The sequence below is a fragment of the Hypomesus nipponensis genome, chromosome 2, assembly GCF_054491055.1.
Source record: "Hypomesus nipponensis isolate SF chromosome 2, ASM5449105v1, whole genome shotgun sequence".
In the NCBI taxonomy this organism is placed as follows: Eukaryota; Metazoa; Chordata; class Actinopteri; order Osmeriformes; family Osmeridae; genus Hypomesus; species Hypomesus nipponensis.
This window is the reverse complement of record NC_140362.1, coordinates 6,045,906-6,164,329: the sequence shown is the minus strand read 5'-3', so window position 1 is coordinate 6,164,329 and position 118,424 is coordinate 6,045,906. Positions and strand designations below refer to the sequence as shown.

The window sequence follows — 118,424 nt, the reverse complement described above, 5'->3', positions numbered from 1 at the left end:
AGGAAGGAGACAGTGCTGAGGACCTGGTGCTAGGGAGACGGGAAGCTGAGGAGCCACGTCGTTCCGGACTGTCGGCTGGTCTACAGCCGTCACCCGCACCCTCTCGCCATGGTCAGTACGTCATCCAAGAACCAAGGCTTCAGAAGCAGTCAATATTGAACATTTCTTGACTACATTTGAGAGGTTGGCTCTAGCATGCCAGTGGCCACAACCGGACTGGGCCGTTAGGTTTGTCAGATAGTTGACAGATAAAGCTAGAGACGCCTTTGTGCTTATGGACATCACAGACTCAGTATTCACAGTATGAATAAGTTATAGAGGCTGTCTTAAACAAATGCAGTATAAATCCTGAGACCTACCACCAGAGGTTTAGATTACTGAACATTGAAGCAGATGAGACTCCTAAAGAAATCTATGTCTGTCTCAAGCACCTGTACGGTAAGTGGATTCAACCCCAACAAAATACATAAAGGGAAGTGGCGGAGGTGATTATTTTAGAACAATACCTCCGCATGCTGTCCCCTGACCTGCAGGTCTTGTGTTAAGGAACATGACCCACGTTCGGCAGCTCTGGCGGCAGCTCTGGCAGCAGCTCTGGCAGCAGCGTTTGTGGCGGCAAGGCGAAGAGCCCAGCCCTGGGGCTTTGCGAAATGGAAAGCAATGAAAGAGCCCCGGAGACCTAATCTTCCAGTGATGAATCCAGCCTCCTCTACAGGAGTGAGTAGAAATGTCAGTGCTAGGGATATCCAGGGTAGTCAAGTCAGTACTGAATGAGAGACTCTAATTCACAGACAACCCGCAGGTACCTTTCCATGCAACATTTTAAGTTTACTGTTTGCCATGTCCCCGGTAAGGACAATGTTACAGCTGACTTCCTTTCCCGCTGTCCCTGCTGGAAACCGGAGGAGGGGGAATGTGTGATGGACACCTAACAGCGGCCCACACAGGGACTTAAACATCCTTATTTTCTTTATGTACATCTTAACATTCAGCAACACCATACAACTGTCTTCACATAAATAACACACGTCACATAGCTTTTGTTCCTTAGTTCTCATATCAACTTTATTGCCTTTGGTTTACCATATCTTTGTTAGTTTAGTTTCAGCCTTTTTGTTACCTCTTTGTTTGATCATCATGAGGGCAGCATGGCTGCCGTGTCCCAGTAAAGGGTGTCAGATTGGAAACAGGATTCTTAAATGGAGTTCCAGAGTGGATGGTAAGCTCCCATCCCTGTCTGGGCTGTAGGGGTGTTTGCTCAAATTTTGCTCCTATTATCAAGTGGGAGGATGTATGGTGTCCCCTAATGAAGAAAGTGTTTTGTCCGTCTCTTCATGAACGGAGTGACTAAGTTCAGTTGAGTTCTGGATTTAAATAGGGATTTGTCAATCTGCAGATTGGGAGAGAAAACCAGACCTCTGACAATAAAATGACAACACAACACTGAAACTAGTGGTAGAAGTCACAGAACTATCCATATTCTTTAAACAGATTTATCAACACCTGTTTTATCTGTTAATACCCCACAGAAACTGGCCCTTCTAAATGTTAGATCACTAAATAACAAAACATTTCTAGTTAATGATCTGATCCAAGAAAACAACTTAGACTGCATCTGTCTAACAGAAACCTGGCTAAACAATGACACAGCAATAGCAACTCTGATAGAAGCGTGTCCACCCGATTACAGCTTTCACCAAGTTTCTAGGAAAACAAAAAAAGGTGGAGGAGTCGCAGCTATTTTCTCCTCTAAACTATTGTTCAAAATCACTGAGCTAGGTGAATTCACATCATATGAATATCTTGCTATAGAGCTCAAAACCAAATCAATACTTTTTGTTATTATATATCGGCCACCCAAGCACTCGCCAATATTCATACAAGAATTCTCTGAACTATTATCACTATGTGTCACTAGATATGACAAAGTAGTTTTAAACGGAGACTTAAATATCCAAGTAAATAAAAAAGCAGACCCAAGAACTATTGAGCTCTTAAATTTCCTTGACAGTTTCAATCTATTTCAACACATAACAGACCCAACACAACGGCACGGAAACACACTAGATCTAGTGATATCAACTGGACTAAATATCAATAATATTTCAATAACTGATCTACCCCTCTCAGGCCACCATTATATACATTTTAATGTGGAAATTATCCTAGCAAAAAACACAAAACAATTCTTAGTCCAAAGAAGAAATTTAGACGATACAGCTATAATGAAATTTTCGGAACAATTTGCTCTATATGAGCCAACTAGTCATGATTGCTGTCTGAATGAAATGGTAGAGAACCTCAATGATGCACTACTATCTGTGTTAGACTCTGTTGCACCACTGAAAACCAAAAAGAAGTGCACAAGCAGAACCTCCCCATGGCTGAGAAATAAAATTTTCAGTGAAACGAAAAGAAAATGCCGTGCAGCAGAGAGAAAATGAAGGAAAACAAAGATCACTATCCACTACAATATCTACAAAGATACACTAACCAACTATAACAAAACCATCCATCTAGCAAGGAGAGAATATTTCTCCAACATTATTCCAGAAAAAGCCAGAAATTCCAGAGTTCTTTTCTCCACCATTGACGAGCTGCTAAACACTGTCCCTGTCCCCCCCCATCCTCAGCAGTTAAATGTGAAGAGCTTGCTTTGTTCTTCAAGAACAAAATAACTTTGATCAGAGATAGTATTATTAAAAGTGGGGTCGAAACTGACATCAGTAGATTCTCCAACATAACCATGAGCACATTTACCTGTATCACACTTAATGAACTTTCCAAAATTGTCAGCGAATCTAACTCCACAACCTCAGATGTTGATCCTATACCCACAACATTCTTTAAGCGAGTGTTTGATAGTGTCTCAGGTCAGGTGCTAGAGATTATAAACACATCCCTTAGAACTGGCGTCTTCCCAGATGCCTTCAAAACAGATGTTGTAAAGCCCCTATTAAAGAAACCCAAATTGGATAACAGTCTACTTGCAAATTACAGACCAATATCAAACCTTCCATTTATTAGTAAAGTACTGGAAAAGATAGTTTTAGTCCAATTTAATTATTTACTTGAAGAAAATAACATCCTGGAAGTCTCGCAGTCAGGTTTCAGGAAATATCACAGTACTGAAACTGCTCTCACCAAAATATTAGCGACCTCAGACTAAACTCTATTGCAAATAAAGTCTCTATCCTTATCCTGCTAGATCTCAGTGCAGCATTTGATACCATTGATCACAACATCCTAATCAATAGACTGGAAAAGCTTATTGGGTTCACGGATAGTGTATTGAACTGGATAAAATCATATATCACAGGAAGGAAGTTTTACGTTAGTTTAGGAGACCATAGGTCCAAGAAACATGAAAACTGCTATGGGGTTGTTCAAGGCAGCTGCTTGGGTCCATTACTTTTTTCTCTTTATAGGTTACCACTCCGCGACATATCACGTTGTGATCATTTGCCATCCTGTTGTGTTGCATTGCGTGTTGAGTAATTGCGGTAAGTAGGCAACCCCATGCCCTTCATTCAAACACAAAAGTGGCTGCAGGAAGCGGCACAAACGCAGAGAGCAGGATGAAAGGGTGGCAAAGCTGGCAAAATTATCTTCATTTGGATTTGTGGCGAGGTGTTCAAGAGGACGCTACGTCTGACCCGCAGCCCAACAGCAATGAGTGAAACTCAGCCACCAGGGTAGTCTAACATTTACTGTCTGGTATAGCCTATTGAATGCATTTAGACATGGCTATTAAACGTCATTAAATGCACATATAGGCATAAGGCAGCAGCCAGGTTAGATATTGAAAACAATGTGCAGGATGTTGTTGGAAAATAGCTAAAGCTACATAGGCTGAACGTTGAGCTAGCATATCTAGCTAATAAGAATAAAATTGTGTCTCACACAGGGTGTGGGAAACAGGCTGTATTTTGTGTTGTTATCTCTCCATTTCAGAAGCAACCTTGAAACCGGGCCGAGACAGCACCCGACCAGGTGGGACGAGTAGGCAAGAACAACTCCCTACTGCACAGGAGAATAAGCTCAACCCTCTTCTTGTGTTTTTTGTTTTACTGCACTGTATAATACATGCTGGGGCAGGGTCAGATAGGCAGTTGAACCAGCCCAAACTCTGTTGCGGGTAGAGAAACGTAGACAGCCCCAGAGCTCTGTACTTGTTGATTTCCAACTGCTGCATTAAAGCTGATATTAAAGGACCTCTGCGACTCCACACCACTCTTTCTAAAACACAGACTTGTGTCATTGAATACCATCATTACATATTGGATTAGACACAACAATTTAAGTAGTTCAATACATTTACATGTATTCATTTAGCAGACGCTTTTATCCAAAGCAACTTCCAAGAGAGAGCTTTACAAAGTGCATAGGTCACTGATAATAACAACAAGATAGCCCCATAGCATTGCGGGTAGCCAAAAACAAGAAGTACATATTGTGAACAACCAAAAAATAAGTGCTAAAGGGAAGAAACCATAAGAGCATGTAGTTAAGCAAGTTACAATTAAACAACATGAATCTCTAAGTGCAAGTGTACCTGTAGGGAAGCAATAAAAATAGGATTAACTAAAATAGAATACAACAGTTTAAATCAGCTACTAGGGCTGCTCGATTATGGCAAAAATAATAACCACGATTATTTTGATTGATATTGTAATCACGGTTATTAAAGACGATTATTCATTGATTTGAGAACAAGCATTTATTGAACTTTTAACACTGGTATTTCTTTTAACACGATAAGTTTGAACTGAAAAACAAGAAAAATGCAAATAAATAAGAGAAATATATTAATAAAATGAATTAAATAATATGCAAAAATACAAAATAAACACTCTCCCAGACTTAACAGAACACTGAAACAGTATTACTTCTCTTTACCATAAAACAAACCCAACTCAAACTATGGTGTAATCACCTCCTTACCTAGTCCTGCAAAAAACACAGTTGTAATCATCAGTATATCAATGACATAACAGTTAACATGTTGAGGTAGAGGCACACCCTTTTGGGCAAAATTAGAATGAACAAGAATAAACTGACTGACACACTGACAAGAACAATCAGCTGCCAAGACTTCTTTTTAAATCTTAGAAAAAAAAAGTAGTTGCCACCCAGTCCCATACTCACTCATCCAGGCTCCCTGCAATCTGCCACCTAACCCTCTTAAAGGTTTTTAGCCAAGAACACCAGTCTGTTCACTTGGTCTGGTTTCAGGGATGAGCGCAGGCAGGTGACAACATTACCGCCTGTACTGAAAACCCTCTCTGACGAGGAGCTTGTGGCCGGGATACAAAGATATCTCCTTGCCAGGTTTGAGAGCCGTGGGTAAAACTGCTGTGATACCTTCCACCACTCCAGTGGGTCCGCCTCAGTGTCCAGTGTCCCTGCCTGGAGGTAGGACTGTAGCTCCAAAGCTATGGCTTTGTCCTGGTCCGGTTGCAGAGCAGTGGATGTTGAAGCTGTGCCTTCAGTGACCGGCTTGAAGAAGCTGCCCAGGGCTTTCTTCTTCTTTGGTGCAGTAGCAGCAGCGGCATCAGTGTCATCAGCAGGCGTCACTGCTCTCTCAGAGGCCTTCTCCTGGGAATAGGAGAGGGAAAATATTGTGAAGAGAAATGATTGACTTGTTTAAGCTGACTAAATGGTTATTGGTATTCAACTAGAAATAATAAAATATAACTTATACAACTTTTGTTTACATTTAATTACAGTGTATTACTGTTATTATTAGTACAATAGTATTGTTATTAATATTATCATTATTATAATTACCATGACAGTCTTCATCTCAGATGAAAGTCTTTTTTCAATTGACCCGCGCATGTCTTCGCTCACATATGTAAGCTTGAACCTTGGGTCCAGGGCTGAGGCCATGTCCAGCAGCTCTTGTGTTGGTGCATCATTGTATTTCTCATTGAGATAGCCCACTATCTTCTGCTTGATGGACTTTGCAAGGTCTGTGTCGTCCTCCTGCACGGCCAATATGGATGTGTTGAACAGGTGGAGAGTTGGTTTGACAAAAGACACACTCACATATTGCTCCCCAGAAAGTGCATCGGTGAATTCAACGAGAGGGCTTAGTGATTTGTTGATGGCCTCAAGTACATCGATGTCCTGCCATGAGGGGGTGAGGTGTCTGTTTTTGGTATCATTGTAGAGGACATCTGCAATGGCCTTCTGCTGCTCTAGGACCCTGCTAATCATAGCCTGCCGAGACCCCCACCTGGTTGGACACTCTGTCTTAAGAGAATGCTCAGGCAGATTCATCCTCTTCTGAACATCTTTCAGCTCCCTCTTTTTTTTCCAACTGTAGGAGAAGGCACTGACCACTTTCTTGCAGACCCCCATCGCACGGCCAATCCTTTGGTCCTTCATTGCATTCTCTAAAATTACAATAAATATAAACATTTATCATAATTATAATCTTCATCAGTGTATTAATGGAAATAGGAATTATTATTATTAGGAATTAAATACATTGCTCACATGATATATTCTACATTATTTGTTATTAATAAATTGCATTACACAATCAGGAGAAGGAAACCTACTACTCACCTATGGCCAAGTGGAGTCTGTGCCCAAAGCACTGCAGCCTCATCCAGCCATTGAGTTCAGCTGCCAGCTTCATGTTTGATGCATTGTCTGTGGTGATACAGACGAGGTTCTCTTCTTTTAAGTCCCAAGCAGCCATCGCTTGCCTAAGGCCCTCGGCTATATTGAGCCCCGTGTGGTCTTCGGGGAAAAAAGCCGTTTGGAGACAATTCGTCTTTATGGAGAAATCTGCGTCGATGTAATGAAGCGTGAGGCTTATATACGGCTCCATGGTGCGGCTTGACCATAGGTCCGTTGTGGTGGCAAAATATAATGCTGTTGACACTTCTCTTGCAACTTTTCCGCGACATTCTTCATACAGGGCAGGCAGTGCAATCCTGCTAAAATGGTGACGTGATGGTAACACATACCGCTTGTCCAATGTGTGTATTAGTTTATTGAACCCCGGGGCGCTAACGGTGTTTATAGGGCACATGTCTTTCCCAATCATGAATGTGACGGCATCCGTTATTTCTTTATGCCTGCGGGAGCTGGTTGGATATGCGGTGGCATTGTGAAGTGTGTCCTTAATTGAGGACTGTGTGGCGGTGGCAGGAGTCGAGGAGCTTTTCATTTTCGAGTCTTTTTGTTCCTTTAATGCTTGGTCATGTATTACTCTGTGTTTAGATTTTAAATGATTAAATAAATTGGTCGTGTTTCCATACGATGCAGACACGGTCGCGTGACATATCTTGCACAATACTTTTGTTTGTTCCGAGTCAGACTCCTCGAAACCGAAGTGTTTCCACACCACAGAATTAGTTTTACCTTTCCTCCCGACCAAAGGCTGCCTTTCTGCCATCTTCACTCTCCTTCTTCTACACGTTTTTTTTCCAAACACACACAGGCAATACGCACCGGCGTGCCTGAAAGCGAAAGTTTTCAGGCGGGGGCGGGGCGGGGTGGAGAGGAGAGGAGCGGAGTGCACAGGTGGAGATGGAAGGGCTCGCTGCATTTACAACATAAAACACGGCGTGTGGCAGAATAATCGTTTTATTACGGTTATTTTGTTTTTATGACCGTTGGAAGCCAAAATTGTAACCGAAATTGAAATTCAATTAATCGCCCAGCCCTATCAGCTACCACTAACCAACACTACTACCACTGGTAGCCAGTGGAGGGAGATGAGTAACGTGGGAGCGCCTGGGTAGGTTGTAGACCAGGCAGGCCGCCGTGTTCTGAATCCTCTGAAGAGGGCAGGTTGCGCATGCTGGGAGACCGGCGAGCAGCGAGTTGCAGTAGTCCAACTTGGAGAGGACAAGTGCTTGGACAAGCAGCTGGGTGGAGTGCTCAGACAGGTATCTCCTGATCTTCCGGATGTTGTAGAGGGTGAATCTACACGACCGGGAGGCCGCAGCAATGTGGGCCGTGAGGGAGAGCTCGTCATCCATGGTAACTCCCAAGGTTCCTGGCAGAGGATGAGGGGGTCACCGTCGCAGATCCCAGGGTGATTGAGAGGTCGTGGGAGATGGAGGGTTTATCCGGGATAATGAGAAGTTCAGTTTTGGCAAGGTTTAGCTGGAGGTGGTGCTCAGTCATCCAGGCGGAGATGTCTGCGAGGCAGGCCTCAATCCTAGCTGAGATCCCCGGATCGGTCGGGGGGAACGACAGGTACAGCTGCGTGTCGTCAGCGTAGCAGTGGTAGGCCATGGGAGGTGATGATTGGTCCGAGTGAGGTGGTGTACAGAGAGAAGAGGAGGGGTCCAAGGACGGAGCCCTGTGGGACACCCGTGGAGAGCTGGCGAGGGTCTGACAGTTTGCCTCCCCAGGAGACTTGGTAGGATCTTCCCGACAGGTAGGATGAGATCCACTGGAGTGCAGTGCCAGTGATGCCCATCTCAGAAAGTCTGGAGAGCAGGATCTGGTGGTTAACCGTATCAAATGCCGCAGAAAGGTCCAGCAGAATGATGACGGATGACCTCGAAGCCGCTCTGGCAGACTGGAGGGCAGTGGTGAATGAAAGGAGGGCAGTCTCTGTGGAGTGGCTGGTCTTGAAGCCCGATTGGTTGGGGTCAAGCAGGTTGTTCTGAGAAAGAAAGTTAGACAGTTGGTTAGATACAGCACGTTCAATTGTTGTAGAGAAGAAGGGTAACAGTGATACCGGTCTGTAGTTCTGGAGGACGGCAGGGTTAATGGAGGGTTTTTTGAGTAGAGGGGTAACTCTGGCCTGTTTGAAGGCAGAGGGGAAGGTGCCAGAGGTAAGAGAGGAGTTTAGGACATGGAGCAGAAAAGTTATGATAGAGGGGGAGATGGTTTGAAAGAGAGGGGAGGGGACAGGATTAAGGGACAGGAGGTGGGGCGATGAGAGAGAATGAGGTCAGAGAGCTCTGCCTCACACAGGGGAGAGAAAGAGTTTAGACATTTAGTTGGGTCAGTCATGGAGGGTGAAGGGGTAGGAAAGGTGGGTTTAGGGAACCGACTGCTAATGTAAACTTTTTTCTCAAAGAAGGAGGAGAAGTCGTCTGCTGTCAGGGTGGAGGGAGGGGGTGGGGGAGGTGGGTTAAGAAGGGTGGAGAAGGTAGAGACAAGTTTGTGGGGGTTTGAGGCAGAGTTAATTTTGTTAAGAAAGTAGAAGGTTTTAGCACCAGTTATGTGAGAAGAGAAGGATTTAAGGAGGGAGTGATACTTATCAAGGTTCAGACCATCTTTGGACTTGCGCCATCTCCTCTCAGCTGCTCGAAGGGTGGGCCGTTCTACACGAATAACATCCGTAAGCCACGGGCAGGAGGGAGAAGATCGTGCAGGCCTGGTTGACAGTAGTTCATAATTCAAAATTTTGAACTTTGAAATTCAAAGCTCCACATAATGAACTAGGTTAGTTCAGTTCTTTTTTTCAATATGTGGCTGCCGTCTGCAATACCGCTTTCTGCCTCTACGCAATTCCGCGTTCTCACACTTGCCAAGCATAGACAGTAGAAGAAAGCACACGCAGCGATTGACATGTTGGGTAACCCTGGACACAAGACTGTTAACGGTGTGTTTTTAGCCTGGAAGTCTCTAGAAATCTGGCACCTTATTAAACGAAATTAAAAAGAGTGAACGTGCCATTCACAGACACCAGAATGAATGCGTCCACTGCACAGTATCGTTCATCAGGCAGTAATACAGTAGCCTATGTTCAGTTCACGTTCACCAAGATTATGAACGAGTTCATGAACGCGTTCAGACGCAACACTGATAATAAGTACATTTCCATGCGCCTCGCTAAGCTCAACACTCAATAATTTCGCCTGACGATAGGTCGGTTAAGGGGCCCGTTGGTGAGATCTGCACTCGGGCCCGCCAAGTCATTGTTACACCGCTGATCTTAATATATTGGGCTTTATGTCTTATACTATTGTTTAGGGATAACAATAATCAGTCAACAGCTTTGCATCTGGTTTCCAATAATATAGCATGTACTATAAAGGTGATTACAAGTTTCATTGAATCCATAATCCTTACCCATCTTCATAATTAGTATGGTGTTTTTTTCCACAACACTACATGACAACCTACGTTTTAGACAGTAGGCTACATTTAACACCAAATATTTATTGACAACACAAAAAACAGGATTTAAAAACATACAAATACACTGCAGAGTGTGTTGTCCACACGAGTAAGGTGTAAGGAATTCTGTGTTGCATTGGTTTTTAAACAACGGGTTTAGATACGGTCTTCTCCTGGAGATCAGCGTATACCTTCAATCAGTAGGTTTACTACAGCAAATCAAAACGCAAGGGGATGATTCAGCTGGTCAGCTAATTCTGTGCCAGAAAGAAGTTAACAACTTGCGACGACAGACGCCCATCGTGTTAATTGGGTCTTCATTCAACTAGTCAGTGAACACTTTTAAGTGAACACTTGAAGAACAATTGAAGTTTGAAATACTAATAAATTAATTGAAAAAAGTGTGAGGTGAAAATTAGAAAACTAAAGGCCGTGCAACATGTATGCATAGTCCATGAACACTCTGAAATTGATTTTATGATGATGGGTCACATAACCAAAAAGCTATTGAAGTTTCAAACTTTCAGAAATTCACTGAAAATAGTGTGAAGTGAAAATGAAAAAAACTAAAGACTGTGCAACATGTATACATAGTCAATGAACACTCTCAAATGGATTTAAAGATGATAGGCCACATGATCAAAAAGCTATTGAAGTTTGAAATACTAAACAATTCACTGAAAATTGTTTGAGGTGAAAACGAAAAAACTAAAGGGGGTGCAAGATTTATGCATAGTCAGTGAACACTCTGAAACTCATTTTAGGATGATAGGTCACATGACCAAAAAGCTATTGAAGTTTCAAACTTTAAGAAATTCACTGAAAATAGTTTGAAGTTAAAATGACTAAACTAAAAGCTGTGGAACATGAATGCATAGTCCATGAACACTCGGAAATGGATTTGAGGATGATAGTCACATGACCAGAAAGCTATTGAAGTTTGAAATACTAAACAATTCACTGAAAATAGTTTGAGTTGAAGATGAAAAAACTAAAGGCTGTGCAACATGTATGCATAGTCAGTAAACACTATGAAACTAATTTAAGGATGATAAGTCACATTACCAAAAAGCTATTGAAGTTTCAAACTTTCAGAAATTCACTGAAAATTCACTGAAAATTGTTTGAGCTGAAAATGAAAAAACTAAAGACTGTGGAACATGTATGCATAGTCAATGAACACTGACATAGATTTGAGGATGATAGGTTACATGACCAAAAAGCTATTGAAGTTTGAAGATTTAATTTGAATTAAAAAACATTTTGTTACAACCTGATATGAAAATAAACAAAATAAAGGCTGTGCAATGTGTATGCATACATTTTGAGCAGTTAAACATCATTTTTATGTTTTCTGGTTCATGTAGTTGAAAAGCTATTGACTTTTGAAATTTTAAATGTGTAATTTCTTGATGGTCCCTAAACATACGGGCGTCCGAATGTCTGTTGATTATCGAACTTCCAACCAACTTTACCACAGTCATGTCTATCTGGAGCAAAGACAAAGATAAATACTTTAACTGTTAACCACAATTGGAAATAATATATATTTAAATAATATTAGTCTTGCCTTCAGAAGCTTTTGTTAAACACACCCATTATTCTTTTTTTGATTGTGTCATCAAGCCAGACTGCTTTTGTGGGACAATGAAGGTCCTCAGTGACTATGTTTTACCTCCACTTACATCTGATGGAAACGTCTTGTAGCTTTTATGGTTCTGTGAATATGCCCCTTTCAAAGGCAAATGTTCAATAAAGTATATTTTAGACAGAGTTCTCAAGCTTTTATTTATAACATTATTACCAAGTCTTGTTAGATCACGTTATATCCATTAATAAGCATTTGGTTTTGTAGGATGAACATGTAAAACACAGGCCACATTTCTACACTGATGATAAATTGAAGGCAGTGTGAATTTTGTGGCATTTAGTTTGAATATAATGTTGACAGTAAGCTATGGTAAGTCTGCATTATGGAAGATTTTGGTTACCAAAATAACTATTAAGCTTTCTTTGCCTGGCGTGAACAACGACGGAGCTGTTCATGTTAACAGTTTATTCCATCCGATACGATGCGTTGGAAATCATACTCATATCATGAAGAAAAAAAGCAACATATGTGAAGAGTTCCATTTACAATAGCCCTATAATCAGCCCTCTAGCCTATTTCTAAAAAACAAGTGAAAGGAATACTATACAGTGACAGAATACATTTCCGTTAAGTTTGCATCATGTCTCTGATTCTTATCAGACTTGTACCCCATTCTGTCCATAGATTCTGCCACTGCAATGCCTTAGCTCACATGCTTGTAACCATATAAATCTATGCTCGCAACTGGTTGTCGCAAAGTATGACGTGTACAGCTAATTGCAAGCGTGCACGAGGTCTCAGAGCTAGGGAAAAAAAGAGCCACTGTTTAAAGCTAGACCAGTAGTGGAGTTGGAAGTGGAAAGATGGCCGCGTCCAGTCTCGCGCTCTCGCTTGCCTCACTGTGCCACTGAGCACTTTTCATAAAAAAGAATGGGGGGCCATCTTGGAGTACAAAAGTAGCTTACTCTATATTAATTCTATGGTCTGGAGTAGCTTGATTGCGGAAAAATATATACCCAAACAGGAGCTGTTTGGACCAATTAAATTGTCAGGGCGGGCTTTATACGATGATGGACAGATGATCAACAGTAACGTAATCCACCACGTCACCAAAGAGCGCTTGGGTTGAATTTGTATTCAACAAACAACTTATTACGTTGCTCTGATTGGTTGTAGGTCTATCCAATTAAGCGAAGAGGCATTTGTTTTACAAGTTTGGTTGAAACACGCCCCATACTCACAGCCCAGCGGAGAGTTATCAGACCTCATATTCTGACTAGAATTATGAGTATGACAACGTCAGGCAACAACTGACGGATAAATGTCCTGAACTAATGTGCCTAGATGAGAATGTGAACAACTTTCATTCTTCTAACGAATCTGTCTCTCTCTTCACACACACTCTCTCTCACACTCTCTCTCTCACACTGAAGTGGAATAACATCACACTGTTGTCATTATGAAGATGGAGAATAATTGTGGATTATATGATTGAAAATGAACCTCTTAATCACCTTTTATACTTTTATATGTTCTACTACTGAAAACCAGATGCGAAGTTGTTGACTGATTAGTATTGCCACTAATATGTAGAAGATATCAAGCTCAAAGTGCAAATCTGGATAATTAGCGGCTGGGTGCGAGAGAAGGCTGTGTGTATAGGCTTCTTCCATAAGAAAACTACAAGGCCCAGCTATCATGAGGCAAATCTACGGCCCTATGCCAAGGAACCTAGTGCAGCTGGCCTTCAAGGTCGGAGCAGGCCTAAAAAATAGAAGAGTTTTTGTGCATCTGTAACCTGAAGCCCCTAGGGTGAGAGACCAATAGTGGGGGAAATGCATAATGCGTCTGTGACAAACAAAATCATACCAATAGCAAAAGTACAGACATAAGGTTTTGAAATATAAGAGGATTGTCGGGAGAAATATTTTAGTCTGATCCTGGGATCTGCTCAAGTTGGTTGGAATCACTCTGTTGTATTGGATTCTAATAAACACTTTGCATCAAACTCTGCTGAAGTTCCAGTGCTGTCTTTAAATGTTTATATCGGTTGAAACTTAGAATATTATTCTTCGACAACACACACTCTCTCTTCACACACACTCTCTCTCACACACACTGTCTTTACACAAATCCTCTCTCACCTTGTTTCTCTCTCATTGGAACTGAGCACAATCTGAAAGTGCTGGCGACACCCCACTCCGGGTTGAATGGGTGTGCAAACCATCAGCAGCTAGGCTAGCCATTTGTTTGAATCGTTGTGGGGTGGACTGGTATAGGAATGCTGTGACTGGCCCTCCTCGCTGGATGGCTAACCTTAAACCTTATAGAGAGTTGTACGGTAGGACCGGCCACTCTACTTGGGCTGGAGGCGCGACCCAGTCATGGGATGGTCTGTATTTAATGCAGGGCTATGCAGGGCCGTCAGCGGCTAGGTCAACCGTTCGCAGTGGTTGTGTGGCCGGCAGGGAAGGCTGTTACTGGCGCTCCTTGCTGGATGGCTAACCCTGAAAAATCCTCCTGGAGCGTTGAGTCGACTATAGTCCAGGCTCCGCTCAGATAGGGGCATCTGATGGGCCTGGAGGGTAGTGGCTCAACCAGGATGCACTGTTTGGGAGACCTTCAGCGCGTCCGCTCCATGTGCAAACTCCCAGAAGGGCTCTGGTGCCGGAGTCCTTCTGCTGAAGCAGAACGTCTCCTCCCCCCTCTCTCTCTCTTGTTCAAAGTCTTGTCAGAGGGACAGAACAACACAGGGTCAGACTGGGCACTGAAATTCTTAGGACAAGACAACGCAAAGCAACCTGGCATAACATAACATATAAGTACACAGAACATAGATTACATCTATGATAAGCCAAAATATAGTAAACCTCCCAATATACAAATAATATACAATATTCAATACAGTACTAAACCTCGAATACACATAATAAGCTATACTAAGCGTTTAAACCTATACTAACCTAAAACAAGTGAAGTACAATAGTGCAATATTGCTGATAGTGCAACCAGTAACTGAAAGTGACAGTGTGTAAAGTGACTAGTGAGATGTGTATCAGTGTCCATATCAATGTAAATTCAAAAGAAACGGGGAAGAAACCTGGAAAGAAACTATTGTACATGCTCTTCTGGTTCCACCCATTGGCACTTATTTGCTTTTCACAATGTATGCTTCATGTTTTGGCTACCCGCAATGTTTTTGGGGAAATAACTTTTTGTAAAGCTCTCTCTTGTAAGTCGCTGTGGATAAAGTGTCTGCTAAATGACTAAATGTAGGCCTAATGTAAATGTGTTTTTGGGCGACGACGTACTAGTATTTTGTATATAGTATTTTTGAACATACGTTGCTGCGACGTCCCCGCCGGTAGATGTTGTTTACATAAATCAGTGTCGAATCAATTGTAAATGGCAGACCTCAGTGTGATAATACCACTATTCTTGAACGTTATTATCAATAATTTATCTCAGGGCACGGACGACTATACAAGAAGGCGAAAGAAAGTAGCCAATCAACGAGTCGTCCGATGATCATGTGACATACCATGCTTATTACGTTGTTTTTCTGCGACTGTGGTAACAACTCCAACAAGTCCATGTGAATGTCGCCGGTTACATCCCACTATCTCATTTGAAAGGTAAAATCAAAAACAATTGGAGATTATTTGTGGTCGGCATTGTTCACAGGAGTCGAGGCGTTTAATGTTAGTTTTAAGATGAAGCATACCTGTCTAGTACATCTCGTAAATGCAGCGCCTCTCTTTCTTGACAAGGTCAGAGTTGCCTCACGAAAGTAGTCAGAGGCGCCGTTTATCACATTAATATAACATTTGAGTTTGACGAGTCATTGTATGATCATTATAGCTAGTTGTGGAAAAAGACCTACCGTGTTGCTAACGACTTAGCGTACGTGAATGTGGGTTTATGTAAGGTTTCCAGTGTAGATGTTACACAACTAGGGTTACCAACTTTGTCACTACTAAATAGCCTACGCCGAGACAAAAGGTGGCCTGCCGCAACAGTGCAGGTATGTGTGATTATACAGTGTATTGTTTGAAGCCATTTGTCATAATGATAGCTAGATTAATTGGCGCATTTTCTTAACGTATACTATGCGCTTGAGGGGAGGGGCACTGATGACAAGTGTCGGTGATCATTCTCATGTGTCGTGACCAGCACTGATGTTGTTGTATCAGTCAGAGCAGCCGAGCAGCCAATATACGACAAGGGAGGTCACGTTTGGGACAAATCAATTAGGCCTAATATAGGGGACCTCCCGGCTAATATGGGACATTCGGCCACCCTTTACACAATCCTATTCTGCAGGTTTTTAGTTACCTAACTAGTTTTATTTTCATAGTCAATGTTGAATGACCCGAGGATCGATCTACAATTTGCCCACCTGTTTGATCATTAGAGACATGCCATCTTTAGTGTAAATAGTTAGACATATTAGCTACTACTGTATTTTACATATTTGTCCCACGGAATTAATTTGATAAATGAGTGGTCAATGCAGTGAAAAGAAAGATGCATTTTTTCTTTCTGTCTTTCCAGACCAGGGGCCTCATTTATCAAGCGTGCATAGAAATTGTTCTTTCCCGGTCCCATTCAACGTCTATAAAGCCGAACAATGGATTTTGGTGTTTCAAAACCCATTGACATTGTATGACTATGTTTAGCTTGTGTTCTGCTCCTTTCTCTTACCAACCGTCTCTGGAGGAGGGGATCCCTCTCTGAATTGCTCCTAGGAGCAATGCTTCTAGGAGATTTTCCTTGATAAATCTCACCTGCTCTTAGTCTATAAGCTTGTGCACAAACACAAGTATTTGCATACAAAACGCCCAATATTATCTAAATTAGTTGAATCACCACCAATAAAAAGGGAGCTAACAAGTTAAATTAGAAATCATATTAGTGCGTTTGAACAGTTGATAAATGAGGCTCCTGGTTCTCATGTCTGATTCTCTGTTGAACTCTCTGCGTCTCTCCCTCAGGTGAAGGTGATTCTGGCTGCCATATTGTGAACACGTTTCTCTGGTCTGGGTTCTTCAACTGTGCTCCTCCATGACCAGCCGTCTACTTGGCCGATGTGCCCGTCTTCTAGCCAGGGCTTCACCTAATGCTCAGGCCACAACTGCCCGCTTATCTGCCCCTCCAGTTGGGCCTACAGAGCCACTATGGGCCTTTGCCTGGATGGGGCCTTTGGGGAGGCCACTGTGTGAAGGCAGGAGTGTGGCCAAGGATGAGGACTTTCCCACTGTGCCCAAACGCACACACCTGGATGAGCTTCTAGAGAAGGCGGAGTCTCAGCAGGATATCCTGTTAGCTTGGGCTGAGCGAGGAGGAAACGGCAACCAAGCTGCAGTGGCCATGGTCAGATTATCTCAGTGCCAGAAAGGGGGCTCTGAATTAAACCAATCAGAGTTGTTGAAGGATCCCAGGCTGCAGGATATGATGGATACGGTTGCTGGACAGGTAGGCGGAGCTGGTGGTGTGTAAACAGTAACACTGTCAACTGTGGACTCAAGGAGACACAGTCACCTTCAAGTTAATTTATGTAGTTTATGGTATCTGTAGTAGAAAGATAAAGTACATCAGCAATTAGCCTGCACTGTTGAACGGACATGCTGGCAACCAACACTGGTGGGCACAGAGTTGCAGAAAAGTCTCAACTACAGTAGCTACAACTGGCAAGACAAAAACCAAGCCTGACTAAGGAAAGCCTGTCCACTATCTATTAAAGGGGTGATTGACTGGGTTTTTGGGGTATTTCACACTGTTCCTTAAGGTCTCCAAATAGGGTATATAACATTGGTTGGGCTGAAAATGGCCCGGGTGCTGTTCTATGCCCCCTGATGCTTCCTGTGAATTTGTCCTGGGAAAAAAGACTAGGTTTTCTCCTTTTATGGTCCATCCATCCATCATCTGCCACTTCTCCGGGGGTCGGGTCGCGGGGGCAGCAACATAAGCAGGGAGGCCCAGACTTCCCCCCCCCCCGCCACTTCCACCAGCTCTTCCTGGGGGACCCCAAGGCGTTCCCAGGCCAGCCGAGAGACATAGTCCCTCCAGCGTGTCCTCGGTCTTCCCCGGGGCTTCTTACCATTCCACGAATGCACGATCCTTACACGTTGTACCTCGTCGTAAGCAGGCTTTCCAGCGATAAAAAATACAATACCAATTGGTATTATTGAAGGGGAGGAATAATCGACTGAAATTACGTCTCCAAACTTTTTTTGAGGAGTTTACATAAAACATGCTAACACATATAACGCACCTGGATAAGAGCATGTGCTAAATGACTACAAATATCCGATGTCATCACTCAGGTGCACCAATCACTGGAACGAGACCAAAAAAAACTGTCCAACTTCCCCCTAGAGTGCCTTTGGATACACATACAAATAGGGCAAAAAAAAAATCTTTATCTTCAATGCGCCCATATTCACTCGTAAATGTTGGTGTAGGTCAGATAGGAAAAGACTATAGAAGTAATAAACAGTAAAAACAAAAACAATCATTACATCAGTGTTTCATTTTATTTGTAACTAGTTAATCTTCACAAACACTGAAAAGTTGTTTTGCAGTATGTTAAAGATATGCAATTGATCAACTTATAGATGCGTCTTTCTAATTGCCATTAGATAGGAGGGAAGATACATATTGTGTAAGTTTTAACACGTTGCATGTAGCTTGTACCAAAGCCCCTCGATGAAAAAGTTGTTACTATTTATTACTACAGCACAATTTGTAACTCATACATTTGCAGTTTATGGCTAATAGCAGAGCCCTGATGTAAAAACTAGACCCTCAAGTAGATAAACAAGAAGTTAGCTAACGTTCTACTGCTAACAGTGCTAGCTGGTCGGTTTTGCGGGGAAATCTCAAATACATGTACTGACTGTAAACTAAATCACACAACTTAATTCTAGAGGACCTAAGCTTTCAAACTAAGTATAGCAAATGCATTTTCCCCTCTATTTTCCCTGAGTGCAAGAGGTCATGTGATAGGCTTTCTGGCAGCCTCACATAGTTGAAACAGTTGCAAACAAGAAAAAAAGAAGAAATTGGGCAATCTTGTGAAAAAATGGTCCTAACCTATATCATCTTTTCTTTGCAGTGATATTTTTAATTATTATATGGCAACGACGGTACAAGCTTTCTGGCTAATGGGTAGTCATGCCAGCCGCGTATTGCCCTCCTCGCCGGTCAATACGGGTCCGTATTGCCTCTGACGTCAGCTTCAAAATGAGCGATAGCGACGTGTCAGCTGCTGAGTTTTACTATCCAGATAATGCTGAAAAGATTTGTAATCGAAAGTGAGGATGAAGACTAGACTCTTTGAATCACTTGTGTCGTTATTTTGTGTTGAAATTAAAGCCATTTTAGCAGAACCATGTTGTCCGCTTTCTATCAAAAGTAATGAGTTGCTAGGCAACACATGAAACACACCGTGAGAAGACTTGAGAGCTACAAACAGCCTAGAGGTACCATTTATTTTCGTTTGCAAAATGAAAAGAAGCTAAAAATGCCATATAATAAACTACTTACTAACCTCGACCGTTCGGTCATGCCGGAAAATATCAAACCTCGGCTTTGCCACATCGACCTCGCTATTGCTCGGTCGATACGTTCCAGCCTCATTTCCCGGCATGACCTCACTCTTGGTTAGTAAGTAGTTAGTATCAGACCACGGACCCATTAGCCAATCAGAACGCTCGTACTGTCATTGCCATATAATAATCCATATCAGACCGGCAATGAGGTCAATACGCGGTTTATCAACATATCAACGGATTATCCTCGCTATCGCTCGGTCGATACGTTCAAGCCCCAGTTTGATATTTCCCGGCATGACCTCACTTTTGGTTAGTAAGTAGTTATTATCGCATTTCATTAATAAAGAACCCCCTTTGAAACAAGCTGATTCTAACAACGTTGTCACCGTTGCAACTGAGTCTTTGCTGGAATCGCGATTCTAGTGCCACCAACACACTGAAAAATGTGCCCCCAAAAACATATATAGCCTAAGCTTAAATGCATTTCTGGAAAACTGGCTATTATACACACAAGTTTACTGGAAGCGATCATTGTCAGTAACAACAACAGTAAAATGCGACCATTTGGTCAGTCTACAGCCATGCCTGGAGAAGCCAGCTGTGCTCCATTTTGTTCCTAGTTTCAGACTTCACCCTGGGTAAGTTGTACAGCTGAGCTAGCTAACTACTAGACTACCGCTGTGTGCAAATCGCTGGATCTAACCAGTCAAAGGGCGCACAAAAATACAGGGTGTTGATTACATAGCCTGGAAATATGGCGAGCTACATGTCATCACCCTGGCCTTTCAGAATCAGATTTTTTTTATTGCCGTGTAAGTTAACACAAACTGAGGATTTACTGTGGCAGGAAGGTGCATACAATAAATAAATACGGATATTAATAAAAAAAAAAGGGTAAAAGAAGCAGTCTTTTAAAAGACAAGAGCTAAACATTCTAAAGAGCTAAACAATGTAGATATAAAAAAGATATAGACAAATATAAACATGACATGAAATTGGGCAGCATAGTGCCATGATAATTGTGCAAATAGGTGGTGAATTATAAATATAAAGTGCTATATCAGTATGAGTCGTTGGCCTTGTTGAAGAAGCCAGCAGCTGATGGGAAGAAACTGTCCTTATGGCATGAAGTTTTGGTCCTGATGGACCGCAGCCTTCTGCCGGAGGGGAGTAGCTGGAACAGGGTGTCCAGGGTGGAAGGAGTCGGACAGAATCTTCCTCACTCACTTCAGGGTCCTCGAAGTGTGCAGGTCCTTGAGGATAGGCAAATTGCAGCCAATCACCTTCTCAGCAGAGCGGATGATACGCTGCAGCCTGCTCTCGTCCTTGGCAGTGGCCGCAGCGCACCAGATGGTGAAGGAGGAGGTGAGGATGGATTCAATGATGGCTGTGTAGAAGTGCACCATCATTGTCTTTGGCCGGTTGAATTTCTTCAGCTGCCGTAGGAAGTACATCCTCCTACATCCTGTTGTGCTTTCTTGATGAGGGAGCTGATTCTCAGTTCCCACTTGAGGTCCTGGGAGAGGATAGTGCCCTGGAAGTGGAAGGACTTCACAGTGTTGACTGGGGAGTCACACAGGGTGATGGGGGTGAGTGGGACTGTATTCTTCCTGAAGTCTACAACCATCTCCACTGTCTAAAGAGCATTGAGCTCTAAGTTGTTCTGGCTGCCCCAGGTCACCAGGTTGTCAGCTTCCTACCTATAGTCTGACTCATCCCCACTAGAGATAAGCCCAGAGCCCATGAGGGTGGTGTCAGACAGGGTGTGTGGTGGTGCAGCTGTTGGTGTACAGTGAGAAGAGCAGAGGGGAAAGGACGCAGACCTGAGGGGATCTGGTGCTGATAGACCGGGAATCACGTGTGTTCCGAGCTTAGCGCACTGCTTCCTGTCAGACAGGAAGTCTGTGATCCACCTGCAGGTGGAGTTGGGCATGTTCAGCTGGGAGAGCTTGTCCTGAAGCAGAGTGGGGATAATATTGTTGAAGGCAGAGCTGAAGTCCACAAACAGGATCCTGGCATAGGATGCTGGTGTGTCCAGGTGCTGGAGGGTGAAGTGGAGGGCCATGTTAACTGCATTGTCTACAGACCTGTTGGCTCTGTAGGCAAACTGCAGGGGGTCCAGGAGAGGGTCCGTGATGGCTTTGCCAGCACCAGGCGCTCAAAAGACTTCAATACCACAGAGGTCAGGGCGGTAGTCATTAAGTCATTAAGGGGTCTGTAATCAAGTCCTGTTGGCCGTGTATTTTTGGGCACAGGGACGATGGTGGAGGACTTGAAACAGGCTGGCACATGGTATGTCTCCAGGGAGGTGTTAAAGATGTTGGTGAACACCGGAGACAGCTGGACAGCACAGTGCTTGAGGGTGGCAGGAGAGACAGCGTCTGGCCCAGCTGCTTTGTGTGGGTTCTGCCTCTTGTCAACTTCTCTTTCCTGAATGGAGAGAGTTGTCTCTGGAGATGGGGGGAGGGGGGGGGGGCTCTTGGGTGGGAAGGTGTTGTTCAGCACAGTCTTTCAAATCTACAGTAGAACTCGTTCAAGTTGTTGGCCAAGCGAGAGTCGTTCATGGTGTGGGGGGCTCTGGGCTTGTAGTTGGTGATCTGCCTGAGCCCTCTCCAGACAGAAGTAGAGTCATTAGCAGAGAACTGGTGTTTTGGTTTCTCTTAGAACAGTTGTTTGGCCTCTCTCACCGCCATGCTAAACCTGTTCTTTGACTCCTCGTCTCTATCCCCACTCCTACACGCTTCCTCCTTCTCCAACCTCAACCTTCTGAGTTTCACTGTAACCAGGGTTTGTTGTTGTTTTGTTGAAGCTCACTCTGGTGCATGTTGGTATACAGCAATCCTCACAGAATCTGATGTACAACATCACAGGCTCTTTGAGCTCATCCAAACTATTGGTAGACTTTGCCTGTGGCGTTTCCGCAGCTGTCTTGCCATTAGCTAGCCTAGCTATCTCCCAGAAGTTAACAAGCGTCAAACGAATGTTCTACTATAGGTAATTGCGCATGGGTTAGTGACATTAGTGACTGTGACTATGACTAGCTAGTTAGCCATCGTTAGCTTCACTTTTCTCCACAAAAACTTAAATTAAACTTTAACCATGCCATAGAATGTAAAATCCACACCATTATACCACACAACATGCACTCTCAGAGTGCCCAACAAGAATATTTTAACTAACAAACAACAATATTACAAACATCTAAATGAACGCAACAACTGAAATCCCTTGCGTAGCTGTTGTAACCAAACTATTTTCTACAAGTCTTGGCGTTTCTTGACATGCCGCACTGCATGCTGGGTACCCAAGAGCGCTGACGCTGATTATCTAGCTGTGCTCCGACTGCGTGATATGACGAGATGCTAGTGATGCGCTAAGGTCTCGGAGTCTCCTGAAATGGAACGCGTCTTTCTGCCTTGAAGCTGCTTGTGCATCATCATCAAGACCCCATGTCAAGATAACATTCAAGCTAACAATTTCGCCAAATCTGACTGCAGCTTTGAATACCATATGTACTGTGTTGTGGTTGTTTGAGTTAAGCAACTTGCTTAACCCCTTCTGGATCCTGTTAAATGTTCCCAAAAACGCCTAAACAGCATACCCAAAGTAAATTGACTGCTGTTCTTGAACCATTTGGAGTACATGCATGTAAATGCACTCTTTTGAAAGCTGACACTCTGGAGTTATATTTCTTGTTGTCAGGACCCCTGTCAGTCCTACTGGTGTTGACTAATAAAAGCTTGAACACAAGGAAAGTGAAAGTTTCTATTTCCGCCTAGAATTTGTGTTGAAAACAGAGGCCTGAAGAGGCCTAGAAGTGGTAGGTATTAGCTGGAAGACAGCATAGGACCACAGGTGGAAGCCTTACCCAATTCAAATCAAAAGTCAAACATAATACCACAATATATTCAGATTTGACAAAGGTTTTTATACATCCAGGCGTTTTCTTTTGGAGACTCCAGAATGACCCTTGTAACCAAGGTCAAATTCTTAGTACATCGTCGTCATCGTCATCTGCTGCTTGTCCGGGGATCGGGTCGCGGGGGCAACGACCTAAGCAGGGAGGCCCAGGCTTCCCTCTCCCCGGCCACTTCCACCACCTCTTCCTGGGGGACCCTGAGGCGTTCCCAGGCCAGCTGAGTGACATAGTCCCTCCAGCGTGTCCTGGGTCTTCCCCGGGGCCTCTTCCCAGTGGGACGTGCCCGGAACACCTCACCAGGGAGGTGTCCAGGAGGCATCCTAATCAGATGCCCGAGCCACCTCAGCTGGCTCCTCTCGACGCGGAGGAGCAGCGGTTCTACTCTGAGCCTCTCTCGGATGACCGAGCTTCTCACCCTATCTCTAAGGGAGAGCCCGGACACCCTGCGGAGAAAGCTCATTTCGGCCGCTTGAATTCGCGATCTCGTTCTTTCGGTCACTACCCATAGTTCGTGACCATAGGTGAGGGTAGGAACGTAGATCGACTGGTATATAGAGAGCTTCGCCTTTCGACTCAGCTCCTTCTTCACCACGACGGACCGATGCAGAGCCCGCATCACTGCAGACGCCGCACCGATCCGCCTGTCGACCTCGCGCTCCATTCTTCCCTCACTCGTGAACAAGACCCCGAGATACTTGAACTCCTCCACTTGGTTCAGGATCTCCTCCTCGACCCGGAGATGGCACTCCACCCTTTTCCGGTCGATAACCATGGCCTCAGATTTGGAGGTGCTGATTCGCATCCCAGCCGCTTCACATTCGGTTGCGAACCGCTCCAGTGAGAGCTGAAGGTCACGGCCCGATGAAGCCAATTCTTAGTACAAAAAGGTATAATTGTTATCTATAATGAAAGGTGGTACTTAGAACTATCATATATAACACTAATAAACTAATAAATCCCTCATTAGTATTACTGAAACACAAAAACTGAAGCATGAACACATTGGAGTGCTTTATCTGATTCCCAGGATTGGCACTCATAGAACACTGACATATTCAAAACACCTAGCATATGGGGTATCACCATTTTCAGCTAGCTCTAAGCTACAAGGATAGCTAGCTCATTTCATAGCCAGACGAAGCCAGTTAGAAAAATTGTGTAGAGGGGGGGGGGGGGGGGGGGGGCGGGACGCACAGACCTAGTTGGCTTTAGAGCTCTGTCACTGGGGCATGGAAGCTCCTATTGGCTCAAATGAGGTGTCAATCAAAAGCTTAGGGAGTAGAGGCCATTTTAAGATTATCCTCGTCTTTTTTTACTGCTCAGATCTCTTGCTATGAGCGATTGTTTGTGACGCAATTCAAAACCATTTTTTGACGAAGGCAGACTGAAGCAACAAGATCGTGGCTATGTGTGGATATAATTCATTGTATGGACAACTACTCGACATGGTTTGATACTTTGGACCTTTGGGAATGTAAGCAGATGAGGTTTTGATGAGTTGTGTGCATACCTGGAACATTCCGAAGTAATCGTAGGTAAGTCAAACTTTTTTCTCTGGCATTGTTGAAGGGACAGTCACCGGACAAAGACGTTGACAGTACTTGCTGTTGCGAATTGAGCTTGAATTGGTTTATTTCAATGAAAGCACAAGAATCGTAGCTTTCCAACGAGGTATAATATGTTTAGACGTCTAAAAAAATATATTTTTCAAATTGAGTGCGTTCTCACTGAGGGAAGGGGCGCAGCGTTGCTGGCTCGCCGGCGAGCCAAGGAACGGTGAATTCAATGGCTGTTAAATGTCAAATCCAACTAGAAATGTATAAAAGAGAGAGTTCCAATCAAATCAGAATTATTTTTAAACCAAGAGGTTAAAAATACAACCTTTGCCTAAACTGACATGCACCAACTCAGAGAACTGAGTTTCATCATCCATTTACACATTAAGTCTCTATTTTTTACTCTACTCTTAAGGCATAACTATGTTTAACTTAATGTCTGCATCTCTCTGTCTCTGGAGTGGGGGGTGGGGACTTCACAGGGTGTCTACAGGTGTAAACAAGGTAAATTTAAGACTTTTTAAGACCTTTTAATACCACTTCCAATTGAAATCAAAGACTAAATTTACGAGGAAATACAAATCAAAAGTGGAAATATACAGTTATCTTCCCAAACACTGATATCTGTTCAATATAAACAGTATGGTAAAATGACAACAATCGGTTAAGTTTAAGAACATTGACTGCATGTGTGTAATGCGAAAAGATTACACAAAAATGGACTTGCTGTCCTGAATTATTATTTTTACTACACAATGGTGGAGCAGAAACTAGCAATTCCATGAATCCCATGGAAACAAAGGCAAATGTGTGAGATTAACTGATGTGGGGCACAAATCATCCAAGAAGCAGTACTTCTCTTGAGTGTTTTTTATTCAGATGACTAATCATTGGATTCAGGTCAAAAGTCTATAACTTGAACTGGTTTCATTACTTAAGACACTAAAAGTCAGCAGCTTGGCATGCTGTGACATGGAAAGGATTAAACATTTAGACTTTCATCAAAGTAAAAAATGCTGGTTTGTCCTTTTTCATCAATGTCCTCCAAAAAGCAGTCTGCAGAGCTACTGTGTCTGTGGGGTGACTGTCTGAGTATTTAGCTCTAAACTGGTCAATATACACATCTGACGAAAGACCAGCTCAACCTTTGCCTGTAAACAGTGATTCTGACTGTCAGAGACTTTTAAATAGGTTGACCGAGTGAAACTAGCCTAGCTAACGTAGGTCGCATTCTCAGGAAAATGACAAATGAAATAGGCTTGTTTTGAAAGATCCTATATACTGGCTATCTTCAGCAGACTCTTGTCTACAAAATGGTGAACTTATGAACATGACGCGACAAAAACATGGATGCCGCATAAAGCCTATGCGGTATCCCTGGCGCATAGGCTTATTACAAAGACTTTAACGAGCCAAATCAAAATTCTGAGCCGACAGGTCTGTGGGGAATCGCTTGTTCTCCTAGAAGCTGCCCTCCTCTACCTTTTTGATGAATTCGCCGAGATGCTACATGATTCACTAATTACACAGAGGGAAAAAAGCTAGACTAGCTACTTTTCGAGTTCGGTTTTCCGTCACTTCAAACTCCTGATCTATAGGTCTCAAAGTGCTCAAACCTTCACCATAATTCAAGAGTAGTGTACTTTCACGAACCCAATCATTGATTCTAGCTTAAAATCAGTAAAAATAGGACTTAACGAACGTGGCTGCCTCCAAACCGTCTATCAGGCGATTCCAGTTGAAAACAACAATGGCCACCGAAAAATAATTTATATTTGTAACGGCGAGCTGCGATTGGAAGCGCAATGAAACAGGAGCTAAAGACCAAGGGTGGGGGCTTGGTCTGCACACCATTTCCAGAAAGAATGTGTGTGCGTCTCAACAAGCTTGTGCATGTGTCAAATAGGTTGACCACCTGATGCTCGGTATGGCTCCGCACCAGGAAAAGCCGTGTGTTGGTGAACCCCGTCTGTCTCTTATCCATGTTAAAACTGTCCGCCGTGAAATCGTCAGTGCAGAGGTGGCTGTTGGAGTTTATCCAAAGCTTTCCATGAGCGTGGCTCTTCACAAAATCCACCTATTTTTCCTTTCATTATCAATAGGGAACTTCAATGGCGTTGCAGCGCAGCTGGAGTTCTTGCATCCAGGGAAGATACAGTTGCGGGTGGTGGGAGACATCCTGAAGCTAGCTAGCTAGCTGATGTAGGCTACAATAACAGTACAGCAGGAAGAGCCATTCAGTGATCTGACGTAAATGGGGAGGAATGATGTAGATGGGGAGCCTTTTGACTCTGCCCATTAAAACCTGATCTGAAAACAGAAGAGAAACTGTTCTTTGGTCTAACGTTGGTCTAAAACGTTTTAGTGCTTTGCACATGCTTTCAGGAACTAATTTCACACATATAATGTACTTAGAAGCAACACATGGAATTTACTTTACAGGATCTTTAAATTGTCTTGATAATAAAAACAAATATTAAAGGAATCATTGATGCAAACCGATTTTACCCTGTTATAGTTGAATAACGACAGTTTGGTGGGTAAAATGGACATACAGTGAACCTCAAAGTCCATTGACACCTCTTTCCTATCTAAAAATCACAACTTAAAACTGCAGCTGTAAAACGATCGGTTTTGAAAAAGCGGAATTTTTGACGTCACAAATTCCGCATCACCTTTGTCATGCCCCAACATTTACATACAGACCAGCCCTCTGGTGTTTTGGCCAAGGATCTCAGACACTAGTTTAGCTGCGCACTGCGCTGTGTACTTCCACGTGAACAACAAAGGAGAACGTTTTTAAAGTATATTGAAAATTGACCATCGTAAATGCAGTGTTCCAGGCTGTACTGGACAGGCATGGCTGATGTTTTTCTATGAGAAGATCGCTGTGAAGTTCGACACACTACGCTACGGTATAGACAAACATCAGCCATGCCTGTCGAGTCAATGTTAGCTACACTAGCTCATCTGCTTTTTATTAACGCTGATTTGCAAAGAATGCAAGAACAGCTAGATAGCGAAAACACCTAGACTGTAGGCATGTAAACTACTTTAGCTTGCTAACGCAAGAGCATAGGTAGAATGTGTGATGATTTAGCCTACTTTATTGGCAATGGGGCTGACGCGTTATTTCATGTTCCTGACTGTGTTTCATTCAAATTTATAATACGGGTGGTTGAAATCAAGCATTCTGATTCTGATTTGTTGTCTATAACTATTTTGTGCTGAAAGGCAGCTTACTATTTATTTACTATTCATAATTTCGCTGGCAACCGTATTATAAAAGCAATAAGGTACGAGAGGCAGTACTTTATCGCCAATAAAGTACGTGTTCCAGGGTTTGCCGGCCCTCCGCTGCGCGTCGGGCCTAACAACACCCTTGAACACGTACTCTATTGGCGATAAAGTACTGCCTCTCGTACCTTATTGCTTAAAAATAACCTGTGTTGTCATGTAAATCTACAATTCACGATGCTTGTTTGTCCAGATCTTCGTCAGGTTATTGGGGTGTGCTTGCCTTCGGCGAGCACAAACCATTGTTATCTCACATATATATCATTATTTATTATTGTTTATTTTCGCGCCCCTAAGGCTCAGTCAACAACGTCGATGTCAAAAGGTTCGTCTTGGTCGCGATTGCGTTGGTTCTATTGGGATTTATGTTCCGTTGCACAGTTTAGGTTTTAATTAAGTTTTTGTGGCAAAAGTGAAGTTAACGGTGGCTAACTTGCTAGCCACAGTCACTGATGCTAACGTCACAATATATCGCGTGACTACCTCTAGCAGAACATTAGTTTAGCAGCTCGTTTCTGGGAGATAGCTCGGCTAACTGCTTTACTGCAAGGGAGCTGTAGAAACGTCACAAGCAAATAGGCCAGGGTGATAACTATTTACTAATTTTACTTTGTAATAAACACAATTGTGAAGTTTGATGTACAATATAAGGAAGTAGTTACATCTACTTTCGGAAACAGTAGTCTACTATTTCACTGAAGCATTAACATCATGATATTAGCCTCTGTTGCCCGGTCAACACATACTACAGCGGTCTATGATGCATCTGTTTTCAATTGTTAAAATAAACATTCCTCACAATTACATTTTCGTTGTAGGATTTATTATGACATTAGATTACAAGTAAATGATTTGTTGGTGAAATTTTCATTACCTGTGGTATCAAACCAGTGTAGCTCACTGCAACGCTGTAGCTACTGTAGCATAGTCTAGTAGCTAAAAAAAACATCTCCACAGCTGTTTACAGTAGCCTAGGAAGTCAAACGGCGGCACATGTTCGGCACTACCCTTACTTAAATCAAAAGTCTTTCAATAGGTGAAACTATCTGACTAGTGACTACTAACCTGAACTCCATTGCCACAGCCTAAACTTCAATCGGTTCATGAACATAATTACAGCCTACAAGCTTCTCCACACAGCAGGGCTATATCACATTTTGCCTTGTTACTGACAATGATCGCTATGCTTTTAAATCTATGTAATCTTTATAAATAATAAGTAGGCTATGCATTTTTATTTAAAATATACAGATATATCAGTTGTAAAATGTAATGTGCAAGCACACCCTACAATTTCTCCAGAAATTGTACCCTCTTTAGTTTTAAATTGTATTTTTCAGGAAGATGTCTAGTAATCTGAAGCTGAGTTGAATCACAATATATAGTTTGGTTGCTAAACTGTAATGTTACCCACCTAAGACGATCCCGTTTGCTTCAACAACAGAAGTGGAAACAACTAATGTTATAATTTCAAATGATATCTAGTCTAGTCTGTTGAAAATAGTGTTGTGTAGACACAATAGATTTATCTGCACGTTATTTCAAGTCTCCACCTTTGATGTTTCAGTGAGTGCTGTTTGCCGTGTTGCGTTTTTTCTCCGCAGCTTCACTTGTTGCAATCAGCGCGCGGCGCATCTATATTCATGAGCATACCATAAAAGGTGAAAACCTAGCATTTTTTCCTAGGACAATTTCACAGGAAGCACCAGGGGGCATAGAACAGCACCTGGGCCATTTTCAGCCCAACCAATGTTACATACCCTATTTGGAGACTTGAGGAACAGCGTGAAATACCCCCAAAACCCAGTCAATGACCCCTTTAAGCATTTTCTACTCAGAATTGTAGCTTTTTTGAAAATAAAGTTACATAGGCAGTGTAGCGTTTTTTCTTTTCTAGCAACAAAATATCTTATCTAGCAATGAGCGACAAATCTAGCTTTATCTAGATCTACTTTACGTTACTTTGGCATTCTCCATTTTTGTTGTTGAGCAGCAACAAAACAACTAATTGTAGGCTACGTTTGTTGTCATAGCAGGCAATCATGTTAACTCACAGTCAAGGGAAGGTGCGTCATTGAAATCTGTGCCAAACACACTCTTTAACTCTCTTACTCAGTCACAGGCAAGTGAAATCAAACAATGTACTATTCATCGGCTAATTAAAGATAATTTTTAATCGCCTAGCGTTAAATTTGGTCGCATATGCGAGTGATTTACTCGTATTGTAGAGGGTTGCAGACTCAGTGATGAGCTGATGAGTGGGCAGACCCAGCTGAATCTGAGCTTCAGCCAATTCTCTTTTTCTTCCAGCTATTGGAGAAGCTGCTCGCTATTGTCTTACACAGGGAAATAGCCAGAGAGATGCGGTCATCATCCATGCCATGTCCTGTAATAGAAAATGTGGAAATAAATTATATTATATATTATATGGTTTAACATGTACAAATTTGGCTAACAACTTTTTGTAAAAGTGTGTAATAGAATTTTAGGATTTATGTACAATGAATGTGTTTTAAATGTGCTTCATTGATAAGAAACATGCTGGGACAACAACTTATGTTGTCTGCAGGAAGGGAAGATAATTGAGAGCTGAGTTTGTACTAAGTTGGGAGGTTGTAAAGCTTAGGAACCGTTGGGGGATATTTAGTATTTTGCTGCAAGCGGCGAAGCCACTTAAGTGTTTCTACCTTTTCTTATTATTGGGTGTGCTTTGCCTTCGGCAAGGGCACAACCATTGTTATCTCACATATATATTTTTATTATTTTAGTTTCTCTTCACACCCCTAAAACTCAGTCAATATTTCGACTACATAGACAACTTAGGCGTCAAAAGTTTTGTCTTGGTAGCAATTGAGTTGCTTGTTTTGGGATTTACGTTCCGTTGGACACTTTAAGTAGACATTAAGTTTTTGTGGCGAAAAGTGAAGCTTACGGTGGCTAACTTGCTAGCCACAGTCACTGACGCCACTAACGTCACAAAAACTCACGTGACTATCTCTAGCAGAACATTATTTTAGCAGCTCGTTAACTTCTGGGAGATAGCTAGGCTAACTGCTTTACTGCAAGGCAGCTGCAGAAACGCCACAAGCAAAGAGGCCTGGGTGATAACTATTTGCTTATTTTACTTTGTGATATGACACACAATTGTAATGTGTAATGTACAATTTAAGCTAATATTATTAAGGAAGTACATCTACTTTCGGAAACAGTAGTCTACTATTTCACTAAAGCATTAGCATCATAACATTAGCCTCTGTTGCCCGGGCAACACATACTACAGCGGTCTATGATGCATCTCTTTTCAATCGTTAAAATCATCATTCCTTAGAAATAGATTTTCGTTGTAGGATTTATTATAACATTAGATTACAAGTAAAGGATTTGTTGGTGAAATTATAATTACCTGTGGTTTCAAACAAGTGTAGCTCACTGCAATGCTGTAGCCTAGTGTACTGTAGTAGCTAACAAAAACATCTCCACAGCTGTTTACAGTACTAGTAGGAAGTCAAACGGCGGTACATGTTCGGCACTATACCCTTACTTAAATCAAAAGTCTTTCAATAGTTGAAATTATCTGACTTGTGACTACTAACCTGAACTCCATTGCCACAGCCTAAACTTTGTCAATCTGTTCATGAAAATAATTCATTTCAGCCTAGAAGTAACGTTAAATCGAATTCAACCAACACAATCGCTACCAAGACGAACACAGTCTCGTAGTCGTACCGGGGCAGCTTCTCCACACAGGGCTTATCGCATTCTGCCTTGTTACTTACAATGATCGCAACCACTGACATTTTTATGAATGAGGGATTTTCCCCTAAATAAATGTCAAGCTTATTTTCATATTTTCAGTTAGCAGACTATTTGAATCACGATTCCATCTGAGATAGCAACCGCTGGTAACGTCGTTGTTAGAACAAGCTTCAAAGGGAGTTCTTTATTAAGCTTCAAAGGGGGTTCTTTATTAATGAATGAATGCAATATGAGTAGGCTAAATGCCTGAAAATATCACGAGAAAGGAAAAACTTACAATGACGTTTAAGTCATAGAGATTAGGTAAATTTTTACACCGGTCTGCCAAATGTATTCGTTTTGATTTAACTAGAGGTGGCTGATCATGCAGGGGAAATGAGAAGACAACTATTTCATTCTACTCTTCACTCTTAGTATTTTGATTGTAAATGAGCAGAAAAAAAATATGCTTTTAAATGTATGTAATCTTTATAAATAATAAGTAGGCTATGCATTTTTATATAAAATATACTGAAATATCAGTTGTAAAATTTAAATACGGACCCCTGCGTCAAACGCAAGCAAGCACACCCTACAATTTCCCCAGAAATTGTACCCTCTCTAGTTAATCTTTTCTCCCATTTGAGTCTATGGAAGCCCCTAGAACCATCTGGTAAAAAACTGAAATTTGGCACACTCATTAAGCACAGTCCCCTCTTTATATTCACCAAGTTTTATGTCTCTTATTGGAGCACTTTAGCGCTACCAATGGGTCAAAGTTGGAATTGGGTTTACACCCGCAACTTTTGAACCGTATGACCCATTTTCAAAAATGAGGTACCATTGGATTCCCTGGATCAAGACGAGTTCGACACGCCCTATGGGGTAAATTTCCGGTTATACAGATTTTCCGCTATTTCCGGTTTTATTTGAGTGTTATACCACAAAAATAACTTTGAACTCTCAGTACTCTTGAACGCAAACAGATATTTAAACCAAACTTTGTGTGTTGCATGAGTGCAAAAGGTTGTTGTGACTTAATTGTTGCGCAAGTGCTATAGGCCATGTCCTGCTCTGGACTGCTTGGTCCCTCCATTGCTGCTTGCAGCTATGTTTATTATTATTCTTCCGCCATGGGTGTCTATGGCAGCCCCCATAAGCGTTTGGTCTCTCGCTTGCCTCACTGCGCCATTGAGCACTTTTCATAGAAATGAATGGGGACGCCATCTTGAAAGAGCAGCCTTCATGGCAATGAAATATGACTTAAAACAAGTTCGCAAGAAGACAAGAAACTGAGAAAAAAATGGATTGATAAACAGCCATTACTTTTTGAACAGAAAACCTAGTTTAGAAAACCTCCCCACAACATAGTCCAAAGCTCACTGCACCCTTGAAGGTGCAGTGTCCACTTGAACTTGTCCAGTGAATTATGTACAAGTAGTCCGCTACTTGTACATCATATGTGATCAAAATGGTCAACGTTTTGAGAAAAATAAATATCAATAACTACTTTTTTTATTCGTTAAATATATAATAAATAAGAGAAAATATGAAATTGGCCACTCTGTGTGGTTATTTTATATAAAGTATTCATTGAATTTACAGGAAATGTTCCATATTGTGATATGTATTGTTATCAATCTATATCAGGATATGACATTTTGGTCATATTTCACAGCTGGGTCTATTCATCTCTTTTTATCCCCTGTGTTTTTCCACCTAGATTGGTACGGTGTGGAACGGCACCCTTGTTTCAGTCCTGCGTTCTCTGACCGTCCTGAACGTCCCTCCCGGGGCTGCAGTGGTTCGCTCTGTCCAGACAGAACTGCTGTGGCGGATACGCAGACTGGCCTACAAGCAGTTGGCTTACTTGGTGGACTGGGGCACGGGGCGGAAAGGCCAGCCAGAGAAGATAGTTAGCGCGGCGCTGAAACACCTGGAGCTGCGCTGGGCTGAGATCTCCGACCCGAGAACGGTCAGCACTCTGATGGCCAGAGCAGGACATCTGTCCCCTGCTCTTATGGACAGACTGGAGGACAAGGTAACACATGTAAAAAAAAATTGGCAGCCCCGGTAGCGCACCAGATAAGTGCACGTAATAAAATCCTAACCCTAAAACCATGCCTTACCTCACTTGTTAACTCGTGTCAATTATCATGGCTAAAGCAGGACAATCTACCCAAGAAATATTTGGAACTACGATGGCAAAAAAGTTCTAGTGTACGTGTGTTGAGGTTCCGTGTGTTGTTTTACTCTATTGCTGTGAAAGTACCTAGTCAATGAAGTCAATTCAATTCAAGTAAAAGTTCAAGACAAAATCTTAAGCATTTATTACAGATCTATAAGGTGCAGTTGTCTGATATTCTCAACTCTCATCTCAGAAGAGTGGACCATGAATACAGGAATGAAGGGCAGGTAAATAGTAGCCTCGTCCTAACCAGACCCTCGTACATTACATTTGTACAGAGGGTCTGGGATCTCTCCATTGACAAACGTTAACTTCCTAGAAGGCGGGTCCTCTGGGAAGTTTAAAACTATTGGATCCGCCCAGAGCCACTCTGATTTGCCATAACCAATCGCAAGCTTTCGCCTTAGCCAACTCCTTCACCACTACTGTAACGGAGCTAGCTGCCGTAGCTGGAAAATCAAACTTTTCCCGAACCCCGTGGGGAGGAGGGCCACAACATCATGGCCACCAACAAAACTCAGCAAGGAATGTTCTTGCTCTGGCTTTAACCTATGGCTATTCGGCAGCGTTGCTGCCACAACCGCAGAATAGTTTCGCTCGCATCTTTCTCCGCCGCCATTACTGAGCTACTCAAACTAGTGCACGACATTAACGTCATCGTTCTCAGCCACTCCCTCTGTTCGCTGATTGGACCTACAAAAAATGTGTTTCTAGAAACCGACTTCAGAGCCTAGCTCCCAGACCTACTACTGAAGCGAAATCCAAATTGAGCGGAAGTACGTAGGAGGGCAGAGCCAGGCTAGTTAAATAGTATCACAATATGGGACAGGGGCGTAGCCACCGGTAGGCCTAGGTAGGCACAGGCCTACCCAATTTGTTCTAAGGCCTACCCAAAAACGAAAATATCTCCGAAAAATTATGCACCTGGTGCACATCGCAAAGTTAATAAGTAAAAAGATCCCTATCCATATTTTTCTAGGCCTAGCCAAAAATATTTTTCTGGCTACGCCCCTGATATGGGAGGTTTTACTCTCACAAGAAATGTCAGGTGGTGACAGTCAATATAGCCTTTATAAGCACAGATAGAAGACACCGCATTCATGGTACTTGATAGACTAGAATTTTGTTTAGTCTTTAGATAGTTCATAGAAATGGCCTTGATTTTCCTCCTATTTTCCTTGTTAAGTATACACTTTGGTAACATTGTGACCTCTGACTTACACTAGTGTCCCAGACATTTTCTAGTCGCATCTTACAAAGAACTAACTTATGGTTATGCAGGCATAAACAAGCTTTAGAAAACAGCATAAAGACAGTTTATTAATGCTATAAACAACATAATTCATACACAGGTATAATTTCCCTCCTGGAATGACCAAGGGTCATGTTCTCATGAGCTAATATAGCATTGTATAGATCAGGGGTTTTGTGTGGGCCTCCCCTGGGGGGCGCCAAAGAGTTTTAGGGGAGGCGCGCAAAAGTTTCAGGGAAGGCGGCAAATATATATATTTTAATTATTGAAAAAATAAAATTATAAAAATAATTATTTGGTAGATGTATGGAATATACATATTTTAATGTCATTTAATCACTCTCTCAGTCCGGACAGCGTGTGAAGTATATTTGACACGAAACATCTTTAGCTAGCAGTGACAGCACATTTGCCGATAGAAAATATTTGACCAGCAGAAAGCACAGAAAATATGACTAGGTATATATAAAGTTGGGATTTTCTTGGATAGGGCCTATTGGAAAAGCGGGTAAGCCCCACAGCATCGGCGAAATGGGCAGCGCTAGAGAGGGGCTAGAAGGTGCTTCAGCACCCCCAAGAAAGACCAAAGCACCCCGATAGCACCCCCCAAAATATTGCTAGTTTATTAATAGTTTTCAGGCCATCGGGAGAATTCACAGTGGGCCGCTCTGCCCGCTTAAAAAAAATAAAATCGCCTGCTTTTTCTTAGTTTTTTTGCTCTCTTTTCAAACACAAGTGCCTGTAGCCTACCAAGTGTTTGCCATGGAGACAATAAACCATCATTTATTGTTGTGGAGGGAGTTAGCTAGATTAAGCTGATAAGAGAAGAATAAAATAGAAGGGAAAAAGATGCCAGGAGGAACTGAAAAAGCCAGGTAAAAAAAGAAAGATTACACTTTATAAATCTAGGTTCCTGCAAGGGTGGGAATTTTTTTTTCTCAAAAGTCCTGAATCTTTCAGGTAAATATTTGGGCTGTAATTTCCAGAAAAGATAAGAATATGAGTCCAACTTAATGTTCATATTAGGCTAGGCTACATAAAGCTAAAAAAGTCCTATTTTGCACTGAAATGAATGCCCCAAATTTCGCTTGTGCGCCATGCACGCTAGCATTTCACCTCACATCAAAACCATGACTAGGTCTTAGGTTCGGGTGCGCCCTTCTCATCGCCTCTGCTCCTGCACTCTGAAGTCCGCTGGTTGTCCCGGGGCAAGGTCCCCCCCCCGCTTGTGTGACTTGCGTGAGGAAGTCCTCTTGTTTCTCGCCTAAATCAACTCTCCGTTGGTGAAACACATGGAGGACATGCTCAACACTTCTCCGCAGGGAAAGGAGTGCCATGTATTTTTGGTACATGATAAAGTCAAGTGTTTTTTTTTTGGGGGGGGGGGGGGCATGCCTAAAAAGAGCATATTTCTATACTAAAATAATATCAGCATCTTAATTATTATGACTATGATGATTTTTCATTAGGCTATTTTTGGTGCCCCTCAGCACTTGGTGCCCTACGCGCAATGCGCGTGGCGGGAGCGGCGGCTAGGGATGGGCATAATTAATCGACGATCGATTATCGATCATAAAGAATTTCGTCAATGACATTATTTGTTCATCAATAAAACTAATGAGTGTTCCGTTGCGTAGTGTGAGTCTTGAAGGAATGCAATGGATTTTGCTATGTGGCAGGATTGGAACATTTACCCAAAAAAACGCCACAAGCCTACTCAGTTACCGGCGAGTTTCCATGTATTTCAAAAGTAAACATGAAGAAGTCATGGCGAAGTGTAGCGTGAGACCATTTTGACTTAAAGATTACTTTGTTCACTGCCAACACTGCAAAGCTAAGTATAAATACAACTCCTCCACGAATCAAATGATGTACCACTTGAAGAACGTACATTCGACCCTGGTTAGCGGCGGTGCATCCTGCTCTTGGTGTTAGCACAGAGGAGCTGCGATGCACAACGAGCAGAGACAATTACCCAATGGATCTGCAAGTCCATCGAGATGGATATGCTACCCTTAAGTATTATTGAGGGCGAAGGTTTTTATGAAGCTTTGTTAATTAGCCGGAAAAAAACGTGGGTCAGTTGTGTTTGAGCACTGGCTTCTAGCTGTCGGCTCCGCTTCTAGGAGTTACAGAAATAGTTGTTCTCCTGGTAATACAGATCTCAATACGGAAACACGTTGTGTTTTTTCTATTTTCACAGCATTTTGATATAGCCTATAAATAGTGAAGATTAATATAAAAATGTTGATGATTAATCGAAAATTGATCGTTAATTCTCCCGACGATCGATTAAGACAATTTAATTGAATGCCCATCCCTAGCGGCGGCACTGCCTATTTCGATCCTGTTTGCTCGACAACAGAAGTGGAAACAACTAACGTTATCATTTCAAATTATGTCTAGTCAATCTGTTGAAAACAGTGTTGTGCAGACACAATAGATTTATTTGTTTTTATTTCAAGTTGCCACCTTCGATGTTTCTGTGAGTAATGTTGGCCATGTTGCGTTTTGCTCTGCAGCTTCACTCGTAAACCAACCAATCAGCGCACAGCTCATCTATATATTCATGAGCATACCATAGAAAGAAGAAACCCTCTCGTTTGATTCCAGGGCTATTTCACAGGGTGCATTAGGGCGCATAGAACATCACCCGGGACATTTTCAGCCCAACCAATGTTACATACCCTATTCGGAGACCTTAAGGAACAGTGTGAAATACCCCCCAAAAAATCATTCTATGACCCCTTTAAAATGGGGGAGGCCCCGGTGACTTGATGTTCTCTCAAGGGAGGCTCACTGTCTTACACTTTGAAAACCCCTGGTATAGATCAAACATTGTTGTTATATTCAGAACATTATAAAAGTAATGTAGAAATCATTATTTGTGACCTCCACGTGTCAAGAACCATTGTCCCTCTGTACCAATGGTGTGTTTTTGCCTTTCACCTTTCCTCCTCTTGCTCCCCTCATCTTTCCATCTTCTCCCTCCTTCCCATTCAGGCACTGGAGCTGATGGAGGGGTTCAGTGCTGAGGACATCCGCAGGATGTGTTTGGCAATGGCCTCTCAGAGTCGAAGGTCTGTCCCCCTGCTCCGAGCCCTATCTTATCACCTCCTACAGAAACCCTCCCCCGACCTCAACACGCCCCTACTGCTGGACATAGCTTTTGCTTATGGTACACAGACACACACAACTGGACACTCACAATCTGAGGATATCCCTCCTGTCTCTGAAGTCAGAATACATAATACTATATACAGTTTCTCTCTTGGTCCATCAGGGAAGCTTAACTTCAACCACACCCAAGTGTTCCAGCGGATGGCGTCGGAACTGTTACCCAGGGTGCCTGAGCTCAGCTCTGTCGATGTCAGCCGCTGTGCCAAGTCTCTGGCCTTCCTCAAGTGGCTTCATCTGCCTCTGTTTGAGGCCTTCACAGAGGTGAGTCCCAGAGACAAAAGAGTTACAGCTATCCACCTGTGTCCACCAATTCTGGCTAGTTTGACTTTGGCTTTAGGTCAGTGAGCTAATGCATATCAATAAGGGGTTCAGACCCAGATTACATGTAGCATTAATCTTTTTTTCTCTTGCTCCTTTCCCAGCACTACATTGTGAACAATCAGACCTATAACACTTTACAGCTCTGTAATATAATAATGTCATTGGCCAAGCTTGGCTTCCAGCCAAGCAAAGGGGAGTTCTACGACAAGGTAACCATTTTCAGAAGGTGATAATGTTTAACAGTTAACAGTAGCTAGCCCTTTATGTCAACTCTCAACAGTAGTGCACATATTGTGGCCTCTAGATAAGTCTTAATTTTCCTCATTTGCATCATTGTATGTGTGTAGGTCCACTCTGCCCTGGACAGTAGCTTCTCAGGCCTGGAACCCCACCTCCAGACAGATGTGCTGTGGTCTCTCTGTGTTCTGCAGCAGTCCCGACCACAGTACTTCACCAGCTTCACACAGCACCCACACCTGACCAAACTCTCAGGTACACACACACACACACACACACTAGCCCCCTCAGCCCTCTAACATACATCCAGCACATTAATAGATCACTCTTAGATCATACATACACCATGCCACAGTGTTTCCCACATAATTAGATTATATTTGCGGTGGTAGGCAGGGGGGGAGCAAGACATTGTAAACATTAGGGGCTTAGCCCAAACCTAGGTCCTAGCAACGGTCTCATGAGTGAGGTGAGTGTACATACAGACTTGCATAGAAATGCACCCCCTGCTAACTCTGACAAGGAAAGTGCCACATTACATGCGGGTTGCATTGCGTGGCAAGACAAGACAGCCCTGCCATGCAATGCGCCCCCCTGTAATCTTTTGATCTGTATATCCCAGCATCAAATGATTCTTGCTGTATATTAGGGGTGGAACGGTACACTAAAGTTATGGTTCGGTTCATACCGAGGTTCAGACATCATGGTTCGGTACGAGTTCGGTACAACGGAGGGAAAAGCTAAACAAACCAGGTTCCTCTACGAGTGAATATGGGCGCATTTAAGATGACATGTAAATTCCATACATCTTCATCTTCTCATTCGATTGCGTCAGTGATTTTTTTTGGCCCTATTTGTATGTGTATCTAAAGGCTGGTTAAGCACTGTAGGGAGGAGAAGTTGGACAGTTTTTTTTGTCTCGTTCTAGTGATTGGCACACCTGGGTGATTGCGTTGGATATTTTTTGTCATTTAGCACACGCTCCCTATCCAGATGCATTATATGCGTTGTCATGTTAGATGTAAAAAAAAAGTTAGGAAACGTTAGTTCTGTTGATTATTCCTCCCCTTCAATAATACCAATTGGTATTGTATTTTATATTGTTGGAAAGCCTGATTAGTCACCTTTACAACGTACAACCTTATATGCGTTAGCATGTTAGATGTATTTCCACTCACATCCCACAATTGCTGAACAATGCCGACACACAGTGCTTGTCTTATCCTCCACTCTCTCGCTTGTACTACTGTAACTGAATGGGAAACCAAAGTTTTCCTAAACTTGCGATCTTAAAGAGGCCAGTGGGTCTGCTATCTCTCGTGGGTCGCCACCACTCATACTCGTCCTTAGTGCTGCTAGCTATCTCTGACTCATGGCGCCGGCGCCATAGACTTATATATTAATGGACAAAGCTAGATTTTTCTTCCAAGATGGCATCCCCATTAATTTCCATGAAAAGTGCTCAGTGGCGCAGTGAGTCAAGCGAGAGCGCGAAATGGACCACGCCATCTGTCCAGACCGACTCGTCTAGTTTTGCGCAGAAGGTTGTTCCTGGCTTCGAAACTCGTGCATGCTTGCAACTAGCTGTACACGTCATACTTTCACGAGCTTGTAAGCTGGAGCTAAGGCATTGCAGAAAACTGTCAGAATGTGGTACAAGTCCGATCAAGAAGCAGATGCATGTGAAAATCAATACTATTGGTACTGTAGTATTATACGTGCAAGGCCTATACGTTGTTCTTTTTGCTTTGTGTTTTTAGTTTGACTGCTTAAATATTGTGTTGGATTAAAGAAACTGTAAACTTGAATATCTGGCTCCGTCATTGTTCTATTTCGGCAAAGCAAGCTAAATTAAGCCTATAGGCTACCTGTTACTATTATAATCAGTGTTTGGTAACGCGTTACAGTAGTCAGACTACTTTTGTTAGGTAACGAGTAACTTAACGCGTTACTTATTTAATTGAATGAATCCGTTACTAGTTTCTTGTTCAAACAAGTAACGCGTTACTTAATTTAGTCTTTTGGTCGAGAGCACTTAGCATTTAGCTAAAAGTCTAGGAAAGCTGAGGTTACTTTTCGCTAGGTACCTATGAAAACGTCTTAATCTGCGAGACAGGTTGCACTTTTGGTGCGCAGTCTCAAGAGCCCAATTTACCCGGCGTCATGGAGCCGACCAGCTAAATAGTTATTTAAGACTTGCATGTACAGGCCTACTTAATGTCACATTAAATAATGTATTGAACTCAAGTTTCTGTGATGTGTTGCTGAATCTTCAGTGAATTCGGTTTAGGATTATATTACAGTAAGTAAAATATTCTGGTTTAGTACATAAGTGAACACAATTTTGCTACCATATACCTAGTGATAGCTTAGCTTAGTTTTGCTCCTAGATTCAACCTAGCCCTTGTAGAGCTAGCTAACTACTAGACTTCTGCCTGACATTTTACAACATTATTTATTGATTAAAGAGTTTCTTGATTGAAGAACTTCATGTAAATATTGCTTTTCATTATAGTGGAGGATTACCTTGATCTGTCTTGCTGTATAATGAGGATTGATCATGTTATATGCGAGTGACACTGAATATTCAGTACAATATGTGCTATTGCTGAGGTCAACCCATTAAATGTGCCTTCTGGGCATTAGAGTGACCAAGGTGAATTGTTTTAGAAATAAAAGACTTTTGTTAATGTAACGTAAAAGTAACTTAACGCCTTACTCTCTAAAGCAAGTAACTAAGTAACGTAACTAGTTACTTTACAAGGAATGTAACTAGTAACTGTAATTAGTTATTTTAAAAAGTAATGTTACCCAACACAGATTATAATGATGAGTGTTGCTTACTACTACTAGCTTATAGTTAATGCCATATCTGTGGTAACTGACATAAAGTTCTGACAGTATAACGACCATAACAATATTGTAGTTATCAGACATGATTTATTTGTCTTCGTCTTTGCTCCAGAATAACATGTAAACAATCTATAATGATGCCGTAACATGCCACAATATTATAAATAATTATATTAGGCTATAATTATGTTTGTCATGCCATGAGCATAGCGTTCATTACACAATTGTTAAATCTGCTTTAAAATAACGGAAATAAACTCTATAAACAACCGTCATGTATGTGTGCAACCATTTGTAAAACTTGCTACAATAAAGGTAGGCAACTGTAGATTATCAAGTCCTTGCTCTCATTCAGCTCAGATAAATCTACGATTTGCTGATGTTGCCTTTTGTGTTCGTCCCCTTTTTGTATCCGCGACCACGTTTCCAGGCAACTTTTCTTGACGTAAGCAAATAAATGGGGTGCTAGTTTACCCATTTTGGATTGGTTTCAAACATAGCAAAAATCAGGAAAAAAAATTCTCTGAAAAAGCTAGTAGTATGAGCCAGGTTCGAGAATCGAACAAAATTAAACTCCAGTCAACATATCTAAAACTATCTCCCCCAATAATTTTTGTTTGATTCTCGAACCTGGCTCATACTGAAGACGTCCCATTGCTTATTGGGAAGTTTAGTTTTCAAAATATTTAAATGTCCAGCCCCTCAGTATATCTATAACAACTATGGTAGTAATACTTGTGGTAAATGCACCAGAATGCAGGAAATTGCATCTACATCTTAAAAAGAATTCTGGGGAGAAACCCCCAGACCCCCTGGCAAAATGTGTCCCCCCCACTTTCAAAATGCTGCTGACGCCCATGAGTAAGAGTAACCACAGTAAGTTTCATGCATGTGGCACTTTCCTAGTCAACGTTAGCAGGGGGTGCATTGCATGTACATCAAATGGAAAACAAGGCCTGCCATGAAATGCTATCCACCCACATATGTTTCTTCCCTTTTACCCCAGAATTAGGTACATTTTATATGTTTATAAGTTTGGCAGTTCTGAAAACAGAATAGTCCATGGTAGGAAGAGGATAATAATTATTTCATTGATTTCATTGACAGTAAGAGTAATATTTCATATCTTGAAAAAAAAAAAAAAAAATAAATAAAAATGATTTGATGGTGAGAACATTTACTTTGATGTTGGTACATATAGATGTTTTAGTACTTGTATTTTGTAGGCTATAGGCATGTGAACCTTTGGTCCGTTTTCAGGACAGCTGATAGTTTGGATAAGAAGGCAGTGGTTTTCGTAGCCTAGACCTATGCGCAGGCTAACTGCATTAAAAGCACATGCTTTTGAACCTATAAATTGGTAAAAAGAGCCATGTGAAATACTTCCGTAATCATAGCTGGACCATGTCGTGGGGCAAGACTTTTAAGGATTTTTTGTTGAAAAGAACATACTCAAACAATACTCGAAAAGTACCTAAGCACAGAAATATTCACATGCATAAAACCGGTCGTACGCCAGGTCCTGCGCACCTTTCTTTTATAAATCACAATCAACGTGACACTGACCCCGCCTTGCCTCCTCCCTTAAATGAATAAGCAGATGGACTATAAATGCGCTCCTGAGGTAATTTCTTTGTCTAAATTACCGTACTTCTTTGAATAAACGGAGCCCTCGAATAAACGCGGCACCAAAAATGAACGTTATTTAACAAACGCCGCAGTGTTTATTTGTCAAGTGAATTTTTATACATCACACCTCGTGCGTGAAATCCAGCGTACACAAGCTTTTTGTGCGTATGCAACGTTTATACATGAGGCCCCTGGAGCGGGTTGCACCAACAGGATTTAGGACCAGTCTTAAATCACTGTTGTAGTTCGTATAATGTCATGGCAAATGTGCAGACAAAATACAACTTTTACACACATTAAGCAAAAATCTGATACGCATTCTGGATCTGACATGATCTTATCTACAGCACACAATAGGTTATCTTTTTCCACACTTTTTTTAGGCCGAGTGAAAGATTAAATGCCACCCGCACTCTATGTACAGTAACGGGTCTTGTTCCGGCTGGAAAAAAAGATGCATCAGACATTAAACGTTGACATGTGTAACCTTTTATTATATTACTCGAAATCTCTGCAAATCAATTGCTAGATTATGACTTGCCACTACACATAATAGTTTTTTGGTTTTTTTCATTTTCATCTCAAGTTATTACAAATGTATTCTTTATTCAAAATAAACCTTCAAACTTCAATAGCTTTTTGGTCATGTGGCTTATAATCCTCAAATTCACTGTTCACTGACTGCATATATACTGTATATATATATATATATATATATATATATATATATATATATATATATATATATATATATATATATATATATATATATATATATATATATATTTAAAAATATGTATTCCTCGAGGAGCATGCCCCAGACCCCAGAGGGGGTTTGGATCCTTGTCAACTTTTTCATCCCTGATGAGTTTGCACCCCTGCTTCTTCTTAGCAGTGTCTTGGTGGTCCATCTCAAAATAATTACATAATTAAGTAGATATTAGGCCTCAAAGATCAGTATATAGCCAGGTGCATAGAGGCAAGTAGAGGAGAAAGGCCATTAGTGAGGTGGCTTCTCAATCAGACCTGCCCATGGACTCGCCCTTTGCCCCTTCACAACTTCGCCCTCTCATCCAAATATGGTCACTTCTGGTTCCAAAAATCCAAGATGGCAACCAGGAAGTGCGTTTTATTTATTATTTATTTTTAAGTGCAAAGATCGAGGCTTTTACAAACCAATGGGTGATGTCACTATGACTATGTCCATCTTTAATATACAGTCTATGGTTTCACGTCACAACGCTGTGAATTGTAGGCAGTTACCTTAAGTCTGCAAAAATGCAGACTTACGAAAAGGGTACATAAAGGGCTCAAAATGTCTGCAATAGAGCCCTCGTGCACTTGACGATTTGACAGTGGGACAGCCCTAAGCCCTAACAGACTTGGCGAGAACGCACCTCAAAGTCCATGAGTTTGTTAGGGTCGACATTGGGAACGGGTTTGTACACTCCGGATTGATTCTCCTGCCGTCTTCTGTGAGGGGAAAAAGCAGTTCCTCATGCTCTGAATCAATAGCATGTGGAGAGAGAGGGGGCTATTCACAGGCTGGTCCGTTGTCGAGAGATTGGAACGCGGCCAGAAGGAGCTGTGTGTATAAATGCGCTGCACCCAGCTCTCCAATTATAATTTGTTTGCCATGTTAAACAATTAAAAAATTAATTGAACAAAATAACAACTTTTTTATTGTAGCGGGCCGCCACAAATAAATCAATGTATGGGAAACACTGAAAGTCATAACAAATTGGCTAATAAACACAAGTCAAACAACACATGGATGTCCCAGGTAAGCAGCACACCTACCCAGACTTCAGTCTGATTTTAAGTCAATTTTCAGATTGTGGACATAAAGGATCCTACATACTGATCAGTAGAGGGCAGCCTGCCTGAGTTCACTCTGTATTCAGTTTCACTATGACTTTGATGTACTTGGGATTCTTACAGAAATGTGGTGGCCTATGCCACTGTACTTTCCGTTTTTCTTACATGGTCTCTACATGCCTCTTTCTTCTCTCTGTTATCATTTTCTTCTTCATCTTTTACTTTCTTTCACTTTTTCTCTCACACTGAAACACGTCTGCAGAGGGAAGTCCTACCAGGGTAGTGAACTATCGTCTGAAGCTCCTTCACATCGCTGCAACACTTAAGTTAGAGCATCCAGACTCTGCAAAGACTGTTTCCTTACAACCCCCCGGGCCGCCCCCCACCCCAGCGGCCCGCCGCCTCTCCCCTCTCCAGAGTGGGCTGAAGGGGGCACTAGAGGCCCTGGTGGGGGAGAGGCCAGAGGCTTTGCGTACTGGGGTCAGCACTGTGCACGGCTGGACCATAGGTGAGGAGGTCAGGGAGCATATGTTGTCTCACACACCTCGATTAGTTCCAGGCTACGCAATGACAAAAATGTCAGACAGAATCTGTCACTCCAATACTTTTTTATTTTTAATGTCCTTTTATTTGTATTGATGTATGATGTTATTTTAATGGCTGTATTTGTCATGCATCATTCTTCCAAGATGGTGAGATGGTCGTTGACAGTGAGAACAAGCCAGTGGACCTTGTGGGGTTGATTGCTCCTCACCTGCCCGCTGGAGGAGGGAACAAACTGCTACCTGTTGGGGCACGGAGGTGAGTGTGGCTGGGGAGATATCCCTCTTCAGTGTCAGACTTGCTGTTTTTTCTCCTTTGTCTCTCTCTGCTTCTCTCTTGAAATATCTATTTATTTCAACTTTTCTGTCTTTGTATTTCTCTATCAGATTGGCGTTCCTGGCCTGGGAGTTCCCTCATTTTGGCTCCAGAAGTAAAGACCTGCTGGGGCGCTTCACCATGATGAAACGGCATTTGCAGCTGGATGGCTTCATCACTGTGCAGGTGTGGCAGGGAGGGTGTTATATTAGTTAGATTAGTTAGCCTCAAAGCTAATGCTGCCCTATGCAGGTTTGTTAGTCTCAGTGCTAATGCTGTCCTATGCTGACTAATTAGCCCCAATGCTAATACTGCCCAATGCAAAACACAAAGCCTCAATGCGTATGCTGCCCTCTGCAGACTAGTTAGCCTCAATGCTAATGCTGCTCTATGCAAAACACATTGCCTCAATGCCAATGCTGATCTGTACAGGGTTGCCATGTTGGCTCATATAGTGTGACACTGTGTACCAGACCAAGCTGATGCCCCTGGTTATTAATAGGCTTGCCATTCAGACCAAAGTAGGGGGGAAAACAGCAGCAGCTCCAACTCATCTAGGCCAATCCTAGCTCTCAGTCTCATCTAGGCCAATCTCCTTAGCCAATGATGTTACTCCAAGGCCTTGAGTTTGACGGTGTACAGTGATGCACGCTGGGTAAACTAGGCCATTGAATCTACCTGGGACAAATCTTTTCTGGATTTTGTATATCTGGAGGGGCTGAAGGTATTGATGGACGTCAGACAGTCACACCTAGGAATACAGATGCATGGTGATGATGCTTGTGTACTTTTGTTCTTGCCTTTAAACCAGTCCCTTTTGTCCCTCCCCAGGTGCCGTACTATGAGTGGGTGGAGCTAAAGTCTGATAGACAGAAAGTGGCGTACTTGAAAGATAAAATAGGGAAGGCTGTGGCAGAGGACATGGCCAAATGACCTGACCTGACCAATTAACTGCACAATGGACTTAGCTGGAGCCACACCCAACACTGAAGATACACATATGTTGTACACACACACACACAAAATTAAACAGCTAAGTGCTAATAAGTCTGGTCTTGCATCCAAGACTGCATCCGAAGCACTTGTTCTACCTCTGTTCCCTTGGTGATGCATGGGGCTTTCTCTGTTACTATGGAGATGCCACATGAGAGTTCTGAGAAAAAGAGTGAGAGAGTGAAGGAGAGAGAGAGAGAGAGCAACAAAGGAAGAATACAAGAGTTCTTTTCTTAATGAAAAGTCGTCTTTTGTTACTAAAGAGATGTGTCCCCAAGTGACATTCTGGCCTTGGAGCAAAGCGCATGGTGGGTATCATAGAATCAACGCCATGAATGTTGAGCTTTATATGACTTGTGAATTGATTAACTAAATATCACTGACACTTGTGATGTCAGATTAAAAAAACGTTTTTATTTGGAATTTCCTGTAAGACCCCTAATATTGACATGTGAATTCAGGATTATGTGCATGTGCGCCTATTAATGTTCTTGGTGTGTGTCTGATGGTGTCTTGCCAGTTTGGGGTGTGTATTTAAGAATGTGCCGTGCGAGTGAAGTAGCTTGAGGTGTGTCATCTAGACAGTAGTGTGATATTCAGGCAGAGCACGATATTGCATGGCACACCACATGCAAACAACCACTAATGAATAACTAAGGTGGTAGAAGAGGGTGGACTCGCAACCACATATCTGTATTCTATTATGTTGTTGTCCACACACACACATACAGGAAAAGCTTTAAATCTGCCTGTACAGTCTGTGGTCAGTCTTGCCAAGTGCTGTTGCTCACGCCCATGCTAATAAAGATGACAAATTTTGTGGCATCCTGTCTCTATCTGAAAGTGATTTGTTTGTGCTGCGAGTGGGACTTCTGACTCATTTGCTTCCATAACAGAACAACATCTGTCTCCCCTGGTTCACCCGTGTGTTAAGGAGGTGTGTCCACCTGGTCATTACCAAGTACTAAGTCGACGGAGGTCACATACACAAACAGACACACACCCACACCCACTACTTTCCATATCCCAGACCATTACATATTTTTTACCCGGGGACATTAGCATGGCTGATGTGAGAAAGATCGGCGGCTGAGGTGTGTGTGTTGGTGGGTGGGCGAAGAGGGTGGGTGGCTGTGGTGGAGTAAGAGTGGACAGTTGGAGGGTGGCAGAGAACAGATGTTGGAGGTAGAACAGGGAGGGAGGACAGTCAAGTAGGATCTTCTGAGAAAGCAGAATCACACTGAACACATTCAAGCTGTGGGTGAGAATGTGAGAGGGAGAAACAGATGGCATCAAAACATTCATAAACACGAATAGAATCCATGTTTTTGTAAGGTCACAAAATGGTCAGTAACAGTACATCGGCTGTACAAGTCAGCCTACCACAGAACAATTCCGCTGCAGAACGATTCCCGCAAATGCTCTGCTAATGGACTGATTGATTGATATGATTCTCAGTAGCAGATCCCCCCCCCCAAGCCTAGCCAGCTCCCCCCACCAGCCAGGGCCTTAGCCTAATATCTAGTGGAATTATTATTTTCCATCAGTAAAAAAAAAAGGGCATGAGAGAAAAGAAGGTGAGGGGAGACCATTACTCTTGTGTGATGACGATTGGCCGCCATGTCGTTTGAGCTGTCATTTGGGGAGTAGTGAGGCTGTCAGCATCTTCAGCGCTAGACGGAGGTACATTTTCTTTCTGCCGAGCTGGCTCAGGACAGCCTTAATACCCCAGACGCCCCCACCGTGGGAAGCTTGGCATTGCCATGGAAACTATCGGGGATGATCGCATCCCTCGCCCCCTCTCATCTTCTCTCCCCGCCTCCTCGTGACTGAGGCTGAGAACTGAAATAGCAATCTAGGAACAAGGGATGAGACAGAAGAGGAGGTGGAGAGAAGAGGCAGATGCTCTGGGGTGGGGGAGGGGGTCTGGCTAAGTACCTTCTGACCCCCCTGGGGGCAAAGTGGAAAAGGATGTAATGTAGACGGTTTCATCTTCGTCTTCTTTTTGTGTCTTTTCTTTCTTTTCTATTCCACCCTTCCCTTGTTTTCTCCATTTTCTACAGTGCCGTCTCCTGTAGAATTGGGGGCATCACTGGGACAGCAGCAGAAATCTGCTGACATCATTTCTGAGGATAGAGCCAACGTCTGGGAGAAAGGGAAGGGGGAGAACGAGGGAGGGGGTTGGAGGAGGGGGGTGGCAAGAAAGAGGGGACAGGAGCACAGTAATGAGAGTGAATACTGCAGCCCTTTCTCAGATTCTACACACACAAACGCACACACTCAAACATTGCATCGTGAGGCACAAACACCCGCAAAAGCAACAACAGCATCATCACAGCTCTGCTTTACTGCACCACACAGAGAGAGACTGTCTCTCTCTCTTTCTCTCTCTCACTGTCCCTCCCTCCCTCTCTCTCTCTCTCTCACACACACACACATTGACACGTGCTGCAGGGGAAGATCTGAGTGCTGGGTCGCTATGCATTTAGCCCCCTCCTTCTTTCTCTCTCTCTCTCTCTCTCTCTCTCTCTCTCTCTCTCCCTCATTCCCTCTTTCCCTCTCCATGTTCACCTTGGCTGTTCCGGCTGCATGGCTTATTGTTGCGTCAGAGCCAGAGAGAGCCAGAGAGAAGCATGCCAGGGGAGAGTACGTACAGATCTGTCCCCACAGCAAGAGACCCGGAGCGGGGAGCCGAGGAGACAGGGATTCCTGGACCAGGTAGGACCACAGGGAGAGGACAGGAGATGGGGTAAGACAGTGTCAGGAAAACAGGAGGAGAGAGATAAGGACAGAGAGGAAGACAGGATGAGCACGATAGAGCTGTTAGTGACGGAAATAGATCCTTGCTTGAATTACCATGTGCGGAGTAGATAAGGAGGAGAGATAAGATGATCTACATCATGTCTGAATGTCTCTCCTGTCTGCATCTCTGTCTCCCTGTCTATCTGCCTGTCTGCCTTTTTTCCTGTGTACCATGTTTTTTAACTGCACACTTTTCTCAACATTGTCTCAACCCGTCATTTTATATACAAACCACACCCCATCCCTAAATCCAACACCAGCCATCACGCCATCTAACCTATTACATGTCCCCCTCCGTCACCACACACGCACTTTACACGCTTGTGCCTTAGTCCCAGTCCCATCCTATCCCACCCCCTCCTCTTTTCTCTGCCTGCCCAGCGCACATGCTCCTGAGGCAGGGGGAGCGACTCCTCCCTTCCCTTCTTTTCCCTTCCCCAGTCTCATCTGGGCCATGACACAGCAACCACGCCACTCTACAATGCAGGAGCCAGGAGCAGAATCTCTCCCTGCTGGAGAGCAGCATCAGCAGCACTGTACAGAATACAGGGCTACAGCCAGCCAGCTAGCTACAGACCGTTAAATATTTTCTGGAACTGTCAGAACAAATCTGAATGTTTGCATTTTAGAATGAGACTATGGTTTCATCTAATGGTTTCACTGTTATGGACTGCTGTTCAGCCTTGGTTTTGTATGAAACTGATTTTTAACAACTATAGGGAAAGAGGAGCAAAGTAAAGAGAGGGGGAAGGAAAAAGGGATTAAAGTATATGTCTTACAGTTAAAATATTGAGGGACAGAGGGCTGAAAGGGGGATGATGGATGTTCTTATGCCCTGTTGAAAGAGAAAGTAACAGACAGAGGGCCAGAGGAAAGAGGGAGAGGTAGGAGGAGGAGGAGAAGACAGGGTGGGACAAAGGATGAGGGGAGATGGGTGTTTTTCTGTTTAGAACAAGGAATTTTGTGTGTTTCACAGACTGCAGTTTTATATTCAGTCGTTCTGACTCACACACAGTGGGAACTGGAAAGTTACTGTCCAAATTATGTTTATGTATTAAGGAAACCAAGACTGTTACTGTTAAGGTACAATCAAACATAACTTAATAATATACTGTATATTTGCACCTGTATCAGTTAACTTAGTTGCTCTTGTATCAATTATCAAACAGCTTTATTTGTTTAATCCTGACCACCAGTTAGAGTAACGTATTACCCCACTTCTATTTTTAACTATTTTAAATTTCATCCACAAATCACAATTCTCCCAGTGTACAATATTCTAAACAGTGGTATCACCCCACTTCTCCAAGAGCAACTATTTTTCATTTCATCCTCAAATCACAATTCTCCCAATGCACAATATTCTAAACAAAAGTATGATGAAAGAGGGAGAGAAAGGATTTGACCATTTTAATAGACAGACACAAATAAGGCTAAGGATATGAGGCCATTGGTCCCTGGAGCTCCCCTCTGGGCCTGGGACTCTCGTGGAGTGGAGGCTGAAATAGAGGCTCCCTGTGGGGCATGCATGTGTGACACAGCTCCAGTCTTCCGCAGCCTGCTCTTCGATATGCAATTGGCAGGGGGCTCAATGGCACAGCCATTGAGATCCCTTTGCAAGGCCAGAGGCCCAAAGGGGTGTGTGGCTGGTGCTGCTGCTGCTGCTGTTGTTGATGGGATGAACCAGACTTGCTAGTGGATACAGAGGCAGAGAGATGTGAACAGTGGGTTTATGATGCCCCAGAAGGGTTGCTTCTGTGTTTACCATATATGCTTGGGGGGGTGTATTCTAGGTATTAGAATACCTTCTAGATGGCTAAGCGGTTAGGGAATCAGGCTATTATTCAGTAGGTTGCCGGTTCAATTCCCGGAAGCGCAAAAATGAAGCTGTGTCCTTGGGCAAGGCAATTCACCTTACTTGCCTCGGGGTATGTCCCTGTACTTACTGTAACTTACTGTAAGTCACTCTGGATAAGATCGTCTGCTAAATGACTAAATGTAAATATCACCATATGTCTGTACATTGTATGGGCATGTTCTCATATATGTACACATGTATTGTACAGTATATCTTTCCATATATTTTTACATATATTTAGAATATATTGTGATATGTGACACTATATCTTTACATATATTACCCATACATTTTCCCATGTAAAGCAGCATACATTATGGTGGTTATTTATTAATACATAATTGCATATATTTTGGGATATATAACCACATATATTATATATTCATGTTCCATATATTGCAATATATGGAAAACGGCAATCATTGCTGTATTCTGCAATATATTGCAATATATTTATATAATAATATATTAGTAATATATTTATCATCAATATATTAAAATGTATTTCAAATCATATATTGGTAAATATATTTTCTTTCCGTAAGGGTCCCCTCTACTGTGCCTTGCATACCCAAGTTTTAACGTTAGTGATAAACAAATGTGTGTGTGAATATTTGTGTGCAACTACAGAGGGCTTAGCCTCTTAACATGAGTCAGCAATGGCACTACCATGAACAACCCCCAGGCGAGACCGAACACACACATACACACATGTACACACTGTAAAGGGTTGTTATTGGGGCCATGATGGAGATAGTGTGGTGGCTACAACTGCATAGACTACAGAAATAGAGGAAGGAAACAGGGAGTTAAAGAAAGACAAAGGGAAAGATGGCATTGATGGAATTAGAGGACAGAGAGGGTTAAATGGAGGATTGTAAAGATCCAGAAAGAGCAAAATAAGCGGGGAGACAGAGAGAAAAGGATAGATGGATGGGCAAAGAAAGGGAAGGAGTGAGAGAAGAGGTGGGGGTTGTGAAACACAGGGTCCATTAGTAAGTGATATCTGGATTACTGGCAGTGTGTGTGTGTGTGTGTGTGTGTGTGTGTGTGTGTGTGTGTGTGTGTGTGTGTATGTGGCTGGTCTCAGAATACAATAATGGACAATCAGCTTGTGGACTGAAGTCAGTGTGGGATGGTTATGTTCAGCAGATGAATTGAGGCCTGTTCTCAGTGTGTGTCTTCCTGTATCCCAGAGCGTCTGTACAGGCCACTGTACAATCACTGTAGGTGTCACAGAGCTTCACATCTTTCTGGTTCACTTTTGAGGAAAATGCTAACTGTGAGGATATTTTATGAAGTGAAACTGAAGCATTGGAACTTACTCTGATGATGGAAAATCCCCTTGTCGACTCACTCTCCTGACTGATCCGGCCTCTCCTCTCGCTCCTCCCCTTTGCCTCCATTTCAGTCCTCTTTCCTTTCATTTGCTCCCTGTGATCGCTCATTCATTTTGATATGTGGAGTGGATGGTGTGGTAGAGAGAAAGAAAGAGAGAAGTTGGGAGACAGAGATGTGTGTGTACGTGTGTCGGTGTGTGTTTTTGCTTGACTCAGACACAGTAATTCAATAAAAGCATCTGGCTAATCTGAGAGTCTAATCATTAAGTAGACAGACAGATCAGACAGACAGACAGAGTGAGGATGGCCAACAAGGATCCTCTAGATGTATGCTAGGTTCTGGTAGTGGTCTGAACTGTTTGATGCTGTGTGACATTTCAATGGCATTAGAGTGTCAGTGTGTGGGAGGTAGAGTGAGGTTCAAGGAGAGGAATGAAAGGACTGAAGTGAGCCACAGAGACCTATTCTTTTGCTATGGGTTTTCATCTCTTTGATACACATTACGTTTTTGCATTTTATTTATTCAGAAGATGCTTTTATTCAAAGGGATATACAAATAGTGTGTGTAGAAACTACAGATAATCAAGGATCAGAAGTGTTTATACAGACTTTCTTCAGATCTTTCTCTGCTCTTTGTGAATAATCTTTGTCTCTCCCTCTCTCTCTGTTTGTTTTGAACCATCTCTTCTTTTTTTGTACTTTCTTTCAGACATGACTAGGCATCCCTCCACAGACTCCACCCCAAGTGACAGTGGCTCCACCCCTAGCGACAGTGGTTCTAGCCCCTCCCCTAGCACACCTCAAAAACTGCTCCCAACATGCACCTCTCCGTTTGGGCCGCGGCTGGTCCGAGCCATGCCTAGTTCCTCTGCAACCCCACGACCCCAGCCCGAGGGCTCTGACCATCGCCATGGCAACATTCCTAGGCTCTCTGGGAAGTTTGGGGGTCATGGACCCTGCGGGCGCCGTGTACCAGTAAAAATGGAAAGAATCAAGGTGTGTGTTTACTGTATAGGTGTTTATGTGTATTCCAATACATACAGTAACCTTCTATAAGAAAGAACATCACATTTTTCAACGACACAATCACAACTCAACAGTTTTTATATTCCATAGAGGATAGCAGTACCTCATCAAAACTGTTGATTGTTGTGTGACAACAACTAGCCTTTAAAAGTAATATTTAGTAATATTTGCCTCTGTCATAAAACCTTAAAAACTGCTAATGAGCTAGTCACTGCTCCCCTGATGCGTTCTCTTCTTCAGGTTCTTACAGGCTCAGAGGTGGAAAGCGACTATAAGGAGCCAGAAACTATGGACACAAGGGTGGTGATGGGCCAGGAGGCACTACTCAAAACCATGGAGAGCCAGAAAAAGAAGCATGTGGCTGGAAGGAGTAGCCAGGCGAACTCCATGCTTGGAGGCCTGGCTCTGGAGGTCCCCAAGACCTCCTCAGAGTCCCAGCCCAGAGTTACAGGCCCAGAGAAGACTGAACTGGACACTGGGCAGGGTGTCCAGGACCTCACCCCACAGATAGAACAGGAGAAGGAGGAAGACAGAGGGTCTGTACTGCCGTCGGCCCCTCTCTTGTCCCCTCTCCTCACCGCTCTCATCCCTGCACCCCCTCCATCCCCAGAGCCAAGAACAGCAGACTTGATAGACAGCCAGGGGGCGGGTTTGTCTCCCTCCCAGGGTGAAGTGCCTTCCCTGTCCCTTTCTGAGCTGCCCTATCCTGTCGCTCTGTCCTTCTCCGAACCAGACTATCCTGTAGATCCACTAAGAGTGGGCATGCCATCGTCGCTGGACCCTGACCTGTACTACACCGCCCCCTCCACACCCATCAAGATGGCTTCTCGCTCCTCACACCTCAAACACCGCTCCTATCCCGGCTCCCCTGCCTCCCCCCTCTCCCCCACCTCCCCCTCAGACAGTGAGGATTTATGCTCTCCCCTCACCTCTCCCTCTGGATCCTACATCACAGCGGAAGGAGGCAGCTGGACCTCATCCTACACCTCCTCCACCTCTCCCTCCACCTCCCCCAACCTGCTCCTCACTGAAGAGGGGCAGGATGCCCAAGAAGTGCCTGCATGCTTTGTGGGCTCCCTGTCTGAGATAGGAGACGAGGTGGCAGAGGAGAGGGGACGAGGAAGCGTGGGAAAGGAGGAAGAGAGGGGAGGAGATTTCCGTCCATTTCAGTTAGAGAGCTTTGGAATACGATCGCGCTTGGGGGCGACAGAGAATGTGATCCTGGAGGAGGAGGAGGTGCTGAGAGGGGAGGTGATCATGGTGTCTCAAGGCAGCTGCCGACCCCGCTGGGTTACTGAGAACTCCTCTCCACTGAGGAGTAGCAGTGGCCGGAGCAGCGACTCCCAGGAGGAAGGAGAGGAGTCTGAGGGATCTCTCTGCCCAAGGGAAGAGGCTGGAGCTGGGGGGGTACAGTATCACAAGCCCATCCTGCCTAGAGGCCTAGAGCTGGAGCTAGATGCCTGTTTTTCCCAGGATCTCAACCCACAGATGATGCAGTCAGTGGGGAAGGATGGAAGGGACCTCCCAGAGCTGAGCTCCAGCCCTGTTACTCCACACATGGCTTTTAGTAGTCTCAGTCCAGACTTCCCTGGCCTTCCCCTGGAAGCCTACACCCCAGAGAGTATAGATGGAGAGAGCCCTGGGCCCTTCCTTCTCTTCCCAGGGGCCTACAGCCACGATGGACCAGAGGAAGAGAGGATGATTCCGGCCTCCCAGCTTTCCTTCCCTCTACACACCAGCCTCATCTTCCAGGCAGACTCCATGGAGATCACCCTCTTCCCAACAGAGGACGAGAACGAGGGAGGAGAGGGGAACGGAAGGAACGAGGGGAACGACGTTGACGCCTACGCAGCTGGAGAGGAGGAAGGAGATGTAGAAGATGACGACGATGATGAGGATGACAAAAATGATGATGGTGATAAAGGGGGGGCAGAGATAGAAGTGGGGAAGGAAGCCAAAGTCGAGTTAGCAGTAAAGGAGGAAGACGAGGAAGAGGAAGATGAGGAAGAGTGTGAGGGCAAAATGGTTGAGGACCCCACAGAAGAGGACACCTCTGCCTCCTTCCTTCATTCGCTGTCAGAGACGTCCATCAATGAGGGTCTGGACGAGTCCTTCTGTTTCCATGATGAAACGGACGACTCCCTGGATTCTGCTTCCTACAATGGTGAGGAAGACGAGCGTCTGTACAGCACAGAGAGGCATGCAGAATCCCTGGAGCCCCAAGGTCCAGATCTGCTGGACCCCACAGAACCACAACCCCAACTGCGGCCTCCCAGCCCCGCGAGAGAAGCAGAAGTTCCGTGGAGCCAACCTAAAGGTAATGGTCCTCCCAGCCCAGTGGAACCTCCTCCAGCCTGTCCAGAGTCATCCAACAGTTCCAGCAGCAGTGAGAGTGAAATGGAGATCTCGTCTAGCTCCTCAAACCCTCCTGTTCCTTCTGTCCTCAAATCTGCTGTCACTCCCACCTTTACCCCTGGCCCTGTTGGTCCTGTTACTGACAGCATGTTAATCTGTGCTATTGCTGCTGCGCCAGTTCCCACCCCTATTCCCGACACCACGCCTTCTACTGATACCATCCCGGCCCCTGCTACTTACACTACCCCGGACCCTGCTACTGACAACACACTTGCCCCTGCTACTGATACCACCCATGCCCCTGCCACTGATACCATTCCTGCCCCTGATACTGACACCACCCCTGTTCCTGCTACTAAGCCCAAGCTAGCTACAACAGAGCTAGAGGAGGAGAAGCTCTTCCAGTGTACCATGAAGTCACAAAGAGACAAACAGAGCACTGACATCCAAGAGGAGGAACTCACAAACTGGACTGAAGGAGACTCTTTCACATTGCTCATAAAGCCACGGCCATCTCAATCGCACACACCCAGACATGTTGGGGGCAGGAATAAGTTCAAGGTGACACCCGGGCCCCAGAAGATAGCTGTGTGTGGTTTTGCAGCGGCCATGGGGGTGTCTGGGAGGAAGGAGGACACAGAGAAGGATCTGGACCAGAAGAATGGCAACACCGAAAGTCAGAACCCTGAGGGTAACTTTGCCTCTGTGACCCAGGAGGAGACCACTGCCACCAATGACCTAAACAAGGGGGTCCCTCTCCTTTCCTACCCCAAAGACCCCACCTCTAACCCCAGCAACATCCCAGTGTCCACTTACCCGGAGGGCCTCACTGACTTGCCTGACAACCTGGGCCTGATACCTGACCTCTGCCCTTGCGACCCAGCCCAGGAGAACTTGCGAGAGAACACTCTGAGCGCAGAGGAGGGGGGCCCCGGGGCCCTCGGCTCCCCTCATTCTCCCATGGCCATCTCCCCCAAGAGGGAGAACTCGGAAACAGATGCAGGGGGCAAGATTGGTCTTGGGGCTGGGGCCTGGGGGTCTGATGGGATGGGGCTGGGGTTAAACCTGGAGTTAGGCAGGGGGCTGAGGTCTGGGGCTAGTGTTGGAGCCTGGGGAGCTGGGGAGTCCCTCTCCCTCTCTCTGGGGGAGAGATATGAGTTGGATGCAGAGAGCGTGCTTCTGTGTGAGATGGATGGACAAAGTGGACACACACCGGTGGTTCCCAATATCAGCACTCAAGGGAACGATGAGGACGATGTGTTGGGGGACGAAGAGGACAACAACAGTCTCTGTGGTCGTCCAGACAAGATGGCAGATGTAGAGCTGGCTGGAGAAGGGCTGGAGTCCAACCTGTCGCTCTGGAGGTCCATCGAAGAGATCTCGGAGGCAGGCGGAGGAGAGGATGGAAGTTCCAGGTTTCCTGAGGATGATGTCAGCAACCTACAGACTCTGGACCATGAAGGTGATAACACTGACACACAGCCCTTGTGGCAAAAGTCTGACAACCATGATTCTACCTTCTACTCCCTGGCAATGCCCCCCAGTGTGACTCTGAATGCCCTCTCAGAGAAGGTAAGGCCTCAGAGTGCAACTGTGAGTGTGAGGGAGTCCATCTCTAATATACCACTCACCGAGGAGCAATCCCCACTCCCTGATCAGCCGAGGACAACCACAGGAAGCTCAACGCTCCAATCAGAAACAACACAGGCGTCCCCGTCCGCGGAGAGTTCCAGTAGTATCTCACTGCCAGAGCTTGAAACCCAGAAAGACACAAGCATGTCCAGACTGATAGGGAGTGACATAACCTTGTCTCTACTGGGAGGGTATTTTGGTTCCTTCAACCCCAGAACCAAACACTCAGATTCCAGACCAAGTAAAGGTGCTCTCCCCACTTTCAAAGACAAAGAAGAGAATGCAAAGATTCAGCAGCAACAGGAGGAGGAAGGACTTCAGACTGAGGGTCTCATAGAGGGCAGAATCAGTGGTGTGACTGACAGGGTCATGGATCAAACAAAGACCAGCAAAGGTGCCTTTCAAGGACAGGACAGTGGTGTTAGTACCTCAGGAGGAAAAGAGGAGGAGAGAGGGACAGCGACAAGGATGGAAGGAGGAGAGGAGAGAGGGCTCAAAGGAGGAGAGATGACAGTTAAGCGGAATGTCTCTCCAGCTGAGAGAGAAGTGGAGCAGTCAGAACGTCACACCCCAGAGGGTGAGCTTAGCACAGACAAACCTGTCTCGGCACAGAAGGGGCGGAGAGGGAAGGACGGCAGAGCCCGAGGCCGAGGCAAGGGAAGGGCAGCTCAGCCGGACTGGCCAGCACAGACGAGCCCTGGGTCTGCTGTTGAACTAAAGGAATTGTCTGTCCCAAATAAGGCCGAAGCAGATGGCACCCTGGCGGGGGGCAAAGCCTTCTATAAAGCCACAGCCAAGGGGGGTAGGAAGGCCCTCCGTGAACCTGGCCCCTCACAATTACAACAGAGGGCATCAGTGGACTGCCCGGAAGCTGAGTCAGAGATAACAGAGGACAACCAGCCTGATTCTGGTGGACACTCTGCCGGTGCTGATGACTGCTTTCCAGAACCCTACCCCAGCCCCAACTCCAATCCTAATCTGAAACTTGCCAATCCTGGCCCTGTCAAATGCAATGCTGCTGTTTTCCTCAAACAGGAAGTGGATAACAGGGCCATATCAGACAGCCAGACAGGAAGCAAAGACATTAATGACAACAACGTTGGCAGTGGCCACATCTCTTTTCCACAGCTGAGCACAGCTTTCTTTCCACCCTCACACTCTCCTCCTCCCCCTCTCCCTGTCTGTCCTCCGCCAACCTCCTCCCCTCTCGTCTCCTCCTCTTCTCCTTCTCGCTCCTCCTCCCCTCCTCCTCTCTCCTCTTCCCCTCCCCCACTCTCCTCCTCTCCCATCTCCACCTCCACACACTCTCCATCCTCCTCCCCGCCCCCTCTACCGTCCTCCCCTCCACCTCTCTCCTCCTCACCATTCTCTTCCTCTCCTCCCCCTAGCCCTCAGAAGGGGACAGAGGTGACCCTTCCCTCTCTGGTACAGGACTCCCAGCCTCTCCACCCCTACTCCCCTTCCCCAGCCCCTCCCTTCACTGATGCCATACATCTCCGTGCTCCTCCTACTTCTCAATCAGAATCCTCCCTACCAGACCTAAACTTATGCACCAACATACAGGGACGACAGGGCATCACCAATCTTACTACTCCCTTTAGTGCTTCCCCTATACCTACCACACCCACCAGAAGTGTCTCTTTGCCTCTAGCTCCAACTTTAGCCCCCTCCAGCCTGACCCAGCCCACTCAGGAGCACAGGGTCCCAGACACAGTGCCTGACCTGGACACCCAACCCCACACCCTCCTCCAGCCCCTGCCCATGCCCCAGCTCGAGTCCCACAGGCAGACTAAACCAGGCCAATCATGGAGTCTGGAGGAGAGGCCCAGAGGTGAGTTACATTTTTTCTTTAGGTGTATGGGCAAAATCCCAACACTCTAACATTCATCCTCTTATGAAATGTGTGTGTATAATGTATGTGTGTAATATATGTGTGTGTGTGTGTATGTGTGTATCATGTGTGTATGTTTTTGCAGTTGAGGAGGACACAGACAGTGAGGATGACAGTGCTGCTCGACGACAAGGTCACAGGACTCAACCCAGAGCAATTTTGGGAAACAGAGGCAGTTCTTATTTAAATAAGGAGTCTGGCTCACCCAATCAGAGAGAGAGCCAGCCTTCCATCTCCCACCCACTTGCTGACAGACAGGCAGGCTGTTCAATCAGCCACAGCTACAAGATTTCAGAGGAGATCGACTTGTCCTTCAAGAACAACTGTATGTAAATAGTAACCTCTTTTTCATTTCTTATACATAAGTATATGTCTCAAGCTATATTTCCCTATATCACTATGACACCGTACTGTTTCTTACGGTGGCCCTGAAGAGTAAAACACACCCACTAATACTAGTACATCCCCAAATTAAGACACTCCCTCAAATACGAGTAAACTCCCCCCAAATAGGATGACTTGCTCATCTCCCCTCGAATACAAAGACACGCTCCCCCAAATGGGTAACAAAATTATATTAGGTGTGTTTGACAATTGACATCGGCTGCGGCTGCATGAAAGACCGGCAGGAGTTGCCGCTTGCAGTCGGGGGGGGGGGGGAGTTAAAAACGGCTCCATTAAGGAAATTCCTGCTTCTCGTGGTTTGCTGCGTTAACGTCAGTCATGGCCGATCAAGCGCTGGTTGCTTACTTAATCGTTGACGATGGTCACAAATTTTATTGTTTTCGCACCAGAACTTGCACGAACCACTGAAATTGGTAATTTTATGTATTGGGCTATTAAACTCTCTCCAATCTGCAGATTGATAATACAACCAGAACTCAACTAAACTTAGTCTGTCCGTTAGTGAAGAGGCGGACTAAAACACTTTCTTCAACAACAGTAAGCTATTGCTGTCTGTCAATAAAGGCAAATATTCAATTCAATTGTACTGTTTGGTCCGGATTTGAGCATTGGCAAAACTGGTGTCAGAATACAAAACACACGTCAAAGTTGTTATGTGTGAGTCTGGCCAATCATGAAATAGCAGTTGCTCTCAAGAAAATGCGCTCGGCTACACAGCCGGCAGTTCTCTAATCATTCTCACGGTATTTTGATGGGATACGTCACAGTGACCTAGCCTCGGCGCCGTCTCAAGTTGGACAAAAAGTCTAACAGTGCCACTGCAGCGATGCGTGCCATCGCTCGTCTTCCCACAGTTCACCATGCTCGGGGGCATTTCAAACATATCAATGTAGAATGTTCTTTAAAGTCACTGTTGTAGTTGTCATGGCCAAGTGTGCAGACTTGGGTGTACGTAGTCGCAACATCGATCGAAATACAACTTGTATACAAAATACAAAACTGTTTAATACATACATACAACGACATACACGTTGACGTGTGTAAAAAACGTTTTATTATATTACTCAGTCTCTGCTAATCTGTCAATACGATAGGGAGTTCCAGGCGGGCTAGCTAGCTAGCTAGCTAGTTACTACAGAACGAAGTTACGTAATGTCACTAGACTGAATTAGAAAGTACAAGCACCAACAACTTCGGCAACCTTGCGCCATGCATCGTTTTTTATTATTAACATCTCTGTACAAATACAACTATGTACAGGACTGGGTAACCAACCACACAAACGATTAGTTTCTCCTCCACCTTGAAACCTAGAAAGCTAGAAATGTTTACCATGGTTGCTACGTTACGAGAAACAAGAAAACACTCCGATTGGCCATCGCTAGCGAAAATCGCTCCTCAATTGCATAAAGTTGAGAAAATCTCAACTCTGTTGCATCGTGTCGCTACCCACAATGCACCACGCAAACGATTCGCCTGGCTCCATAGAAAATGAATGGAAAACATGTTGTCGCTTGCATCGCGTCGCTGCAGTGGACACACACTGTAACGGTGCGTGGCCACTATAACGGAGAGGGCGGCGTGGGGCGTCGGCTTCCAATTCATTTTCAATTGGTTCCTTGTTTTTTGTAACTTAGCAACCATTGGTCATGGTAAACATTTCTAGGTTATACAATTTCAAAATGGAGGAGAAACTTATCTTGTGTGTCTGCACAACCAGTTCTGTTCAGAACACTGTTACGTAATGTGAGTTACGTAATGTGACAAGCCTGAATTTAAAGATTACATTAAAATAATAATGCATGGTGCTGTGTTGCCGATGTTGTCAGTGTCCCTTGTGTGTTTTATAGCTTGGCTCTGACCTCCTACGTACTTCCGCTAAATTTTCCTTCTGTACTAGATCTGGGCTTTCAGTATATTTGTGGGGTTTTTTCAGCAAAATTTTTTGGCGGTCCAATCAGCGAACAGAGGGAGTGGCTGAGAACGATGGCGTTGATGTCGTTAGGTAGTTTGAGTTGTAGTTCAGTAGTGGCGAGTTTGCTGAGTTTTCTTGGTGGCCATGATGTTGTGGCCCTAGTCCCCACGGGATTCGGGAAAAGTTAGATTTTCCAGCTAGCTCCGTTAGTGGTGAAGGAGTTGGCTAAGGCTAACGCTAGCAATTGGTTATGGCAGATCCAGAGTGGCTCTGGGCAGATCCAATAGTTTTAAACTTCAATAGAGTACCCATCTTCAAGGAAGTTAACGATTGTCAATGGAGTGATCCCAGACTCTTTGTACAAATGAAATGAATGAGAGTCTGGTAGGACCAGGCTAGTGTTGTAAATACTTTTAAATTCAGTCTCGTCACATTACATGACTGTTCTGTGCCACTGCTAGCTCGCTAGCTGTAGGGCAGATTTTCTGTGTACATGTACAGCTTAAGTATCTGTAAGGTCAAGAGGTCCTGCAGCGAGGCCTCTCTGAGCAGAGAATAGCACACAGCCCAGACAGTTAGGAGACTGTAAGGCAAATCATGTACGAACTGGGACTTGAACATAATTAACAACCTCATCAGCTGCTGAATGCTCTAGTGTATCAGTGTACTGACCACTGAAGACCCGTTAAAGAAGTAATTCTGTGCATTTTATATCTGTAATGTCCAACAATGTATTTAATCATGGCTGAGAGACAGAGTTTTCACTCATGCCATCAGTTTGTCTTGAACTGATTGGTTTATTAGTCGAGTTCCCGGATCAAACAAAGTCAAACTCCTTTCCGTTGTCGTGACTCCTTTTGGCCTGCCTTCTTCAGAATAACCTCCCTATCACTAGCCCAGCCGAAAAACGACTGGTTGAGTGACCGATGGCGTAAAATGTATTCTACTGTAATCTTGCACTAGTAAAATATTGTGTATTTTTACAGAAATGTTGTGTAAAAGTGGTATTTTGATCGATACTGTGACTACATGAACCCAAGTCTGCACGCTTGGCCATGACTACAACAGTGACCTTAGAGAACTACAACTCTGTATTAACCTGTCGGACACGCCCCTGAGCGTGTTGTACTGTGGGAAGGCAGGTGGGAAGACAGGGTGTCCAGCCTCACACAATAAGTTTCTCCTCCATCTTGAAACTGTGAAACCTACAAATGTTTACCCTGACCAATGGTTGCTATGTTACAAGAAACAGATTGGCCAACGCTAGCGTTTAACACTCCTCATTTACATAAAGTTGAGAAAATCCAACTTGTAACGCTCCGCTCGCCTTCCCACATGAGCATCAAATTCCGGTTTAATTGAAAATTAATTGGAAGCCGAATTCGGCGCAGACGGTGCTGCATGAAGTCGAACACACCTGATGTATTCAGGGAGAGGTGAGCAAGTCATCCTATTTGGGTGGAGTTTACTCGTATTTGGGGGGAGTGTATGGAAGCAAATCAGTGACATAATGTTTTGAATTTTAAAAGGCATTGAATACCTAAAATTGAAATTCAAACAAACATCAAATTCTCATATGAATATATTTAAATGTAAAATAAAATTTAGGTCGCTCAAATTCAAGCTGAACATTTTTTAGCTTAAATTTTTTTTGCCAAAAAATGTTGAGCCTATCCAATTCGAGCCAAAGAAATGTGATCTTAAAAAATTCTGATTGCCACATCAGGGAAATCAAGGGTAGGTAGAGAGCCTCAATGCAAGATTTGATCACATCGGACTCACCAAAGCATGGTTGTTTTCCTTGATAGTCATCATGCGTTTTCTCTTCTCTTGCTCCATTGCTCTACCTATCCTTGGTATCCGGATGTTGCAATCTGAATTTTTTGAGCTTGAATTTTTTTGGCTCCAATTTGATAGGCTCCAATTTGATAGGCTCCAATTTTTTAAGCTCTCAAAATTTTTGTTCGAATTTGAACAACCTGAATATCCGAGCCTTGAATTTTTGCATCTTAATTTTTTTTTACATTGAAATCTATATTCATATGTGAATTCGGTGTTGTTTAAATTTCAATATTAAGTATTCAATGCCTTTTAAAATTCAAAACATTATGTCACTGATTTGCTTCCATAGGAGTGCTTTTTATTTGGGGGGGGATGTACTCGAATTAGTGGGTGTGTTTTGCACTTCAGGGCCACTGTAGTTTCTATTGTCTTCTATTATTTCCACTTTAATATTTAGTTTATATATTTATATATATAGTTATCATATATAATCATTAACTATTGTTTTGCTATCACATTCTGAATATGACAGCAGTGTTTGCCTCTTCCACAGCATGGAACGCATTGAATTATAATATATTATCTCAAAAGAATGTTATATTTTAAGTCAGCTGTTCAACCCAAACCAGAAAGGACAATTTTCAGTAGATCAACACTGATGGACTATTTAATGATTGACTTCAGTTAGATGTCGATTTCTGTATGACGTTGGCTTTGAGGCGACATTCACCCTGTAATGGTCAGGTGTAGATTAAAGAGTTCTCTGATCAACAGCTCTTCAACTAACGAGCTGCAGAGTCGCTCGGTTTCTCATCTGATTCATAGTAATTAGTTACCATGGTAAGGAAAATGTGACGCAGGTCTTTGTTGGTAATGTGTGTGCGTGCGTTTGTGTCCTCACAGTGGGCTCCTGTAACGAGTCAGAGAGTGAAGGGTCAGTACCAGAGCGGGAGGAACCAGGGTGGGCGCCAGTGAGACCCTCTGAGCCCCAGGTGAGTGCATGTTCTGTGGGGAAGGACAAGTCTCTCTTAGCCCTCATCACAAAACACAGTTACAAAAGGGTCAACCCGTTTCTATGATACTTAACATTCCTGTTTTGTGTGCTTTTTTCTACTGAAAATAAACTCTGATACTGTCTTTTAGTCAGTCTCTCTCTCTCTCTCTTTCAGTCCATGTCTGTTGCTGAGGAGGCAATGAACAGACCCAAACAGAGCCGCAGCGAGAAGAAAGCCCGCAAGGTCAAACCTTGACAGCCAAGCACAGTGCTAATCAAACACACAGCTAACACAATTATGTACATAACATACTGTGTGTGTTTTTGTGTGTAGGCCATGTCTAAGCTTGGTCTGAAGCCAGTTCACGGTATAACCAGGATCACCATAAGGAAGTCGAAGAGCATCCTGTTCGTCATCAGCAGACCAGACGTGTTCAAAAGCCCAGCATCTGACATCTACATTGTGTTTGGAGAGGCCAAGGTGACCTCTGCCATTCTCTCTCTCTCTCTATCCATCTGTCTGTTTCTACTTCTTCTCTGTTGCTGTCTCTGTCTTTATTTTCCTATCTGTTGCTGAACACATTGTGTTAACAACCCAAAGTGACTTCTCACTCTCCCCCTTCCTCTCTTTACTACCTGTGCCACTTTCTCTATGTCATCCATCTCTCTCCTCCCATCCTTTAGATAGAGGACCTGTCTCAGCAGGTTCACAAGGCTGCAGCAGAGAAGTTCAAGGTGCCCGTGGCCCCTTCCCCCCTGGCTCCCCCTGCCCCCCCCAGCCTCACCATCAAAGAAGAGAGTGAGGAGGAGGAAGAGGTATATCAAAACGTCAACACTGACTAGATATGCTAATAAGTATATGCTAGTCTGCAGTCTTACCCATCTCTCTCTCTTTCAGTTCAGTTCAATTCAGTTCAGAAAAAGCTTTCTTGGCATGAAACACATTTGTAAATATCGCCAAAGCAACAATGAAATTGTAATGATAACAACTATAGTAATAATGAGAAGAGGAAGAATGTTGAGCAAAGATGAAAATTAAACATTAAGAAAAAGTAGCTACTACTACTTTTAATAATAATAAAAATATTCCCTCCCCCTTTTTTATGTCCTCTCTCCCCCTTCTCTCTGTCTGTTTCTCAGCAGGATGAGGGAGGTCTGGAACAGAGGGATATTGAGCTGGTGATGGCTCAGGCCAATGTGTCGCGGGCCAAAGCCGTCAAAGCTCTGAAACACAACAAGAACGACATTGTCAATGCTATCATGGTAAGGAGAGGGAGTGGAGAGGGAGCATTTGTATAAAGAAAGTGGAATGGAGCTCAAGTCCTTCGTCAGTACCCACTCTGTCCACTAGGGAGCAGTGAAGACTTCACACAAACCAAAAACACTCCAATACCTAGTCAATGTTATGTTGTGTTTCACTACGCCTGTCTCATTCCACCCCCCTTCAAATAGTACTAACGCGTCGATCTCTCTCTGTCCACCTCCCCCTTCTCTCTCCCCCCCCTCTCTAGGAACTGACCATGTGAGAGGAGAGGATAACCTCCCAGCCCCACCCCTACCCACATCCAAGACTCTCAAGCCTACTCTTCTCTATCGCTACTATGTTGCATCCTCAGTACCTGCTTAATAAAATCTGTTATAACCAACCCGAGTGAGCTGTAACTGACCTGCATGTCATGTACTGGGTCTCTCTCTGTCTCTAAGGATCTACGCGTTTATACTCCGAAATGAGTTGACCATGAAATGACCAGTTTTGTACTGGTACAGTCATACAGAACACTGCAGAAAGTCACTTTTATTTCATAAAATCAAGTTAGAATGTACCAAAACACACACGTGTCCATTTTGATTAGGTTTAGGTTAGGTTGTTTCATCTGGTGTTTCACATGGTTTTCATCTGACATTTACATGGTGTTCACACAGATACAACTGAATGAGGACAATGTATTAAACCAATGAGGACAATGTTTTTGAAGCAGGTATGAACTGCATTGATGAGGCTGTGATGAAGAATGGCTGAGGGGAGGTGGGAAGGAGTGGGAGGAGATGATCTGGAGTCTAGGATGGCTTTGGACAGAGGCATTCTGAGATAGATGTTCTGAGGAGAATATCTTCTGTTAGGGCAGTCACTTGTTAGGTTGATCAGATCCTCAACAGGAGACGGGGGGTCTTGTGTCAGTGTTGGATAACAGTCCTTTTAAACAGCGGATTGAGTGGGAGGACGATGCTGATGGAAGGAGTCCATATCTGCCACAGAACAAGTCTTTGGGTCAACAACTACTGTCAGTTCAGGGGGAGTGGTCGGGCAGAAGACAAGGGATGAGGGGATGGGCTGATCAAGTCTTGGCAGGAAGTACGTTACTTTCAAAGTGTCCCTGGTTGGTGATGTTACCAGCTGGGAAGTACCTGGCCACCACAAAGGAAGAGCCGTCAGATGCTATGGCCTTTCCCACTCCCAGCTTCTTGGTGGCCTTCCAGACCATGGCTGTGAAATGACCTGGGAGACATGACAGAGAGTGAGAGATGGACAGAGAGAGATGGAGAAATAGAATGAGGAAGGGGAGAATTAGAGGTGGAGAAAGGCATTTAGGGAAAAAGAGACAGAAGAAGGCAAACTCACAATTAGTGGACAATGTGTAGTTTCTGTAGCATCAGTGTGAACTCACCCCTCTAAATATTTACTCTCACAGAAGCCTGCATTCCTTTCTTCCGCTCTTATACTATTTATCAGGAAGGCTCTCTACACTCTTTCACCAACCCCTTTTCCCCAGGGTACAATCTTTCCTTTTCTTCACTGCACACTTCTTTCCTCTCCCACTTTCGAAATAATTTTCTAATGAGTCATGTGAGTTTGCATGCAGTATCTTGGTGATGTCTTGCTGACCGTGCGGGGTCCATCACATTGAACATAGAAAACTAGAACAACGGCTGAGACACCCCGTCCTCCCTCCCCCTCCCTTTCCCCGTTTCACCATTCCTGAATGCTGAGTCAGAGATACACTCACACCACTCATGGAACCGTGACCTCACAGTGAAAGACAAGCAAGACAGAGATACAGAGAAACAAAGAGAGAGAGAAACAAAGAGACAGAGAGAGACAGTAGGGAGAGAAAAAAGAGACAGATACACAGAGCGAGAGAGTAAGCTGAGAGAAAAAAAGATTGAGAGAATAGAGTACTAATCTCAGGGCCCAAAGAGAAAGTTCAGACAGAGAGACTGAAGCAGAAAGTGACACAGAAAGACAGATAATATAGCAGGTAGTTCCTACCCTATGATTGCCATCAATCATAGGTAGAAGCTGAACTCACCAGTACCAGAAGAAAATCCAGGCCTGTTGAAACTGTACTGTTTCACCTCATCATACCAACGATCCGCCACGTCCTTCCCTACACACACACACACATTTGTTTGTCCCTATGAGCGCTGGGAATAGGAGACACCGTGTTCTCATCCTTTCATCCCTGAGGTATATTTTATAGACCTGATGAGCTTGGGTCAGGGTGTGAACCTCTGTACAGGACTATATAAATCACACTATAACACTTCTGCTTTGAGTTCTGGTCTCTGACACACACATACATACACTGGGAAAATGGGACCCAGCTGTTCTCTGGATACAGCAACAAGCACTGTTCTTTAGAGTACAGTACAACCATAATGTAGTAGAGTCTGCTGGTTTCGTGCTGCTTACAGAGCAAAAACACCACCTGTCTGAGAACCTCTGTACCTGGCTGGTCGTAGGAGGCCCAGGCCAGGTTCTCTCCACAGCTCCCTCTGCTGGACTCCACACTGTGCTTCAGGATCCGTGTGCTGGCCAGACTCTCTGCATAGCTGCACACACACACATCACACATTACACACACATATAGACATGCAAAGTAAACACACATGCACACACAAATAGTCATAGAAATGATGGACGAGGGGTGGATGTGACATTGGGAGGGCCCAGCGCCATGTGACCCACCGAGAGGCCTCTCTGCTCAGCTTCCTGCTCAGCTTCAGAGGGAGTGCCTGGTGCTTCCTCCGATAATCATTATGGGTCGCCAACACCTCCTCAGAAAACTGCTTGGAGCCTTAGATGGGACAGATATATCAATTACATCAAAAGATTGAGAGATAAAGAGAGAGATAGAGAGATAGAAAGAGACAGAAGGACATATGACTAACTCTGACTTCACTCTGGGCAATCCCGCGGGATCCTCTACAGCTGTGCAGGCTTTTAGAAAGTGATGGTGACAGTGAACATGTGTACGTGTGTGTATCAGGGTAATAGAGGAGGGGGGGATTCATGCCTTGCCTTTCTTCTCCTGCTGGTGCCTATCACTGGCCTACTCACACATCCCCATTCTGTAGAGCAGTCACACAATGGAGTGATTCAAGTACGCACACATGCACACACACAAACAAACGCAGTGCCTTGACCAAACACACACACCACCGCCATGAGCAAGCACCTACACACACACACCAGCATTGCTCAACAGCCCGCAGATACATGAAGGCTGTTACCGACTGACTATGAATAAACAGAGACTGCATGTTCTGCATCTATACAACAAAACCCCTCTTCTAAAACTGGTTGTTCCCATCCTTGATTGTGATTGGCTATATTGCGTTCCATGCCGTTGTAAAATCCAGCATAACCTTACAGGTTGTCCTCATAACATTCCTTAACATTCCATATTACTGCACATCGAATATTTCAAATAAAAAAAACAGCAAAGGTGTCCATCTGGCTGTTGCGTGGCAACGATTTATGTAGGAACTATACTTTGTAGTGGTGGAAGAATGACGGTTTATTATTATTCTATTTTGTTTCTAATCGTTTTTATTTATGAAACCATATTAAATATTTGTAGTAACAGTTTTAGAAAAGCACAACTCCCCTTACCTGTTCTAACATCAGCGCAAATCACGGCCTCTTGGGGCTTATTGCTTAATTTTATATCTTTGTGACACAAAGATATGACCTCTGTAAAGTAACACCCCTACAAAGACCAACGGTATATCCAGACACACTCATAGCAACAAACACTATGATCAGGACAAAAGTGACTGTAATGCTATGGTTTCACTTACCTGATTTGCCCATGGTGCCGACAGACAGTTCTCTATCCGCTGTATGATCTCTCTCTTCTTTTACTGTCCTTTACCCTGCCCTCCCTCTATCCTGTCCTGTCCTTCCTTACAACTTTGACAGCTGGTAATGTTAACTAACTCCCTCTCACTCACTTTCGCTTTTCTTTTCTGACTTCCCAGCTGTTTCCTTTTCTTCAAATTGAGTTTCCTCCTGTCACATGTTTACAGACATGACCTGTCGCTCATTTGCAAACACGACTCTTGAACACTTTTCTTTACCACGTTCCTCTATTCTTTTCTCATCCAACTTCTGCTGGCCTGCCTTGCAACACTTCTCTTCCTTCCTCTTTGTGTGTCTCCCACCCTGAACCCCACCCCCCTCTCTCTCTCTCTCTCCTTTTCTGCTACTAAAGAACCCCATCACACTACAGTCTGGTGATGACATCATATTTACGAGACACATGCCCTTATATGGGCCTGAGAATGACTGCGTTTAGATGGAACTTGGAAGCCATGGTGCTTTCCTCTGTAATCAGCCCCATAATTTAGTAATGTCTAATCAGCAAGATGCAGTCTATGATACTGATTTGACAACACCTGTAAGAGACAGTAAACTTATGTGTGCAGTGTAGAGAAAATGTAGAGACACTGTATGTGTAAATAGGCTAAGGTCATAGAAATCATTGGGAAATTATGTCTGTCAATAAGGTAAAGGTCAAACAATTCAGTTTTTTTCCATCAATGTAGATCAGAGAAAAGACAGGTTTATTTTAAAATGTCTCGCTTATTTCAGCTAGAGTTCTGTTCCTTTAAGGTGGCTTATTCTAGTCTTAGCTAAGTAACCAAGGTAATTAGGTATAAGCTAACTGATACCTCTGGGACCAGGGGCCAGTTGCATAAAAGTTAGTTTAAGAATAGTCTTAGCCATAGACGGTCTTAAATTGTCAAGTTAGACTTGTCTAACTAAGCCTGTCTGTTGAGTAAATAGAAAGACTGACCTAATTTGAGGTAGAAAAGCTACCCACATTGGAGGGGACGCTATTGGAACTTTGCATAACGTTCCCTAAAAGTTATCTATATGTGACGAACGTCCCAAACCTTTACAGAACATTGGGGACGTTTTTAAAACGTTCTCATTTGTTTCTGAACATACTTTTTTGAAAGTTTCCTGTATGACTTTATGGAGACTTTCCATGTTCGTTATTTTTTGGTCACACCGCAAACATTACAAATATGACTTTTGGGACTTTTAAGGAGCGTCCCCATATAGTTCCCTGATAGTCACATGGGGACATTCTGTGTATGACATTGGGGGAACGTTGTTTTGGTTATTTTATGGTCACATACAACTTTCACTATATTCACGTGCGTCGTACAATTTAAACCAAAACAAGGCTACCCTTACAAAAAAGAAGTATATTAAAGTATACTATAAATATACAAAAATATGGATAGTACACTTTTGGTTCCCTTTTGATATACTTTAAGAAGTATGCTTAGAAAATAATTCACTTTTGATATACTTATAAGTATGCTTTGAAAATAGTTCACTTTTTATATACTTTTAAGAAGTATACTTAGAAAATAGTTCACTTTTGTAAGAAGTATACTACAAAAAAGTTCACTTTGGATGTACTTTTAAGTAAGATTTGAAAATAGTTCACTTTTGATATACTTTTAAGAAGTAGGCCCTATGTTAAGAAACAGAAAATGGTATACATTTCTTCTGGAGTAGGATGTACGTTTGCTATTATTATACAGCAAAAACAGTCCAATTTTTTTTAAAGTACATTACAGGTTACATTTTTTTGACCCATCTCCTTCTAATTATTCATGTCTAGGAAAATCTATTATGCATTGCACATTGAATCTTTTTTTGGTACTGAAGCTGTAACCTTAATTACTGCCAAAACATTCTGAAGCCCTATACTCATATACTAATAATTATCAATTGGAGTATTAATGGAAAAAAACGAAAAAGCTACTTGAGAATTTGAAGGTTATACTGTCAAACTGACTGAAGAACGAAATAACGACGTGAAAAAATGAAGATAGCATGGCTCATTGGCTGGTCAATTCCCATGATGCAAGGCAGTAAATAGTGTTAAAATTTGCTGATAAGTTTGCCGTTTGTTCGAAATACAAATGTAACTTAATGAATTTAGTTTTTTAATGTGTCTGCTTAGAATGTAGTGTTTTGTTGCGTGGTAATTGTCATTGTTGTGCTGGTTTACCATTGTAACCATGAATTAAATGACTGTTACGTTTCATCAGAAGAGTTGGATTCATTACATGGAATTGGTTTCACAGCAAGTAGCGTCTATCAGAATCTGCAGTTTAACTTTGTGAGGGCACCTGTTCTCGTCATGTGATGCAAAATCTGAGGCATTTGAGGGGCTCCTAAACATTTTAATTTACTAGTAAGTCATAGTAAAGTTACATGTATTAAGTTTACTTCTCGAGGTACTTACATTAATTGAAAGTGTACTTGAAAGTATTGCAAAGTATACTTTGAGGCTCTTTAAGAAGTATACTTCATGAACTGAAAGTGCACTACTCAGCTTAGAGTATTCCAAGGTATACTTTTAAGTACTTTAGGAAGTATACTTTATGACCTGAAAGTGCACTACACATGTTACTTTAGAGTATTAGAGTATTCCAAAGCATACTTTGAAGTACTTTAGGAAGTATACTTGATGAATTGAAAGTGCACTACACAGGCTACTTTAGAGTATTCAAAAGTAAACCTTGAAATACACTATAAATGTACTTTAAAGTGTACTAAATGACCTAAGTAGTGGGCCAATTCAGTTTACTTAGTACAAAAATAGTACATAAATAAGTACACTGCTAGTATACTTTAAGTAACATGATAATAATATACTTTTTTATACTAAGCTATAAAATAAACTTGAAGTATACTTCTTTTTGTAAGGGATCCTCTCTAGCTTCACGCCTTTGGTTATTAGTCAAGCCTACGGTATTAATACATAGCGTTACCACTTTGACACACTTGCAAGAAATGATCCGCTGGTTAGATGTAGCATGATCTTGTTATTTACGTATAAAAAACTCACCAGGGACAACGACATCGGTAACCCTGCACTATGAATTATTATTTTGATGTCATCTTAAAGTGTCTGAACAGGACTGGGTATGCAGGCACGCATGATTAGTTTCTCCTCCGTTTTGAGATTCTAGGTTAGAAATGTTGCCAGTCTGTTGCCAATGACCAGCGGTTGCTACGTATTTCCAGCAAGTTCCAGTCATTCTAGTGTTGTCCTCTTACCTTCAAATTTGTTCAACCAAGACTTCAGCAACTGGTTTTCTGCTCAATTTTCAAATTTTCCTGCAGCTCATCTTTCTGAAATGTTCCCCTTTTTGTTTAGCATTTTTCTTCTTCTTTTCTTCTGTTTTCTGCCTTCATCTTGCTACAGGTCCTTTCAAAAATACATTTCACAGCAGTATCTTCAAACTGCCATTATTTGTGCATTTTTTCCCCTCTTTTCTGTACTTTTCTGCCTTCATCTTGCTGCAGGTCCTTTCTAACATACATTTCAAGCCTTTTGAAACTCCAGCATTTTTTTGGCTAAATGTTCACATTTTTATTAGTGCTGTCAAATGATTAAAATATTTAATCGCGATTAATCGCATTAATGTCATAGTTAACTCGCGATTAATCACAATTAATCGCACATTTTTATCTATTCTAAATGTCCCTGATTTCTTTTTGTCCCAATCTTTTTTCACATTTTAATGCTCTTATCAACATAGAAAAGTGGTTCGGATTGCTTTGTGCAAATATTTTTTTTATTGAAAACAACATTGCAATCGCCTGGCTTTGACGAGGGGGCAGAGAATTCGCATCAGCTGTGTGCTTGGCCATCAAGTGGTATTTCAGACTGGACGTGCTGCGATGATAGCTCAGTTTACAACGACAAAACACACAGATCACTGGTCTTGTCAATAGAACCATTTGGCAACTTTTTAAAAGCAAACTTTCCATTCAGAATCTTATTGGCATCCATTTCGGCATCTCGCGCTCGTCATCCACTCAAAACGTAACGTTAGCCTACTACCAGAGAATGTCTAATATCCGTAAACGGGCTCTGCTACTACTCTTTAGCCAGCTCGCAAGCCAAACGAGTGTTTGGCGTGCCTGTTGTTTTGTTTCCGGTCTAGCTAGATCCGGTGTGGTGTTGTAGTTTTTCTAACGTCGGTAGTTGTTGCAACAGCATGTGAAAAAAACTACAAAGTTTGCTAGGCCAAAAAGAGCGTTAATCGCGCGATAAAATAATTGACGCCGTTAATTTGGGTTTGCGTTAACGCCGTTAATAACGCGTTAAACTGACAGCACTAATTTTTAAGCATTGTTTCTCTTCTTTATGATTTTTTTCACTTTGTTTAGCATTTTTCTTCTCTTTTCTGTAGTTTTATGCCTTCGTCCAGCTCCAACCCCTATTTAAAATACCTTTCGGTTGCTTTGAAGCTTCAGCTTATAACTTTCTGAAAATTTTCACAATTTTCAGCTTTTTTAGCATGGTCAGCTATCCCCATTCAGGTTTTTCAGCATGCTGTTAAGCATTCTCACTATTGTTTTTTTGTTTCTCTTTATTGTGAGAATGCTGTTAAGCATTTTCAGAAAGTTATAAGCTGAAGCTTCAAAGCAACCGAAAGGTATTTTAAATAGGGGCTGGAGCTGGACGAAGGCATTTAACTATTGTTTTCCTGTTTCTCTTTCTTATTATTGTTTTCCTGTTTCTCTTTATTTCCTGTTTCTCTTTATTATTCCAACTTCTTAGTTCTTCCGCCGTTTTTTGGCCTTTAACTAGTCCTGCATACTTTTACCGATTCCTACCATTTTTGTATCAAAACGTTCAGCTCCTTCAGGAGATGATGGCTATGACTTGTGGTATTTCTCACTTTTATACTTTTTAAAGAATTAAAGTTTTTGTGCAAATTATTCTCCCATTAAAAGTAATGGCAAATCCTTTCAAATCATTAAAAAGCTTCCTCCTCTTTCAAACTTAACTACTTCGGCATACTTTCATCTAGAGACACCATTAAAATTCAAATGTTCACAAGACATTCAGCTATTCCCAAATGATTCAGCTTTTTCAAATATATTCAGCCAATTTTGAATTGTGACAGTTTTAAATACATTAAAAATTTAGCTCCTTGATTTTTATGATTGAGCAAGCCAGCGGAGTGCTCTTTATCTGATATTCAACTAAATTGTCAAATAAAATTCCTCTGACATTCACATAGTTTAACTTACAGAAACAAGTTATACCTTAAAATGTAGGAAAACGTGTCCTCTTTCAGCCGATGTAACTACTAAAGAGCTGACATTTACAGATTTTCAGCCATGAGCCTTGAAGCGAGAGCAGCCTTTCAAATTCTCTCACTAACTTCAAGGGAGAGGTGGGTAAAATTCGTCTGAGAATTTCGAAAGTAGACGTGTTTTTAAACTGCCGGTAGAGTCGTATTTTTGACCGCAGACATATAAAGGACATCTCTGGTTTTGGCAGAGTCTTGGGTCTCGGACAATATCCATATTTTTTGGATTGGATCGTATAGTTTTGCGTCTAGGTTAACTTGTTTGAGGTGTGGATGCTAGGTAAATGTTGGTAATTCTCTCTGCCCAGCTCGTTAGCGAGCACAGCTGCTCCATTGCCGTGGCAACTAAACAAACACATACCAGGAAACCAGAAGGAACATGTTTTTGAAACTGTAGGTATAGTCTATTTCTGACTGCCCTGACATATAAAGAATATCTCTGGTTTCGGCAAAGTCTTGGGTCTCGGAAAATATTCTTATTTTTTGGATTGGACGTACAGTTTTGCGTCTTGGTTAACTTGTTTGAGGTGTGGATTCCAACTAAATTTGTGCTTCTCTCTGCCCAGCTCGTTAGCGATCACAGCTGCGCCATCACCGTGGCAACCAAACAGACACGCACCATGAAAGCAGAATTGGGTGACGTTTTGGAAACTGCCTAAAGAGTTATTTCTGACCGCACAAACACAAAGGATATCAATGGTTTCGGCAGAGTCTTGGGCCTCGGAAAATATCCTTATTTTTTGGATTGGACGTACAGTTTTGCGTCTAGGTTAACTTGTTTGAGGTGTGGATTCTAGCTACATTTCTCATAATCGAGCTAGCATGATGGCTCTCCATAACTAATAACGGTTCGACTTTTTTTCCACAATCGACCAAATTGGCCAAACAAGGTATGTAGCTACATTGAGTTTAAAGTGTACATAATCTAGCTAGATCGTTTTTATTTTAGCAAGTTTTAGAGAAATCTGCAAAAATCGAGGCGCGAACAGCCAAACCAGGTCTGGGGTAAGTGTTTGCTGCAGCTGGCGTTAATCCTAAGAACAAACGCTTCGTAACTGGAAAGCTTTTACTTTAATTGACGATATTGAACACAGATGTTAAGTAACTTGTCTTTACGTAAATATCTTGTCCGTTTTATAAAAAACTCACCAGGGACAACGAAAAAATCGGCAACCCTGCACTATGAATTATTATTTTGATGTCATCTTAAATTAAGTGTCTGAACAGGACTGGGTGTGCATTCACACATGATTAGTTTCTCCGTCTTGAACCTGAAACCTAGATTGTAGGTTAGAAATGTTGCCAGGGTTTTTCCTGCGTAGAGAACATTTTTGCGCGGCCCAAAGCTGTTTTCCCGAGCGCCAATGACAAATCCCGAGCGCCAAAGGCAAAAAAAAGTCTGCAATGAAGAAAATAAGAAAAAGAAGCTGTGTTCATCACGTGTGCAATGCATGTCAGCGAATATGTTCTCAATAGTATGTTTCAAGTAGGCTACAGCCAAACCCTCGTTCTGTTTTGATCATTAGTAATTGAGTTGATAAGCATGTCTTCTTGTCTGATCAATACGCAACTGTGAGGTGCGCGAATGCACTAAACTGTCGTTACGCTGCGAGGGCCAGCCCGACGTGCACGAATACACCTGTACAAATGCAAATGAAATTTCCACTCAAAATACTGACAAAAGTTTGATTTACAATTTCCAACGCAGCCTCCATTGGTATTCCTAACCTGGAATGATAAACAATAGCAGTGTTTCTTCTATGGCTAAAGTTCTGCCGCCACAGTATCAGAATTAGAGCTGTACAAAATATTAGGCCGTCTATCAGCAGTGATTGTTAGAGTGCATGTCGGAGAATTGCACGGACACGCGTGTCACACCGCAGTTGAGATTACGTGTGTGCGTCCTTGAGAACTGTAAGTCGTATAACTTATGTTGTAAGTTCATTTAAGTCTGTTATTGTAGAAGTCTATAGTTCTTGCAAATTTAAATCAAGTTAACTAGTGATTATTGTTGTTTGTATTCTTCCCCTGCTAGCTAAATTGCACATGTAGATTCGATAGCGATTGCTGCTCTTGCTCAGGTTTGTATTTTAGGTGCATTGTTATGATGAAGTAGTTTTAATTAATGAAAAGTGGGTTTATTGTTAATATTTGCTTCAGAATGCTTAGCCTATCAAGATCAAATGAAGCAAGCAGTGTATATGCTTCAGAGTGGTCTACCTTAATCAATAGGCTAGGCTACTGACCTTTTACAATAAGTTGTTATGTCAATTATTAATTGGCAGGATTTATGCCATTTAGAACATACTTTATTGCTTTAGGGGAAATAGGACAAACATATGTGTGTGCGTGTGTGGGGAGGGGGGGATGTAAAACACCTGGGAATAAATACATTGATTAGAAAAAATAAGAAAAAAAAGAATATATATATACATATATTTTTTTTTAGAGCAACGAAGACCCACTTTGACCCAGGAAAAACCCTGGTTGCCAATGACCAACGGTTGCTACGTTTTTCCAGCAAGTTCAAGTCATTCCAGTGTTGTCCTTTTACCTTCAAATTCGTTCAACCCAGACTTCAGCAATTGGTTTTCTGCTAAATTTTCGAATTTTCCTGCAGCTCATCCAGTGCCGCCGCTCCCATAACGCGCACTACGCGCTGTGCATAGGGCACCAAGTCCTGCGGGGGCACCAAAAATTTGCCAACTGAAAAGTCATCATAGTTATTATAATTATAATGCCAATATTATTTCAGTAGGCCTATATAAATATTACACACCTTTTAGGCATGTTTATCACAAAACAAGCAAAACAAGATATATTTAATTGCTCAAAAAGTTAGCCTATGCATACGCCTCGAACTAGCTGACGTTATTGCTAATTTTAGCACACTCAAATATGTTAGGTGCAAACTAAATTTAGAAAAATTTAATTTTGCCCTACGCATAAAGGAATTATGCGTAGGGCACCAAAATGGCTAGCGGCGGCACTGAGCTCATCTTTCTGAAATGTTCCCCTTTTTGTTTTGCATTTTTCTTCTTCTTTGCTGTACTTTTCTGCCTTCATCTTGCTGCAGGTCCTTTTAACATACATTTCAGGCTTTTTAAAACTCCAGCAAATAATTTTCTGCTAAATTTTCACATTTGTATGCATCGTTTCTCTTCTTTCTGATTTTTTCCCCTTTTTCTTCTCTTTTCTGTAGTTGTATGCCTTCGTCCAGCTCCAGCCCCTATTTAAAATACCTTTCGGGCACTTTGGACTTTTAGCTTATAACTTTCAAAACATTTTCACAATTTTCAGCTTTTTTAGCATGGTCAGCTATCCCCATTCAGGTTTTCAGCATTCTCACTGTTGTTTCGCAGGAACAGCCTTTTCTAGTTCTAGTTCCTCTTATGCTTGAATTAATATAAATCAATATTCATAATATTTTTTACATGGGTTTCCAATGGAGCTTTCTTTCAAATTCTCTCAAATTTATTAAAACTTCTTCAATTTCCAAATCCTTCTTCTTCCTCAATCTTTCAGCTAGAGCCACCATTTAAACTTTAAAATGTTGACAAAACCCTAAACTAGTTTTAAATAATTCAGCTTTTTGATATCCATTCAACTTTTTTCAATATCACTGATTATGTTTCATGAGTTTTTCAAACCGTTTCTGAGATTTACATGGGTGTGTACGTGAGAGCCTAGAGTGCAGACTGAAACGCTTAGAGTGGAGGGGAGCTTCGGATGTATTTGAAAAAAAGATTTCTAGTTTGCCAGCATGGCCACAATTTTCGCTCTGCATGCTTGGTTTTTGGATCAATAGATAGCTAATTTTGTGCTGGTCGTAGACAGTTGTCTGTGGAATCCAACAGACTTACACATGTATTCAGAGCCCCACAAAAGCGAGACAAAGTCCAACTCCCGCCCCATAGAGTCCAATGCAAATCTGGTGACAAATTGGTCACAGAAAACAAAAAATAACAAGATATAGAAACTGCCGTTAGAGTCATATTTCTGAACGCAGACATATAAAGGACATCTCTGGTTTCGGCAGTCTTGGGTCTCGGAAAATATCTAAATTTTTTGGGATTGGACGTATAGTTTTGCGTCTAGGTTAACTTGTTTGAGGTGTGGATTCTAGCTAAATTTCTGGTATTCTCTGCCCTCAGAACGTTAGCAATCATAGCTGCACCATCACCGTGGCAACCACACAAACACGCGCCAGTCTCTTACACAGGTGATTGGTATTAGCTGATTAGTGGAGACACAAGACAAGCTATTCAGTCAACTCCTCTCATTAAAAGACTAATGCCCTGTCCCAATACTACCACTTCACCCTAGCACTTCACCCTTCCCCTTCGTTAGCGCGTTCGCGTGAAGGGGTAGGGTGTCCCAATTATTTTAGACCGAAGGGGAAGTGTTGTTCAACCTTTCAAACAATCCCTTCAAACAGAGTGCGATCAGAAGCAGACTACGGCTGAAGGGAAAGATAACATTTCCCAGGATGCCTTGCGAACACCTTGGTAACCAACTGACACCAACATTTTTTAAGAAAGATGGCTGCCAGCGCAGAAAAAGAAGTTTACAAATTTAAGTATATCTTCGCAAATAACTATTAAAAATGTTTTTGAAACACATCGGGATATCTAGCTGATCATTATGCAAAATAATATGCCTTCCAGTTGAGTAGAATACGATTGTTAGAAGAAAATCGCTATTTCACTAATAAACGTCTGTCTATGCTGCTGAGAGTAGCCGAGTAACGTTAACGTGAGGATGTGAAAAACGCAATTTTATTAAGACAGGTGGGTAAATATGTTTGCTAAAACCTGAAAACCTGACGTGTGTTCAAATTCGCAAACATAGGAACACTGTTTTGGTCTTGAGTTTTTGGCAAACGTAGCCTACAGTGGAGCTGGATATGAGCTGGACGAAATGTTACCATTACAATGGAGTGTAACTAAAATCATTCAAATGTAACGGTTGAAAGATAGTTGGTTGCAAGCTAACAGACAGTGTCTAATGTTACAATGTTAGGGACTCCCGACCAGACCAGGGGTCTCATTTATAAAACTGTGCGTAGGATTCTTACTAAAAGTGTACGTACGCATGCCCAAAAGCCTAAAATGGCGTACGCACACAAAAATTCAGATTTATAAAACCGTGCTAAATAAATATATTTAGTTATACACTGTGTTCTGCAGTTATCTAAAGGTAGGATATGTGATGTTATCTTGTAGTCGGGGAATCTCCCCCTCCTGAACTCCCGTAGTGGACAATCTGATGGTGAGGAAGCACTGAATTTGTATTTAAAATTTGAGTTGGATTGTACAAGGTGTTTATGGAACAAGAATCACTCAGTATAAGCGGAAATAACACTGCTGGATGTAATCTTCATGATAATCATGAAATTGAATGAAAAAAATGTGTGTGAGGAAAACAAAATATATAAATATTACGAGTAATGTTCTTCCCACATTCAATTTCTGCAGTCTGACTACAGTATGGTCATCTGCGTCGCCAATTCCATTTCGTGGAGGACCGCACATTCTCCCATCAAGTTTGTTTTTTATAAATCACAACCTTTGCGTGGAAAGTGGCGTATGCACATTTTCAGCCCCGTTTTGTGCGTACGCAAGCTTTATAAATGAGACCCCAGGGCACTCAATAGGTTCAGGACAGACAATGAGGAGCAATTTAGTAAAAAGAAATATGCATCAAAGCCGCTATATGAGTGAGTGACCCGGATGTTGTTTTCCAATGAACCATGAATATCTCTGATAATTCCTGTAACCAGAGCCTAATCTACATCATTGTTTGTTGTCTGAGACAGGACACTGATCAAACAGTTGGGCCTCGAGGGAAGGGTCAATGTACAGCAGGTTGGGAAAAAATGGGAGAATTTAAAAAATAAATATAAGGTAATTATTTGGTGAGATATATGCTGCATGTTATCGCAATCTGCCTTTTCAAATGAATGCGTAATCTATATATCAGCTTTTCGTATGTGTGTGTGCCACACATATGTTTGCTATTGCAGGATCTGAAAATGCCAAAGACTGGTTCAGGGACCGAAAGCGGGGAGAAAACAGCTGCCAACTGGCCATTCTATGGGGATATGCACGAAGTTCTCGGTGCCAGACCATGCATAGAGCCCTCTGTGTTAGTGGCATCTTTTAATCAAGGCAGTGATGCCACAACATTACTGATGATAAGTAAGGAAAATACACTCAAATTGATCTCTTACATTTAACCGATGCAAAACTTCAATGGCACCAACATATCTAAGGCCTGAAGTACATATCATGTCTGTAGATCTCCAAAACATTCAGTGTGAATGGACCCTCAGGCCCTGGTTTACTGCTGTGTGTGCTTGCAGTGTGCACATGATGTTACTGTGTATGGTACTGAACCAATCTGGTTATTAATTTTCAATGTACAGAACATCGTTGAACCAAGAGAAGATTCTGCCTCTAGTCCTGGTCCTCCAACCACTCCCACTGCTCCTGATCCAACAACACTGTCTCTCAGGAAGAAACGCATTAAGACCAATCCTATACTGGAATTTCTCAAACAGGAATCCGCAAAGGAGCAGAAGAGGAACGAGGAGACTGAAGCCAAAACGGAACGTTTCCTCAGCCTATTTGAGAAGCAAGTTAATAAAATGCCAGAGCAGTAATTTTGTTTTGCAAATGTTTTATCTGGAACAAATATATAAACAATAAATAAGAAAATACAGCACAAAATTATTGAATGAGAACATATGCATATAAACTATTTACAAGTTTGTAGAAGCATTCCTACTGAGGCACTTCTATATTGCCAGTGATCAGGGCAGCAAGCCTGTCCCTCGTGGCATTCCCTGGCCGTTCATGTGGTGCAGGGGCTTCCTGCAGAAGTCCTGGAGCCATGACGTCCTGTGCCACATCATCATCAGGTTCAAGGACATCCCCATTGTCTATGCACACATTGTGGAGGAAGGCACACGATGCGATAACCCGAGGCGCAAATGTGGGCTTCACCTCCAAGGCCTTGAAAAGAGTAGACCTCCATCGGGTCTTCATCACACCAAACGCTCTCTCGACTATTGTACGCCCCCTTGATTGATGGTAGTTAAATCGTTGCCTCTCCCGTCCATTCACTGGTTCCTTGTATGGTGTGATTAGGCAGATAGGAGTCTCCAAACAAGGATATCCACCATCGCCAAGCAGGAAGTATCCAGCGGGAGGGTACCTTTTAGACAGGTAAAACAGGCTATTTTTTTAAACCCGGGTGTCATGTACTGATCCTGGGTATCCAACAAACACATCTAGAAATTTGCCAGATGCATCACAAATGGCCTGCATGTTTATTGAGAAAAACCCCTTGTAATTTAGATAGTCCAAAGTCCAAGATAGTGTAGTGATGGGGGCTTAATGCAAATGTGACAGCCATCAATGGCACCCACAGCTTTATTAAAGACTGGATTCCTCGCTAGTTTGCCAAATCCGAGTCCAATATTGTCCAGATCTGCAGGTGTTGGGAAAGAGATGGCTCGATGTAGGTTGCTCCAAATGTGTTGAGCGGTTTTGTGTATGACTCGGTGGACTGTTGCTCGGGGTACATTGAATACCCGTGACACTACACGATATGACAGTCCATGAGCAAGCCAGTACACATAGATGAGGACCTCCAGTTCATGACCCCAGCCATGATCCTGCTCGCTTTTCAGCAGTCTCTGCAGGGCATGTACGGCCCATCTGCACAGTCTGAAGTCCTCCATTAGCTCCAGCTCTACATTTAACCACAACCGAAGGATGGGCACGTTGATATTAAGATGACAGTAGGTCCACTAGTAGCCACTCTGAAGAACAAACAATAATCAATATTATTGGACAAAAGTCACCAGCTTCAACATGCAGAGGCCTAGGCTTAACTTCACTGTTTTACCAATGAATTGTGATGTCTCAAATGAAAAACAAGTTGGCCTAATCTAGTTGAACTGTTTGTTGAGTGCTTGTGTTTGTTATTCTTCCTTAATTTCCGACATAAGAGATGGCAATAATAACATAGAAGAACAAATAACTTTTTGTTTTTATTTACATTAACCATGATCGCCACTGGGCTAATGTTACTACTAAACAATAACAACAGGTATCTCTCTTTGCGAGAAGGCAATAATAGCTAACGTTACGATAACTAGGCTAACTGTTAACACAAAAGTCATTCAAATTTTTACTGTAAATAACTGTTTCAACAGAAACGTTAGCTAAATTTGTTCCATACACTATAACGTTATGATGTGAACGCACCTCGTGCAGGTTAGACTAACGTTAACACATCACAATCATACCAGTTAAGTTCAGTACAACGTAAAATTTCTAAAACAAATGTACATACCTGAAAGACATCCACCATCGCTAGTTGGTGTCGAAGCAGTCATCTGTTTGTTTCATTTCTTCTCTGTTGGTTGTTTAAACGGAGAAGGATGATAAAAGCTAACAGAACAGCTGGAGCCGGCATTTTCATGAATGGAATTACTACTACTACTTTCATTGATGCGTGTGACGTAGGTGAACTTGTTGGCTACTAATGACGCAATGATGCATCGAGTGGTGTCCCATTTCGCAGGTAAAGATTTCAATCCCTTAACACTTCACACTCCGTTGTGAAGGGGCACTCCCCAGAATTGAAGTGCTAGGGTGAAGTGCTAGGGTGAAGTAGTAGTATTGGGACAGGGCCTAAGAGCAACACAACTACTACCAGTATTGATACTGCTATGTCTTATGCCATTACTACAACTACTAATTCTGCAGATGCTGCTAATATCTCTTTTACCAACTACTATGCTAATGGAACTGTTTTGTTCTACTACGCCACTGAGTGCGTTCACCTGACCATTAGAAACCTGATAGCAATGTTGGTTTATGCCAATAATACGATTACTCTGTTTACGAGTGTAATTAGTTTTGTGATTACTCAAACATGTCTACATGATTATTTTTATAAATTGTTGTATGCTCCACGGATAAAACTTGCACCATCATCCTTCTGCAACAAAGTGTCGCTGTGTCTTCCTGTATCGGCCCTACTGCTGTATGTTTCATTCAATCAACACATTGAATCCTACTAAGAAAGCCGAGTAAATGCACTCAATGATAGGCTACATCTGCTACTGATATTACTATCCCAACTAATTTCAGCTGTTCAAACTATAATATTGTTGTTACGACTAACTAGCCTACTTCTGCTTCTGTTTAACAGTTGTAGGCTATTTAAGCTCTTAGCTTTGTTGATGCAGTTCAGCTTCCACACTACCTCTTGAAATACAACTATGTCTTCAATTGCTTCATCACGTTCAAACGTATTCTCGCGCATTGTATTTAAGCACTTAGCTTTGTTAGATGATGCAGTTCAGCTTCCACACTCCCTCTTTTGTGTGAATCATATTTTTTTTTTTTTTATTTCAGCTTGCGGGTATTTTCTCATTTCTATATTTTCAGCCATTTCAAAAAAAGTATTTCAGATTTCAGCATTCCAACACATTTTCAGTAGGAAATGCATGTTGTAGTTGTGAGAATGCTGTTGTTTTTCAACTTCTGAGTTCTTCCGCCGTTTTTTGGCTTTTAAAGGGGCAATTGACTGCCAAACCGATTTTACCTTGTCAGTTGAATAATGACAGTTCGGTGGCATTAGAAGGGAAGCTTCCGAAAAATAGCCAGAAAACGAACAGCAGTCTGGCTTATTGCTAACGCCTGTCTAGATAATCTCTTTGAAAGAACTGGAGAAAGGCAGGTGCTTGATACAGGATACGTTAGCATTGCTAGTAACTGTTACTAGTGACACCTAGACTGTAGGCATGTAAACAAGTTTAGATTGCTAACGCAAGAGCATAGGTAGAATGTGATAATTTAGCCTCGTTTATTGGCAATGGGGCTAACGTTGATTCATGTTCCTGACTGTGTTTCATTCAAATAAATAACCTGTGTAATGTAAATCTACAATTCACGATGCAGGTTTGTCCAGATCTTGGTCATGTTATATTTCAGCAAGTTATTGAGAGCTAGCTAGCTAACTGAAGCCGAGTAGAATCAGGATATGGTTTGGTTGCTAAGCTGTAGCCTAACGTTCTACCCACCCAAGTCAATCCAGTTTGCTTCAACAACAGAAGTGGAAACAAGTAATGTTATCATTTCAAATTATATATAGTCAATCTGTTGAAAACAGTGTTGTGTAGACACAATAGATTTATTTGCGCATTTTTATTTCAAGTCTCCAACTTCGGTGTTTCAGCGAGTGCTACTTGGCAGTGTTGCGTTTTTGCTCCCCAGCTTCACTCGTTGAAAACAAACCAATCAGCGCACAGCTTATCTAAATATTAATGAGCATACCATAAAAGGAGAAAAGCTAGTGTTTTTTTCCTGGAACATTTCAGAGGATCTGTCAGTGGGCATAGAACAGCACCCGGGCCATTTTCAACCCAACCAATGTTACATACCCTATTCGGAGACCTTAAGGAACAGTGTGAAATACCCCAAAAACCCAGTCAATTGCCCCTTTAACTAGTCCTACATACTTTCACCGATTCCTACAATTTTTGTATCAAAACGTTCAGCTCCTTCAGGAGATGATGGCTATGACTTTTGGTATGTCTCACTTTTATACTTTTTAAAGAATTAAGGTTTTTGTGCAAATTATTCTCCCATTAAAAGTAATACTTAAAGGTGACATGACATGAAAACTTCATTTTATGAGGTTATTTAACATTAATATGAGTTCCCCTAGCCTGCCTTTGGTCCCCCAGTGGCTAGAATTTTTGATAAGTGTTCTTCTCCGCCTTTGACAAAATGAAGATTCAATTGCGCTGTTTGAAAATCTCCCCCGAGTGACGTAGATCGGGGGAAGGTTACCTCCCCTCTCTCTGCTTTGCCCGCCCAGATCATCTGGCCCACCCATGAGAAACTGAGCTACCATCGTGCAAGGGCGAGTGCCATATCGTTTTTTCGTGGAGAGACATCATGGCGAGCAAACAAACGAAGCATAACAGTTGCTCAGTGCTTGGATGTACAATTGCAAGCACACATCTTTTTTTAGTTCCTTCATCCGAGCCTCTGCACAACCCGTATCTTAGTTGTATTTTCGCTGGAAATGCCCCGACACAACTTCCCAAAGTGTTGTATGTCTCTGCGCCAAACATTTCCTCAACTTGAGCTAACACAAAGCTGGCCTTGCTTAAATTAAATTCTGGATCATTACTAAATCTCCTTGGTCAAGCTACAAACCTTGGACAAGTAAGTTAACTAACACTATATAATTTCGTTGCTTTACTGTATATGGTTACCTAGCTTGCTACCCTTAGAATGTGGCTGTTACATAAGCTCTGCAGCTAACAGCTAAATTAGTGTTGCTAACGTAAAGATAAATGGCATCAAGTGTGTGTGTGAATACAAACGCTGAACGCCAGTGTTGTACACTTCTTTGTTATTTGGATAACCGTTATGCTGTTGGTGTTATGGCGTGCGCGATATACGCCTTTCCCCTTATTGAAATTATTATGAGTGTGCACCTCTGCAAACCAGGGTGATCAGATGAGAATGGCAAAATTCGAGGCATATTACAGCAACGGGGGTACGAGCCATTGCGATACATCCGTTGTAAACATTAACGCATGTTGCCGCCCCTCTCCTCCTCATTAGCATTTAAAGCTACAGACACAGAAACAGCGCGTTCTGAAGAAAGCTGATTGTTGGACTACTTGAAGTGGCTATAAATCTGCACCATGGCTGAATTTCGGGAAAGAGACTTCAGATACAGTATTAAGGGACCAGTAAGGACTATATAAAAGCATCCAACAGCATGTCATGTCACCTTTAACTACTTCAGCATACTTTAAGCTAGAGACACCATTCAACCTTTAAAATGTTCACAAGACATTCAGCTATTCCCAAATGATTCCGCTTTTTTCAAATATTCAGCCAATTTTGATCAGGACAGTTTTAAATACATTAAAACTTTATGATTGAGCAGCCACTCTGCTGGCTGCTCTTTTTCTGATATTCAGCCAATGTAACATCTAAAGAGCTGACATTTACAGATTTTCAGCTACGAGCCTTGAAGCGAGAGCAGCCTTTCAAATTCTCTCACTAACTTCAATGGAGAGGTGGGTAAAATTCGTTAGAGAATTTCGAAAGTAGACGTGTTTTTAAACTGCTGGTAGAGTCGTATTTCTGACCGCACAGACATATAAAGGACATGTCTGGTTTCGGGAGAGTCTTGGGTCTCGGAAAATATTCTCATTTTTGGGATTGGACGTATAGTTTTGCGTCTAGGTTAACTTGTTTGAGGTGTGGATTCCAGCTAAATTTGTGATTCTCTCTGCACAGCTTGTTAGCGATCACAGCTGCGCCATCACCATGGCAACCAAACAGACACGCACCATGAAAGCAGAATTGGGTGACGTTCTGGAAACTGCCAAAATAATTGCATTTCTGACCGCACAGACACATAAAGTATATCAATGGTTTCGGCAGAGTCTTGGGTCTCGGAAAATATTAATATTTTTGGGATTGGACGTACAGTTTTGCGTGTAGGTTAACTTGTTTGAGGTGTGGATTCTACCTACATTTCTCATAACCAAAAACCGTTCAACTTTGTTTCCACAATCGACCAAATTGGCCAAACAAGGTATGTACATTGAGCTTTAAGTGTACATAATATAGTTTAGTCAAGACATTTCACCATTTATTCTTACACATGACAAATGGTTTTACATTGGCGAAATGGATGTACATGGGGAAGCGCTCCCCTCCTTCACTGCAGCATGCAAGACATGAGGCAGGGAGCACGAGTTAAATCCCCCACGGGGGCACAGACAGACAACACGGGGGTGAAGGGGACGGTGTTGGGTGGCAGCAACGCAGACGGCAGGTTCGACAATGCGTGTATGGAGCAACTTTATTGCGCCGCCTATCGAGCTACGCCTATGGCCTGAGGGCACGGTGATAAGTGGTATGGCGCGCCATGCCTGAACCTGCTTCGCTCATTTCAGTCAAGACACTCACGTGATTAATTTCACCATTTATTCTTACACATGACAAATGGTTTCGCATTGGCGGAATGGATGTACATGGGGAAGCGCTCCCCGCCTTCACTGCAGCATGCAAGACATGAGGCAGGGAGCACGAGTTATATCCCCAAACACCGACACCCCGCCAGTCTATACTATGTGTAGAGCGGAGCGTCGCTCCTCTTGAGACCGCATAACATCCCACCATTTACTGGTGATAAAATTCTGGATGCCCGGTCATGCTACCATTAAAGTGACTACGGCTGTGTGTGCGTATCCTTAACGTCGCATACCATCCAATGTGCGGTCCGCGGAGCAGGCCCACGCGCATGTCCCGCCAAAACCCAGCGCTCAACGCGACGTGCGCCCGCAACCGCCCCCGCGCCGCCCATCACTCCGGTATCCTTCTCATCCGACGCGAAGATGGATGTATGGGAAGGCAGCACCATGCCGGAACAGGGATACGTTATCTAGTGGGAAGGAACACAAAAGAAATGTGACAGCACACAGGCGCCACTCCTCCACATGCTGTTCCCGGCCGGTGTCCAGGCATCTCCTGAGGTACTCCCCTCTTTCAATAGAGCGTGCAGCTTGCATTCGCACTGGCGGCGGAGTTCCCACGAGACATTCTAGCACTAACGGTCCGGTAGCCTTCTCATCCTGCACGGGGCAGATTTATGCTACCTCTAGAGACCCGTCCTCTAGCGACCCGAGGATGTACGCAAAGGCGCCTGTATTCATGCACCAAATATGGGTGTTACATGAGGATGTGAGAAAAATGTGTCGGCGGCGCATCCGCCGTTCCCTGGGAGACCAGGGCATCTCAAAGGATATCTCCATGCAAGCAACATGGATTCCGATGGCCACTAGCGCATCAGAGCACGTCTGCGGATCACCACTGCTGCACGGAGATCCGAAGAGACATTCTAGCATTAGCAATGTACGGAGCCACCCAGCCCATCAGTTTCAGCGTAGACATGGGGCCTTCGCAGGTACGAATCGGCCGCCCCGATTCGGAAGGAATGCGCTGTGTGCAGCTCCGGAGACAGGCCACATTTCTCGCACAGGTTCCAGAGCCGCTGGGTGAACCATGGTCTGGTCATGGCCTTCCCAACCGCGTCGCTGGCGAATAGGGGCTCATCGGGTGTTGCCCGAGGGCGGCATGACAGGTACCGGCACATAGAGGAAAATGGACAGAAGGCACAGTTAGTTTGACCAATCACAATGGGAGTGCCCTTACATGTATCCGTTTTGCTGTGTTTCAGGACTATGGTGAACCCCCACTTCGCATTATTAAATCGGACATGGTGAGATCACCAGAAGGATCGAAGGAAGCGCATCTAGTGGTGTATTCGCCGCACCGCAGAAACCCGTAGAATGCCGTGAGAAACACCGTTTTGAGCAGAGCGTCGACGTACACCCCAAAGTATCCCCATCTTAGAGCAGAAACCAGTTTGTGCAGTATGGGGAGTGTGATGGGGAGGCGTTTGTCTTTCCTTTCGGGCCTCTGCTTGCGTAGACCATTCTTGAAGAGGCGGACAGCCAGGCTCCCCAGAAGGTTGCCTGCCGAAGGATCCACGCACCGAAGGTGGAACTGGACACCTGCCACCGATGCCTTGATGGACGATGGTTGCAGCTTACGGGATTCGAAGCAGTGTACCATGAAAGCGCTCAGCACTGAAAGATTCACAGGCAAAGGGCTTTCAGAGAAAGCACTGCAGTACGTGGAAAATTGAAGCCAGGCAGAATCGTATGATTTTAATGTAGAGGAGCACACACCCAACCTCATGTAGCGACATGCAGATAAAACATGCTGTTGTAGCACCTCAGCAGACCCAACCGACCCTAGTCTAGTACGGCTTGGTGGAACATGGGGCATACCAGGCCGGTTGGTGACGAGTGAGGGCGTAGCATGTGGAAGTCCTGCAATTTGAATCGGGATAGGGAATCAGCGCTTTGGTTGGCAAGCCCAGGGATGTAGGCTGCGCGCAATACAAAATTGCCCAGGACGCTTGTCCAGGTGAGGGGCCAGACCAGTCGGTTAATGAATGGCACCGAAGACCTCCCCTTATTAATAATGCAGACCGCTGCTTCATTGTCGCAGAACACGGTGATCTTTTTCCTGCACCATAAATGCCCCCACAAAAGACAGGATATGACAATTGGGTATATTTCGTGAAGCACGCTTGAATGGTGCTCCGGCGGAAGAGACAGGATCTCCTCGGGCCATGCAGCGCAGAACCACTCACGAACGTGGTAACCCCCGAACCCGACGGACGGGGTGGCGTTGGTGTAGAACTCCAGGGCGGCGGACGTTTTCTACTTCATCGTTATAGAAAAATGAAATGCCATTCCATTCGGCGCACAGGAGAGCCCAAAAGGCTAAATCCGACCTGCACCCGAGGTCGAGTGCCAGGGTGTCCTGCAGGTTTTCTACGGTTTTGCATAGGTCGAGGAGCCTAGAAACGAAAGCGCGCCCTTGAGGGATGATGCGCATTGCGAAGGTTAGATGCCCTAGCAGAGACAGCAATTCGCGTTTACTCATGGAGTAACATGAGTTACTCGGATGCGCTCGAGTTTCTCCGCTGGCAACGAGGCCTTCATTTGTACGCTGTCCAGCTGAATGCCAAGGAACTGGAGCAAGGTCAGCGGACCAACGTTTTTTTCGTCAGATAACGGGACGCCCAGTGAGTCAAAAGTTACTCGCAACACGGAAATGCAACGGGCCGGAGGCGAACAAGGAAAATCCACCACAAAAAAATCATCCAGAAGGTGCAGGACAAAAGGCAATTTGAGCACATTTAACAGGATCCAGCACAGCGCTTCCGACAGCGTGTCGAAGATGCGCGGGCTGCTGCGGCAGCCGACCATTAACCGAACAGAAAAATACAGCTTCCTGCGCCAGCACACACCGAAAAAATGCCATTGAGTGGGGTGGGGTGATATGACCTTAAACGCATCGGTCGCGGGCGCTTGGCTTGGCAAAGCGGCCTGCGATTTTAATTATATGGATTGCGTTATCCACACGGGCATAATAAAGAGAAAAAGGCCCACGCGTATAAAGCTGTTGATACTTGCCACCGCGGAGCCGACAGGTCCACTATCAGGCGTTTCTTGCCTGAATATTTGCGCGTGGCTACGCCTATGGGGCTAACCCTGAACAACGAGAAAGGGGATTCATCGAAAGGCCCGATCATGAACCGTTTGTCTCTTTTAGAAGGAGTGTGTCCATGACCCCCTGCTCATGAAGTGCACTCTGTAGGTTGCTACATTCATATTTGACAGTTGGCAGCTCAGATAGACCAGCACGAACCCCATGAGTCAGACTATCCCGTGGAACAGAATATGGACACATTTAATTCAGATATTAAAAGTATCTTACAGGCTTTACGTCCAAGATGTAAGATGGAGCTGACTTCATGCTGCATTTACTCCATCCCTGACTTCTTCCCGATGCAGTAGGTGGCAAATAGTGGGTCAGCATCTTGAGGGCTGTGAAGGACTTTGATTCTAAAGAAAGCGCAAATTTAATTTGTTGGCAAAAACTAAATAAGTCCTTCACACAACAGAATACAGAAAATGCTTCATACATTAACCATTATACAAGGAATTTATTGTCACCCCAATTTTTTTAATAAATATTGCTTGCAACTTACCAGCACTCTCAGGTTGTGGTGGTCCTTCAACATTCTTTTCCAGTGCAGCCAGCTTTAGCAACTTTGGGACAATGGTAGCTTCCCATTTGCGGAGAAAGAGATCTGCTTTCCCTGGAAACATTTCCCCAAAGTCCTTGTCGGTCTGAAGAGTTGTAATAACCGACAAGACATAAGTAATGTACGCAATCACTAAATAAATACAACTGAAATACATCGCCATGAAAAGGATAAAAGAGAACACAGTTTGGTTATTAACAATTAAGCTCCTACCCGCTAATAAAATCAGTCCATGAAGAAAATGTACTTACAATCCCCTTTTTTCAACAAGGTAGCTAACAGCAGTTGTTACCAATAGCCTTCCCCATTTCTCAGTAAGAGTCCCGTTCTCCTGATAGAACGCCAAAATCCGGGGGTCTTTCTGTCATAGATGACTTTTGAAATTCTCCGGATCAAGATCATTAGCTGATCTTGAACACTAAATTAACATACCAAGCCAAAAACAGTTTAAACAAAATCAGTTATGCTCTAAATAAACTTCAGTCAAAACTCAAGAACTTCTGAAACATAATCATCAATAATTAAATGTAATTATGTAAAAAATAAAAAAATAATTCTAGCCCCGGTAGACACCAACTTCTCACAACTTACCTCAATATGATTAGTCAAATCAGCATCCGGATTCAGTACAGCCACAGAATTCAGAGGCATGGTAGTACACTAAAAGTTTTAGGAATTAGAAAGAGGTGTTAAAAAACAATGCTGACATTACTACTTTGCAATTAATGTCCTGTAACTCACATGCAACAATTTAATAAAACTAACATTGAATAGTTAGGATAGAATGGGATTGAGCATATTTATTATGTAGTATCTTTAAATACCACAGTATACATACCTGCGTGTCTGTGCTACAGCTACCAGCAGTGTATGTCTGACTTAACTGACTTGAATTGAATTTGGAATTTATCCATATGTTCAATATGACTGTTCACATCAGTGTCCACGTATTCATTGAAGTCAGCAGAATTTAAGAATTCTAATAATTTCTGCTTGGCAAGGTAATAACGATGTACTGGCATCAATGACTTCCTTGGCGGTCCTGACGGTGTGTGTCTTTTTGCAGATTTCTTGCCCATCCAAGAACACAGCAGTGAGGGATTTTGGAGAATCTATCATTTTACTGTAAACATGAAAGAAAAATTATGAATATGGTTTCACACGAACATTATTCATGTTCTTACGCATTAATTTAACTAGCAGTTGTTTTTACAGAAGCGTAAAACCAAGGGATGCTATCGTACCTAGCGTACTGTAGGGTGTTGATCACCTCCAAGAATACACTAACAAATAAGAAAATAAGTACATCGAATTCAAGACTGAAGCTATGTACCTTTTTGTTTCACATCCTAACGTCGTAAAACTGCTAATGATATGCCTGTTGAATATGCATTTTCAAACTAACTAGGTAACCCTAGGTAGCTTTACCTTTACAGTACATTTGGCTAAAACGGCGCGAAGCTCGTGCTTCGCTAGACTGAGGTGAACATGCAAGCGCCACAAAAAAGGCAACCTGCTAACGTTAGACTAGATGGCCAGGAATATGTGATTGCTGTTTTAGTGCCATTGGCTAACTACTATACACGTTAGTTACAACGTGTTATGTTTTACACCCCTTGCTATTATCGGGAAAATAAACAGGAAATTTGGAAAGTTGTTTTCACATATTTTCTCTTGATGCTTAGCAAAAGTAGCTAACGCTAACCGTTTGTGTTGGCATATTTAGGCTAACTAAGTCAACGTTCCTGAGTTCGCTAACATAAAACGAACATTGTTTTCTTATGTTAGCTACACCTGACACAATCCCGCAGTAAAACTCATACGCGATATTATTTTCTTTTAACAAATATTATAACCTTTACTTTACTGAACTTACCTCAATGAAGAGAAGACCAAACTGCTGCAGCCATCTCAAACTCATTTCAAACTGAGGCGAGGAAGCGCGTGACGGATCTAGTGATTTGATTGGCCAATTTATTTACACAATGTTATGTTGGATATCTGTGTACCCAAAAACCCCAGAGATGCTGCGATTTAACACAATATTTGTTAAAATCATCATTACACAAACATTGTGTTGATTTCTAACACATACGTTTTAAGAGTGCATGTTCATTTTAATACCAAGTTTTTTTGTATACAGTATACTAACTTTTTACAGCAGTGAGAGAAAGATGGATGTATGTCCACACAAAAGTTGTATTATAAATGTTTGCATGCATTTCTGCTTATGACAAGGTAAATACAGTTAAATTACCCCAAAATTTCCAGTTTATTCCTGTCAATTCCCGTATATTCCCGTTAATTCCTGTGGAAAGTTTCCCGAATATTCCCGGAATTTTGCAACCCTAGTTGTAAATGAGTAAAAAAATTATGCTTTTATATCTATGTAATCTTTATAAATAGTAAGTAGGCTATGCATTTTTATATAAAATATACAGAAATATCAGTTGTAAAATGTAATTTAAATACGGACCCCTGCAACCAACGCAAGCAAGCACACCCTACAATTTCTCCAGAAATTGAATCCTTTCTAGTTAATCAACTTCTCCCATTGGAGTCTATGGCAGCCCCTAGAACCGTATGGTAAAAAGTTGTGAAATTTGGCACACTCTTTAAGCACAGTCCCCTCTTTATATTCACCAAGGTTCATGTCTCCCATTGGAGCACTCTAGCGCCACCAACTGGTCAAAGTTGAACTTGTGTTTACACACGTAACTTTTGAACCGTATGACCGATTTTCATAAAGGAGGTACCATTGGATTCCCTGGGTCAAGACGAGTTCAACACACCCTTATGACGTCAATTTCCAGTTATATAGATTTTCCGCCATTTTTAATTTTAAGAAAAGTTTTTTCGCTTCTCCCCCTTCAATTTTTGTCAAATCTTCCCCAGAATTGTCAGACATCCTCGTCAGAGCAACTTTCACAGAAGTTATCAAACAATTCAAAAACCGTTTGTCCAGTACAGCCAATCAAAATCGGCAACAAAGCAACCAAACAGGAAGATGGATCATATCTTAGCTAATCTTTGAGAAATCAACACCAAACTTGGTATGATGACTTGGAACCCTCTTTTGAGGCTGTCCAATTAATTTGGTGTCATGTGATTACTGGGTGTGGCCGCAGGAAGCAAAAATGTGTTTTGGCCAATAACTGTTGATTTGTTTGCCTTTATTAAGTGATTCCTTTGTTTCATGATATCTTGGGACATACCGTGTGTGACCCATCATCATTTGTGATAATAGCCGAATTGATGCGGCCGCCATTTTGAATTTATTGAAAAAGTTTTTTCTCTACTCCTCCTACACATATTGTCCAATCTTCACCAAATTGTGCAAAGATTATCTTCAGACCAAGCCTCACAAAGGCCATGACATGATTTTTTGATTTTCAGAACCGTTTGCCCGGTACAGCCAATCAAAATGTGCCATTACAGTTTTTCTGAATTGCTAAAACACTAAAACCCATTGGCTGAACAAAGTTATCAGTTGCCTAAACTCATGTAGCTAATTGTGCTGTCTGTTGTCAATACCTTAAACCATTTCACATGGTAAAACACAATTTGCAAATCTCACATAGACTTTTCAGCAAAACTCAAAACACATTCTCATTCTCAAAACACATTCTGCACTCTAATGCACATGTCATCCATACTGGTAAACACAAATGGCAACAATCAAATACAATAAACACAACCACTCAAAATTGATTTCACTTGTTTTTAAATGATTTGACACAACCAATAAGCCAGCAAACAGATTGTTGAAGGTGGGAAAATATTCCTTGTGATGTCAATGACCCTGACCCAGCCCAAAGACAAGAAGAAGCACATTGATCACATGTTTACACCTTTGATTTCTGTCCCTTTTACAGTATAGTATTGTATACTGTAGTACAGTGCATTGTAGACTCTATACTGTACAGTTACGTAACAAATGGTATGGCCCTGAACATTGCACTTTCCATTTGTTACAGTAACAGTACTGAATGCTCAATAGATTTAGACTGGTTGCAGGTTTACAGTTTTTCACAATAGCTAAAACACATTCTTGAAACAGTCACCCATTTTCTCAAAACTGTAAACACAAAACCTCATCTTCAAGCACTATTTACAAAACCTCGAATTCTCTTGCAAAATGAAACTTTCGCCTCAAAACAGTTTTACCTGTCCTCAAAATCAAACTTTCACCTCAAAACTGATTTACCTGTGCTCAAAATCAAACACTGCTCTCAAATCATAAACAAAGTGATCAAAATGATATACACTATCAAGCAGTCAGTAAACAATACACCAAAAAATTGAAAACACATTGTTCAAAACATATAGTTCTCAAGGAGAAGTACATTTTTACGTAATCTCAAAACTAATTTCATATTTTTCCGTCATTGTCTTTTGATGAACGAAAACATGTTCTATCATAGTAGCTCAACATTTATCAGAAATTACTACTCTGCTTTGCTCTTTGCAATTGTTCTTGTTCTTTTTCCTCCTTGTACCCCTATACAGTACTATACTGGCCTTGCATAGTTTGTCACCAAAGGCCATTCTACAACGTCCCTGTTGGCAACACGAGTGGGGCAAAATGTTAGGGCAATCTGTTTGTTTTGTTACGCGTTTCTGGATTTTTTATTTCATAACAGTAATTTTCTATATCGGCCGATATATCAAAGTACTACTGTATACCCTGCATCTCATTACCCACAACTCACTCTTGTTCTTTGTTGATATAAACCTGCAACCAGTCTAAATCTATTGAGCATTCAGTACTGTTACTGTAACAAATGGAAAGTGCAATGTTCAGGGCCATACCATTTGTTACGTAACTGTACAGTATAGAGTCTACAATGCACTGTACTACAGTATACAATACTACAGTATACTGTAAAAGGGACAGAAATCAAAGGAGTAAACATGTGATCAATGTGCTTCTTCTTGTCTTTGGGCTGGGTCAGGGTCATTGACATCACAAGGAATATTTTCCCACCTTCAACAACCTGTTTGCTCTCTGAACTGGCTTATATTGGTTGTGTCACATCATTTAAAAACAAGTGAAATCAATTTTGAGTGGTTGTGTTTAGTCAATGACATGTTTTTTCTATTTGTATTTAATTTTTGCCATTTGTGTTTACCAGTATGGATGACATGTCCATTAGAATGCAGAATGTGTTTTGAGAATGAGAATGTGTTTAGAGTTTTGCTGAAAAGTCTATGTGAGATTTGCAAATTGTGTTTTACCATGAGAAATGGTTTAAGGTATTGACAACAGACTGCACAATTAGCTACATGAGTTTAGGCAACTGATAACTTTGTTCAGCCAATGGGTTTTAGTGTTTTAGCAATTTAGAAAAACTGTATATCAACTAAGAACAAGAGTGAGTTGTGAGTAGTGAGATGCAGGGTACTCTGATATATCGGCCGATATAGAAAAATACTGTAATGAAATAAAAAATCCAGAAACGCGTAACAAAACAAACAGATTTCCCTAACATTCTGCCCCACTCGTGTTGCCAACAGGGACGTTGTAGAGTGCCCTTTGGTGACAAACTATGCAAGGCCAGTATAGTACTGTATAGGGGTACAAGGAGGAGAAAGAACAATTGCAAAGAGCAAAGCAGAGTAGTCATTTCTGATAAATGTTGAGCTACTATGATAGAACATGTTTTTGTTCATCAAAAGACAATGATGGATAAATATGAAATTAGTTTTGAGATTACGTAAAAATGTACTTCTCCTTGAGAACTATATGTTTTGAACAATGTGTTTTCAATTTTTTGGTGTATTGTTTACTGACTGCTTGATAGTGTATATCATTTTGATCACTTTGTTTATCATTTGAGAGCAGTGTTTGATTTTGAGCACAGGTAAATCTGTTTTGAGGTGAAAGTTTGATTTTGAGGACAGGTAAAACTGTTTTGAGGCGAAAGTTTCATTTTGCAAGAGAATTCAGAGGTTTTGTAAATAGTGCTTGAAGATGAGGTTTTGTGTTTACAGTTTTGAGAAAATGGGTGACTGTTTCAAGAATGTGTTTTAGCAATTGTGAAAAACTGTAAGCCAGCAAACAAGAAGTTGGGTCGTATCTCAGCAAATCTTTGATGGATTCACACCAAACTTGCTGCATGCACTCGGAACCCTGTTCTGAGGATTTCTAAAGTGTGTTGAGGGTCATCTGACTGCTTGGCCACCACATTGCTGCTTGCAGCTATATTCTCAATTTGAATTTGATATTTGCCATTTGTGTTTACCAGTATGGATAATGTGCATTAGAGTGCAGAATGTGTTTTAAAAATAAGAATGTGTTTAGAGTTGTGCAGAAAATTCTAAGTGAGATCTGCAAATTGTGTTTTACCATGTGAAATGGATTAAGGTATTGACAACAGACAAGCACAATTAACAACATGAGTTCAGGCAACTGAGAACTTTGTTCAGCCAAAGGGGTTTTAGTGTTTTAGCAATTGAGAAAAACTGTAATACAGAGGATTGTTAACCTGTAGGGTTATTGAAAAAAAATACTGTAATTGAATAAAAAGTCTTCTTGACTCTGTGTTTCACGATGACCAGGAAAACGGATACAAATATTCAGGTACTGCTTTAGAGCAAGGTATACCCCTCTTATTATCTGGCATACAGTTGCCTTTGCGAGACCTTCTGCATCCCCAACACTGTACAAGAATGTCCCACAAGCAAACAAACGCAGAGCTATGCAGACGGACTGTACAATGGTCAAAGCCTGGCTGCGGTGGTTTTGCTTCCTTATGTGCGGTTCCAGCAGATTACAAACTATGCTGGGCCTGCTGAACCTATACCTCTCCCACGGATACTCGTCAGGGAAGCACAGCAAATTATTTCTGTCTCTGAAGACCCGTGGGGCTAGTGGGGTAAACGCTCTTTAGATTATCTGTGCACCTTCATCCACAGGGTTGTCGAGGAATGGACACACCATGATTGGTTATAACTTGTCTTTTGAAGCACTGCTTTTATAGTTTAGGCCTATGTAAATTAACCAATTGCTTTTAAAAACAGTTAAAGTTACTTTGATTTCTTAACTGGTTATTTTGATTAGCCTATATATACGTCAGTTAATTCATGCTGGGTCATATTGTAAGATAAAAAGACTGCACTTATGTTTCCGAACCACGGACAGAATAAAAGTGCGTAGAGGGCTGAAATACACTTGACGGAACTTTCTTTTAAGATTATGTTTCTGCCTGTTGGAAATTCTTTACAACACAGCTAAATTCAGCTAGACTTTAGCCTGACACGGAGCAGGCTAGTTCAGAGGTAATAGGTTTCCTTGGTTACTTAGCTAGCACTAGAATAAGCCACCTTAATGGATTGGAACTCTTGCTGAGATAAGCGAGACTTCGTTGATGGAATACCCCTCTGGCCTACATGAATTATTGAACAATTGCAAGAGTGTATGGCTGCAGCCTCCCGCCTCGTGCCCTCCCGTCTCATGCCCTCCCGTCTCATGCCTCTACTTTCAAAATAAAAGCTTGTCTGATCCGCTATTTCTCCTTCCTACTTTGGTGGACATGGTTTTTTTTTTAGCTATACTACAAACTAAAAATCAATTCTACGGCTGCAGCCTGGGAGGCCCGGTTGAGTTTAGGCATCACAACGACAGTTGAGGTTAGGATTAGTTTAAGGCCAGGAGTCGTAGCAGAGGTCGAGGTTAAGGTTAGGCACAACCACAACGGTTGGGGGACAATGATGGTCGGTACAGCACACCGTGCATTTTGTCACCTGCGGCGTGTTCGTTTTTTTAAAGACACTGATGTGTACCTTAAGGGAAATCACAAAAAGAAACCATCAAAGTCTGCAACCATAAATTGCTCTTGGTAACGTTAGCTAATATTCGCTAACAAATGACAACATGAAACGCTAATGCAGTTTTAAATGAAGGTCATCGCAGGTTTCATCAAATATACGTTAACATCAGGGACAGAACAATAACATCCAGAAATCAGCAAACAATATATTAATTTTTAAAAATCAATTTCAAGTTTTTCAATTTAGTGCAACAAACGTGCTCACAAACTTACCTTTAACTCCATCCGTAAAATAATTCGCGATTTAGTATTTTTGACCCTCTGAATTTACCGTTGGACAGCTTGGGCATGAGACGGGAGGGCATGAGACGAGAGGGCATGAGACGGGAGGCTGCAGCCATACCCATCTCAACAATTGCGGCAGAGCAGTAGTTCACTCATCCACCACTGGGTGGAACTGTTACCAAACACATAGAAACCCAAATATGACACCATATTACCATGCCAAGAGTGGTGTGTGAAAGATGACTGGCTCTGGCCATCTGTATGTGTGGCAGAGTGTGTGTGTTACTTTGTAAGTGGAGAATGCGTGTGTGAGCTAGTTTAGAAGTGGAGAGTGTGTGTGCAATGAGGAGAGAGGGTTGATTGTTGTAATTAAAGTTGTGATTTAATACGATTTCTTTCTTTTTTCTTAACTATCTATGTGTGTCAGTCGGTCTACCTATTACTTTCTCCCTTTCTCTCTCTCCTCTCTTTCTCTGTTTTGCCTTTTTCACCACTCTCTCTTTTCCACATCTTACTGTAATGATCAGTGAAAACATTTTTTTGGAGCCCAACTGTGAGGATTCCACTCCCAACCTCAACCCCTACCATGCCCCGCCTCCCCTCTATTGAGGATTTATGAAATTATGTGCTTTAAGTGTATAAAATAGTACATAAATGTCAAATAACTTTGACAGAGACCGTAAGTGCACTTTGTTACAGTAAAGTGCACATTACTCCTCTAAACCAGTCCCAAGAGGGAGGCTGAGGACTTTTAAATAACTCTTCCAGTTCACTCCTCATTAAAAGGTCTGGCGTGTAGAGACCAATGCTAAGACTGAAGGGATTAACTCTGCAAGCTCACAGACGAGGTGGCAAGTTACAATTTTATTTTAGAGGTCCACTTTAACAGCTTGTCCGAATAGGCTGTTTCTGCCATAGTTCAGCAATCCCTTTATAATGTCATTAGTTAAACTGTACTGTAGACAGAGAAAGATTTGATAGGTTAAGAAAAATTAATCACCTGCCTATTAAGGAACATCTTGTTACACATGCTGCAAAGAGTGAAACGATGGAAAGACCTAGAAGGAAAGAGTGAAACAAGGACTGAGGCAAAAATAAGAGATTGATAGAGACTGTGATAAAGAGACAGAGATGGAGGATATGGCAGAGGCAAATAAAGAGACAGAGGGCCTCATGTGCTAACGCTTTTGCGCCCACTTCAGGCGTATTTGTTTCGCAATTTGTGCGTGAAAGCATGGAGAGGTATGTACAAACATGCCGCTCTGAGGGAAAAGCGCAGACTGCCGGGAACTGAAAATGGCAAATCGCGCTTTTCCAAGTCATGCATATGCATATGCATTCATGGGAGGGTCAAGGGGAAAGTGGGAGTTCCCATAAAGAGATTGAAGGAGATGCGTAAAGTGCGCATAATTATGTATTCTGCAGTATGTACAGAAACCGCCCGTGAAAGCATGCTTCCATTTTGCGGTGAAAATCATAAACCAGGATGCGCATATGCCTCCTGGTGAAATGGCAGCCGTAACCCGAGCAAGACAAAGACATAGGCCAAAGGATTTTTGCCACAAGGATCACACTTTTTGAGTTGAGTGAACATGAAATCATTACGCATTACAGAAATCAAAGATTACATCGAATCTCCAACTCAGCGTTCACATTCCATTCTAGCAGTTGAGAGAAGGAGGCCCATTCAATTGCGCGTTTAAATGCTCGCAATGTATGATATAGTGGGTGGAGAAAGGCGCTGTTTACCCGATGACCTGCAGGGTTTGTAAATAAGACGTAAACTGAAGTATCACAGCATGCGAAATCTACGGGTTGGCAATGGTGCTAATAACGCTACGTTTCAAATATATGTACATGAGGCCGAGAGTGTGGAGAAAATTTGGGGCTTATGTAGGCCTATGAAAAGTGTCACAGACCTGCTAAATTTTCCATGCGCCCTCTAGAGGTTAATTTAATTCTACCTCAAGTTGTTTTAGACAATTAGCTTTTCAGTGAGACAGTGTTTAGTCGTCTCCCAGTTGTGAGTGAGATTATTTTAGTTCAGTAATCCGCTATCTCCAATATATTTGTAGCCTTAACACGGCATCATCTGTAAATGTTCAAGTTAATATGCTGTTATATATGACATTATTTCCTTATTTTTGTACAATTAGCCAGGGGTGAATCTAGGTTCCCACTTTTGGGGGGGCTAAGCCCCTAGATAAAACCTATTATTTTTCCTGTGACCCAGCAAAACTAGGGGGGTCTAGGGGCATGTTCCCCCAGATTAAATGTTTGAAAATATCATTTTAAATAGTGTCCTCTAGTGGGTTATAGGAAGATAAATTAACAAATTTAGATTAGAGAACATTTTTTTGTTAAAACATTTGGGGGGGCTAATGAAACTTTTGGGGGGGCTCCAGGCTAGATACGCCCATGCAATTAGCTCTGTATGCCATGCCATTTGGTTTGCACTTTTGCTAGTGATTTAGCATGCTATTTCCATTCGATTTAGTTAGGCTACTCCACTGTCATCAACTATTACATGTATGTTGTACATGTCATTTTGTTTAATCCTGTGATATTGTGGCGTAAGAGTGAATATACTTACCGTGGTTTTGTATTTCTGTGTTACAGTTTCACAATTTCTCTTTATTAAACCTGCCAATTCGACACTTGCTTTTTCCTTGGAAGGATGATTGAGGGAGTGTTTGGCTCGCTGTATAGCCAGACATACGTTCTCTGGGAGCAACGTTTGGTGAGGACAGTACAAAAAGTAATGTCTCTTAGTAAATAAGGTTTGAATATAAGCTTGTTCATGTTCATTGGTAAGATACAGGAAGGGAAGATAATTAAGTTGAGTTCAAAGGAATGTGAGGTGCTGATGGCTCTGTGGGACAACTTACCCTGGAGGATGGTTGAAGCATCTTATATAGGGTGACCAGACGTCCTCTTTTACCCGGACACGTCCTCTTTTCGAGACCTAAAAAATGCGGCCGGCAGGGATTCCAAAAAGAATCCTCTTTTTCACAAACTCAAATCTGGTTACCCTATCTTATACGGCCTTCAGTCCTCTATAGTCATAGAGTTAGAGGCTATTGAAGCAGCTGCTCTGGCCTTTTGGCCAAGGAGATTGTGTCCTGTGTCCTGTTTGTGTTTCATTAGTTAAATTTCTTAACTATCTCCTCATTTAGAGAGAGATACAAACATCAAAGAACTTTGGGACACTAGGCACTGAGGTTATATTGTCTCAGACTATCACTAAATACAGTTAGCCAATTACAGAGACCGCTACATTGATTGATTGACCATACAAAATGACAATTTGTTATAAGTTTATATAAGGCAGTTTGTGTAATGTTCTTCATCTCACTTCCTAGCTTACATGGCCTTCGTTATGACGGGTCACAGAGTATGATTGTACAAACTAAATAAATTGTATTGAAACCGCCATCTTGACTATTCAAACTACATAGCACCGTCAGAATTTTCCACCACAAGAGAGATAGAGGCAAAGGCAGAGATTAAGAGAGAGGCAGAGAGCCTGAGGTAAATATAGACAGAGGCAGATACAGATATACTCAGACAGAGACAGAGAGATGGAGGCAGAGGCCAAAACAGACAGAGGTAGAAGCAGAGACACTGAGGTACAGATAGACCGAGGCAGAGATGTACAGTAGATTCAGAGACAGACATATAGACAGAGATAGACAGATACTGAGAGACAGGTAGAGGCAGAGAGACAGGGGAGGAGATAGAGACAGAGGCAGAGATGAAAAGACAAGAGGCAGAGATCGAGACAAAGAGGCAGAGGCAAAAGTAGAGAAAGAGACAGAAGCAGAGAAACAGAGACAAAGGTGGAGAAAGTTATAGAGGCAGAGACAGAGACATCAACAAAGAAATGGTCTCAGGAGAGCTGGCTGACTCCTGTCTGACACTGCTGCAGAAATGTAATGTCTTAAAAGGCCATTGCAGTCAGTTAAGTTCTTAATGTGCTTAAAGCAATTTAAGCTTTCAGAGAGGAGCAGAGTGCATTTAGGATATTAACCCCAATAACCTGCCCTATCTGGGTCCTAATTAAATGACCCTCACATCCGCTCAGCCCCCCCCCCCCCCCAAACACACACCACACACACAGACACAAGCAGAGACTGGAGGAATAGAATCAGGACTGATGATGACAGCAAGGATCTGTATCTGGATTCTGTGGCCTTGGTGGATTCATGTGAAAGTATGTGTTATGTTTAAATAACCTGTCCTGGGCAGCCAATCTCTTTCTTGCTGCTTGTATTAAGAACTTTGCAGGTTGTCTTACTTGGTGTGAGACAGACAGTAAGTTTTGTGTCTCACGTGTGTGTTGTGTGTGTGTGCTTAACTCCATCTAAGAGTTACTTCAAGACAAAACTGACCATTCAGTCGGGGATAAACTGAAGTTGTGTGTGTGTGTTTTCAAGGACTGTATGTGTGTTTGTTTTATTTGCCATGCTGAGAAGATCTCTACTTCTGTGGCTAGACATGGGGGGAAGGTCTGTCTGGGATGAGCTGTTAGCCCATCAGTAGCCTGACACACACAAGCACAGACGCAAACACACATACTCACACATAAATACACATGCACCCTCACACAAACACACATACATACACACACTCACACATGCTCACACACACAGGCTGCAACTGTCAAGTGCTGACAAATAGAGAGACAAGGCCAGATAAGGTCTCTCTTTTACTGGTGAAAACTGCCAATTAGATGGGCAAGACACACATTTACTCTGTGTGTGTGCATGTATGCATTTGTGTGTTGGTGTGCAAGTCTCTGTATGTGTTGATTCTCTTATGCTTTTATGCTCTTGTGCAAACAGTCATCACAAAGTATCTAAACTAGAGCTGGACCTGCATTGAAAACCAATGTCCTCAACCTGGCTCCTCCACCTGGCTCCTCTACCTTGTTCCTCTACCTCATCATTCATCCCTGGTCTATCTGTGAGTGAGTTTGAACAAAGTGTCATGACCTTTGTTAATTGATGGCAAACCAGCTTCGATAGGACCTTGAGAGAGACCAGAGTACTGTCATAGTCACACTTGTTTAAAGCTCCCTCAAGAAAGCAAAACAACCCTAAAACATCCTTGAAAATATTATTCTGGTCAACATTGAGGTTATGAACAGTAAGCGCTCTGTAAATGGATTTGGAGAGATTTGTGTACTGGGTGAGAAATTAGAAAATGTGTTTTTGCCTTGAGAAAATTGCAACAGTTGTTCTAGGAAAAGATTAGGCTACAGGAAAAGCTTAAACCTGTCACCTCTCTTCTGTTCTCTCTTCTCTGCTATTTCTTCTCTCCTTTACTCTCACCTATCCTCTTTTTCTTCTCTCATCCTTGCTTTTTCCTTTCTGTAGCAACTGCTCATGTGAGGCCAGAGAGAAAAAAAAAATATAGAGAGAGAAAGAATGCATGACCACAGCCTTGGGGTTAGAGAGACAGAAGGACTGTGTGTGTATGTGTGTGCATGTGCGTGTGTGTACGTATGACAAGAGGAGAGGGACTGTTTCTCTCGTAGAGAAAATGAGGTTGGCGAATTGGATAGGGCGCTTTCTTTCCTTCAAAAAGTGGCTCTCATATTTGCCGAAGGACTGATGGGGTGTGAAGAAAGCCTATCGGAGATGTGGAGGGAGAGAAGGATGGTCATGACCCTGGAGAGATGTCAAGAAAAACAAGAGGAGGTGGAAGGCAGACATATTGCTTTGAGAGCCAAGGGGCTGGGACTTCCTAAAACTTTCTCAGAGAAACTTTCCTGGAGAGCAGTGGGCTTGTCTGAGTGAGACACTTCACATATATTCAGTTCAGTTGGAACTTTTACAAGGTACATGGAGCCAGACAAGCACATATAGCACATTTCAACAATCCACAAAAGACAAAACATTGTTGTGAACTTGTATTGTCAGTAGAGAAGCATTTTTTATGTTGTTTCCCAAACCCCTGTGGTTCATTTACCAATATATCTGCCAATGCTGTTAAACACACACAAATACACCGACCTACAAACACACCTACACACACACAGGATGGGAAGATAGAGTGTAGAGGAGATGGATAGAGGAGATAAATAGGGGTGTCATGGCAGTGTGATGGAATAAGAGAGAAGAGAATCCATCCTGTGTTTCCTCTCGGTCCTGTCCCCTTGCTGACAGCAGCCTGAAATAGGCTTCTGTGTGTGTGTTTGTGTGTGTAGGTGTGTGTGTGAATTATTTGACAGTGTGTGTGTTTCACCTTTTGTGGACATCCTATACTGTACATCTGTGTGAGAAAGAGATATAGTAATAAAGATGGAGAGAAATGGAGAGAGCAGTGGAGTGAAAGATGGAATAGACGCTGAGATTGAAAGAGGTGCTTCCAACAAATACAGGTAAAGGCTTGGTTAAATTGTCTCTGGTAAAGTTAAGGTCTTCTTACTATGCCTTTCTTTTTCTGTTTTCCTCCCTCTCCATCCCCTGATTTTTCATTCAGGGATCAAGCCTGAGCTTACTGAAGCCTGTGTGTAGTAATTTGTATTAAAGTATTAGAGTTAGAGGAGGCTTTAGGTCTGATTATGATGAAGGAAAAAGTCTAATCCAAATATTTCCCCAGGGGCGTACTGAGACCCAACACCATCCACACCTTAAGACTCGCATGTCAACAGACCACACAAGGAGCTGGAGTCTTTTTGTTTGCTTGTGTGTGTGTGTGTCAGTGGCGTGTGTCTTTGTATGTGTGTGCATTAGTGTGCATTTGTGTGAGTGTTCGTCTGTTTGTGTATGTATGTGCATGCAAGTGCGTGTGCATCCGTTTGTGTGTGCGTGCACATGTGTTCACTGTTCTGAGCCTGTGTTATGGTTAGTACTGTAATTGAGGGTTCTGTGGGTGTTAAGTGTGTTTGTGTGGTAGTGAAACGGCTTTACCTGCCCATCTTTTTATAGGAAAGTTGACTTTTCCTCTCATTAACAAATGTATGTCCTCTCTGTTGCTCTCTTTCTCTCTTTTTTCATTTTTGCTTTTCTCTTCTTCCCCTCTTCCATTTCCTTTTCTGACAGTCTTTTTCTGTATTTTCTTCTGCCTGTCTCTCTCTATTTCCCCACAGCCACCATATGCCACCCCCCCCACACACACACACACACACACAACACCACCACCTCCCTAACACCCCGCCGGTCTCCTTCTGAACATATTTCATCAAAGGCCTCCTCCCAGGTAACTCTAACCCTGATCTCATTAACTGCTGCTAAGCACAGTCGACTGCCGAGAGAACACGCACACACATTCCTGCCTGTGCACACACACACACGCATACACACCTATGGAGCAGAGAGACCATTTGAGCCAAGCTCAGGACATAAAAATCAAAGACAGGAATCGTTTGCAGGAGGCTCATGTTTAATTCTGAAACGGGAGAGTTCCAGAGATTTTTCTAATTATCTGATACTCTAACGGAGGAGTGTAGGCAGCTCTCTTTCTCTCGCTTCTCTTTTCTTCTCCGTCTCTCCATCCTTGTTGCCCTGTTAGTTCATTTCTTCTCTCCAGATCTCAATTACACAATTATCTCAAATTACCTCTCATTAGCTCTCATTAAGTCCCAGTCAGTTCCTCATGTGGATCGCTAGTATCTGCAGTCTGATCACCCCAGCCCTTCCCAACACCTACTTTCTCCATGAGCTTGTTGACTCAAACAAGTCTCCACAGGACGCAACTTTTAAATTAGTACCTCTGATTAGTGTCCGCGGGAGCCAGGAGTGTTTAGTCTCTCTCAGCCAATCACAGTCTGTCTGAGGACGCCCATGTCGGTGAAAGGCGAAGGACAACAGCTGGCCTTTAGGGGGCGTGGGGATGGCACCAAGCAACAGGAAGCAGGGAGGCCGTGCCCGAGTGTCGGCCTGACCGTTGTTAGGCGAGATTAGACTTCATAATTCAGGAATATGTGATCATTGATGTGAATTATAGATTTAGTACATGAAGGCCTTTGTTCGGGAGTAGCGTTTGATGTCAAAGGGACAGGGAGAGAGGAAAGAGTAGTGGAGATGGAGATGAAAGGATTAGAAATAATAGAGAGAAAATAAAAGGAGCGAGATGGAGTAGGGGTACAGGTAAGAAAAAAAGGAGAAATGAGACTGCTGAATGTGGAGCTGCAGGGAGACAGACTGGGACACCTGGGAGAGGATGGAGGCTCGAGAGTCTGTGGTCTCCTGGCTAACACTGTGTCTAACACTCCAGCTGCATACTGGGTCTTATGGGTGAGTCCCTCACCTGGCTTTTATGACAGCTTTGATTAAGCCGCCGATAAAGCTGAGATGATGTCCTGCTGTGTTTGTGTCTGTGTGTGGGAGAGAGAGAGAAAGATAGATAAAGAGAGAGAGAGCGAGAGAGAAGAGAGAGATTGTTACAGGGATAGATATTGGATCTGACCCATTAACTTTACAGGCTGCTCATTGAGCATCACTGGAGCAGGGTTCAGGAGGGAGACTCCATAGTTAATCTCCAAAACGATCTTGGGATCATGACACACACACACGCTCACACACACCCTCACAGACAAACACACTTACACACAGAAAAAAAGAGAAGAGAGATGAGATAGGTGAAGAGAGAGATAGGTGAAGAAGAAAAAACAAAGAAAGGTACAGAATAAGAGGAGATTAAAATAGAGATTTGTAAAGAGAGAAGAGAAAGACAGGAGAAAGAGAGAGATAAAAGAAGAGGAAGGAGGGCAGAGAAGATGACGAGTGAAAAGAGAGAACAAGAGGGAGAACTGCATATTTAGCAGAAATGCTGTATACAGCTTGCAACATTGTGGCTCATTCTCGCAAGAGCCAATAGGTTTCAGTACAGATAATCTTAAAGCAGGGCCAGCTGGATTTTCCTGCCTGACATAATGGGGCTTTTTGAAAGCCATGCCATTCACCAAGCAAGGGATATAGAAAAACAACTCCAAGGATACATATATGTGACACTGTAATACCTTGAAGCACTTTACACAGAAGGGAAGACCTCCTGGTGTGAAAAGCCCTCAGTCATTAAGATGGTAGTATGAAGGAAAAACATCAAGTTAGTTTTCCAGAGGTATCCATCTCCCCCTCCATCATAACTTTTCTTCTCCATGTCCTAAACTCCTCTCTTAACTCCGACCTCTCCCTTCAAACAGGCCAGAGTTACCCCTCTACTCAACAAACCCTCCCTTAACCCTGCCGTCCTCCAGAACTACAGACCAGTATCACTGTTACCCTACTTTTCAAAAACAATTGAACGTGCTGTATCTAACCAACTGTCAAACTTTCTCTCTCAAAACAACCTGCTTGACCCCAACCAATCAGGCTTCAAGACTGGCCACTCCACAGAGACTGCCCTCCTTTCAGTCACCACTGCCCTCCAGTCTGTCAGAGCGGATTCCAGGTCATCCGTCATCATTCAGCTGGACCTTTCTGCAGCATTTGATACGGTAAACCACCAAATCCTGGTCTCCAGACATTCTGAGATGGGCATCACTGGCACTGCACTTCAATGGATCTCATCCTACCTGTGGGGAATATCCTAACAGGTCTCCTGGGGAGGCAAATTGTCAGGCCCTCGCCAGCTCTCCACTGGTGTCCTACAGGGCTCCGTCCTTGGACCCCTCCTCTTCTCTCTGTACACCACCTCACTTAGACCAATCATCACCTCCCATGGCTTCTCCTACCACTGCTACGCTGATGACACGCAGTTGTACCTGTCGTTTCCCCCGACCGTTCCGGGGATCTCAGCTAGGATTGAGGCCTGCCTCATAGACATCTCCGCCTGGATAACCGAGAACCAACTCCAGCTGAACCTCGCCAAAACAGAACTTCTCATCATCCCGGCTAAACCTCCATCTCCCACTATATCTCAATCACCCTGGGATCTGCGATGGTGACCATCAAGACGAGCTCTCCCTCACGGCCCACATTGCTGCAGTCCTCCGGTCGTGTAGATTCACCCTCTATAACATCTGGAAGATCAGTAGAAACCTGTCTGAGCATTCCACCCAGCTGCTAGTCCAAGCACTGGTCCTCTCCAAGTTGGACTACTGCAACTCGCTGCTCGCTGGTCTCCCAGCATGCACGTATTTGGGGTTGTCTCGAGGCAATAGCCGTATTTACCAAGATATCACAGCCCCGTAATGACACCACATATTGCAAAGTACTACTTAAATCGTCACTGTTAACCCAGACAATACAATCAGCTTAAGTGCGAACACTGCCGAGTAGTAGACTATATGGTAATATTCTACCCGCAACAGAGTAGGCTACTTTGTGTCGCATGCATTTGTGAATAGCAGTTTGTGAGGTTTCTATGATACATACATTTGTATTTTTTTCGTCTAACAAACACATAACACATGTATTGCCATCATATTTCCTTTATTATGTGAAGCACTTAACATGTTGTGGGAAGTATTATAAACAATGATTTAGTTGAATATCCCTTACCCCTAAAATCAGCATTTGGTTTGGGTTCATCCAAAACAGCTGGTTATCTGTTAGGGTTAAATTGCCATGATTGTCAAAAGTACAATAATCTCTGTGTCCATGTTTCTATATCATGCTACTTATCATAGGAGTCAAAGAGTCAATTAAAGTAATTGCACACATCTGTACAGCACAATTGAGCGAGTATAAAGGGGGCAGGTGAAAGGGCCTTTTCTTAGGAGCAACAGTGGGTTGATGGTTTTGGTAGTCAGTAAGTCAGTCGGTCAGTCAGTAGTAAGTCGTAGATCAGTTAGTCAGTAGTAAGTCAGTAGGTCAGTCAGTAGTAAGTCAGTAGGTCAGTCAGTAAGTCAGTAGTAAGTCAGTAGGTCAGCAGGTCGGTAAGTTAGTAGTAGGTCCGTTAGTCAGAAGTAAGTCAGTAGGTCAGTCAGTAGTCAGTAGTAGGTCAGTTAGTCAGTAGTAAGTCAGTAGGTAAGACAGTAGGTCAGCAGGTCGGTAAGTCAGTAGTAAGTCAGTAAGTCAGTAGGTCAGTAGTAAGTCAGTAGGTGAGTAAGTCAGTAGGTGAGTCAGTCATATAGTGAAAGAGAGCAAATATGGATCCCCAAAAAGTCCAAGAAATTGTTTCCCTAAAAATTAACAATATCTTTCCTCACAACTTGACCAAAAGTGAGAGATATGTTTTGAAAAGAAGGGCAGAGAGTTACCAACTCATTGGTAAGGCAAACCACACAACAGCACTTTACACATTGCATTATAACATTTTGAAATGTATGTTAAAATGTTTATGGCAATGTGTCCCTAGATGGTGAACTCTATTACCAGTGCAAGAGGAAGCAAGACGAACAGCAACATCACCTTGCAAAGGTTGTTCTTACTTCAGAGGAGGCCAATGATATCTTGGTGGAATTTCATGCCAGTGCCATTGGGGCTCACTGTGGTGTCGAAAAAACCATGCATGCTATCGTGCAACGATACTACTGGCCTGGGATGAAGGCAGACATCACAAAATGGGTGAGTGCGTTATAATAGGCCCTATATAATATGTCTGTAAAGATTGAGAATATTTAGGCTACATATAACAAGTGTTCTCAATTGTTTTTACTTAGTTTGATCGCAGTGTGATGACTGTCAGAGGAAGAGGGCCTCTATAAAGGAAAAGATGCTGTACAAACCTATAGAGGTGAAATCTGACCTAATTACATTTAACATTTCAGTTAACATGGAATTTATATTTATGTTACTCTATGGTTTGCATTTAAGGTTTCTGAGCCGTTTGAACTGGTTGGAATGGACCTGGTTGGAAAATTAAAATGCTCCAACAAAGGAAAAATGTACATGTGTGTGATGGTGGCATAAGCGAACTAAGCGGCTGCTTGGGGCCCCCATGACCACCAGGGGGCCCCCAAGAGCACTTTAAGTTACAGCTTAATTTTAAATTATATTATGTTAATGGTAAATATACAAATTTGCAATAAACTCAATATTATGTTTACCGGCTGGCAAGGAAGATAATTGCCTACTACTACTGTTTTAATAAATTATCTTGGGGGCCTGCCTTTGTACTCATACAGCAACAACGTTGTCAATTGTTCAGAACAGAAAAGATCAGTCGGCAATCGCAATCTGACACAGCAAAAAGCAATGTCTAAAAAAAAGACATATTCCTCTGGTCCAGAGAAAAGAAAACAGAGGAAGAGAAAAAACAGCAAGATCAAGGTATGTTTTGCATGATTAATTCATTTTTAACCATAAACATTTACTGTCTAGAGATACATGCGTCAAACAAGCCTTCAACGTTAGCTAGAGCTAGCTAGCTAGCTAGCTTATCATTTTAGTGTAACACTTAGACTAGCTAGCTAACAAAATATAACAATAAAAGCTACAATCCCCCTAGCTACAATGGGCATTTCCTTTGCTAGTATGCATTCACCTAGGTGGATTTACCTAGGCGAATGCATACTAGCTAAATACATTTCAAAATAAATTTTGATTGCCATTGAACTTTGCTATAGGCTACCTTGTGAGCTAATGTAAAGTGGCTAGTTGACAGTTAAGCTCGCTAACAAAGCTAGCCTAGAGTAACTTGCATAGATCCTACCCTTTTGGGGTCATTGTTATAATATTTCAATATCATTGTGCCTCAATTAGCTAGTTATAGATTACGAGTTGTGCTTTCAAGTGTACAGATGGCTTGCTGCTGTGTAAAATAATTTTGGATATTAAAAGAATATTCTGATCCGTCTACTATGTACTCACATGAATCTTCCCTTGGAGCACTGTTGAAATATTTTGGAGCTGGGCCACAACCAACGCCTCCTGCCCATAAGTGCCAGTGCTACAGTTGATGATACAGCAGGTCCGTTTTCAACAATCCCAGATCAGTATATATTGTAGGTATTTAATTTAATATCAGTTTTGTAAGAAATAAGAAAATACTGTATCTTAAAGTTATTTGGAGTTGAATGTTTTGCACTTTTGCACATTGTTAGTTTAAACCATAAGCTATTAAAGTGGTTAACTTGTGTACAATAGATGCATTGTCTGGTTTATTTAGCTACTTTTCAGTATACCACATTCGGTACACCACTTAATACTGTAAGACTTTGAATACTTAAAGTTCAAATCATCACATGACCAATCTGGGTTTGCTTCTGTTAAAATTAAAAACTGTATAAGGGCAAAATAAATCAATGTTATCATGTAAGCAACATAACTACTAACATTGCTAATTAGTGCATTAGATTAATAGTGTGAGGATAATCAAGCATTCAAAATAATCAATAATATTTGCGTCACAGGGGGGGCCCGTAAATAAATTCTGCTTAAAGGGGCAATTTACTGTTTTTGGGGGGTATTTCACACTGTTCCTTAAGGTCTCCGAATAGGGTTTCTAACATTGGTTGGGTTGAAAATGGCCCGGGTGCTGTTCTATGCCCTCTGACAGATCCTCTGAAATGTTCCCGGGAAAAAACACTAGCTTTTCTCCTTTTATGGTATGCTCATTAATATTTAGATAAGCTGTGCGCTGATTGGTTGGTTTTCAACGAGTAAAGCTGGGGAGCAAAAACGCAACACGGCCAACAGCAGCACTCGCTGAAACACCGAAGTTGGAGATTTGAATAAAAACGCGCAAATAAATCTATTGTGTCTACACAACACTGTTTTCAACAGATTGACTATATATCATTTGAAATGATAACATTATTTGTTTCCACTTCTGTTGTTGAAGCAAACTGGATTGACTTGGGTGGGTAGAACGTTAGGCTACAGCTTAGCAACCAAACCATATCCAGATTTTACTCGGCTTCAGTTAGCTAGCTAGCTCTAAATAACTTGCTGAAAAATAACATGACCAAGATCTGGACAAACATGCATCGTGAATTGTAGATTTACATTACACAGGTTATTTATTTGAATGAAACAGTCAGGAATATGAATCAACGTTAGCCCCATTGCCAATAAACTAGGCTAAATTATCACACATTCTACCTATGCTCTTGCGTTAGCAAGCTAAACTTGTTTACATGTCTACAGTCTAGGGCTCTGTTCGAAAACTTAGACAGCTGTCTTAATCCTTGATGTCTTACTAGACAGGTGTCTAACGAGACAGCTCTCTTCGGGGTAAGGTATCTTAAAAACCGTTGTTTTCGAACAGCCTATTAAGACAGGATGTACGTCATCGCGCTGCGTGTACTTATGTGCTCGCACTAGCGCGCTTTGTCAGACGGCAGTCAATTGCATTGAGTTTATTGTCACACTAAGTCAATTTAAGCTGTATTTAAACTTGTGTTAGATATAGGCTCAATAGCTCATAACATTTGTGTTTGTATTTCACTAATTTGATAGGATTATGATAAAACGCAGCAACTAGCTAGTGTCTGCACTGCACGACGATGCTAGCTACTGTACGTTATCGAAAAGTCAGAGCAAATTTACAAAGTAGGAGTGTCATCAATAAAATAAGTACATTTTCAGCAACTACACTGCCCACTTCTCGATACATTTTTATTCAGATGCTGATTTACAAGTACTGTTTAGCTGAAATATGAATTGTAAAAACTAGGAGCAATGGCGGTCAAAGGATTCTGTTAAACTTGTTGCTCACGGTAACCCCGCGCACAGAGTTATGGGTAATACGTGCCGCCATTAAGACAGCAAGGCAGCTCATATGCTCTCTTAAAAAATTACCGTTATGTGACGTATTTCAAGGTATCTTTTTAGACAGGAAGAGAAGATTTAAGACATTTCGAACAGACTTCGCTGTCTTAAAAGGAAGGAAGAACGCATTTGAAGAGTTTTCGAACAGAGCCTTGGTGTTACTAGTAACAGTTACTAGCAATGCTAACGGTGCGTTCACACTGCAGCTGGGCGGGCAGAGCGGGGCGCGTAGGGCATTGTGGGAAGGTGAGCGGGGCGGCGACGCTCGCATAGGGCATTGTGGGAAGGCGAGCGGGGCAGCGAAAGTTGGATTTTCTGAACTTTATGTAAATGAGGAGCGTGAAAACGCCAGCGATGGCCAATCGGGTTGGTTTCTTGTTTCTTGTAACGTAGCAACTGTTGGTAATGGTAAACATTTCTAGGTTTGACAATTTTCAAGATGGAAGAGCAACTCATCGTATGTGTCTTCATACCCAGTATTGTATGATACGTCTATGTTACAGACGTAAACAAAAAAAAATATGCCTGGCGCAGGGTTGCTGAGGTTGTCGGCATCCTTGGTTTGTTGTATTTTGTACTTTAATTCAGTTTCTTCACATTACGTAACTTTCTTCTGTGCTAGCTGCATAGTCTAGCTAGCTCACCCGGCACACGATTGACATTCAACGCTGAAATGCTGGCTGGCGGCCACTCGCTATCCATACAGTGAATGTGTAGAGGCAAGTCATAATCTAGCGAATGATTTGCACAGATTTCGAGTAATATAATAAAAGGTTACACATGTCAACGTTTATGTCTGATGCGTCTTTTTTTCCAGCCGGAAAAAGACCCGTTACATAGAGTGCGGGTGGCATTTAATCTTTCACTCGGCCTAAAAAAAGCGTGGAAAAAGATAACCTATTGTGTGCTGAAGATAAGATCATGTAAGATCTAGAAAGCGTGTCGGATTCTTGCTTAATGTGTGTAAAAGTTGTATTTTGTCTGCACATTTGCCATGACATTATAGAACTACAACAGTGATTTAAGAGAACTACAGCTCTGAATGAATCTGTCTGGCACGCCCCCGAGCGTGGTGCACTGTGGGAAGGCCGGCGGTGCTGAGCGGTAAAAAAGTCTGCAGTGTGAACGCACCGTAACGTATCCTGTATCAAGCACCTGTCTTTCTCCAGTTCTTTCAAATAGATTATCTAGAGACAGGCGTTTGCAATAAGCCAGACTGCTGTTTGTGTTCTGGCTATTTTTCGGAAGCTTCCCTTCTAATGCCTACAGCTAGTCTAGCTAGAGTCATTTGATGTGTGTAGAAACTTATTTAGCATTCTACCTGGTATGCTGTATTATACAGGAAACGTTAGCATTGCTAATAACTGTTAGCACAACATCATACTGTCCTTATAGCTTGCGGTTGCAATGAGCATACGGTCGGAACAGCACCTCTTTCCAGGTTCAGCTTCCTAGCAAATCCTGCTTGCAATTGTCCAAGGTTATCAAAACTGTCTTGGGTGAAATGTTCAGAGCAAATGAATGATTGAGTGTCGAACTTCGCCGGGATCTTTTAACAAGACAACAGCAGCCATGCCGTTGAATGTTTGGATCCTTGGGAAGACTGTGAGTGTTAGCTTTCCCTGTAGGCGACAGCCTGGAACACAGCATTTACGACCGTGGTCCATTTTCAATATCCTTTTTATAATTCATAACGTTCTTCTTTGTAATTCCTTATAAGTAGCTTACACAGAGCAGCGCGCAGCTAAACTAGTATCGGCGATAGATGCTACTTCGGGCTGGTCTGGATGTAAATTCGGGGGCGTGACAAAGATACAGACCAGAGCCAAAAAGGGCGATTCCCAGCTTTGTTGAAAAGCTAGCGTTTTACAGCCAAATTTTTTCTTTTTGAGATTTGAATAGGAAAGAGGGGTCAATGGACTTTGATATTCACGGTATGTTCATTTTACCCACCGAACTGTCGTTATTCAACTATGACAAGGTAAAATCGGTTTTGCAGTCAATTGCCCCATAAAGGCTTGGGCTGGCCCTGGATGGTGGACTATTTTACCAAATGGATGGAGGTATATCCACTTAAAAGTAAAAAGGCGGAAGAAGTTTCAGGGTGCATAATGGACTTCTTTTATAAATATGGTGCACCCAAACGGATTCTGACGGACCAGGGCAAATAATTTGTTAACAAAGTAAGTCAAGTTCAGAGACATTTGATATTACTGTATTCTTGTACATCACATCACTGGGGGGAAAAAGTATCATATTAATTTTCACATTCGCTGCCAGATCAATCTGGACATGTGTGCCAAGCTTGGCATTGCCAGAAGCCTCTGTGCCCCATACCACCCACAAACCAATGGCTTGGTGGAAAAGCTCAATGGAACTTTTCAAGGGTGAGAATCATGTTTTGTTGACACATTTCTATATAAGATATAATTGTGTAATTATGGTGAATCAATTTACAATATCAGAGCTTTGAAAAAAATGGTGAAGGGCCAACCATGTGACTGGGATGAATATATAAAGCCCACCGTGTTTGGTCTACGCACCAAAAAACAGCTGACAACAAAATACTCCACATATTTCTTGATGTATGGAAGGGAGGCCCGTTACCCTTCTGAGATTCCGGACAAGTGGCAGGTATAATGTAGTGCTGTCAGTTTAACGCGTTATTAACGGCGTTAACGCAAACCCAAATTAACGGCGTCAATTTTCTTATCGCGCGATTAACGCTCTTTTTGGCCTTGCAGACTTTGTAGTTTTTTTCACATGCTGTTGCAACAATTACCGACTTTAGAAAAACTACAACACCACACCGGATCTAGCTAGACCGGAAACAAAACAACAGGCGCGCCACAAACACAGCCGGCTAAAGAGAAACAAACACTTGTTTGGCTTGCGAGCCGGCTAAAGAGTAGTAGCAGAGCCCGTTTACGGATATTAGACATTCTCTTGTAGTAGGCTAACGTTACGTTTTGAGGGGATGGCGAGTGCGAGATGCCGAAATGGATGCCAATAAGATTCTGAATGGAGAGTTTACTTTTAAAAAGTTGCCAAATGGTTCCATTGACAAGACCAGTGATCTGTGTGTTTTGTCGTTGTAAACTGAGCTATCATCGCAGCACGTCCAGTCTGAAATACCACTTGATGGCCAAGCACACAGCTGATGCGAATTCTCCGCCCCCTTGTCAAAGCCAGGCGATTGCAATGTTGTTTTCAATAAAAAAAATATTGGCACGAAGCAATCCGAACCACTTTTCCATGTTGATAAAAGCATAAAAATTTGAAAAAAAGAATGTGACAAAAAGAAATCAAGGGACATTGAGAATAGATTAAAATGTGCGATTAATTGTGATTAATCGCGAGTTAACTATGACATTAATGCGATTAATCGCGATTAAATATTTTAATCGTTTGACAGCACTAGTATAATGGCAACTTCCTGCAGTATATAACTACTTTGGCAATAATGATATATCTGCTATAATCTGTACTTGTGTTCACTTATCTCCACC

General features: G+C 42.7%; 4 protein-coding genes and 3 long non-coding RNA genes across 11 annotated transcripts in view; 4 read left to right on the top strand and 3 right to left on the bottom strand.

Moving 5' to 3' along the window:
- Nucleotides 1-5,134: 5,134 nt before the first annotated feature.
- Nucleotides 5,135-7,682, bottom strand: LOC146300582 (E3 SUMO-protein ligase ZBED1-like). The gene is made up of 3 exons (XM_084703914.1): nucleotides 6,577-7,682; nucleotides 5,791-6,401; nucleotides 5,135-5,598 (listed from the first exon to the last, which is right to left on the bottom strand). The coding sequence occupies exons 1-3, from the start codon at nucleotides 7,565-7,567 to the stop codon at nucleotides 5,185-5,187; spliced, it is 2,016 nt and encodes a 671-aa protein (XP_084560040.1). The 5' UTR covers nucleotides 7,568-7,682; the 3' UTR covers nucleotides 5,135-5,184.
- Nucleotides 7,683-15,248: 7,566 nt separating this feature from the next.
- On the top strand, nucleotides 15,249-47,912 carry tbrg4 (transforming growth factor beta regulator 4). Of its 2 annotated transcripts, none has more exons than XM_084703911.1 (11): nucleotides 15,249-15,330; nucleotides 16,690-17,170; nucleotides 33,482-33,799; nucleotides 38,202-38,376; nucleotides 38,482-38,639; nucleotides 38,801-38,908; nucleotides 39,047-39,191; nucleotides 45,499-45,744; nucleotides 45,926-46,037; nucleotides 46,166-46,280; nucleotides 46,926-47,912. In XM_084703911.1, the coding sequence occupies exons 2-11, from the start codon at nucleotides 16,760-16,762 to the stop codon at nucleotides 47,025-47,027; spliced, it is 1,890 nt and encodes a 629-aa protein (XP_084560037.1). In that variant the 5' UTR covers nucleotides 15,249-15,330; nucleotides 16,690-16,759; the 3' UTR covers nucleotides 47,028-47,912. The 2 variants fall into 2 exon arrangements, with proteins under 2 accessions (XP_084560037.1, XP_084560039.1); XM_084703913.1 differs by lacking the exon at nucleotides 15,249-15,330 and adding an exon at nucleotides 15,337-15,719.
- Nucleotides 47,913-49,702: 1,790 nt separating this feature from the next.
- On the top strand, nucleotides 49,703-66,733 carry nacad (NAC alpha domain containing). Its single transcript, XM_084703910.1, has 10 exons — nucleotides 49,703-49,805; nucleotides 53,797-54,083; nucleotides 54,354-59,931; nucleotides 60,077-60,316; nucleotides 64,997-65,085; nucleotides 65,263-65,331; nucleotides 65,422-65,568; nucleotides 65,772-65,903; nucleotides 66,228-66,350; nucleotides 66,599-66,733. The coding sequence occupies exons 1-10, from the start codon at nucleotides 49,721-49,723 to the stop codon at nucleotides 66,611-66,613; spliced, it is 6,765 nt and encodes a 2,254-aa protein (XP_084560036.1). The 5' UTR covers nucleotides 49,703-49,720; the 3' UTR covers nucleotides 66,614-66,733.
- A 134-nt stretch (nucleotides 66,734-66,867) lies between these two features.
- Nucleotides 66,868-70,540, bottom strand: glipr2l (GLI pathogenesis-related 2, like). Of its 2 annotated transcripts, XM_084703908.1 has the most exons (5): nucleotides 70,170-70,538; nucleotides 69,055-69,163; nucleotides 68,815-68,918; nucleotides 68,396-68,473; nucleotides 66,868-67,584 (listed from the first exon to the last, which is right to left on the bottom strand). In XM_084703908.1, exons 1-5 carry the CDS (start codon nucleotides 70,180-70,182, stop codon nucleotides 67,424-67,426), a joined length of 465 nt encoding a protein of 154 aa, XP_084560034.1. In that variant the 5' UTR covers nucleotides 70,183-70,538; the 3' UTR covers nucleotides 66,868-67,423. The 2 variants fall into 2 exon arrangements, with proteins under 2 accessions (XP_084560034.1, XP_084560035.1); XM_084703909.1 differs by lacking the exon at nucleotides 68,396-68,473 and having other exon boundaries at nucleotides 70,170-70,540.
- Nucleotides 70,541-80,753: 10,213 nt separating this feature from the next.
- Nucleotides 80,754-82,228, top strand: LOC146300578 (uncharacterized). The gene is made up of 3 exons (XR_014729605.1): nucleotides 80,754-81,415; nucleotides 81,535-81,709; nucleotides 81,937-82,228. It is a non-coding gene; the product is annotated as an uncharacterized LOC146300578 (long non-coding RNA).
- An 8,841-nt stretch (nucleotides 82,229-91,069) lies between these two features.
- On the bottom strand, nucleotides 91,070-92,654 carry LOC146300577 (uncharacterized). Its single transcript, XR_014729688.1, has 3 exons — nucleotides 92,504-92,654; nucleotides 92,196-92,337; nucleotides 91,070-92,049 (listed from the first exon to the last, which is right to left on the bottom strand). It is a non-coding gene; the product is annotated as an uncharacterized LOC146300577 (long non-coding RNA).
- Nucleotides 92,655-116,902: 24,248 nt separating this feature from the next.
- LOC146300576 (uncharacterized) overlaps nucleotides 116,903-118,424 on the top strand; it is a 3,037-nt gene continuing 1,515 nt past the window's right edge. For 2 of the 3 annotated variants that reach the window (XR_014766404.1, XR_014766403.1), the window contains exon 1: nucleotides 116,903-117,302. This is a non-coding gene — a long non-coding RNA (uncharacterized LOC146300576). The remainder of the gene's footprint in view (nucleotides 117,303-118,424) is intronic. The other variant, XR_014766405.1, reaches the window with a different exon arrangement.

Coding starts and splice junctions, on each gene's coding strand:
- LOC146300582 (XM_084703914.1), bottom strand. CDS start 7,567: ATGCAGCGAGCCCTTCCATCTCCACCTGTGCACTCCGCTCCTCTCCTC. Junction 6,402..6,576: donor CAGACTCCACTTGGCCATAG/GTGAGTAGTAGG, acceptor TTGTAATTTTAG/AGAATGCAATGAAGGACCAA. Junction 5,599..5,790: donor CTGAGATGAAGACTGTCATG/GTAATTATAATA, acceptor TCCTATTCCCAG/GAGAAGGCCTCTGAGAGAGC.
- glipr2l (XM_084703908.1), bottom strand. Junction 68,919..69,054: donor CTGAGCAGAGAGGCCTCTCG/GTGGGTCACATG, acceptor GTGTGTGTGCAG/CTATGCAGAGAGTCTGGCCA. Junction 67,585..68,395: donor TGGATTTTCTTCTGGTACTG/GTGAGTTCAGCT, acceptor CATGTCTCCCAG/GTCATTTCACAGCCATGGTC.
- tbrg4 (XM_084703911.1), top strand. CDS start 16,760: ATGACCAGCCGTCTACTTGGCCGATGTGCCCGTCTTCTAGCCAGGGCT. Junction 45,745..45,925: donor TGTGCACGGCTGGACCATAG/GTGAGGAGGTCA, acceptor CATTCTTCCAAG/ATGGTGAGATGGTCGTTGAC. Junction 46,038..46,165: donor CTACCTGTTGGGGCACGGAG/GTGAGTGTGGCT, acceptor TTTCTCTATCAG/ATTGGCGTTCCTGGCCTGGG.
- nacad (XM_084703910.1), top strand. CDS start 49,721: ATGCCAGGGGAGAGTACGTACAGATCTGTCCCCACAGCAAGAGACCCG. Junction 60,317..64,996: donor CTTGTCCTTCAAGAACAACT/GTATGTAAATAG, acceptor GTGTCCTCACAG/TGGGCTCCTGTAACGAGTCA. Junction 65,332..65,421: donor GCGAGAAGAAAGCCCGCAAG/GTCAAACCTTGA, acceptor TTTTGTGTGTAG/GCCATGTCTAAGCTTGGTCT.